Source organism: Urocampus carinirostris, chromosome 19, assembly GCF_059441175.1.
Source record: "Urocampus carinirostris isolate Australia breed hairy pipefish chromosome 19, RoL_Ucar_1.0, whole genome shotgun sequence".
Classification (NCBI taxonomy): domain Eukaryota; kingdom Metazoa; phylum Chordata; class Actinopteri; order Syngnathiformes; family Syngnathidae; genus Urocampus; species Urocampus carinirostris.
In genome coordinates, this window is record NC_142367.1 from 11,015,513 (window position 1) to 11,158,086 (window position 142,574).

General features: G+C 39.8%; 6 protein-coding genes across 22 annotated transcripts; 2 read left to right on the top strand and 4 right to left on the bottom strand.

Annotated features, from left to right (window-relative positions):
- Window positions 1-397: 397 nt before the first annotated feature.
- g6pc1a.2 (glucose-6-phosphatase catalytic subunit 1a, tandem duplicate 2) lies at window positions 398-4,666 on the top strand. Its single transcript, XM_088323914.1, has 5 exons — window positions 398-652; window positions 717-826; window positions 1,850-1,967; window positions 2,202-2,317; window positions 3,924-4,666. Exons 1-5 carry the CDS (start codon window positions 420-422, stop codon window positions 4,424-4,426), a joined length of 1,080 nt encoding a protein of 359 aa, XP_088180040.1. The 5' UTR covers window positions 398-419; the 3' UTR covers window positions 4,427-4,666.
- A 1,735-nt stretch (window positions 4,667-6,401) lies between these two features.
- Window positions 6,402-84,047, bottom strand: LOC148347284 (ankyrin-3-like). Of its 12 annotated transcripts, XM_088323915.1 has the most exons (52): window positions 83,637-84,047; window positions 74,640-74,741; window positions 74,431-74,529; window positions 74,245-74,343; window positions 73,385-73,483; window positions 72,522-72,707; window positions 72,320-72,343; window positions 71,139-71,237; window positions 70,265-70,363; window positions 68,071-68,169; window positions 67,806-68,003; window positions 66,049-66,147; window positions 65,092-65,190; window positions 64,606-64,704; window positions 63,290-63,487; window positions 61,879-61,977; window positions 61,710-61,808; window positions 61,385-61,582; window positions 61,202-61,300; window positions 60,959-61,057; window positions 60,784-60,882; window positions 60,119-60,214; window positions 59,793-59,865; window positions 59,601-59,660; window positions 57,003-57,038; window positions 54,123-54,246; window positions 52,597-52,608; window positions 51,674-51,761; window positions 50,366-50,407; window positions 49,406-49,512; window positions 47,621-47,653; window positions 44,740-44,964; window positions 40,077-40,231; window positions 39,801-40,012; window positions 36,740-36,947; window positions 36,576-36,672; window positions 36,288-36,516; window positions 36,086-36,211; window positions 34,961-35,083; window positions 34,495-34,521; window positions 34,079-34,160; window positions 27,318-33,059; window positions 24,716-24,790; window positions 21,132-21,263; window positions 20,895-21,038; window positions 12,998-13,499; window positions 10,945-11,038; window positions 10,743-10,880; window positions 10,538-10,621; window positions 10,342-10,473; window positions 8,851-8,920; window positions 6,402-7,497 (listed from the first exon to the last, which is right to left on the bottom strand). In XM_088323915.1, the coding sequence occupies exons 1-51, from the start codon at window positions 83,757-83,759 to the stop codon at window positions 8,876-8,878; spliced, it is 11,658 nt and encodes a 3,885-aa protein (XP_088180041.1). In that variant the 5' UTR covers window positions 83,760-84,047; the 3' UTR covers window positions 6,402-7,497; window positions 8,851-8,875. The 12 variants fall into 12 exon arrangements, with proteins under 12 accessions (XP_088180041.1, XP_088180044.1, XP_088180042.1 ...); XM_088323918.1 differs by lacking the exons at window positions 57,003-57,038; window positions 59,601-59,660; XM_088323916.1 differs by lacking the exons at window positions 52,597-52,608; window positions 59,601-59,660 and having other exon boundaries at window positions 51,674-51,776.
- An 18,087-nt stretch (window positions 84,048-102,134) lies between these two features.
- On the bottom strand, window positions 102,135-106,601 carry acsl5 (acyl-CoA synthetase long chain family member 5). The gene is made up of 20 exons (XM_088323927.1): window positions 106,428-106,601; window positions 106,261-106,372; window positions 105,915-105,979; window positions 105,733-105,834; window positions 105,574-105,673; window positions 104,988-105,166; window positions 104,881-104,913; window positions 104,700-104,751; window positions 104,564-104,637; window positions 104,424-104,501; window positions 103,758-103,892; window positions 103,552-103,686; window positions 103,399-103,494; window positions 103,268-103,340; window positions 103,119-103,207; window positions 102,867-102,983; window positions 102,652-102,795; window positions 102,472-102,573; window positions 102,344-102,415; window positions 102,135-102,281 (listed from the first exon to the last, which is right to left on the bottom strand). Exons 1-20 carry the CDS (start codon window positions 106,581-106,583, stop codon window positions 102,150-102,152), a joined length of 2,046 nt encoding a protein of 681 aa, XP_088180053.1. The 5' UTR covers window positions 106,584-106,601; the 3' UTR covers window positions 102,135-102,149.
- Window positions 106,602-109,840: 3,239 nt separating this feature from the next.
- Window positions 109,841-125,806, top strand: gucy2g (guanylate cyclase 2g). The gene is made up of 22 exons (XM_088324250.1): window positions 109,841-110,179; window positions 110,972-111,320; window positions 112,983-113,092; window positions 113,797-113,979; window positions 114,755-114,899; window positions 114,959-115,094; window positions 117,179-117,282; window positions 117,338-117,504; window positions 117,573-117,722; window positions 117,783-117,866; window positions 118,901-119,005; window positions 119,069-119,140; window positions 119,203-119,371; window positions 122,885-123,040; window positions 123,104-123,278; window positions 123,969-124,109; window positions 124,167-124,359; window positions 124,421-124,595; window positions 124,676-124,774; window positions 125,377-125,468; window positions 125,543-125,656; window positions 125,744-125,806. The coding sequence occupies exons 1-22, from the start codon at window positions 109,841-109,843 to the stop codon at window positions 125,804-125,806; spliced, it is 3,321 nt and encodes a 1,106-aa protein (XP_088180376.1).
- Window positions 125,807-126,112: 306 nt separating this feature from the next.
- On the bottom strand, window positions 126,113-133,200 carry tectb (tectorin beta). 6 transcript variants are annotated; one of them, XM_088323764.1, is made up of 9 exons: window positions 133,078-133,200; window positions 131,427-131,617; window positions 130,820-130,971; window positions 129,500-129,572; window positions 129,245-129,432; window positions 127,782-127,944; window positions 127,636-127,714; window positions 126,603-126,632; window positions 126,113-126,528 (listed from the first exon to the last, which is right to left on the bottom strand). In XM_088323764.1, the coding sequence occupies exons 1-9, from the start codon at window positions 133,190-133,192 to the stop codon at window positions 126,473-126,475; spliced, it is 1,047 nt and encodes a 348-aa protein (XP_088179890.1). In that variant the 5' UTR covers window positions 133,193-133,200; the 3' UTR covers window positions 126,113-126,472. The 6 variants fall into 6 exon arrangements, with proteins under 6 accessions (XP_088179890.1, XP_088179889.1, XP_088179895.1 ...); XM_088323763.1 differs by having other exon boundaries at window positions 126,114-126,528; window positions 126,603-126,635; XM_088323769.1 differs by lacking the exon at window positions 133,078-133,200 and adding an exon at window positions 131,797-132,498 and having other exon boundaries at window positions 126,115-126,528; window positions 126,603-126,635; window positions 131,427-131,692.
- Window positions 133,201-137,632: 4,432 nt separating this feature from the next.
- Window positions 137,633-139,642, bottom strand: LOC148347288 (dickkopf-related protein 3-like). Its single transcript, XM_088324094.1, has 3 exons — window positions 139,419-139,642; window positions 139,182-139,356; window positions 137,633-137,838 (listed from the first exon to the last, which is right to left on the bottom strand). The coding sequence occupies exons 1-3, from the start codon at window positions 139,563-139,565 to the stop codon at window positions 137,633-137,635; spliced, it is 528 nt and encodes a 175-aa protein (XP_088180220.1). The 5' UTR covers window positions 139,566-139,642.
- Window positions 139,643-142,574: the final 2,932 nt, after the last annotated feature.

A 142,574-nucleotide genomic window follows, 5' to 3' on the forward strand; every position in this document is an offset into this window, starting at 1 on the left:
AAGAAGCTTAACATGGTGACCAAGAGATAATTATATTGGAAGATGCATTATTGTTTTTAGTGTACAGCTGATTTAAGACACCTGTCCCCACCGAGCAGCTAACATTGGGTGTGTTACCTGAAATCTAACACGAGAGGAGTGTTAAAGAAAATACCCGTAAGTGACAAGTAGGCCATCTCCACCGCGTGCTTTCTGGTCCTCCTCTGCCAGTTCCGGCAAACTCGCCAGATGCCGCTGAATTTGTCCAGGTTTTTTTCCCCCTTGCGTGTGTGCCAGGGCTGCCAAACTCTCCAGTGTTTTATTACACATGTGCAAGGTCCAAAGATCAACATGAGCATGCGTCTAGGTGCTGATCTCCCAGGCTATAAAAACAAGCGGCCGTGTCACCGCCGGCGACACTCGCGTGCAGGTCGCCTACGATGCTTCACGCCGTCATGGACGCCGTGCAGGGTTTTGGAGTGAGCAGCACCCGCTACCTGCAGACTAACTACCCGGATGCTCAAGGCTTGTTCCTTTGGGTGTCGTGGGCAGCGGATCTCAGGAACACTTTCTTCATCTTTTTCCCGCTCTGGTTCCACCTTCGGCCTCAGGTGGGCATCAAACTCATCTGGGTGGCCGTCATCGGGGACTGGCTCAACCTAGTGTTCAAATGGTGAGTTGGGATTAAAAACAAACAATCAAGTCAATCGAAATGAGCTTCTTTCTTTTTATTTCAGGATTCTATTTGGGGAAAGGCCCTACTGGTGGGTCCACGAGACACCTTATTACACCGATGGGATTCGCCCTGAGATTGTGCAGTACCCTATGACCTGCGAGACCGGTCCAGGTATGAAAAATTGTTATGGTGATCCTGTGGCAATCAGAGATCTGAGATGATCACATACAGTCGCCATAGTGCGGTTTCAGAGTCTCACTACATTGGCTCTTTTGTTACAATGTATACTACAGTATTTAATTTTACAGACACCTGGGATACAGCACCCCTAACTAACAATGTTTTCATTTGAGGGTGTGGGAGTAATGGGGTTTTACGACCCTCTTTACGGTATTTTCTCCACCACACGACATCAACAACAAATTGTTTTGCATGACCCAAACGTCATAAAATTCAAACTTTCCAATGTTTGTTTCAATGCTGGTCTGCTATTGGTTTGCGTCAAAGCGTAGTGAAAAAGCCGATATGGTATTGACTGAACTACCTCCCACAATGCCTTTATTTTCATTCAGTTCAGAATGTCGTGTGCTTTGGGAGTCAGCAATAGAATACAGTGATTTTTGGGCTGTATTTCTTTGCTATGAGTCCCAAGGCTTTTAGTGATGCTTAAAGTAGAAGTAAAAACAAGATAACTATGGAAACTCAGTTTGCGATTACCAGGAAATTGTAACCAATCAACAATTGGTACTATTATAAATAAAAAGACAATTAAAGCAAGGAACTCTTCTGCGCACATGGCAATTAGTTTCCAGCTCAAGTCACGTCACTCCAGAGGCAAGTAAAATATAATTTCTCCTTTGAATGTATATTTATTTAAAGTATTATACAATCTTATAGCCGTAGATATAACAAGAGGGTAGTACACTATTTTGTCATTTTAACTTTTTATCTGGGGTATAAGGGTTTGGAACGTATTAGCTAAACATTACAAAAGGTTCCTATCCCCTGCTAAACAGCAATTTCACTTTTTGATTAGGACCCGAGAATGAATTCATGTGGTACCCAGGTGTCTATTGTATAATTATGGAAAAATAACAATGAATACTATTCCAGGGATTTTGCCTATGACAGTTTCTTTTTAGTACATAATCCCAACGATAAAGGAGGGTTCACAGTATAAACCATCTTTTATAGGAAGCCCCTCAGGTCATGCCATGGGAGCGGCTGGCGTTTACTACACACTGGTGACGTCTATCCTCACCATCACGGCGAGTAAGAAAAAACATGGCAGCAGAAAGTCTTCCAATAACAGGTAAATCCAAGAATCAGAACTTTGTTGACAGTTTTCTAAACAGCGCTTATCACTTTGAATGTTCTGTCCTCACACACGTGGTTGATGATTGACTCCCTGGTATCGAGTTGTTTTGACCTCCAGTTAGCTGAAGTTGTCAAGATAAGCCAACAGTGATGGCGTCACTTGATCCCAAGGGGGAGGAATGAGTTAAACTTCCTTTCCTGACATGCTTTTGATGCTCTCTTTTGGCAGCTACCTGAAAGTCATCCTTTGGACTATATTCTGTGGAGTCCAAGTATGTGTTTGTCTGTCGAGGGTCTTCATCGCCGCCCACTTTCCCCATCAAGTTGTTGCGGGAGTAATCACTGGTATGTTCTAATCAATGACAATGAACACAATTGCATTCATTTAATAAGATGATGGCCCCTCAATACTAATAATCGACTGGTCCTCCAAAAACAACACAAGAATAGTTTACGATAAAAACTGAAATATGTACGTCATGACATCTAGTCGACATACAAGAAATAACTTGTCTGCCAATAAAACCCCTTCTCACCATCACATCACCCCTGACCTTCAGAGACGCCACTGGCGCCCCATCAACCATAGAATCAACTACAAAATCATTCTCTAAACCTTTATAGCCATCCATGACCTGGCCCCTTTCTACTTCTCTGACCTCATTCACCTTACCAGGCCATCCTGCACCCTCTGATCATCCTCCCCCCTCTATCTCACTATACCAGCTGCCCGTCTCAGCTCCATGGGGAGCAGAGCTTTCAGCCGTTCTGACCCCCAGCTCTGGAACTCATTGCCGCCTGACCTCTCGAATTCTGCAACCCTGTCGACCTTCAAATCCGGAATCGAAACCCACCTCTTCAGACGCCCTTTTATGATCATCTGCCTCACATACTGCCCCCCTTTAACTCTACTTTGTTTTTATTTGCTATTTATTACTTGCTTGTTTTATCTTTGTTTTATTGATGTTTGGTACTCCATGTACAGCAACGCGGGTGTCCTGAAAAGCACTTTGAAGTAGAATGTATTACTATTATTAACACAAAAGCTGTAGTAGAAACGCACAGCAGAAAAACGAGACCTGGGACAGAAGCTGCTAGCATCACGGTGTGGTATGCTGGGTACACTACCTAAGACATGAAAACCTCAAAAAAAATCATGAGGTGCTCTCTGTCTAGTCTAGAAGACATTGCCAGCTCAAGGCAGCAGAACATAACAGAGAGCCATCAACACAGCCCAGAAAATCATGGGCTATTTTTTGCCCAGTCTCGCCAACAACATTGTTAAGCAGTCCTTTCACTAGAACCTTACAAGGATTCATCGATACAACCTAGAAAATATTCGGCTGCTGTCTTCCCAGTCAGTAGGACATTGCCGGCAACATTATTAGGTAGTCCTTTTACCCTGGCCACCACTTCTTTGTCCTGCTCCCCCCTGGCAGACTGTACAGGTCCCTTTAAAAGAGTAATAGGCCCCATAGAGTTTCTTCCCTATTGCCATCAAAACAAGCACACTAGACAAAATACAAGCTTGTTAGAGAAGTTATAATACAATGTGTAGCACTTAATAGTCAGTACTCAAGAACTAGCTACTGAGGTAAAAAAGTTTGGCTATTTTTAGGTTTGTATTGTAAAATTAATTTTAATTTCTGACTCAGTAGTCTGTACAGCTCTTTGACGACTTCTTGTGATTAAGGGTTATACAAAAAAACATTACTTGACTGTCAAGAAATATTTTGCCTATGGATAGAAAAAGGCCTAATTATATTTCATGATTTAATAATATAATTGCACTATGTGTCATAGTAGTATTCTATTGCCCATCTATTCAAATTTCCTTTGATCTAAGTCTTCTTTTTTTAAAGTATTTTATCCTTGAGTGCCATGTCTAATCTTGTTGTAAACAATGTACACTATAATGACAATAAAGATAATTCTATTCTATTCCCTTTAGGCATGATAGTGGCTGAGGCCTTCAACCGAACACAATGGATCTACAAGGCCAGCATGAAGAAGTACTTTTATACCACGCTTTGCCTCACCTCCTTTGCCGTGGGCTTCTACTTGCTTCTCAAATCTGTGGGCGTGGACCTCCTGTGGACGCTAGAAAAAGCCCAGAGATGGTGTTCTCATCCTGAGTGGGTCCACCTGGACAGCACCCCATTCGCCAGCCTATTGCGCAACATGGGCACGCTCTTTGGCCTGGGCTTGGGTTTGCACTCGCCGCTGTACGCCGAAGCCAAGCGCAGCAGCAGCGCGGTGTCTCGGGTCGGCTGCGTCGTCACTTCCCTGCTTTTGCTGCACCTTTTTGATTCCTTCAAGCCGCCGACGCACACCGCCGCCCTTTTCTACCTGCTCTCATTTTGCAAAAGCGCCACTGTCCCCGTGGCGACCGTCAGCATCATCCCCTACCTGGTGAACGGCGCACTTGGCCTGCATGGTAAAAAGGCTGCGTGAGTTCAACACGGCAAACAAAAGACTGACAAAAGAAACGCAGGGTGACCTGTGTAGAGACTTGGTGCTAATTGCATTTATTTAAAAAAGATTGTTGGGCAAAGCCGACAGGAACAAGTGTAGGTGACACTTACCGTGATGCTTTGAGGCACTTAGCACAGTAGCTATATACACTATATCTTATTTTCTTCTATTTTTGAATATTTGATTATTCTTAATAAAAACTCGAAAACAAAACTTAAAGGGAGTCCTACTTTTACACAACGAATCCATTAAAGAACCTACAGAGTACACAAAGCAGAAAGCCCTTGAATAAGACCCTCAAAATGTCCCCGACTTATGACCTTGTCTTTCTGCAATGACGTCGCACGGCACTTTCTGGAGGGCCGGAGTGCAAAAGACCGCGGAATATTTACTAAGTTTCTGGCTTTGCCAAATGACCAACAAACACTCAAGTAATCAGTTAAGGCACGTGGCACATTTGTTGGTTAATATTTAAACGATTAAGATTGTGTCTCGTTCCACAAATGTTTGGCTGTCACATTGCATTGATCAACCTTGTTTTGATATTTTGGGGGGGGGACACAAGAAAACCTACCTGATAAAAGGAAATTATCTTGAAAGGTAATACCAGTTAACAGTAGATATTTTTCAAAATTGGCCTCATGTAATTCTAACTACTTGAAAATGATCCCAGAGTATAAAACAATAATAAACACCTGCTAAAGGAGTTTTTGTACATGTGCAAAATAAAAAAATACACTAATAAAACTGTAGCTTTACCTTCAAAGATAAGTTGACGTTCATTTTCATGTTTTTGGATGGGGTCTGAAAATAAGATAACAATATTATTGCAACATCCATTGCAGGTTGGTTATCCTGGAAGGGGGATTACCTCATGTGCTGTCCCTTCTCAAGGTTTCTTCATTTTCTTCATGTTGAGGTTTTTGAGTTTTTCCTAGCCCTCATGTAGGGTTTGGATCAGGGGATGGTGTAGTCTACAGTTTGCAAAAGTCTGTGCAACCCTTTGATTAAGGGCTATGCAAATAAACATCACAACAAGCAGGGTTTCCACACCTCTTTCATGGCCAAATTCAAGGACTTTCTAAGCCAATTTTCCAATTTCTCCAGTACCATAAAAAAAAGAAGTCTAATGTAAATCAATCCAAAGCCCTGTTGTTTGAGGCCACAGAAAGTATGAAACATAAACCAAATATTAAAACACCAGCTATCATTCCCCAAATGGAGCATAGAAAATAAAACTGAGTTTCCGTAGACCATTTTATAAGTGTTTACTGTTTTCTCATTCTTTTTCTTACCGGCAGCACAAGATGACGTCAAACTGTGGAGAAAGGAAGGTCCATTTTTTTCTTTTAAAGTTTAACTTATGTGTGAACTAAGGCGTGTCTAGGTCAATTTCAAGCAGACTTGTTTTATTTTTCTTCCTTTAATGCGTAATCAATCGAAGTCAGACTTTTGAGAAACATGTCAACAATTTCAAGAATTTACAAGCTTTTCACCCAAAATTCAAGTACTTTTCAAACCTTGAAAACGTAACATTAAAATTCAAGCAGGAATTCAAACAACTGTACGAATCCTGATTTGGTAAGAGTTTAGAAATGACACGCTATTAGCTTGAAGCAGCGGGTGCTATGTTTCTTATGTGGCAGAAACGACGAATGAGGGCAAACACTCGCATGATGTAGTACTCATCAGGGAGTACTACAAACAATTTGAGTCACATCCAAATAAACACTGTTCTGTTTTCTGTCCACTAGAATTTGACATTTACTTTAAAAACGATACCGTCCGATCTCGTCTTGTTTTAGTACTGAATACAGTATTTGTTAGAAGCCCAGATTTTTTCACGGAAAATTGCTTTTGTTCAGTTTGATCGTCAGTTTTTTGGGGAAAAAATTTAAATAAAAAATAGCAGGATGAAGATGATCTCAAATGATGACAAAAACATCAACAGAGCTTTCCATGTGAACACAATTTATTTTTTTTTCCGCTTAAATAATGTCTTTGATCAATCCAGTGTAGGCTATGTTGGCGGTGACGTCATACATGTTGATTCATCCATCATAGGCGAAAGTTAAAGACGCTTCTTATGTGCAATAAAACATACAATAAAATAAAAGCCGGGAACATAAAGTATGGTTTCTTTCTTTTTTTTTTTTAAACAGTACCAGTAAAAAGACGTACATTTGGAGTATGCAGGTATAAATGTGATTATCTGTTCTTGTGTTAATGAAATAAAAAATAATTCATAACAGGGCAGCGCGATGCACTGTGGTTAGCACGTTTGCCTCACAGTTCTGAGGTTCAGGGTTCGGTGCAGTTTGCAGAAAAACATGCATCCTTGAAGACTCGAAATCATCTTCAGGGAGTGAATGTGAGGGCGTCCCATGATTGGCCGAGGACCGGTCTCGCCCCGGGTCTGCTCTGATGAGCTCCAAAATGTAAACAAGTGCTATAGAAAATGGATGGAAGTGGAATCAGTCCCAAGAATGAAGCTTTGCATTATTATTATTAATATTATTAACTTTCTCTTTATTGCAAAATATGTGCTAGCCTCTTAAAATGTCTTCCAGTGCTTTGGATAAAAAAAGGGTGTCCCATGCAGTCCACGCGCAAACACACCGCAAAGAAATGTCCGTCCCATACACGCTTTTTTTCTTCTTCGATCTTTTGCATAACGAAGCGCCTGATTGTTTCATCCGATCGGTTTTCGCTGTACACATATATGCTTGCTTAAAAGGAATTTCAAATCATCACCACGCTGTCAGGTTCCAAGAGGAATTGTGACCAAATAAGGCGTCCCATCCGAGAATTGTGCGTCCCGTCCCAGACCGGGGCCTCCCTTCGTCGTCTTTTGAGCGTCCGGAGGAAAAAAGTTTCTTCTGGTGTGTCGTCGACATGCTTGCTCATGCCATATTGCAAAAAAGTTATAAACGAGTCTTTATCGGGCATCGATAAACAGACAAAGACGTGCTGTTGTTTTTACTGCCCACGTGTCCATTTTCCCGCCAGATTGGAGTGAGATGAGTGACTGGGTGGGGACGTCAGCGGACCTGCAAGAATTGGACAAAGTCAAGAAAAAGGACAAAACACAGACAATGTATATATATACACATATATACATATATACACAGAGAGAGAGAAAGAGAGAGAAAGAGAAAGAAAGAGAGAGAGCCCTCGCTATGTCGAGCTTCATATATCATTGCTTCACTACTCCGCGTGGAAAAAAAACAAAACAAAAAACAAAAACAAACATGGAGGAGGAGCAGGGCGGCGACCAAAGGAGTATTCCCTTACCGCGAGGAGCATTCTGGACCGCAGAGAAATATGCTGATTGGCCACCACCCTTTGATTAAAGATCTTCAATATCAATTGGTCTATTTATTTCATAGTCTTTTTTATACTTGACACCTGCTCTGCGTTCCTCGCGCATCTCTCTCTCTCTCTCTCTCTCTCTCTCTCTCTCTCTCTCTCTCTCTCTCTCTCTCTCTCTCTCTCTCTCTCTCTCTCTCTCTCTCTCTCTCTCTCTCTCTCTCTCTCTCTCTCTCTCTCTCTCTCTCTCTCTCTCTCTCTCTCTCTGTGTGTGTCAATGAAGGCACGACAAAAAAAGCCACAAGGAGGCGCTAACAACACCTATTGTCGTTTAGCGTATTATACTATGATTAAATATAGAAAACATTAGATTAAAAGAACTATTCTATAAAAAATGTTTTTAAACATTGTTATTAAGCAAAAAATCATTCTCATTTAAAGTTAGAAAATACATTACATTTTGATTTGCAATCTATAGAAATTAAATTATTGAATTGTTCTATTTAATGTTTAATAATGATTTCTATTTCATACACTTTGCCAATTATCAAATATAGTTGATATTTAAAATAAATGCGTAATTCAATAAAACAGTTTTTTTTTTCAAATAATAACAATCTGACCATTTGGTTCCCTTAACCAATAGGGTCATAGGGGTACCACTTCCTGCGATGTGTCTTGGGCAAGTACAGCCTGGTGGCGCCCATCCCTTTCCAGGCCAACCACAAGAGAAAAATAACAACTGCTCATTTTAACTATATTTTCAAAATGACAATACATCAATTAGACTTTTGTTTAACGAGTTCAACAATTAATCTGATGTAATACAGTATATATTCTAGTATTGGCTCAGGATAAAAGAACATATGTAGCCCCTAGGCCATACATGTACTTACTTTTGACAAATCATTTTAATAGTTGAAAATAATATATAAGCATTGGCATTGTTTTTTATTCCAAATATTTTATACAACACTGCTTTGAAAAATCTCAATAGTAAAATATTGACTTTTACTGTATTAGTTTGAATCCAGATATTTTAAAAATATTTTACATTGCATTTCATGTCGATCTTGAATTTTCGGCCAACGTACCGAGATGCATCGGGAGATGCTGCTGTTACGAGTGACTTTTCCTTCCGTGTTTGTCGTTTCCATTCCCAGGCTGGGCGGCAGGAACCAACAGACAAAAAAAAACAAAGTAAAAAAAGTTAACATTGTCTTCTCTGTCAGTCTGAACGTAAATCCGACAAAAAGATGCTAGGCGCTAATGTTGCTAATTCCGCTAATTAGCACCACAGACAAGCTGGTTAAATGCACCACACTACAACAGCACTGCAAAAAAAACCGCCAAGACTTCACTACTACTGTACGAATTAATCGAACCAATTAATCACTAAGTCCTAGTTTGTTAGTTCACGCGATAGCAAGACACAGAAGTGGCGCCGCTAAACAGATTGAAAGGCACAACACACACAGACAGTCACGGCTGTCTTACAGAAAATCTGGCGCCACCTGTAGCCCAAAACAAACAGTTGCTAGCTATAGTACACAAAGATTTGGTGAGGAAATTTTAGGATGAACATAAAATACTTAATAGCAGTGTTTCTCAACTTTTTTTCATTGAAAAACTCTCAAATATACAGAGCATATTTAAAGATGCTGAAATGGGAAATTTCATACTCCCTGCTGCCATCTCCTGGCTTAAAGTCATGATCGCAGCCTCAGTAGGCACGTTCATGATGCGCATGCAAGTACGTGCATCTCTTAGACACGCTCGAATAAACTCTTCTTTTTTCCTCCCTGGGGTTTGGGTTGTCGTTTTGGTCTCTACTTGAAACAGGCCTTTCCTTACTTTCGCAATTTTCATACAACACTAAAAAATATAAACACAAAAAAGCTGCAGGGATGAGCATGACGTCACTCTCCAGTACTCCACCAGCCCCCATTCCTTGAACCTAATGTGTTCTGTACCAAATAGCTCTACAAAAAGTAAAATAAAAGCAGATAGGCCTAGTGTAAAATAAAGCATAAGGGCTCTTTGAACTCATTTGGGCATTGTTAACACATAATTTATAGAAAAAAAATAACTTTGAACTTTTGAAGGACACCTCAATGATGCTAACCACCTATAAAAATAAACACAACAGGCTATAATGTAGCCAATGAAAATGTAGTGTTTGACTCACTATATTTTACTATATGTTTAACTTGTGCACTAGTAAATAAGAAAAATACCTAAATATATTCAAATATATTTATATTTTGCCTGTTCGAGTAAAAAAATGTCTTCTCAAATTGATTCTCAAAAATCAAGAGAAATCTGCTGCTACCTGCTGTTGCAAATAGATACAACAGTTACTTAACACATGACTTCTGAAAAGCAAGAGTGGTGCTCTTTTAGCAAATACCACCACGGCACACAAGGTTGAGGAACACAGCTAGAAAAAGTGAGGAAAACATTCAATTTCAATAACAAATATAACCGTCAAACCTCCGGTTAAGTAAAAATCAAATAGTTGGGCATGTCCATCCTAAAATTGCACACAAAATCCCTACAGCACGCAGTAACATGACTTTGGCAACCTTTCTCCGTTTGCCCCGCCTCTTGCCCCTCCCCTTTCCTTCGGCGCTAGCCGGCACTGGGGCAGCGACAGCCTCCGGCACCGCCTCCTGTCGCTCGGTGCCCACAACGCGCCGCACCACCTTTCTAATCACCTGCGTGAACAGAAGGGGACGGTGACGACATCGACCCCCCAAAAAACAGGACAGGTGAGGTTACTTTTCGTGTGACGAGATTGCCGTCGCTGTCGGTGAACTGCTCTTCCGTCACAGACTCTCCGGGGATGTTGCGGGCCTCCTCCCCCTGAGGGAGTCAGGTGGCAAGGAGGGTAAATAAGTCCAAACTGGCAACCCTCAAATGGTTAGCGCCCTCGTCGCTAAGCTAATCAGGCTTTTTCGAGCGCAGCCACCAATATCGCACACACCTTCAACACTACACGCCTGCGAAACACCCTGGTGGTCACAGTGGTCTCCTCCTCTGAGCTGGACTCTTCCTTCACCAACTCAGCCTCCTCTTCCTCATCATTATCAAAGACACGCTCAAAGTAGACATTTTGTGCCCACTACGAGCAAAATTTTAGAAGGGAGTCACCAGATTCCTCTCATGGATCTTCGGCGTTTTCTCACCTGGACTCTTCGAGATGAGCGGTCGCCGCCTTGCTCCTCTTCCTTGCTCTGCTGAGGCGGGGGCTGTTCTAAGGAGTCGGCTAAACTTTCAGGACTGAGTGGAAAATAAAGGGCAGAGAACAATATTTTACCTTAGAGATGACACAATTTAGGATATTAGAGGCTTCTTCATACGAAACATTTCGAGCCTAGTTAAAATTGATTTTTGATGTCGAAAGCAGTCAATGGCATTCTAGCTAAAATGTTTTTCCTATAGCTAAATCAGGCTATGGCAGAATTGTAAAATTAATTTTTGACGTCTAAAGCCTTTTCTTGAAGCCTAGCTGAAATGGATTTTTGATGTCCAAGGCGGTTAATGATTTTGATTTTAGGAGGCTGCAGAGTCTCCTGGAGGAGATCAAGCTGGTTCCTCCAGGTCAGGGGTGGAGTTCGCAGCCTGGAGAAAGGGGAGATGACGAAGGAAAAGGTAGTTGATTGATTTTTAACATCTAAAGCTATATATGGCAGCCTATGTAAATCATTTTTTAACGCCTAAAGCTGTCAAAGACAGCTTAGCCAAATTTTTTGACATCTAAAGCCATTTTTGTCAGCCTAACTAAAATGTATACTTGACTTTTAATAAAAAATATTGGTTTGTCATCCAGTGGAAAAAAACGCAAAAAGGATTTAAGATAGGTTTAAGCCAGCGTCGTAATATGTGATATGATCACATATAAGTCAATATTATAAAATAAAACTGGAACCATTATCAACTGTGTAGACTCTTATATTTTTTCAAATGACATTGAATAATACAAAATAATTCAAATTAGGTTGATGCAAAACTGGACACCATTTTGTAAAAATGCAATCAAATATTTGAAAGATGTCAAAACTAGGGTTTGGGAGGCATTTTATAAACTGTAAATCCTTTTTTTAAACATCCAAATTAATTTCAAATATAAAGGAAATCTCCCTTTTTGTATACAGTTATACACCAAGCTGCTGAAAAGCTATTAACAACAAAAAAATAGTCCCCAAATATGTTTTAAGGGTGTGGTTATTGAAAAATTATATAGAAAACAAGTTCCTGCATTCTTATTTATTTGGTACATGGCCCAATCTGCAGCACGGCGGCGCAGTGGTTAGCGCTTGTGCGGCACAGTTCATGTCATGGGAACCTGTCGTGGGTTCAAATCCAGCTCCAGACTTTCTGTGCGGAGTTTGTATGTTCTCCCCGTGCTTGCGTGGGTTTCCTCCGGGCACTCCGGTTTCCTCCCACATTCCAAAAACATGCATTTCAGGTGGATTGGCCGGTCCAAATTGTCCCTAGGTGTGAATGAGCGAATGAGTTGTCTGTCCCTGTGTGCCCTGCAATTGGCTGGCAACCAGTTCAGGGTGTCCCCTGCCCATTGCCCGGAGATGGCTGGGATGGGCTCCAGCCCCCCCCGCGACCCTAATGAGGATAAGCGGTACGGATGATGAGATGAGATGGCCCAATCTGTAAACACCCCAAAACTCCATCAAAGCACCCATAGCAATTTTATTGAGTGAGCAGTAGGAATGGGCGAAGCTATAAACACAGAGCACACAATCCTTCTTCACATCGCCCAGCACTGTCTGCACTAAAGGTAAATATGTTGGTATTCTCGTTTGCAGTGTTTTGTGACATTTTTAAGAAGAACTCTGCTCACACCTTGTTTAAAACCAGAATCTAGGACAAAAATTACGATCAAAATGAGCCTCCACACTCCTGAATAACTGCAGGAGGAAGACAAATTTTCAGTGGTATATTTATAGTGATATGGTACACAGGCATAATTTTAATTATTTCTTAGATTTGATCAAATCTTTATGCGCCACACAGTGAAATAAAATGTGCTGAAGAATTAGCTTTTGTCTGAAGAGCAGATTTGGGGAGTTTGTTGAATTGTGTCTTAAAATGTTTGGTGTGACTCTCTCTTGAAAAAAAATACAAGTATTCATGCTCCTATGGCTCTTTGGGTCAAAAAGGTTCCCGACCCCTGCTCCAGTTGATACTATTAGCTGTTAGCTTAGCGTGTAGCGTTCATACCTGCCCTCTTCGTCATCTGGGCCAAACTCTCCTGCCCCGTGGTCTGCGGCGGCCGCTACGTCGTCTCCTCTCCAGCCTGGAAGCGAACATAAGTCTTTTTCCGCCTGCCGCACTTGCTCCAGGATGGCATGCACCTTCTCCTCAGTCATCTCCTCGTCCTCCAGGCCGTCCTCCTCCAGTTTGATGTCCTCCAGGAGACTCTGCAGCCTCTCCTGGGTCATCTCATCCTCCTCCTCTTCTTCTTCCCCTGCTCGCCTCTCGTAAGGGGCATAGGCGCCCTCGAACAGGGTTCGGCGCTGAGCCGCCCTCCTGTCGTTGCCGGGGGACTCGCTGGTGTCCTCCACGTGCACCAGGGGGGGTTTGGGGACCAAGGTGAGCTCGCTAAGCCTGCTACGGGGGTCTACTGGGTCGCCACCTTCATATGAAAAGTCGTCGGAACACGGCGGGGTGAGGGAGTCGAGGTCAGGGGGAGTTCGCAGCTCCGCGTCTATTTGCTGGTATCCTGCGTGGGGGGCAGGGGGACAGCGGGGGTTAGCGTGGAAGGAGTTGGGGAGAACGATGGGATAGAGGGGAAAAAAAGAAGTGCAAAGCATGTGGCAAGCCCCATATACGCTTCCAGACAGGGGAAAGGGCACAACATGGCGCTCCAGGATCAGATTTGATTTGATTTGAACACATTTGGTGCCAATGAAGACTATAGCCGTCAAACCTCCAGTTTAGTAGGCTGTTAGTCAACGATGGTTAATCAAATTTACAGATGAAGAAAAGTTGAAGATCGCTTTGATTTTTTCTTTCTCTGAGATGCCAGCATCAAATGCAAAAACATGTTATTATTAACTGAATTATTGGTTGCATTAAACGTTAAAGTCATAAAATTGTAAAAACATATTTTTTAGAACAATATTTACAATACACTGCATATCATTATAAATGCCATTATTAAAAGTACAAAAATAATATATAATCACAATATGTAAAATTGTCCTTTTTCAATCAATAATTCTGTTTATAAAATTATATAATGCATTTATTTTTCATCAAAAAATGTTGTAGCCCAGATAAAGACCCTATTTCAACCCCGGGTCATACTTTACTCACCCCTGGACATAGTCCAGGCCAAAACACAAATGCTACTGCTAGCAAGTAGCCACTTGGCTATGATTATGTAACAGCTACAATCTGAAAACTTAACATTATTTAAGAAATCCCTTCAAGACCCTTTAGATGAAAATCAATTTGAAAGGTCATCAATGTGATGCAAGATACTATTAGTATTAAAATTCATTTTCTAAACCCTAAAATAGGACTTAATTTTAAAAAACGCAAGAACCTTTTTTTAAATGTGCCTGATATTACAATGGGGCAGCACGGCGGCGCAGTGGTTAGCGCTTGTGCGGCACAGTTCATGTCATGTGAACCTGTCGTGGGTTCAAATCCAGCTCCAGACTTCCTGTGCGGAGTTTGTATGTTCTCCCCGTGCTTGCGTGGGTTTCCTCCGGGCACTCCGGTTTCCTCCCACGTTCCAAAAACATGCATTTCAGGTGAATTGGTCGGTCCAAATTGTCCCTAGGTGTGAATGAGTGAATGAGTTGCCTGTCCCTGTGTGCCCTGCGATTGGCTGGCAACCAGTTCAGGGTGTCCCCTGCCCACTGCCCGGAGATGGCTGGGATGGGCTCCAGCCCCCCCCCGCAACCCTAATGAGGATAAGCGGTACGGCTGATGAGATGAGATATTACAATGTATACATCTAATTAATACCATACTTATTTATTATAAAAATGCCACAGTATCAATATTTAAATTGAAGGCTGGCATTAATTTTGATAAAGATACCTGGTATCAGTACTCGTCCATTTTTTTTTGAGAGGAGTGGAGGGCTCAGGGTCGACGATTACTTTATTAGTGAGCAAGTGGGTTAGCGGAATGGTTAAGCCCAAATGTGATATGAGCTGAGGTTAAAGGTGAAAGCCTGGATCAAAATACTTGAATTTGTATGTAGTATCCAGAGTACTTGGTCTATATATAGACCTCGGGAACGGAAAGGTCGCGTTTGAAATGAGGGGGGATGCCAGGAGGGAGGGGGGATGGTGGGGCGGAGGGAGAAGGGGGAGGAGGAAGAGGAGCAGGAGACAGGGAGGAGAAAGGGGAAGGAGGTGGCAGATAAGAGTAGGAAAAGGGGGGAGGAGGTGAAGGGAAGGTGAAAGAGGGAGAAGGACAGGAGGGGTTGGAGGCGACGGGGGAGTAAGTGAGCTCGTCCAGGTGAGGGAGAACAGGAGCCACAGGAAGGAGGTAGACGGGAGGGGAGGCGGAGGGAGAGGGGAAACAAAACACAGAGGTATGTGGGGGCGGGGTGGGGGGAGCAGGAGAAATGGTGGGGTACACAGCAGGAGGCATTTTTGGACACGGTGCGAATGTGGGATATTGCAGAGATTTCGGCGCTGGTGTAAAAACGCACAGGAAACAGAATGTTAGCGTCCAAACTGATGTTGTTGTTGCTGTTGGTGGGTGCCCACAGACGAAAAATTGGTCATATACAGCAATCCCTTGCTGGTTTACTTATCGCGGTTGCGCTACTTTGTGGATTTTCATGCAATGTGTTCAGCATTCTGAGGGGCTTAACAGATGCTTTCTATTGCCAACAAACCTGGATTCCTTGACCCGCTAAACTTGCTCTGGAGCCACATGCGGGCGTTTGGCGCTCCCTAGTGGCTCTCTGGCTCTTTTAAAAAAATGTTTGATAATGGAAAAATATATGGTTTCTGTAGGACAGAACCAGAAAATAAATGCAGATTTCTGTAACATCCACATAATGGCAGCAAATGTAAGTGAATTGGATCATGCCCTTTATCCATACAGTTATGCAATATAGCAGCAAGATTTTGAAAATTACAATTTGATAGTACATAAATTATTTGTTAAAAAAAGGATGAAAAAGTACAATACGTTTATTTGATAAACAAATAATTGACCCTGTAAATTGGGTTTGTTCTTGAGTAATAGATAGATGAATAAAGGTTTCTACTTTGCGGGTTCTGACTATAAGGGACGTTTTTGAATTCCTTGCGAAAAACAAGGAATTACTATTAATTGAAATACAAATTAATAATACATAATAAAAGTGTACTATAAAGTAAATATAAAAACAATCAGAGAACATCAAATTAAATATTACCGGTAGTTTGTAAGCACACTAAATTCTGTATTGTAGCTATCTGATTTCAATAGACAACTTGATTCATTTTAAAATAAAAGAATATTATAAGTGCAATATAAAGTACATACATTATTATTATAAAGTCATTACTTTAAACAATCCAATTTAATTGTATTTTTAAGGGTGATTAATTCTGGATTGTATCAATCTGTGTAAAATAGACACATTTGTTTATTTTCTAATTAAAACTGAAAAAAGGAAATAATATAAGTGTAATAAAAAGTAAATATATTATTAATATAATATAATTTGAAAAATTCTAAAAAAAATAAATAAATTCAAAATTACGTTTAATTTTTTAAGCACAACAGATTCTAAATACAGCAATCTGAGTTCAATAGAAAACTATCAATTTTCCTGAAATAAAAAAAGATAATCAAGTGAAGTCATGATTGTTTGAATAGCACTGACTAAAGGGCTGCACAGACCACAGATAATGCTAAACGAAAAATAAACTTAAAATTATATCCTTGAAATTTAAAGAATAATTAATTCTTAAAATACAGTCCATACAAAACAATCAAAACATATACTAACAAAAGTGCTCCTACAATAATTGTTCATTTTTTAATTAGAATATATTACCCAAATCTGAACCTGAATATTTTACCAGTTCGTAGATTAAACGGAAACAACAATCATCTCATTATAGGGTTCCTGCAGCTTAAAACAGGTTAAATTCAAGACTTTTCAATGTATTTTGAAATCAAATTTAAGACCAAGTTGACAAAAAAAAAACCCTCAATTGAACAAAAACGAAAAAAAAAAAGAAACACACAATACATTGTGCCCCGTACACATTACCTGACACAGTTTTAGCCATGGCAAAGAACTTTCGTCGGACGGCCACTTTTCATTAAATTGACTTTCCCATGGTCCAAAGTAAGCGTTTCTGTCCGAACTTGCTATGTGTATTGTGGGTAGGCCTAAGAAATGCGTCTGATCTTAAAGGCCCGACTGAAACTACATTACCGTTTTGATAGTTCCATTATTGTGGTCACGCGATGTTGCCACATACTGTAGGTAAATCGGTGCATTATTAAAAAAAAAAAAACAATTGATAAATGTAACAAAATCTTTTTAGTTCAAATATAAATCTTATTATGTGTTCACATTTTTAAGACTTTCAGAAATTGGATTTAGGACATTTTAATGATAATTAGGGTCTTATTTTAAGCAGGATGAACTAAATGCCTTTAAAGACTTTGCAAGGATCAGCTGTAACCCTGCATTAGCATAATTTTCTATGATATTGATTTAAAATAAATATGGAAACATTTGGCAGGGCATTTCTGTATTTTTTTTCACTAAATTGATCAAGTTTAACAATTGACTCAACGCAAATTACAAAACGTTAATAATACAATAACAATACAAAGCTGTGAGTGCACTTCAGTTGCATGGGATTTTTTTAGCACAGCTAACGGTAATGGAGGGGGCCGACGGGGGGATGGCAAAAAGCGCCAACTCAGGGCTTCTTGGCAGGAGTTAGTCGGAAGAGGAGAGGAGGAGGAGGAGGAGGGAGCCGGCCTCGGCTGGGAGGAAGCGAGGAGCTGACGTCTTCGCACACTCTAAAGCAGCTGAGCAAAAAACGGCCACGCCTTTTGCCACGCTCGTGGGAAAAGGGCGACAGAGTTAGTATGGTCAGAGGGAAGAGAGGGGAAAGTGCCTGAAGTGTGTGATTTTTTTAAAAGCCCCAGTGTGTAATATTTGACCACTAGATGGCACTGTATTGTCTAATGCGAAAAAAAAACCCAGTGCCAAGAGCAGAGCGCAGCAGCAAGATGCCAGACAAACATGGCAGCGACTTCTAGGTAGGGATTTTACTGTGTAAAAGAAGTACAACATTCTTGACCTATGATTTGTTTTTAATTGAAATTACCATTAGTTTGATAGTCCATGTATTTTTGCATAGTTTTCAGATCAAGGCTTTTTTGTACCACCAGGGGGGCACTAAATATTACACACTGTCCCTTTAAATGACAAAAATACAGTAGGACCCATGCCGAACAAGGTTTAATTTTGTAGAAAAATAAAAGAGCTATAGAAAAGTATATTCATGATCTCAAATCGGCAGAAGTTTACTGTATTAACAAACAAAAATAAAAATGTGCGTTGTACAAGCCTTTACAATGCTCACCAATCAAAGAAAATATGTATACATGCGATAGATTTACTAAAAACTGAAAATTGAAATTTTCAAAATGAAATAAGAAATAATAAATTATTTAATTACTGTTTTATTTATATACATATATAATGCATTACTTATACAAAAATAAATGATAAATATATGTGTATATATACATATATTTATATGTTAAACCACATCTTCTGGACTTTAAAGGCCACCTAAGAATCCCAAATTGGCCAGAAATTTGAACATGCGCGTTATAACCCGGTGTGCCTTATATACCGCAGAATACTGTGGATAAGATTGAAAATGCATAGAATGTGTAAATGTATTACAGTATTTGTAAGTGTGCGTTACAACAGAAGGTTTTACAGTACGTTTCCGTATTTGAGCAACGATTGATCAATTGATAACCATTACTGGCCCAAATGACAATACTTAGTATAAAACGAGATTGAAACCTGAATCAAGGCGGTGAGGGCACCAAAAATGTTCCACTAGACCATTAGTGGTACAGATGACATATGAAAAGGTATTAGAGCTTATCTCATAATCTTTTTATTTTTACTCAATGTTTCAGAAAAAACTGATTTGCATAATGCATTCTGAATGGTTTAACGTTTTCCCCAATTTCCTCACTTTTGCGTCAATAACGTTGTGAAAGTCAGAAACAGAAAACAGAAAGTCTTTAAACAATACATCATAAAAATCTCTTTTATGTATGTATACATATTAAACCAAGAGGTTATTGGCACACAAGTGAAGAAGTGGAGGGACTGTATTAACAGAATGCACTATGCAAATCAGTGTTTCTGAGAGCAATAGTAAAAATCGTGTGATAATGAGATAAGCCTTAATGCCTTTTCACGTGTCATCTATACTATTTATATACTGGTGGTCTAGTGGTAAAATATAGGTGTCCTCACAACCGATCCTGGTTTGTTCCCGTTGCAAACAATGTTTAATTATTTTAATCAAATAAACACTTATTGTAGTGTAAATTCTATGCGTCTTATACGAAAAATTGTATGACAAAACCCTATTTTAGGGGGTGCGCACAAGTGCGAAAAATACGGTATATATCTTTTTATAAATAATCATACAAGAATATAAAGAAATCTTCCATTGCTTTTCACATTAAATCGCAGATATTTTTAAAAAATCTTAAAGCCTTGCCGTTTGTATGACTGAAGCAGCAGCTGGGACGTGAACTCAGCAGCGTGATTGGCTGCGCTAGAGAGTTAGGGGCAGGCGTGTCTGGCTGAGAGAGAGCGGGCGAGCAGGAGTGGAGGAGAGAGAGGCGAAACACTAAGGGGCCTGATTTACTAAAGGGTAAAACGGGCGCACGACGACCTACAGATGAACTAAAAACCGGGTGCCATCAGGATTGCGGAATAATTAGTTGTAAAAATAATACGAATCAAACGTAAAAAGAGTTATGATCGTTTGTCTTTTACTTTGTCAATTGTGACTCTTAAAGGAATAAACAAGGGGAATAAAAAAAAAACACAGTACAGTATTCCCTCGACATTTCGCAGTTTGAATTTTGCGTCCACAGTGCATCAAGTTTTTTAGATTGCACAAATAAATACTTGCTTTGCTGAATTATGGCGTCATGTTTAAGCGCCATTTCACTCAAGCCAATTAGAGAACTGCCTTCTGTTTCGTGGGCTCTTATTGGAACAATCTAAATAGGCTCAACTGTTGCTCATAAGCATGCACTTACAATATATATGAATGGCATCTATAAATCTACATATCCATCTATAAATCTACATGTCCATCTATATCGATATATATATGGACTATAGCATCCCGGAGAGATCAACTAATACACACAAGGCTATTTTAGCAACGGTCTGAGTTTGCATCGATCGTTTGTCTCTATATTACATATCCCAGAGTCCTTTGCAGCATCAAAAATATCCCAGATGGGGAGAACAGCATGTTTGTTGATTGATGTGATACAAAAAAAATGATGTTTATTCAATCTAATGTGAATAAATATGTCTGTTGAATCAATCAGTAACTCTGGCGTCAAATTAACAAACCGCGGATTAATTAATTTTAGCTTCATTCAGATACTATTTTTTTTCTTTTGAGTTTAATCGTCTATTACCTGTACTCATAAAAATACAGCGACATAGTGCCCCCTTTGGAATCTGAGGGATATACATTTTGGCCCCTCAGATTTCCGCAACCTATTTTTAGAAGCAACATAAATACTTTTCTATACATATGGTCCTTACTTTGAAGAAATGTACTTAATATAGAATGGATTAACCATGAAAATTGAGGGAGTACTGTAGTATTTATCCAACAATTTCAAGCCCTAGACATAGATCAAATCAAAACAACGTGTCATGCAGTATATTTTAAGTGTTCCTTGATGGTTTAGAGACTATTTAAATGATATGGACCCCACTTCCAAATCCATCACTTGGCGCCGATCTAAAAGACAATTTAGCGCCCGTTGTTTTGGGGTATTAGTAAATCAGGTTGTAAGAGACTATAAAGAGTGTAGGGTCTAGGGGTGTACTACGATTTACCATCGGACTGATCCGGGAATACTGCGTTATCATCGGCAAAGCAGCGAGTGCCTGAAATGTTACCGTAGTCAAATATGGGCCCTTCCAGCAAAGTCACAATATCCAAACGATTGATCTTAGTCAGCACCGCCGTTAAAGTGTCCGCTGGAGAGAAGAGAGAGAACGTTTTTTATTTCCTTTAATTTTTATTATCTTTTCGGGGGCGGAGGAGCTGCATAGAATGATTGACAGTCTTACTTGTGGCGTTTTTACCATCCCTGTGCACCCATTTCTTTAGCATCATGAAGCTTTGTGCCGTTAGGGAGTTTGAATTCTCCACTCGGATGGAGTTGATCTCCTCCACGGAAAACTCCAGCTCCCGGGCCAGCTCTGCAAAACCACACGCAGGAAAATGCACACCACTTAGTTGCATGTTTCCCAGTCCTCATAGGTAAAAAGACTCTATGAGCTCTTAAACAAATACAGTAAATTGAGAGGGGTAGAGAACATTGTGTTCACTTGTTGACTGCAGCACTGGAACATTAAAAATGGATCAGCGGCTCTGGCCGGCCCATTGACCAGACGGGCGTGTCTCGAGCGAATGCCACTGTGCATGCGTGCTCGCATGGGGTGGGGGGGGATAGTGGGCGTGGGCCGATGCTGCAGTGCAGGTGGTCTGGCTTCTGCTAGGCTGCAGAGGCCACACCCTGTGTGAGACATGCAACAGTCCTCGCTTCTTTTCCTGTGACCTTTTTTGTGCTTTACTTTTTTGGGGGGGGTCAATTAAAATAGTTTGCTTTTAAGTATCAACAATTAAATGGACGTACATTTTGAACAAATTATTAAATGGTTGATGTGTTTATTTCAAATTGATATTTTAGGTGGCAAAATAGAATGTGAATCAAACTACAGATGCACATATTTATTGTATTTAATACAAATATAAAATACAATATACATACAGTACACAAACACACACACACACATATTATATATATATATATATATATATATATATATATATATATACTGGACTGTCTCAGAAAATTAGAATATTGTGATAAAGTTCTTTATTTTCTGTAATGCAATTAAAAAAACAAAAATGTCATACATTCTGGATTCATTACACATCAACTGAACTATTTCAAGCCTTTTATTATTTGAATATTGCTGATTTTGGCTTACAGCTGAAAAAAACTCCAAAATCCTATCTCAAAATATTGGAATACTTCCTCAGACCAAGTAAAAAAATAATTTTATAACAGCAAAACTAAATCAAACATTTGAAAATGTCCATTGATGCACTCAGTACTTGGTTGGGAATCCTTTTGCACGGATTACTGCATCAATCCGGCGTGGCATGGAGGCAATCAGCCTGTGCCATTGCTGAGGTGTTATTGATGCCCAGGATGCTTCGATAGCGGCCTTCAGCTCATTTGCATTTGTAGGTCTGGTGTCTTTCATCTTCTTCTTAACCATACCCCACAAATTCTCGATGGGGTTCAGGTCAGGGGAATTAGCAGGCCAATCAAGGACAGTGATGCCATGGTCAGTGCACCAGTTACTGGTGGTTTTGGCACTGTGGGCAGGTGCCAGATCATGCTGGAAAATGAAATACTCATCTCCATAGAGCTTTTCAGCAGATGGAAGCATGTAGTGCTCTAAAATCTCTTGGTACACAGTTGCATTTACTCTGGACTTGATGAAACACAGTGGACCAACACCAGCAGCTGACATGGCTCCCCAAACCATTGCTGACTGTGGGAACTTCACACTGGATTTCAAGCAACTTGGATTTTGCTCTTCTCCAGCCTTTCTCCAGACTCTGGCGCCTTGACTTCCAAATGAAATGCAAAACTTGCTTTCATCTGAAAAGAGGACTTTGGACCACTCTGCAACTGTCCAGTGCTTCTTCTCCATAGCCCAAGTCATACGCTTCTTCCGTTGTCTTGAGTTCAGAAGTGGCTTGACCATGGGAATACGGCTATTGTAGCCCATTTCCCGGACACGTCTGTGAACTGTGGCTTTTGATACCTGGACTCCAGCTTCAGCCCACTGTCTTTGAAGCTCCCTCAAATTCTGGAAGCGGCTCTTCTTCACAATTTTGTTAAGGCTGCGGTCATCTCTCTTGGTTGTGCAGCGTTTCCGGCCACATTTTTCCCTTCCAACAGACTTTTTGTGGATATGCTTTGAAACTGCACTCTGTGAACAGCCTGCTCTTTGAGAAATTTCTTTTTGTGTCTTACCCTCCTGATGGAGGGTATCAATGATGGTCCTCTGGACAGCAGTCAGATCAGCAGTGATTTAGTTTACTGAACCAAGCGTTTTTAAGGCTCAGGAAACCCTCGCAAGGTGTTTCGAGTTAATTAGATGATTCAGGTGATTAGTTGAATAGCCTACTTGTATACTTTTTCATGATATTCTAATATTTTGAGATAGGATTTTTGAATTTTCTTAAGCTGTAAGCCAAATTCAGCAATATTAAAATAATAAAAGGCTTGAAATAGTTCAGTTGATGTGTAATGAATCCAGAATGTATGACATTTTTGTTTTTTTAATTGCATTACAGAAAATAAAGAACTTTATCACAATATTCTAATTTTCTGAGACAGTCCAGTATATATCATCTCATTAGCTACACCGCTTATCTTCAGTAGGGTCGCAGGGGTGCTGGAGCCCATCCCAGCAATCATCGGGCAGTGGGCAGGGGACACCCTGAACTGGTTGCCAGCCAATCGCAGGGCACACATGGACAGACAACTCACTTGCTCATTCACACCTAGGGACAATTTGGACCGGCCAATTCACCTGAAATGCATGTTTTTGGAAAGTGGGAGGAAACCGGAGTGCCCGGAGGAAACCCACGCAAGCACGGGGAGAACATACAAACTCTGCACAGGAAGTCTGGAGCTGGATTTGAACCCACGCAGGAGGTTCCCAAGACATGAACTGTGCCGCACATGCGCTAACCACTGCGCCGCCGTGCTGCCCTATATATATATATATATATATATATATATATATATATATATATATATCATATATATATATATATCATATGTATTTATATATATATATCATATATATATTTATATATATCATATATATATTTATATATATATATATATATATCATATGTATTTATATATATATCATATGTATTTATATATATATCATATATATATATATATATATATATATATATATATATATATGTATATACATGTATGTACACACACACACACACACACACACACACACACACACACACACACACACACACACACACACACACACACACACACACACACATTAATTCAAGTCTATTTTTAAGAATATAAATATCTAAGTTAAGATTTATTGGATTTATTTGAATAATATAAATTACAATATTAACCTGAAAAGAAAAATGGCTTATTTTATCATCAAATTTACACTTTATATAAAAGCTTCAGCTTCAGCCTACTCCATTTGGGCAGATGTTCAGATAAAATAAGATTGTATGGATCAGTTGAGTTTTTTCTTTGTTTTTGTGCAAATATTTTTTTGTTCCCTTTTATTAATTAGTGGTTGATGCTGTTTGTATTTTTGTGCTGTTCTCAAATAAAATAAACTGTACAATATTTTTTATTTATCAAACAAATCCTTGATTCCGTAGTTTCACATGTGCTGCCTTATCTACTCGTTTAAGCATGGCCCACGGTGCAAAAAGCCTGGCAATGATTCACCCGTATCATTTTGTAGCTGTGACCACGCCACTGCAAAAAATGTGGCAACCGCACAAAGCTCCCTCTAGATGGCAGCATGCACCACCAAAAAGCCAGTTGAGTATTTGGACTCACCAGTCCAGCTGAGTCCCAAGTGGTCGGCGACTATGGCCATGCGGAGGTCTGTCCTCTCGCAGGGACTTTGAGGGCCTAAAAACGGGAATGGCACAATGAAATGATTAGAAACTGCATTTTCTTAGGCAAATATGATGAAGTATCTGATAATTAGACGACACACAAGAGCGGCCGATAAATGAAAATGTACGGTTTCTATTTGACATATACACTGCATCCCATATGTGAGATATAAGGTGGTGTGAGTCAGTGTTGGTGGGAAAACAAGACAAAATTATCTTCAGTGTTTTGACTTTCTGGCCAAACTAGCCTCAATTGATCAGTTAGATCGAAACAAGCATGCATAGAACAATTTTGCTAAGCCAGAAAATCAAGTTATGTTGGGCAAGATTGTTAGTAGTTAAGTTCCATGTCACAAACCATCAGGCCACACTCTCTCCCGGCTGAAGAAAACAACTCTTGACATCGAAATGGTCTTTCGTCATGCCATTTTCTCAGTGGACACGAAAAAGTCAGAAACAAAGATCTTCCGTACAAATTGAGAAATACGGTTGTATGAATAGACAGGCTTATCGGTAACTCTTCATATTATACCAATCGTTAGAGATGCTTCTTGAGTTTAAGTGAATCACGACTCAGGTGCATCAGATAAAAGCAGTGAATTCTCGATTAGCAAATACAAATAACCGTCGGATCATTTAATTAACAGCCTGATCCAGACTGGTTCTGATCTAGGTGAGAATAACCTCTGACATAATGTGCTAGGGAAACTGCAGATCCTCAAAGTAGTAAGATTGGCTTAGCCGAAGGTGTGCCAACCTAACTGGCAGGTAAACAAGCTTGTTAGCAAGCTGTTGAGAACCAACACATGTCTAAAAATAATCACTTTTTCTTTTTGGGACAAAAAAAGAAATCACAAAATCTGCAAACAACAGACTTGATGCTTACACTGATGATTTGGTTGGAAGAAAGTTCCTTTAGGCTGGAGATAGTAACTGAGCTGCTTGTTGCCCTAGCTTATGCTTATAGTGTGTGGCAGTCTGGATAACCAGCGGTCAGCCACTCTCAGTTCAGCCTAACTTTCTGTGATTTGTAAGGGATTGACAATGCTGAAAACAAAGAGGCTTTTCACGTGACACCCATAACTTCTGAAGAATGACGCATAGCACTGTTTTTACAGCTCATCACTCAGTGTAAAGCTTTTAAATAAAGCAGACAGGAGCACTTTAGAGAGGCTCATCAACAGAGCCAAGAAAATCATCGTCTGCTCTCTGCCCAGTCCAGAGGATATTGCCAGCTAGCGCTACTGCAGCAGGGTCGCCGGCATTATCAAGGACTCTTGTCACCCCAGCAACCACCTCTTTGACCTATTTGTTTAAAATATTTGATTACATGTTATCCTGGATTGCCACATCTAATCGCTTTGTAAAAAATCTATACTTAATTGTAACCATTGACCGTAACAACAATTCCAAATATTAAAATGATCACCAAATAACCCCAGACAGGACTCAGTCACACAACACAAGACTTACACAACAAGTGACAGCTACACTTGACACCACAGAGGACCCACGACAACCACATGCATTAGAGAAGGTGTTTACAAAGAGTTTACAAACTAGTCGTGTTTGCGGTGACGGGAATCAAGATTGGCCGATCGACCTCACTCCCTTCCTCCTCCTGATCAGCCCCTCCGAGTGTCAGCCTACGGTTGTGGATGTGGTGCCGGTGCTGATGGAGCTAGTGGTGCCGTGCAGGGCAGGAACGTCTAGAGACCCGTCTAGGCGGTTCTGTAAAGGTCGCAGCCCCTGCAGCTCTCTCGGGTCCAAAAGGTTCTGTCATCTCTACTTTGGGTGAGTTTCAGCTGGAATGGTTTGGTCCAGATGGCAAAATGCATGCCGAGTTTTTTGTCCTAAGCTTATAAAAACCGACTCAAAAACAAAGCTTATCCTGGATCAATTAAACCAGTTTTCCCAAAGCCCCTTCCATCAGTATGTAATAACTGTAGAAGATTCCTTCTCACTCGGGTATTCGAAATTCCATTGGCTTAAATTAAAAAAAAAAATCTACATTAATGAGAAAAATACCCAAGGAGTTCAAAACTAAGCTTTACTCTTTTTGGGTGATGTGTTTCTTATGCTACTTGAGGTAAAACATCTTTCAGTCCGAATAGCCCAATAACACTTAGAAGTGAGGGTCAGTGATTTTGCTACCATTGTTTAAGTTTGTTGTTGAATCACTTCTTCTTGAGAAGGTGAACAGGGATTGTTTGGGTTTTGGGAGAACGTGCAAACCAAATCCTCAAAACTCTCTAAAAGTGTGTCCAGAGGACTCATGGAATTCAAAAAATAATCTGTGAGATATTTTGGGCTATCTGCACAGTTTACAATATCCAAATTTAAATCTGGAGGTATTTGATTAGAATCATCTAATGTGCCTCTTTTGAATGTAGTAAATTTGGCGTTGGCTGATGTGTCTCTGCCAGCAGTGTTTGATATTTCTATCTGGACAGTAGTCACCTGACGGACATCGACGGGGTCTCTATCAATATTGTCTACCCTGGTGTCCCTTACCCTATACCTGCAGACGGGATGCTCACCAATTTGAAAAAACTGGAGCCTCTCCTCCACCATGTCCCTCTTGCTCATGTCAATTGCACCACTGCGCGTCATCTCAAACATCTTTCCCTCGTGGAACTGGAAGGGGTTGGGCTCACTCGTCGGCGTGCTATCATCCGTTGGTGTGCGAGCAGGGGTGCTGTCCGGCGTGGTGGCTTGAGATTGATCGTCCACGGCCAGTCCGAAAGGCTTTGGCTCACCGTTACTGGCCTGAGTTTCTCCCATGTGGACAATGTCTTCTTCTGAACTTTTGCTGGGCCACGGGTCAAAGTCCAGCCCTTTAGTTGCAACAGTCTTAAAAGGAGAGTTAAACTCCTCTTCTAGTTTGTAGCTAAAGTAGGTATCGGAAAATCCTTCTTTAGATAGGTGTTTCTGTCCATTCATTTGAACGCCATCAGATGGTATGTTCTTCTGGCCCTTTAGACATTCCTCTAGGATTTTCTCCTCTTCAATAACTTCAAGTTTTGTCTGAGGGAAGGAGCGCTCTAAGGTCCTAAAATTGTCAGACGACCAAACATCTCGCCTGCTGTCCAGGGGGCCACAAGACTTCAAGTCGGCTTGTTCGTAAATACCGTCCTCCTCATCTTGGAGATCGTAACCATCTAATGAGTCTATTTCTGTTGCATCTGTATCGTGAGAAAATTCAGCTGTAGTCGCTAACGAACAGTCAGTTATGGACTGGTCATTTCCATTTTGCTCAATGTCATAGTCCTCTCCTTTGCCATTGGAACCATTAGAACCATTGCTTCCATTAAGAGGTTCTTTGTCGTTTCCATTTTTTTCATGTTTTTTTCCTTTGGCCTGATTTTCCTTTTCCTTTCTCTTTTGAATATCTTCTTCTAGAGGAGGCTTGAAAGTAAATTTTTTCGAAGGGATGGGTTGAAAAATGGACTCTTCATCATTATCGTCCTCATCGTTAGTTTGGGGATCGTCCACCTCAGGTGCTACTGGCGTCGGGGGCTGGATTCGTATGATTGGTTCAACCAGCAGCTTTTCGTGTTCTTCTTGTAAATTCACCTCCATCATTTCTGTCTCTGTTTCAGATGAAGCGCAAGAACTTTTCTTGTCAGCATCAGAAGTTTCAGAAAGGTCCAAAGGGGGTGGAGGAGGAAATTCAATGTACGCAACACCTTTGTCTTTGGGGGCCTCCTGTCTCCCTTTTTCATCATACCCATTGACAGCGCTTTCCTGTACGACAGAACTATTCTCCAATATCTGATTATTATCGGTCGCCGTTTCCTGCATGTTAGCATTAGCAAGGTCTGCTTCGGCAAAATTCGTGCTAGTTTTTGTTTCAGGTGTGGCCTTTTTCAAAGAAATGATAGCTCCTTCCTCTAGTTCCTCGGATACTTCCATGATTGGGCTGGGTTTATCAGAAACCAACCCGATAAAACCCTCAGGGGTTTTTGCGGTAAGGTCATAGCTGACCTCTTCAGAACTGGGGGTTTCTGGTGTAAGGGGGCTTTTCCCTGAGCTATCTATAAATGAGATCTGTTCCAAGGTGTCATCATCTGGACTGAGGGGGAGTCCAGAAGCTACCTTTTGTTTAACAGCATGCAGCGCTCCTTTGACCTCCCTTTCAGCCTGACGGCCAACCTGAAGGCTAACATAAACCGGTAAGGTTTTAATACCTTTGAAATGTTCTTGTGTTGCTGCAGCAGCTGGAGGCATTGTGACTTTTTCCAGAATGTCTCTGGAACTAATTAAGGTATTGGAATTTGTATCTCTTGGAGCGTTATCAAGAACCTCAAAAGTAACATTTTCATTTGTTTTGGCGGGGGTTGCCTCAACACTTTTGCTTTTCGATAATATCGGAATTTGTGAGGGTTTTGTTATCTTATGTTTCTTAAGCGGGTCATTGTCATTGTAACGGGGTGCAGTTTTCACAGGAATGGGAGATTCAGATTTTTTCCTCAAATTTTTATTCATGAGGTCATCGTCACCTATCCCCAAAGGCTCTGTTGAGATAGTTTCAGTGATTTGATGTTTGTTATTATCACTATCTTTCTCTGAAAATGTTCTTTGTAGTGATATAGTTGGGACATTCTTATTCAAAAACAGTTTGGGAGATTTGGGTGACGTCAAAGGCGCTTTAGTGCTATCTAGTCCTTCATTAATATTTTTTACCTCCTGTGATGATTCAGTAACTTTTGGTGACTTTTTATCAGCATAAAACTTGTAGGTCGGGAGTCTGCTTTCTTGTAATTTCTTAATAGAAGGTTTTGGTTGAACTGGAGGGGGTGTTTTGTTTGGTCTTGATTGAGATTGTTTCTGTGCTTCAGATTCAAACTTCATCCTAACAGAAGTGACTCCGGATGTTGTTTTAACGTGGGAAGGAGACGAGGGCTCCGATTCCCAACTCTTAGGTACTTGGTTTTTCTGAGGACTGCCTGGCAAGCTTAAACTTTGCTTTTCAGAAGATGAAATGCTACCAATTTGTTTATCATGGAAAGGTTTGTTTTGATTAAATGGCTCATCCCTCGTTTTAGTTTTCTGAGGGCTGCTGCATGCCGAGTTCGGCCACGACCTCGTTTGTTTGAATTCACGCCGGACAGGCTTTCTTTCAGGTGACTGGAGCTCATCATTAAGCTTTTCTGTTTTATCACGAAAGAATTGGGAAACCTCACATAGTTTTTCTTCTGCTTCTTTTACAGTTTGATCCACCCTGTCCTCATAGAGGAGCTTGTCCCTGCTCCGGTCATGCTTATCCTCAGTAAATCTCATCCAGACTGCATGTTTTGGACTACCTTGCTCAGTTGAATAGTGGAGCACTGTAACTTTATCAAACTGAGCCGATGTTTCGGCTTTTGGGGACCCATCTTTTGAGGTAAAAAAATCCCTTTTCGGGCTCTCTTGCTGCTCAGTTTTTATCACAGAATCTTCTGTGTCAAATTGACGTGTTGAGGATGTGTCTAGTTTCTCAGAAAGGAGCATTTTTTCAGCAAACCTATAAGACTCTCCTCTGATCTCTGATAGCTCATCGTCACAGTATTCTATGGACTGCTGACTCAGCAGTTTCAATGCTTTGTAAGAATCATCAGCTATCAGTTGAGCAGAGCTCGGCCGACTGTCTTCTTCCTGCGAAACTGGTGTGTTCACGCGAGATGTTTCCAGGAAACGGGTAAGGTACTCTTCAGCAACCAGTTCCTCCTCTTCCTGCTGGCTCTCGTCATAATCGAGTAGTTCTTTAATGGTACGATCCCCTTTATAAACATAAAGCTCTGGGTGTTTTTTAGTTTCCCTGAAATAAACTTCGGTCGGTTCTGCTGTGCTGTGACCTTTTTCAATATGAACCTCAATTATGCGTTCGACTTTGGGTTTTGATTTACCCTCCCTGTCAAGAAATCTTGGCGACAGCTCGTCACCTTTGACTGAGCCCTGGTTAACTTTGTGTTCAAATAGGTCTGCCAGTTCTTTGGACGGGTCTCTACCAGACTGAAAAGCTTTCATGATATCTCGCACTGACATGGTTTCCTCAATCCTCTCGGCTGCATCGGTGAGCTGAGGCTTGTGATAAACCATGCTGGTTTCGGCGGTAATATGAGTTTCCTCCTTAAGATGCATGCCTATTGAGTCATGTTCTGGAATTGTGATTTGGAGGGAGGCCACTGAGCTTCCTGGAGCTTCACCTGGCTCAGCAGAAGGAAAAGCAGAAGCAGCCTCTTCCCCAAAAAGAGGCTCATCTGAGAGACTCTTAATATAGACTTCCTCTAACCTTGTCTCAGAAACACTAGGAGGGATGGTGGCATCAGTAAATAAAGGTTTGGCTTCTGTACTTTCTGCACTCTGGGGAGCAGAAGGTGTCTTTTCGCTCCTGGTTTCAAAGCCACTGTCAGACAGTGGACTTTTATCCTGCTCATGAGAGAGTTCCTCAGGGGACTCCAAAATGGTTTCACTCCCCTGGTAAGACTCTGTGAGTTTACTTAGGTCTTTCTCAGACGGAGACCTAAGCATGCCCGAAGCTGGCGGAGGCATTTTCAGTTTGTGCTCCTGTATTGTCATCGAAGGCTTCAGGATCCGTTTTTGTTTCTCTCCCCCTTCCTCTTTCACTTCCTCATACCTGCTTTTTATTTGAGCCATCTTGGAAAGGGAGTTAGCCCCAATATCATTTGTTAAATAATCTACCACTTTTGCCAAATCAAGGTCATTGTTGGACTGGTGCATGAGCAGATGTGAGGTTTCCTCAAAGGTGTTATGATCAGAGAGGAAATTTCTTTGGGCCTCTATAATTTCCTCTGTGGAAAATTCCTCCCATCCATCATCAGCAACATTTCCCTTACTTTCGTTCACAATGTCCTTCTGTAATATCTCGCTCACCTTCACTAAATCTTCCTTTACTTTCTCCACAAGTGTGTGTGGTTCATCATCCTCTAACTTAGCTTCACGAGGAGTGCTTGTGTTCAATGTTCGTACTGTTTTAGCGGCTGTTTGCGTGTCTGTCTGTAAAATGGCCGTCATTTTCATCAGATCCTCTTTCATGTCTGCTACATCTTTTAGTATCTCCTGATTGGATGCTGTGGCGTGATGAACAATGGGTGGCGTGATGTAGGGGGGCGATTTCAACCGGGAATTAATTTTGGAGGTGGTAACACAAGACGACGTGGAGAAAGAGGACAAGGTACGAGGTGCCATTCTGAGAGAGCCAGGCCCTGGGTGAACAGGGGTCTCTGGCATGGCGCTGACCAATGAGTATACAGGTACGGTAACAGTATTTGAGGTAGCGGCAGGTACTGGGGACGCAGCAGCAGATCTCAGAGAACCGTAAGCCAAATTGGCTGCAGCAGATCTATGAGGGGATGACAGTGATTTTAGCATGCCTGATGCAGAACAGGAGTCAATAGCTTCATTTATAGCTGCACTGATTCCAGAAGTTGCTGCCTGGGTGGTGGCTTGGATTCTCTCTTGAAGGCTTCCTTCTGACAAGAGCCGGGAAGACGGTGAGGAGGGCGTAGATGAGGACGATGTATATTTGATGGGTGAGAAATTTCCGTTCAATATGGACTGTTCCAAAGATGCAATGTTTGCCTTTCCTGTCAAAGACAGTGATGACAGGGAGGTTTTACCTCCTCGTGCCGACAGGGTTGAATCAGAAGATGCCTTTAGAGAGGCCAGGTTGGATGGTCTATTGGTAGAAGGCTGATTTCGTGCTGTTGCATCTATCCTAAACGGCATACTGGAACTGTGAATGCTGTATGGTTTCTTTGGCGAGACAGGAGTAGCTGTTAAATTATCTGGTACACAAACATTAGGTACGGAGTGAACTGGAAAAGTACTTGTTGGGTAGGATGAAGAAAGACTTTTAAAAGAAGCAGAATCCGTGGAAAGTTGACACGGAGTTACAGAGGATACCAAACTTGCAGAGGCTTGCACATACTGGCTCTGCTGGAAAACTGTTTTAATGGGTGACGGTGTCGTCCTGTAAGACCTCGCAGAGGAGGAAGGGGACGCTTGCAACGGAGTGGCCATGTTGGCCTTTATTGGAGAAGAACATGCAGGTGATGGGGAGAGGGGCCAGGCAGATTTCAGTGGAGAAGAAGTTGCTGAGCTGGCCGATGAATCGGCAGCGATGACGGAACCGTCCACTCTGCCGAGCCTTGCTTGGCCAGGGAGGGTAAGAGAAGCAGTCGACCATTGGGGGTAAGGTCTGGTTGGAAAGACAGGTTTGTGAGGGTGACCAGCAGGCAGTGCTCTTGCGGTTGATGTGCTTCGCTCAACTGCTGTTTCTTTGGTAGAATTTGAAGGAACAATGATGGAAAGTAATTGGGGAAAGAAATCAAAAGGATGAAGAGTTGTTAACAGAAACAGAAAAATGGGAAAAGAAAAATGATGAGGAAGAGATCAGAGGAGGGAGAGTTGGTCAGTGAAGCAGTTCACTTAATAAAGGAACAACAAACAGCAGTTTCATGACGTGCTCACATATTTACATTATTTTTTGACAATGAGGTTCTTAAAAAGTGTCTTGAGATGTAGATTACTCATACGCTGACAACAACCACAACACAATGGATGATTTGTAAGGCCAAGAATGAAGCAAAAAAAAAAAAAAAAAAAAGACAATGACACTGAATTGGCCACAGAAACATGGCAGGACAAATGCACCAGGATTCCTTCAAAAGCAGCTCCCTTTTAGGACATGAGATATTCTAACACCAGCATATGAATTCTGTGTCTAATTAACAACCATTTAAAAAGTGCCTTTTATCTGTTTTGTTGCAACTTTGCACATGGTCAGACTAACCCTTTACCTTTGTTCAATGACAAAATGTGTCCTCCAACGCTGACCATTGGTCCATTTTGTCATGCGCAGTAACAAAAATAGGTGATGACTAGCGAAAGAAAACATCAGCCCAAGTCAAGACCTACAAACATGCATGGCTGTGTCTAAGAAAAAAAACACATTGCCTCTAAGCGCTGGAAAACTCAGATGGGACAAATTAAAAGTAAAGCAAATCTTTCTTTGGTCACTGCTGTCTAAACACCCACAAATTGAAACAGTTGCTCCAAAGAAAGATTATGATGTTGCTAAATTGGAAAACAACCAAAGCCAGAGAACTTACAACGTGGGAAAGCACTGCACAACAGTTCCATGCAAACAAAGATGTCGCAAACGAGCATGTGGACAGTGCATGTCGTGTCAGGAAGATAAATCTCAATTCGCTACAACGCCTCAGACACATCAATCATGAGAATCAATCTTTAGCGGCTCTCGCGTTTGTTTGTTAGTGAAAATGACAAAACTCACTCAGTGCAGGCTCGGCCAGATAGCTGTAGCGCTTACGTAAGGCTAGCGATGCAAAGGTATGACGTCGCTCGGGCTTTTCAGTCTGCAACAATAGCAAACAACACAAGTTGGCTATCAGGTGAACCGAACGTAACTAACATCGTCCGGGCAGCTAACCGGGAGCTGGATTTAACAAAGACAATCTTATTTCAAAGCTAATTTGATCGGAACATGTTTTCAGATGAAACAAAATAAACTTATTTTTAGGCTATAACACAAGTATGTCACCTTAAATGTATTGTCTACATGATGTCATGCAAAATTCAGCACTCGGAGCAAGGGAAAGTGTTACATTTCCCTTGCGGTAGCGGCGAGAGTAAGCCTAAAAGATCTAACAGAGTTTGGCGTATGGTGGGGAGGGAGGGGTTGTCGTTTACCTCGTCCTCTTCATCTGACTCCGTTTCCTGGTTCCCAAGATGCATTGCAGAAACGGGCGGGGTAGAAGAGTAACATAATGGAAAAGCAGGAAGGGATAGAAACATCAGGGCGTGAAAAAAAAAGTGATTTACAGAAGCTCCTGAAGTGGCAAACTCAGCAAAAACAAGCATCAACAAAGCGACAACGATTCGAAAAGCAAGAACATCCATCAAGTCAAGCCACAAAAAAAGCCAGCCTGATAGCAAATTTACAAAAAACTAAGCATTCAAATGAAAACACAGCCAATGACGAGCAACCACGGCGTAGAATAGAGAGAACCACTAAACATTGAAAAAAGCCTTAAACAGATAAAAGACACAGTTTTGCAACAAAGTCTTCCTTCGCCTCTTAGCCTAAAGTTGCTACCTCGCTGACGGTGAGGATGGTCATGGAAGTGACGACACAGAATGGTCACTCGTGTCTTACCTTTCTGGCGGCCGGCAGCGTGATGTTCAGGTTGCACACGGCCGTTTGCGGCAGTCCTTTTGTGCTCTTGCACTCTTTTAGGAAAGTAAGGCGCCCACACGGCTCCTGACTCGGGTCTCGGATCTATAGTAAGATGGTAAATCATTAGAGTCAGTTTTAAGGACGCTTTCATTGAGATTATTGGAGAATATTGAACCCAAATGTTATTAAATACGGAAGGCCAAGGAAAAGTCTCATGGTTTTTTTCAGAAAGCATTAAAAAAAAACTTTGATTACCCAATGGAATTCCAGTCTTATCAACACAATAAAATTGGGCAAGGTTGTGTCCAGATGTGAATTTCCCTGCGGGGATGAATAAAGTATCCATCCATCCATCCATCCATCCATCCATCCATCCATCCATCCATCCATCCATCCATCTATCCATCTATCCATCTATCTATCTATCTATCTATCCATCTATCCATCTATCCATCTATCTATTTATACGTTTTGAGTTGTTTAAACGAAAAAATTATTTCCAGTTATAGAAGAGTGGATGGGTTAGTGTGAGACTCAACAATTTTAAGACACCTCAAGATTTATCTGGTTACAAAATGTGAGGGTTTTGGCACTCAATTTTCCCCCTAGAGAGCGCCAAACTGTGGGGAGTGGCAAGGGAGTCCCTGAATGTGCACATCATTGTCGACACGGGAAAGGGCAATGATGGGTCAAATGCTCGTTGTGATGTCCCATTTAAGATTTAACAAATTTTGTATATGCAGAATATGAAGAATAAGCAGATTAGGCTTGATTTTTGTCACTCTTGCACAATTTTGGAAGATTGAACAAAATATTTCTCAAATGAATTGTTTCTTGTTACAAATTATATGATTTGTCTTTTTTGCCCATTAGAAATACCAAATAAATAGTCAATTGGGTTATTTTTCCTTTTTAATACTATGCGTGCCCTATTTCACGCTATTGCTGAACTAGTTCACACGCATGATGTGAAGTTAAACCAAGCGGCAAACCATGCAAGAGGATTGATTGTCCAGAACACAGGTCAAGGTTAAAGGGTCGGTCGATAACAGAGGCAACAAAGTTACTTCCTGTGGATGGGATGCTTTGAACTATGTGCCTTGCCTTGACGCAGAAGGGCAAGCGGTTTTCCTTGAAGGCGTAGAAGTTGAGTACCAACTGCTGACCGCTTTTGGTCAGAGGAGTTAGGTTTCCATAGCAGTCTACATAAATGGGCCGACCTTCTAGGACCTGACCACACACAAGGACCAAAATCAAATTGACAGAAAATCAAAATCAGATCATGCTTTTGATTTTAAATGAGCACCTCAATGTCTTTGCTCCTGGCCACCTCCTCGAAGTTTTCCTGCTGCTCCAGCGTTTTGTCCACCTTGTCGTCAGTCATACAGAAGCACCTGAGCCTGGACTCCACTGGGTCGTTCATCTTGGCGAAGACCACAAACTTGGCCATGTAGGGGACGCATATCAGCTCCCTGTACAGCTGAGAGGCCAAACCCACCGTCTCGGGGATTTGGTGGCAATCGGCCAGCCAGAACCTGCACAGTAACACTCAATAAGCACCAAATATAGGACACACAAAAGCCTGGTTCCTCACCTTGCTGAAACGTTGGTTGTGAAGGACACGCAGTCGTTGAAAAAGGTAAGTGGAGTCGTGCCGGTGATGTCCTCCCACTGCGCCGGTGACGTACCGCCTACCAGACAAGATATTCTCTCGGGTCACCAGTTGTCCAGGCAAGAAGCTCTCAAGTTCCTCCTCACCTGTGATGCTGCAGAGAAGGCGAAGGCATGGGGTGCAGTCTCCTTTGTAGCCGTTGGTAAGCCCTTCACCCGAGAGCGGAGGTACCGGGATAGTCATTGTGATGGGCTTGTGAAACTTCCTTCGTCTAGGTTCCACCGTAACGATGGGGCTGAAAGTAGCCCGGTTGCCGAGGATTTTCTTCACCGTTTCGTCGGGTACCGGCTGGGCCTGGGATACCAGAAATGATGGTCACGGTGTTTAACATCTTAGAAATGTTACCAGTGCTAGCCAATCTCAAGCATTTTGGATCATTTACGGACTACAAAAAATGTTTTGACTTAGATCTTATCTACAACCCTCAACCTACTGATCTTGTCACATATAAAAAGTGTAGTATCAGAGAAAAATTCAACACAGGTGTGTGTTCTCCAGCCACTGCCCTACGGTGTACCATATCCTGACAGATCTCTTTTACTTTTGGCTCAAGTGGATTTCTCACAGGTCTGTACGGGAACAACTTGATTTTCACACCAGAGAGCTAAGGCAATGCCTATTCCTAAACAGCAGAGGGCATATTCTGGACCTGCTCATGACTAAGGGGGTACATATGTTGCCTTATCTGATAATTTCTATGTCTTCTTTGAAATGTTAGTAACCCCCAAATGTGTCTGCTCCGAACAGCTGGACCTGCAGCTGTTCGGAGCAGACACATTAATGACAGCACAGGTATACTGTTTATGGAAATGATTAGATTTGAAAACGCTTCCTGTTCTAATGTTGATGATCTATTGAACTCATACTCTTCTTGTGTTCCAAATGTTCTGGACACCATTGCTCCTGTTAAGGTCAAAATGGTTAAAAATAGGCAGAAGACACCATGGAGAAATGATGACTCGGTCAGGGCACAGAAGATAGAGTGTCAGAGAGCCGAACGGAGATGGCGCAAGTCTAAGCTTCAGATTCATTATGATATTTACAAAGAACAGTTGTGTGTGTTCAACCAGATTTTACGTAGAGCAAGAAAGAGATATTTTTCAGAAATTATTGCAAAGTGCAGTAACAACTCTCGTGTCCTCTTTGCGACAGTTAACAGGTTAACAAACCCTCTTGTTCCATCATCATCAGAACTAGTTTCCACATCTAAGTCCAATGAGTTTGCAATATTCTTTAACGACAAGATTCAGGGCATTAAACATTCAATAAATCCCACAACGCAGTTACCACTGCAGCCCTCCACACACCTAGAGCTGACACATTTCACACCTGTCACTGAAAAAACAGTCCAAGAGACTCTCTACAGTCTGAGTTCAGCCACATGTTGCCTCGATGAGTTGCCCACTAAATTTCTAAAATCTGTGCTGAGCAGTTTGTTACCACAACTCACTCATTTAGTGAACATTTCACTCCGGTCTGGAACATTTCCAAGGTCCTTGAAAACTGCTGTCATTAGGCCTCTCCTAAAAAAAGAGTAGTCTGGATGCCACAGTACTGAATAACTTTCGGCCCATATCAAACCTGCCGTTTTTAGGGAAAGTCCTTGAGAGAGTTGTTTACCAACAGCTCAGTGATTTTCTTCTAATAAGCAACTGCTTTGATGATTTCCAGTCAGGCTTCAGGCCCCATCACAGCACAGAGACTGCTCTGATCAAGGTGACAAACGACATCCGTCTGAACACTGATGCAGGTAAAGTCTCAGTCTTAGTCCTGCTGGATCTGAGTGCTGCATTTGACACAGTCGATCATGTGATCTTGTTGCAGAGGTTAGAGGACTGGGTAGGCATCTCTGGTCCTGCCCTGAAATGGTTCCAGTCTTACCTCGAGGACAGGAAGTATTTTGTTCAGATCGAAGACTATGTGTCAGACCAATTGGCAGTGACCTGTGGGGTCCCCCAGGGGTCCATCCTGGGACCCCTCTTGTTCAATTTTTACATGCTGCCCCTTGGCCAGTCAATACGCAGTAATAACGTGTCCTACCATAACTATGCAGATGACACTCAGATTTACATCTCGCTGACGGCAGGAGAACATGGGCCCGTGAACTCACTCTGTCACTGCCTCCAACAGATCACTGTGTGGATGCAAAACAACTATCTCCAACTAAACTCAGACAAAACTGAAGTCATTGTCTTTGGCCTACAAAAACCCAGAGAAAGTGTCATCAGTCATCTGGAATCACTTAGTTTAAAAGCTAAAAATCAGGTTAGAAATCTCGGGGTAATAATGGACTCAGACCTAAACTTTAACAAACACATTAAATCCATAACACCATCAGCCTTTTACCATCTCAAAAACATTGCCAGAATCAAAGGTTTACTTTCTAAACCAGACTTAGAGAAACTTATCCATGCATTTATCTCTGGCAGGTTAGACTACTGTAACGGCCTTCTGACTGGACTTTCTAAACGAGCTGTAAGACAGCTGCAGAACATCCAGAACGCTGGTGCTCGGGTCCTGACTAGAACCAGGAAGTACGACCATATTAGTCCTGTGCTCATGTCTCTGCACTGGCTTCCTGTCGCTCAGAGAATAGACTTTAAAACAGCTCTGCTAGTGTATAAGTCTCTTCATGGTCTAGCACCAAAGTACATCTGTGACATGTTGGTCCCATAGGAACCATCTCGGACCCCGAGAACCTCAGGGACAGGCCTTCTGCTGGTGCTCAGAGCCAGGACTAAACAGGGTGAAGCTGCGTTTCAGTTCCATGCAGCTAAACTCTGGAATAGTCTTCCTGATGACGTCAGACAGGCGTCTACTCTGACAATGTTTAAGTCCAGGCTGAAAACAGCTCTGTTCAACTGTGCATACAACTGAAAGGGTTCTATCTGCACGCTTCACTTTTACCTTATTTTAATTCATTGATTTTATTATGTTTTATCTGTGGTTTTAATGCATTTCAAAAACCACATTTTAAATTTTCAATGTCTTTTATTGTGTGTTTTTAACTTGTCTGCCATTTCTGTAAAGCACTTTGAATTGCCTTGTGTATGAACTGTGCTATACAAATAAACTTGCCTTGCCTTGCCTATTCCAATCGGGAAAGGCATTTGATAGCAAATAACTGTAAAGATCCTATGACCTCACCTGCAGTCCAACCTTGATCTTTTTCGTAAGCGCTCCTTCGGGAAAAGAAGCTTGAACCAACGGGACACTTTGACTGCAAAGAGCCCCGCCCTCGGGTCCCATCTGATGTGTTTCCTGCCTGATGCGAGACACCACGGCAAAGTACTGAGGGAAGTCTTTGGTGATAATGCGGCAGATCCTCTTCCTCTGCAAATCCTCGGCACTGTCCAGTTCTACCGGGACGTCATAATAGCAGAATTACATCAGGGGATGTTCATAATTGAAAAGAGTCTGTACCTTCGTCCATGCCGTTGAGCAGCTGACGGAGCTCCTCGGTCTTGCAGTCGTACAGATGCTCCTTCCAGGTTTCTCCGTTCTCACTTCGCAGGAGGATCAGTTCTCTCTCTTGGCCGCGCATGGAGCCAAAGTGGGGGATTTCCACTATAACGGGTCTACAGAGGATAAATTATATGTTGACTGAAAAAAGATGTCAAAGTATCTCACAGATCAGGTTGCAGGGACTTTTTCTATCATCTGGGCATGAATGCAGACTGAAATAAAACAACAAAATGCAGGAATGAATGTACAGTGCCCCTTGTTTCCACCAAGCGTTACAGTCGAGTAGACAAATTAAAATATTATGTCTTGGGAGTATATCTTCTGTGTAATATGGTCACAAAATCAGATTAATTAGAGGGAAAGCAACCAAATTACTTGTTGACACATCTCAATTACCCCTTTGTTCAGAAATAAAAGTCAAGAACATTTGGCTGTATGTTGTAAATATCTGCTATTGAGCTTGTACAAGCTCAAATTCTGGTGAAAATAACCCAAAATGCCAAATTAACAAATAACATAAATAAATTAATCAAATGGATATAAAACAAAGAATCCAAAATCCCATATTAAAATAAAACTACATAAATTAAAATTATATATGAAAGTGAAGAAAAGTACACACAGAAATACCAAGGTTGAAAAATTATTAAAAAACAAAACAAAACATAAATTCAGAAAATCCTTACATGCATAAGAGTTTATTCTTAAGTAAAATGTGAAAAAAGTATTAATTTATTGGAAAATAAACTGTATCAAAATGATAATTGTATTATTGAAATTCATTTTCATTTTGTAACCTTATTCTATTTTCTTTGGTATTTTTATTTTTACTCGTTTATGTTTGTTTTTTTCTTTTATATTTTAAAATAGTGTTTACCTATATTTCTATTTTAATAACACTTCATCTGTTAGTGTATTTATTCATATATTTATTAGCTTTAATTTTGGCGAACATACATATTTTCTCTGAATTTATCTGGGATTAAAAACAACTTCCTATCCGATATTTTTAGTCCCCTCTTTTTCCATACAAAATGATAACTTTAAAAACGGTAGCCGCTTGGCAGAAATAGGCTTTACGACATCTTTAATGGCACGTACGGAGGATCTGAAGCTGTACTGAGATTTAAAAATATGTGGCGGAAGGAATCTCCAACAAGCAAAGCAAGGTTGCACAACACAGGACAAGCACAAGACTACGACTTTACACTGAGAAACAGAAGAGCAGAGCGGCCACTGGGGGTTCTTTGAACCACTATTTGATAAATCGCCCCAAGACATGAGCAATCTCTTTCTGAAAATCAAATAATGAGAACATTGTCTAATGTGGACATTGTCCATAAACACATTCACACTATTACTCCATGGAAAACCATCCAAATAATCAAGCCAATCCCGAAAAAAGGCACATGCCCAAAAAGTGCAGTCCAGCCTTAAACAAGCATGTGATATCATAGCTAAATAAATAAAAATAAAATAAATAGAAAGCCTGGAAATGAACCCCCGGGATACAGCGTCCCCATCAACGACATTTTAATTTTAGGGTGAGTAATAAGATGTTTTTTGGCATTCCCTAATATACGACATCAACAAAAAATTATTTTCACCCAAAAACATACGTACTACTCAAACTATGGGGTGTTCGTGCATTGTAGAGTTACGTCTATTAGTCATGGCATCATCATTATGCTGATATGTTATTGGCTGATCGACCTCCCACAAAGCTTTTCTTTCTTCAGTTCTTCATGTGCTTCGTACAGACTATGCATGTCGGTAATACAACACTGTATTATTTGTACTAAATTTATTTCAACAAAGGTTTCTATCCCCCGCTACACGGCAGTTTTCTCTTTGTGTTAGCAACCTCAGAACGGATGTCGTATCCCGAAGGTTCTGCTGTACTAGCCAAAGTAACTGAATGGGTGTAGTTTTAGAAAGAATGTGCGTGTAATAAACATCAAAAATGGGTAATATGGACAAAAGTATTAGGAAACGGCCTAACATTTTTGTCAAATTTTCCAAAGATCTACAAACGTAATTTAAGTCGGCAATTGTCTGGTTCAATTAAAATATTGAATCAACCTTTTTTCCATCTCTATGTTAACACATAAAGTGCCAAAGACGACAATCGCTGTCAAACTAAATTTAAGCAAATTCTTCCCAAAACTACATGCTGACTTGAAAGCATCAGGTCATGTTGGAACTCAAATTCAAGGCAGATGATGCCATGTTTTTTTTCTTTTCTCTTTCCTACCCAACAAATCTAGTTCCTTGAGGTCCCAGCTGGAGCACTGCGCTAACCAGGCTCTCGCCTTCATTAAGAGCCGGTGGCTTGCTGGGGAGATGTAGCTTACTGCGTCATACACAAACACACAAGACACACACAGACACACGCGTAACACAATCGGTGTGAGGTTAATGAACGTCAATGAAAGCTTTGATCGGAGGAAGGGAATTTTGCTTCTTCAAAATTCCGGCAGATGTCAAAGAGTGACGAATGAGGAGGCGGTGCAATGTGGGCTGTCGATCATCATGAATTGGAATTTTATAAGAAAGGTAGAGTGAGTCAGATCAGAGTTTTAAAAAATTTAGAGCCAGGTTTAAAAAGAGGGTTCAAGAGAAAAAAATAGGCTTTTAAATGGTTTTATTATTTATGTTAATTTTATTGATAACAGTTAATACATTTAATTTATTTGTTGCATGCATTTCATATTAATTTTACAATATATTTGTATGAATTTATGTTTTAGAATCGTCACACGCTGCTGCCAGTCAATGCTGAGGTCCGGCTCATCTCTGAAGAGGGGGATGACGCTTCATACCGAAAAACAACAGCAACCAAATGATGAAAGAGCTGTATCTGAGTCAGATCAAGAGGCTGCTCTTGCTACTAGTATCACTAGTACCAGTACTATCTGTTCTATACCCTTACCCAAAAAACTGGCCTAGAAAGGGATGGATACTGCCAGGCTGTACTTGCCCAAGACACACCACAGGAAGTCTTGACTCTAGCTGTGACGTGAACCGTGATATTTATTTGGTATCAGTGCTCACTGAAGATATCTGTGTCTAATCATTCCGAAACCAAATTGCTATTGTGCGACGAGAGTTTCTCATTTGGATGTCAATCAATGATTAGGATTAGAAAATTAAGGTTGGAATTAAAAAAACAAATATTTTTTACACTTATTTATGAATTCCTTATATTTTCAAAAAATATTAACATGTCAAACTAGAATTGAAGTAATGCTAGATAATTTGCTAGCATCCTAATATTATTAAAAAATATATAGTATTAGATATAAGATAAAATTCACGTTCAATATATGACTTCTTTTGGGCTGCCTTCTGAGATCAAATAGTTCCTATTTCACAAGCACAACATTAATTTAGCTTGTCAAATTTACACAAGTGGAGGCAGGGATGGCAAATATTTTTGTGACAAGGGGTTGATCAAAATATGTATATCAAATACGCACTTCATCATGAGTGAGGCTTGTTTGGTCAATCTAAGTCAGCAGACAGTTAGCCTACTTTAGTAGCCTACCCTACATATTATAATAATGTATTACAAGAGATTTTTATAAGCATGACACATTAATTAAAAAAACGATAGGAAAAAAATATTTACTTGTTTGACATTGAATGTGTTAACTGGTTTATTTCAACAGTTAAATTAAGGCAGTTTTTGACCTAAACAATTTACCCCTCCACACAAACTCAATTGGGAGATCAAAAAAAGGATAATTTTTGCCCTTAATTGTCATACCGGTATGAAATGAATAAAAAATAAATACAAAATGAAAGTTTTAACATTGCATGGGCAATAAGATTGTACTACATTAGATCAAACTACTAGGCTTGGCCTACAAAAGCTGATAGTATATCCTGTACAGACCGTCTAGCAGTCAGGCAGAACTTTTGGTTTACATTTATTCTAATAATCATAACTTTTGATAGAAATGATCTAGATCAATGGTACTCAACTGGTCTGACTTCAGGACCCACCATTCGACCCTAATGACAAGCTGCAACCCAAACAAGAAACAATTTCTATTTCTGAAATGTATCAAATGAACAGATTGTGCAGTCCAAGCACAGATAGTATACTATATTCACTTTTTAAAAAAACAAAAACAAACCAAAATGACTAGCAAAAACAGAAATTACTTCAAGTATCGTATAAACTCGCATTAAAGCCTAAATTGCATATAATTGACCCCCTAAAACTGCTTTAAAATAGCCACCCACTAAAAGAAATTAAAAATATTAATCAAGCGTGTAACTAAACAATGATAATTATTTGATCATGGAGTTAATAAAGATTAATATACCCACTTTTGGGTCCCGTCCCACAAGTTGAAAAACACTGACCTAAAGAATCGCCTCCATTTTTGGCATACACACAATTAAAGGCAGGCTGGATTAAATCATCTAACAGGTCGGCTTTGGCCCACAGGCCGTATGTTTGACAAGCCTGCCCTAAGTGTAGGAAGAAAAGGACGCGCGTGTGTAGAAGGTAAACACACTCAGACAGCTAAAAATGAAAGCAGGGAGGGAAAAAATGTGCAAAAAGCCATTTAGCAAAGCCAACCAAAGAATAAAAAAAAAAAGTTCTCACCCCAGGAAGTGCGCTCCTGCTGGGCCAACCTCCACCAGCCGGCTGGCCAGACCTTCGCCCTCCACCATGGGGGGTGGCGACGCCAACTTGTGCCTCTTAACCAGGCGGCACGTGATGCGTGTGGGTGCCGTGCACTTCCTAGGCGGGATGATGATGCGCATGCCATTGTGGCGGCTACCACGCATGGATCCACCTCGGGCGTCCACCATGAAGCTTACCAAGAACCTGGAGAGAATGAAGAAGAAGGGGCGGAGCTTGAGTAGGCAAAACAGGAAGTGTGGAGGATTATGGGCGCGGAATACCGGAAAAGTTTGGGCATAAAATCCGGAGCCAAAATGTGCCCGTGTCTGAGTAGAGATGCAACGGAAAATTATTTTAACATTCGAGTAATCTGAAAGAAATGGAAAATATTTACTGTTGACTAATAATTAATGTGAGAAATTGAAAATTTGGGAAGGATTTTGTATCCAAAAGGTATGTTAACTATTGATTTATTGAAAAATGATCAATTATTTCCATAAATTCCAGACGATAGGGCACACCAGATTATAAGCCGCAACCAGTACATTTTTAAAGGAAAAAAAAACATTTTGTACATACATAAGATGCACCCGACTATAAGACGCATGTGCCCACATTGAAACATGAGATATTTACAAAGAAAGACGTTACACAGAGTTTTGATATTACACGGTACCTTAACCCCTTAAAGGGCCGCCGGACTTTTGATACACAAATACATGTCTGTACGATGTCACCAGTAAATGAAATACATGCCATTGGAAAGCTCTTGGGATTCAAGATATGATGACCATATCTAAATATACTTATCAGAGAAACAGCATGATCAGTCTGAAGCAAGATACCCGAAAACTATAAAGCCGGCAATTCATAGAATCCAACCCCGTAAAATATTTATCCAAAAACACACGATAACGCTGACAGACAAATAGAAATCTGACCAAAACATTTCTGCATATTGGATGTTGCTTCTTGTAATCCGTTTGTTTCGTCACATTATTTCTATTTTCAAATAAACAAACTCATAAAATGATTCCAAAAATTGTAGTTAGCCCTCCTTTGGATTGACACCTTTTCCATGATGAGGGTTCATGATGAATTTATTCATGCAAAAAGCGCAAAGTTACATTAAACTTGCGTTTTCCTCGACACATATCTTCTACCCATCTCACTCTTTTACTGCTCAGGAAAAAATGCCTAGATTAGCCGCATCATTGCATAAGCCCCAGGGTTGAAAGCCGCTTACAGTCCTGAATTTACGGTAGGTAATTAATGAAAATACTGTACTATAAGGCGCACCCTTAAACCCGAAATTGGCCAGGAATTTGAACATGTGCGTTATTATCCGGTTGGAAATGAAAATAAGAAGTGTGTTTCCATATTTGTGCACTTATTGATCAGTCACTGAATTTTATTGCTGAGCACAATTTTAGGACATCGGATGCAACTTGAATTAAATCTGGATTGCAGCAACCTATCTACTAGAACACTAGTGATACATAAAAGCCAGAAAAGGCATTGCTTTTTATTTCATTACCAAACTGTCTTTAGTCACAGTGCCAGACATCCATCCATCCATTATCTGCACCGCTTATCCTCAGTAGGGTCGCGGGGGTGCTGGAGCCCATCCCAGCCATCTCCGGGCAGTGGGCAGGGGACACAGGGACAGACAATTTGCTCGCTCATTCACACAGACATGTTAAAGAAATAAATAAAAAATGAACAGAAAATGATTAAAAATCTGTATAAAATGTTGTTTTACTTTTTCCCAGCTCAGACTAAGCATTGTAAGTAACAAAAGTTTTGAATATGTGTGACTATGTGTTTAGTAATACCTTTCAGGACGACAAATTACTTCCCACAATGCCGTTTTCTTCATTTAGTTCAGAACGACTGAGTTACTTCCAACAATCTTTTTACCTTCATCCAGTTCAGAATCTTGTGCACTTCGTAAAGACTGCGAGTTCGGGACACAATACTGTATTTCAGTGGTCCCCAACCTTGTCTGTACCACTGACCAGTTTAATTTTTGGCAATATTCCCATGGTCCGGCCCAGTAACAACATCAACAATTTGATTCGCAGCTCACATATCCCTTAACTGCCAGGGTTATAGGGGCACGTCCCATGGTGTGTCTTGAGCAAGTACAACCTGGTGGCACCCATCCCTTTACAGGCTGTTTTTTGGGGTTGGGGTTTCCTCCCCCACATGAAACAGATCGTAATAGTTTTCCCAGGTTACCATAAATAAAAATAGTGTGATGATGAGATAAAACCAAATGCCTTCTCAAGTGTCTGCTATATCCTAAGTGGATAGGATCCAGCACTCTACCTACAGTAATCTGTGTTCAATTCTCATTGTATCCAATATTATGCAATTGAGATCAGTGATGTGTTTGGTAATTTTTTATCATTTTGTGCTACCTTAGCCCATACAGTAGTTTTAACTGCATGCGCCTTATGGCCCGGACCGCCTTATATATGAAGAAAATATCCCAGAAGTCAACTTTTAGGGGTGACTTTATAATCCGGTGCGCCCTATAGTACAGTAATTACCTGTTGCAGCCCTACATGCCAGTGCATCATCCATTGCTTTTTTTAAATTGCAAAAATTATTCTTCCACACACAAAATGGTACAAATGTTATTTGTGGCAAAAACACACCATGCAAAAGTCACATTTGGTAATCCATAGTAATTTTTTTAGTGTTCTAAAATACAACAAAAACTTCACAAGGGAGGGGAGAGAGGTGAGGAAGGGTATGTGAGGGGCTTGGGTGTGCGAAAACGACACAATCCGGGTCGCGTGGCAGGAGCCAACAAAAACAAGGACAAATCTATCAATCAATCACAGCCGGTCACCTGCTGTCGTACTGCGGGAGCGGAGAGGAAAAACTGCGGGATGGACCACAACAGAACTTCCGTCACATAAACTAAAACTTACTTGTGGTTAGAGCTTCATGAAAAAGAGGACAAAATAATTAGTTACTGCAAAAATAAAGCCTAAAAAGTACTGTACTATTAACAGTATTTAAAAGAAAATCCATACTAATTATTTCTAAAAAGAAATAAACTGTAGACTTGTTTCTTATTTTGCTATATTTTAATCACTTTTATCTAATATGGTAAAATAAAGAAAATTACATTAAAGGAGCAAAATTGTGTGTATGTTATTCATGTTTTTGTATATATTTATTGAAAGATAATTTTCTTTATTAAAATGTTTTCTTTTTTTTATACAAACAAATGACCAATGACCAATGCCAAATTAGACCATTTTACTAACTTAAAAAAAAATAGAAAATAGAAAAAAAATATGAGATATTGATAAAATAAATGAAATGTTTCTGATGTTTTCTGATGTTTTTTTTCAGTGTTGATATTTTCTTAAAAGGAACGGCAAAGTGTCCAAAAATTAAAGAAGACAAAGTTTCACTTAACCAAAACAAAATCTATATAAAGTAATCCCTCACTGCATCACGGTTTACTTCTTGCAGTTTTGATACCTTGCGGATTTTGAATTGAACTGCCTTTATTGTCATTGTATTGTTTGTTTTGTTCTGCAGCAGACAGCACATAGCCAATGCTATCACGGGGGCAGGTAGGGGAAGGCTTTCTCTGTGTAAGTGTGTGTGTATAGAGTGGGCGTGGCTGTCTGCGTGCGCAACTGTGTTAGGCTTGTGTGTGCTGTCAGTCAAATAGCAAGGTGGGCGCAACTCAATGTGGCCACCAAGACAAACTGCGAAGCGCAGTGACAGAATGTATTTTAGCTGCTTGTAACAGCTAAAATAAATTCATCAATTAAATCAAACTCTAAAGAAAGTGAGAAGAGTTTAACGAAATGCTGGTCAACACCGGGTACTCCGGGTGCTTCGTGGATCATTATCGGGTCCTGGAAGACACTGAGGCAGCATTGGGAGAGAAAGCAATAATGAGGCTGCAGGTCCAGCCTACTCTTACGGCTTGGCTATGTAACAACTCGTTTAAGCCAAGCCTGTATCTCACCAACGCCAGAGCCATTACCCATGAAACAGATGACCTGGAGCTTCAACTTGTATGAAGCCGCTACATTTGTAACTCTTAATCATCACAAAAACCTGTCTCCACACATCGATCCCCAATGGTAGCATGCAACTAGCCAATCACTCTCCAAATTGCTTTCCTTTACTGAAAGAAGGCCTCCAATTTTGTTGTACTTTTGTATAATGACAATAAAGGCTATTCACACAATTGCAATTCTTTTTTGTGTCTTTATTTGAAGATCTATAGTTGTTATTTTGTTACAGTCGCTTCTATTATGTTAACGTTATCTAAATACATGTTTCTACTTTGAGGGTTTTGACTATCGTGGGACTTTTTGGGAATGCAAACCCTGTGAAAAACAATTACTGTACAAATGATGTTGCAAATTTCCGCAAAATATCTTCATCAATTTTTTTTCAATTAAGTATTTGTTCAATTAAGTATTTATTTATTCATTCAATTTATTTTGTTCAATCATTTGCCTATATCTATAGAAAACAAGTTGTAAAAAGTAATGATATACTTGTTAAATCTCCCAAAATTGTGTAGATTCAATAAAAAAGTAAAATACAATAACAGATTGATTTATCCGACTATCTTACCGATCCATAAGCACACACTTACCCAGAGTGGACAGGCGAAGAGACCAGGTTGACATTATCCATGCCATCCGGCGTCCAACTGTACCTCCTAAGTGAGTCATTGTCGCAGTCTTTGGCCACCGACAAATGCTGCAGAAAGTAACATTCACCACTTCAAATATATAACATGACTGGGAAAAAACATTTGACTACTGCAGCCTTCAATGACAATGAATGAGTTAAAAAATGCATTTGTTTGTAATGGAGCAAGCTTTACAGTAGAGGAAAGACCAGGCCTAAAAAAGCCCGACTCTACTCGAGTGGCGGGAATATAATCCCGAACCCGCCCGAACCCAAAATAAACACAAAGCTTTAATTTGCCGCCTAAGTGAACACAAAGCTTTACTTCCGCCGTGCGTACTTCAGCGCCAAATTGTATGATTAAGCTGAAATAGGTTTACCTGGGGCCGTGTCTCTCAAATCTAGTGTGCACTGCATACCGAAGGGTGCATTTCGGCGACGTGCAGCGAACAAAAGTGAAAAGTGAAACAGAACGAAAGGGCACCGAAAAGAAGACCATATTCTGCAGATTACAGGCTGCAAAAAGTGAAAGATTTGTCCAAAAAGCAGAAAGAATGTTTGCAAAACTCGTACGCTATTGGCAATAAGCAGAGATTATGTCTGAAGTGAGGGAGGTGGTAGAAGGAAGCGGCGCGTCTTTTACCCCAACACTAGGATGAAAATTTCTTTGGATTTGGTTAGTTGGAGTTAAACTGATAGTTTGATAAACATTTATTTCTCTAAATAATTAAATGAGTAAAAGTAATCTGTGCAAATCCTCCACAAAGGGGACAAAAAAACAGAAAGGGGAAAAAAAACGCGAGAGAGAAGCCCGGCTGGCCCGACTTAATGATTGACATTTTAAGGCCAAATTTCCTCTACTTAACTGTATAATAAACAATACCAATAAGAATGAAATGAAACAGTATATGTTAATATCTACCTTGTTTCGTTCTAGAGTGAAAGATTTTTCCTTACAGAGCATCTGCGGCAGCATGAAAGCAAAAAAGTTGTTAGTGCTCGTTTTCTCCCTCTACTAAGAAAACATGTTCGCTGTATTTGGAGGAAGTTTAAGTGCTTTAAAGTGACAGCATAATAATTTCCAATTTGAGGTCCGAATGAGAGTTTTGCAAAACGGTAGCTTGTCCTGGTGATGCTTTTCACACTTAACAGAAGCTTAACGTACACAGCTGAAGCATGCATGTGATGGTTGCCGGGTCCTGTGGTCCAAGGATCTTTCACTTTTCCACCCCTGTTTACTTCTCTAGCCACTCGTGTTAGCCACTTGGCTGCAGGCCAAGGTTCGCTGCTAGTCACTATTGTTATAGTTAGGTCCTCTTGCTTAGTCCTTCAGTCTTACTCGCCTTACAAAGTTGGTCATGCAAACTAACATAGCTGAGTTCCGTGATTCAGGCATCTGGTGCTTGTTTTTCACTATTTCTTTCTCTAGTTAGCCATTTGGCTGCAGTCAATGGTTATTGTTAGCAGCTCCATGTAAATAAAGCTTGCTATGTCCCTCAGTGTTACTCGCTTTTCACGGGTGAGTTCTATGATTCGGGCATCTTGCGCTTTTGTCCTTTCGGTATTTACTTCTCTAGTCACTCATGTCAGTCACTTGCCTGCAGGCTAAGGCCCGTTGCAATTTACTATTGTTAGCTGTTCTCCGTAAAGAAAGCCTGCTACATCTTTCAGTGCCATTCCCTTTCCACAGCTGGCCATGCATTTAAGCAGTTTCTTCTGTCAGCCATTTACACTAGATCTGACCAACTCCAGCTGGTTGCACCTTTCAGCCGCTCCAAGTGGATCCAGTTTGCTCTGACCTTTTTTGTCCCTCATGGGGATTATTAGCAGCTTTCATGTCCTGACACTGGCAGAAATTACTGAGATGCACTGGCATCTTAACTAATGCAAAAAACATGGAAATAGATTTCTGAATTTTGCAAAGTGGTAGTAGCCTTTTGGGCTTTCCGTTTTGTGTCTTCTTTAAATGCACACACTTTGGCTTTATTCCTAGCTACAGCGACCCCTGGTTGTGAAATTCATCGGGTTAGATTTTAAACCCTCCCTAAATATAATTTATTTATAATTAAACATCCAAATAATGGGCTATTTTATCCAAAACAACCCAGAATGTTATATCAACTTCAAACTGTGGACCAGAGCCACAATTTTGTGCCCAATTTAGGTTATTTTGGAGCCAAGAATGCATTTTTGGAGCGCTGGGTTAGCAAAGGAAGGACAAAATCCATACCGTGTCCCGGCCGGGCGCCAACATCTCTTCGATCATCATGCTGTCCCTGGTGAAGGAGCTTCGGTTGAGCGTGTTGGACCTGTCAGAACTGAAGGAACGCAGGCTTGGCAGGGTGAAGGGTTACCGAGACGAGAGCCATCATGACAAGGGGATGGGAAGAGCGGATATAGGAGCAGGTGAGTAAGAGGGGATATGTGGTATGTAAATGAGAAAGAGCAGAAAAGGACAAAAAAAATAATCACATTAAATGCATGCAGCTTCCAGGAACCAGAACCACCATAAAAGCGAGAAATATTTTTTTAGCAAAATTCCGATAAAAATGACACAGCATTTGAATAAAAAACAACTACAGGAGGTTTTCAAGACATCGTGTCATCCCCCTCCCAGACTATAATCCTGAAAAGTGATGCTGGGTATGAAAGCCAAGCAGATGAGAGACATCAAACGGATGAATATATTAAATCGATGCATTCCTGAGCCAAATGATGACTCAGCTGCTGTTGTCGCCATGGCAACGTGCACGGGAGGTTACCCATCATATTGATGATATCGCATATTAGCAATATTTTGTATTACACATCACCCCTGTCCTGTAGTAGAGGAGCCTGCAAATGGATAGTACATTACTTAAACAAACTAAATTTAAAAGGGAAAATGACTTCCTGAATTGGGCGAACGGTTGGAAAAAAGGATTCAGGTTCCCAGAAAGCTCAAGAAAATAAAAGCACACAAAAACGACGACAAAAAAACACCACCATCATCACACCACAGCACTGCTACAAAACGCCAAGTTAGCTAACCAAAACTACACCGGGACGTTAAGGCATCTTGTTTGAGGGGTTAGAATGGGACTTATTACAGAAGGGAGGGGGGAGGACTTTTTTGGGTGGGTGGGGGCCTCGGCAGCATGCCGTCAGCCTTACCTGACTTTGGGACTAAGTAGAGCAAAAACATGAAGGAAAGAACACAAAGTCATGAGGCACAAAGCGGGATGGATCGCAATGAGGTCACACAGGAATGAAGAATTTCCATTACTATAAGAGGTTGGACGTCTATATGCGTGACTGGCACTAAATGGGTGGACAAGGGGGAGTTTAGTTATTTATCTTAAAATCGACTATTTTTCCATCGGTTTGTTGACACACTAACCAATTTGTGTCTGTTTCTAAGTAGCTGAAATACAATTGACCAGATATTTTTTTTAATTTCCTGAAGCTCAGACAAAAAAATGTGTCATCTCTCAAATATTCAGCGACGCCTTAGCCCAGCCACCACTCCCATCTAAGAATGTTTTAACTATCAAACCTATAAAAACATATCAACAAATGGTTTCGGCAACTACTGAAAAGTTTAATACTTAATTTATATTGTTATATATTAAAAAAGCAAGGACATTTACCCTATTTAAAAATGGTGTTAGCATTAGACTTGCATACTTTTTTTACTGTAACAGCTGTGCTACTTTACATTAGCCTGTTTACAGTGTTTCACTATGCATGTTAGCATTGAACTAATGGGCAACATATTTTTTTGTATGTTTTATACGAGAGATTCTCGTCATAGTTACACCATGGAGAAAAAAAATACACAATCATTTGCCTTGGCATAGGTCTAAAGTATAAGACCCTAATAAATTGTTACATCAAACTATAGATAGATTTATGTAGTGTTAGCATTAGGGCTGCTACTGCTGACTATCTTAATAGTCGACTCGTCACAGACTATTGAAATGGTAAGTCACTTGAATTTTACCAAGGTGAGACAGTCTGTTTTACTGAAAAGTCCAAACATGCTCTTGAAATGCTCGTGCCTCAGCCGATCTACGTAACCATTGACCGTAACAGGGCTAAAATGCTCCCAAACTTTACAAGTTTTGGTACGTGTAGTTGATGTTGACCTGACAATTTCTGTATTTTTATGTTACCTATCTAGACAAAGACGCTACCGAGCGTGTGTGACACTTAGCAGAGATTAGACTCATGTAGGGATGCCTCTAGTCTAGTCTATTTGTGTTGCCCTTAATCACAAAAAGTCTCAAAGAGCTTCAGCAGCCCACCATTAGAACATGCCCTGATATGAAACCTAAGCCTCTCTGTTGTAAAAACATGTTTGGTGACAATGGGCGACAATGAAATTCATTTTCAACTATTTCTATAATCGATTTTTTCGACCACGTCAATTAATCGTTGAAGCCCAAATTAGCATTAAGATAGCATACTTTTTTAACAGTGACAGCTGAGCTACCTAACATTAATCTATTGACGGCATTTCACATTGCATGTTAGCATTTAGCTTACAGACCTTTGTTTTGGTTGACTTTTTACGTTAAAAATTGTTTTATTATAGTTTAATTCCGGACAAAAACTTTGGAAAACTACAGATTAATTTGCCTTGTCTGACATCTAAGATATCAGACCCCTTTCAGGGTGTACTTTATGAAGCATCTCACCTCTGCGATCGAGCGCCCACGCTGAAGCCCATGTAACCCTCCTGCGGCAGCGAGTCGTCGCCCAGCTCCCGCAGGTCCTGTGGCGCAAGGTACTTGTCCGTGTCACCCGTCATGGCGTCGTCGCCTGGGGGGCCCCCAGAAAAAAAATGCAGGATATGAGTATGTCACCAGGAATGACTTATCAAAGAAGCACATGGTTTTGACCTAAAAGTGTCTGCATCACCACAGCAACCCAAACATATGTCAAGGAGTTTAAGAAGTAAATAATAATAAATCCAAAGCGACCGTTAGAAGTGCACTTAGTGTGAGCTTAGTCGGAAAGCAGAGAAGGCGGCAAGTGCACGCGAGAATGAGAATGAAAAAGGGGGGACGGCATTCCAGTGGCGAGACCACCCCCTCCCCCGTCAATCCCCCCCTTTCCCTAAACTTTCCCGGACCCCATCTGCTGACTTTCCAAGCCTTTCTTTTTAGGGAATCATCTCTGCATCAGAAGCACTTATTTCATTATTTCTCTCTGAACTTTTCTTTACTAGTGTCCTAGCGGAGACAGTTTCTTTCAGTGTCTCTGGATCCTACAAAAACAGATCGGTTTTCTCCCGCCCCCGCTCTAGGATAATCCACTCTGCGTGTGTGTGTGTGTGTAGGACACAAATAGCAAGTAGGGGTGTAACTCAAGTTGTCTAACTTGATTAAGGTGCCTGGAACTAACTCAATTAATTAACTGAAATAATTAACTATGCTAAACTACAGTAAACTGATCTTTATTCATTGCTCATGATGGCTACCGAAGTCAAATTTTCAATATAATACAGTCAGTGCTCTTTATTTCTCATTTAAACAGGCTGAAATATACAACAAACAAAAACAATTGACATTTATATCGTCAATGGCAGTAAATGATTTAGTAAATATTTAGCGTACTGTCATGATTACTGATTAGGGGCACCAACAGCCCTGGTCGCTGATTGGCTCCTTGCCACTTTTTAAACCCCCCGGCTCCCTGTTACCGGCGTCCGATCGTTGCGAACCTTCAGCTCCCGCTAAGGCAAGCCTTCCGAACCTGACTCCCTGTGTTTGACTCCCGTACGTTTCCCGGCTTCGACCTGTTTCCGTTTGATCACGTTTCTGCTCCTGCGCCCCGGTAACCCGACCTGCTTTTCCCTCTTCAACACCGCAATTGCTCGCCAGAGAAGTGCCACTTCTGCGTCACGAGCGACCTGCTCCCCACAATCAACGATCACTGGATCGTGGATGCCAGCTTACGTCTCTTTTCAAATAAAACTAAGAAACTAACGCAATTGGGTTCCCGTCTCTGTTCCTGGTTCCTGACAGCGTACAACATATATCATTAAAACGTATTATTTGAAGTGTGTTACTGCAACTTTGAGGAATCCTGATTTTAAAGTAAGGGGTGAATGAGTATTGTTACTGGTATCTGTATGGGTTTGACAGTTGCCTGAGGATACCTGTTTCTCAATAGAGACATTTATTGCACTTGTTGAATGACAAAGTAAGATTCTTATGTCTCTCCCAGTTTGGTTTAGCGACGTATGATTAACAATGTTAATAAAAATATTTAACAAAAAAGCCTTTTTTGAGTGAAAGGCAATGAAGAACGATACCAGTATTTGCTCCCCTTTTCTGACTGTTATATCTTTGGAAATATAAATCATATTTATTTTTAAAAAGTCCATTCATTTTATTGTTTGTTGGATGTTAGGGAAGTTTTCTTTAAAGTCTGAAATTGATTAGATGGTGGGAGATTCCAGGTATCAAAAGTACTGGAGTATTGGCACTTGGTATTGGAAGTTACTCAATATGGTTTAAGTTTTTAGAACAAAATTCACCACCAAAAAGGATTCTCTTGCTTGAGCAGCGGTGGAAAGTGAATGACGCTGAAGGACGTATAAGGCGCAGCTAACAATAACAGTAGCGGCTAGTGGCAAGTGCCCAACACAAGTGGCTAAAGAAAGAAACCGTGGCTATTGGCTATTGGCACTGAAGGACAATGCAAGCTTTATTTCCGCGGCACAGCTAAAAGTAACAATAGCGCGTAACAGCGTGCCATAGCCTGCAGCCAAGTGACTAACATGAGTGCTGGAGAAGGAAACTGTGACAAAAAGAACAATGTGCCTCAATCCTGCAACTCAGCTGTGAAAGGGAAGTGATACTGAAGAACAAAGCTTATATACACGAAAAACAACTAACAACAATAACAGCTAGAGGCGAGCCATAGTCTGCAGCCGAGTGACTAACATGAGTGGCTAGAAAAGGAAACTGCAAAATAGTGGAAGCTACCTAAATCATAGGACTCAGAGAAAATAACTTGCAAAGCTCAGCTGTGAAAGGTGAGTGCTAAAATCACCACCGGGAACAGATAGCTTCACAAGCTTCACAACATGGCTTCTGTAGATAGCGGCCAAACATGTCAGCACCTCAATTTATGTAATATAATTACACATTTCTGAACCTGACGGCCAAACATGTAATTTCTGAACCTAAATCTTGTTCATGAGATTGTGCGTTTTTCTTATTATCTGAATCAACAGCTTTTTATTCAAATAAATGAAGTATTGTTATATCACTAGGGATCGCTATATGATGCAGACCATCACTTTAGAACAGCTAAAAAATAAATAAATCTATATATATCCTCTTAAGACAAATCAAATGACATAATTGCAGGTAAAAACAAAAAGAAAGCAGTGACATAGACAGTTTACATAAGGATGGCGCTGTGTGTGTTTTTGACTACCGCAATGTAAGCTCACACGAGTGTGTGCTTGCACGGGTTCTCACACGCCAGCCAAATTTAGACGTGAAAAAAGCGCTCACACACCACGCTGAGGTTAGTGCTGGCAATAGACTTTCATGACTTACATGGGTACCCCATGCAGATGTTTCCACAATCCGTCTCTGTTTGAAGAAAGGGGTGGGCGGAGTTTGTCTTTTTTGTTTGTAAGAATATATATTTGTGAGTACATATCATGCGTCACTTCTCATGTTTTGTTTAGTTACAGCCAGTTAATATTCCAACAGATCCTGCTCAATCTTTCATGTTTTGTTATGTTAGAGCTGGTTGGTTTGGAACATAATGAAGTTATTCATGTGTTAGTAAATTCCCCGAGTCCTCCTGTTTTTATGTTGTTGTTTTTTTCCAGTCAGAAGAATAAGTACTCCAACACACCCTATGTAGTCTTCCTTCGTGTTTCATTTGAGATGTGTGAGATGTTTGTGTTCCAATACAGCCCGTGTCCTCTCTCTTTCGTTTTCTTCACTATTATCGAGTTAATGATTCAACATTATCCTGCATCCTTTTACTTTTTGTTCAGGTCGATCTACTTAGTGTCCCAATTCATCCCCTGTTGTCTTGATTTCATGTTTTTGTTTGATTACAGCTCTGACTTTCATGTTCTGTGTAGTCATAACCAGTGTTTTAAAATTATATAGCATGAATGTATAGTAGAGTTTGTTAGAGTAGCTTTGATGTATTTGATTTCTGAAGAGGTCAGTAAACCTTTTTGTTTTGTTTCTGATACTGATTCGTTTTCTGTACATATTTCCTTCTCTAAAATCGTATTTGGTGTCTACATTTATAAGCTTTTCATATCAGAGTTAGAAGCTATATTTAAGTTCTGTGTTGAAAATGAAAACTTTGAAGATAAAATAGAGATAAAATCCAGCACGCTGGAATCCCAAATGTTGCTGCTATGGGGCCGTTGCTCGGTCCAGAGAGCATCAGTTTTGTCCCACTTACAGGGTCTTTGAGCCAAGGAAACATTTATGTTTGCTTTGGGGCGATTGTGTAAAGTGATACTGACAATAGATCAAGTGTGTGCGTGTGTGTGCAAACGGGGGCACCCACTCCGTGCAAATACCCTGGACAGACTGTATCCATGGCAACAGAGAGAAAAGGCTGACTCGCTACATTTCACTAGAGAAAGGGTGAGGCGGTTTAGCGACAAAGATAATGGAAACACCGTTAAATATGAAACAAAATAAAATGATGCAATATTTTTTATGTTAAAACAGTTTCCAGGGATCTCAAAGAAAGCTATCTCACATGTTTCCCTCATAAAACACACAAGGATAAAAAGTTATGGCGCAGTTATTATCCACACTGGTTGGTTAATGACAACCAGGGGTGGGGCTAGGGTGTTGAGACACAGGCACAACAAGGGGCTACTTTACAACTTAAGGAGGTATCGTCTGAAATAGTAATTTTTTTTTATCCTGACACTTAAACAAGTAATACATTTTGAATGTATTGAACATTGAAGAAAAAGATAAAGCACTAAAGGACTAAAGAGATAATTACACACATTTTCATAATATACCGTAAATTCCGGACTATAAGCCGCTACTTTTTCCCCAAACTTTCAACCCTGCGGCTTATTCAGTGATGCGGCATATTTATGTAATTTTTCTATCGGCCGCCAGCGGCGCTCGAGTACAAAACTTCAACTTCTTAGCTTGTGCACAAATTAAATTAGCGTAGACATATCCTCATCATGCAAATTACAATAAAAAAAGGCACATGACGCAGCTTTCAAGTTAAACGCAATCGAGTAGTCCGATATGGAAGGAAACAGAGCTACCGCACGAAATCTTTACTTTGTGAGCGTGATGCTAGCGTGTTTTTGGATAATGGAGCGTAGGACAACGTCTATATGACTAAGTCTCTTTCCCATACTGAAGGAAGACGACTTTTATGACGTCGGTTATAAGGAGGAAGATTTGGACGGTTTACCATGCTTATTACAAGTACGGTATGTTTTTTTAACAGAGCTGTTTACTGTGTTGAGAGCGTGTGCTAGTAGCGTTTTGCTATCTTCACAGGCACGGTTTGGTAAGAAAATTATAATATTATTATTAAAGCTTTGAAAACTCTCTCGGTGTACCGTCTTTCTTTGTAAATATGTGTAACTGTGTATAATATGTATTTGCAACTGTATATTTTTGTAATGTATTTATTTTAGAAACTTATTCTGGTATGTTTTGTACGAGCAAATGAGAAAGAAGGGGCGGGGCAAACGCGGATTGACGGGATGTGGAGTAAAGATGAGAGGTGTTTGTGGACGCGGCCGACAATAGTAGTTATATTTTTCCCACCCTTACCTTTGGAAATATACACTTTTTTCCTTGGATTACTTTCAACGGGCACCCGGACTCTGCAGGTCTGCATTAGATCTTAAGTACCGGTATCATTTTTCGTTCAATTTGCCGGCTGTGATTTTTGGACTTTATCGGGTATGGGTTAGTTTCGTGTTTGAATTGCATTTTTTCAATGTGGGCGCATGCGGCTAATATACAGGTGCGGCATGTGTATGTACAAAATTGGTTTTCCTCTCGAAATGTGGTGGGTGCGGCTTATAATCGGGGGCGCTCTATAGTCCGGAATTTACGGTAAATAAAATAATAAAAAGCCAAATTAATATGAAAAACAAAAACAAAAAAGGATGAAAAGATGAGAGGTACCTTCATCAACATCAGACAAATAGTCCTCTGTTATTATTTCAGGAGCATTGGCCTTACAGGCTATGAGATGGAGATGAAGGCAAGCGGTGAAGAAGAAATATGGAAATGAGGTCAAGAAAAACAACTCATGGACAAAACAATGATGGAAAAAGGAAAAAAGACAGGGAGTGAGATTTATAAACAATGACTTACCGTCATCGTCGGACATGTCCAGAACCTCGTTCATAGTCTCTGGAACATTCATCTTATGTTTCTCTGTGACCGTCTGTTTGAAAGACACAAAAAATATTCCCTAGATGTCAAAGATATGCAAGCTGAATGTATGCGCTCCCTTGACCATGCGCTTCCTGTTCCTATTCAAACAAAATAGTCAATTATCAACTACAGTACGTGGGAAGCCAGCCAATGTGCATAGTGCAGACTGCACACTAATATTAATCAAACTTTATACCATATTACTTGATGTTTTTATTCTTTTTTTAATGAGGGTAAATAAGTTGTTCAGTAACAATTTGTACCTGCGTGGTTAGCGTCTCCTCTGTGACCACCTTTAGGGTGTCCACCACGGAGATGTAGCCTAGCCTCCTGGCGATCGACAAGGCGCTGTTCCCGTTCTACATAAAGAATAAAAGTAAAATGTCTGAAGGGAACCAAAAGAAAAAAAATTCTAGTCCCAAAGGAATGTTTGTACCATTTGTAGTATTAAAGGGTCTCTCAACATTTAAAATACAACATTTACATTTAAAAGGATAAAAAGACAATAGTAAATAAAATCATAAAAAAAAATTATAACATAAGAAATAAAAATCAAATGTGAAAAAATATGTGAATAAAAAGGAAAAGAAAAGAAAAACAAAAAAGGCAACATGAAATGAATAAGGAATGTGTTGTTTATTGTGTATGATAAAATAAAAAAAATAAGAAAGAAGTAAACAATGTAAGAATGTGTTGTTTGTGTACAGCTTAAAGCATTAAAAAAAGATAGTATTTAGTAAGATTTTATTTTTAAGAAGCGTAATTCAGTTGAAACTATTTTTTAAAACTTACAGAAATACAATGGCATTGTTTTTAGCATTGTTAAAGTTAAAGTTTTACTTATACCAAACAAAAACTGAACCCCTACTAGGATCACCTACTTATTTTCCCTTTTTGAGGAGTGTTCTGTGTGTGTGTGCTCTCTCACCGTGGTAAGCTCGTTGGGCGACGCTCCATGGTGCAGCAGCAGATTGATGATGTGCGTGTGTCCCTGTTGAGCAGCCTGATGAAGAGCCGTGTAGCCATTCTGAAAAAGGAAAAGAAAAAAAAGAGACATTTAAATCCTTCCGGGATGGAATAAAATAGATAAATAAAAGTCCAACCTTGGTTTTAGTGTTGACCCTGGCCTGATTTTTCAGTAGGAAGTGAACCATCTTCACGTTGCCATAGTGACAAGCCACTTGGAGTGGAGTGTAACCCAACTGAGGACAGATATATAGATATATATATATATATATATATATATATATATATATATATACATATATATATATGAAAATGTAAGAAAGAGACTCAAAAATATTGTTTTAAACGTTTAAAGAATGACAAAAATAAGATAAGGTCACCTTGGTCTCCGGGTCGATGGTCGCCCCATGGTTTACCAAAACCTCGGCAACGTTGACTTTATCTTCCTGGGCAGCCAGGTGAAGCGGAGTCAAGCCATACTGAAACAATGGCAGAAAATAAATAAATAAATGGCAACTACCAAAATGTGTGTGTGTGTTTTTATCATGTTCTTTATAAATCACCTTGTTTCCCGTGTTGACAGAGGCGTCACGAGCCAGCAGCAGCGTGACCACGTCGACGTTGCCCTCCTGTGCGGCCAGATGCAACGGGGTGATGCCCTGCCGCGTCACGCTGTTGGTGGAAGCGCCATACTCCAGCAGCGTGGTGGCGATCTCCAGCTGATTCTTCTTGGAAGCGATGTGCAGGGGCGTGTAGCCATTCTGCACCACAAACCAACCATTTCAGAAATGTAAACTTGGTCATACAGTTTGACTCTTTTCTCCTTCAGGTTTATAGGTGGCAATAATTCCCAATCATCTACTTTTAGACCAAATACCCGACTCTCACCTTGGCGGCAGCATGCGGTGAGGCCCCCTGCTTGAGTAAGAGCAGCGCCACCTTTTGGTGATCGTAGTGCGCGGCCACATGCAGTGGAGTTAGTCCACTCTGGACAGGGTTAGGGTGGTGGTTAGAATTCAATCGAGTGAAGGTTGGTGTGTGGGGGGGACTATGTTACCTTGCCAGCTGCATCCGGTGAGGCATTCTTTTGCAGCAGCAGGTTGGCCACCTCCAGCCTGCCATACTTGGCCGCCACGTGCAGAGGGGTGAAGCCCTTCTGCAAATATGCAAAAGGAGACATACAGTAGCACACAGTTTCTTCAATTACCTTTATGCATTTTTTTCTTTCATGCTGGTAAAACTATCATCTAAATATAGATCAATATATAGAAATATTTGAATCAAACCATAGTAAAAAATATCAATTACAGATCAGGAAAAAAAGTTTTTATCAGAATACATAATATTAGCAATACTTAATAACATGTTTTTAGACCGATATGAATACCCAAATCTTTAGTAATCATTAATTTAAAAAAAACTAGATCATTTTTAAATTATGGATTAAAGTATGTAGCACGGCGGCTGAGTGGTAGTTCTGAGGTCATGAGATCAAACCTTCCTGTGTGGAGTGTGCATGTTCTCCCCGTGCTTATGTGGGTTTCCTTCTTCAGGACCCTGGTTTCCTCTCACATTCCAAAAACATGCATGTCAGGTAAATTGGCCGGTGTAAATTGTCCCTAGGTGTGAATGAGCGAGTGAGTTGTCTGTCTGTGTGTGCCCTGCAAATGGCTGGCAACCAGTTCAGGGTGTCCCCTGCCGACTGCCTGAAGATGACTAGGATGGGCTCCGGCACCCCTGCGACCCTACTGAGGATAAGTGATGCAGATAATGGATGGATGGATGGATTAAAGTATTTTTGAAATAAATTTTACTTCCTGATACACTAGACGGCAGTTCAGCAATACATTAAAATAAGTCTGGTTTTGGCAATTGATATACATACCAGGTAGAGAATGGAAAACAATAAAATTTAAAAATACTTAATTATAAATAAGTAAATACATAAATAAATAATGAAAATAATTAATGAAGTATCGATTTTAATCTGTAAAATTTGAATTAATAAATTAATGAATAACTAAATAAAGCAGTAAAATTTAGTTAATTAAGTAATTACATGTATACAAACACACACAAAGATAAAAAAGAAATGTATTAAATAATCCAAATACGTAAAAAGGTAGAATGAAATTAAATAATTGTCTAATTTCAAGCAGTAGAATACAATAAAATAATCAGTTAAAAAAAACACAAAAAACATCTTATCTAATTAAAGCAGTAAATATAACGAATCCATAATTAAAATAAACAAAATACCAAGTTACAAATACATAACTAAATATATACATATAAACAAGCAAATGAATAAATCATTTAATTAAAGTAGTTTAACATAATTCATCAATAATAAAATAAAATCAAAAATACCACATAAAAAAATAAACAAGCCAGTTTTAATCAATGCTGTTGAAATAAAATATATGATCTAATCTATGTAAACAATTTTGACTATTCATTGCATTCACCTTGGTAGTGATGTTGAGACAGGCTCCTGAGTCTAACAGCGCTGCTGCCACATCTCGATGCCCTTCCCGGGCGGCGAGATGCAGGGGCGTGTACCCAGAACTGGTGGTGTTGTCGGGTGAAGCTTCGTTGGCAAGCAGCAGTTGTACAATGTCCATCTTGCCCAGACGACTAGAAATGTGCAACGGAGTCTGCTCGTCCTGAAAAACGCGGAAAAACAACGTCAAAGGACAACTTTCTAATTTTATCCTTGCCAGAAAGAGGAGCCATCAATTCGACTTCATTTTTTTCTTCTGTGGTCAACATTACCACAACATATGTTTTGGGAGAGCCTTTGAAGACAGAAGCTTTTCACTCTGCAGTGGACATTTATAAAAATAGACACAGTCTCAACACTAATTGGCCACAAGCTGTACACTGGACACCTGGGATACGGCATCACCACCTTATGACATTTTCACTTTACGGTGTGGAATAAGATATTTTTTTGGACACTCTTACGGGAACTTTTTCTCACTGTACGACATCTCTAAGGTGCCTGTGTGCTTTTGGTCGACTTCATGAAAATCGCTTGTCTGCTATTGGTTTGCGTCATAATATTATTAAAAATGCAGATATTCTGTTGTATGAACTACTTCCCACTATGTCTTCTCTCTCTCTGTTTAGTTTAGAATCTTGTGTGCACACAAAGACTTGGCACGTCAGCAACACAATACTGTATTTTTTTCCTATATTTTAGCTATGGGTCACAAGGCTTGCAGTGATGCTTAAGTGAGAGGCAAAAACATGATAACATGGAAACCAAGCTGGCGATTATCAACAAATAAACTACCCTTACTAAGTTGCATGGGCATAACCACTAAACGAAAGGAGGGGCCTAAAACAAAGACATTTTCTAATGGCATGACAATCGTGGAAGCTTCAAAATACTGTTTCTAAATGTCCAGTACTCTATTAAAACTCTTTCTGTCTTTTTTTGAAAATATCTCATGTTTCAATGTGGGCACATGTGGCTTATAGTCAGGTGCAGCTTATGTACTTAGAAATGTTTTTTTCCTTTAAAAATCTTGGAAGCGATGTGCAGGGGCGTACTGGATTTGGCTTTTAGTCAGGTGCACTTTATGGTCCAAATTTTACAGCACATGTAAATTAAACATGTGTTATATAGTACTATGTGCTATTTTGTTATATTGATGCTTTCATCTGGGGTACCAACATTTCTATAGGTTCCTATCCCCCGCTTTACTATCACCACATCAAAATGGATAATTGTGGTATCCTGAGGTTCTTCGGTATTTATATAACACACACATACTACCTTAGCCTTGGCATCGACTCGTGCTCCATTCATGACCAAATATCGCACCACATTTGATTGTCCCGCCCTCGCAGCCATGTGAAGTGCAGTTTCCCCTCTCTGAAAAACACACAAGTGTGCAAACACACAAAAATACTTAGCTATGCATGTATAAACAGACACAAACAATAGTTGAAAATCCATAGTCAAACTTTTCAGCAGTGTAATAGCCAAGCCCTTCATCGAAAAGTCACAATATTTTGTTTTAAAATTCCCGTTGCCCAAGTAACCACAGACACTGTGTGGGAAAAGAACATACTTGAGGTTGATGAGCTAACTGTGAACAACTTTCCCCCCCCTTTTTTTTCTCGCTTTTCCCCTCCTGGCCCGAGAGACCGGACGGGAAGTTTACGGCGTTGCCAGGTCAGAGGTAAACATCACATGGGATCGATCTACCATGCGGCGTGAATGAATTTCCCACGTTAATTTGCTTTTGGTTGGACTCACCACATTGCTGGTGTTGGGTGAGGCGCCGTGGTTGATGAGCTGATGGACAATATTTTCATGTCCCATAAATGCCGCCACATGGATAGGGGTCAGGCCGGACTACGAGTGATGGGGGGGGACAAAATGCAAAGCACAATTTGTTAGAGATTCAGGATAACTGTATTTTTTCATACCGAAACAACCGTAAACGATACTGACGTAATATACATTGCTATGTTTGTATACATTTTCTGATATAATTAATCAAATGTGATCCGTCATATCAAATTGTATTGCATCATTTTACTAGCTATAAGTGGAAAGACCCCACAACCCTAGTAAAGACAAGCGGTTTGGAAATTAAATGAATAATTGAATTTAATCAGATTTTGGGGATTTTTTTTTCCTTTTTAAATACAAAATAAACTATATAAAAAAGTAAAAAAAAAAGAATAAATTCTGATTATTTTCACTTATTTTTCTAGTGAAAAAAGGGAAAAAATATCTATAGAATAAACAGAATAAATCTATAAAATGAGCAAATCATGTTATATGACAAAACATTTAAAGTAGCTAATGCAAACTTTAAATAAAACATACTTAAGATTGGCTAAACAACATGGCATTCCAGAAAATGTGGCTAATTCTAATATACATATTTTTTTAACCAAATATCAAGTTCAAAATATTTAAAATACATAAATATATACATTTTTTTTGCACTAATAAAAAAAACTAACACAGAATAAATACAATACTTAATATTGTTGTCATGTGTGTAAATAATTATCATTTATTCGTCTTTTTTGGGGGGGACCAATTACCAAGATCTCATATTTTACTATTGTCTGTCTGATAAATATCGTGCATCCCTATAATTTGTAATTGTAGAATTGTCTCCACCCCAAACTCAAAATCTCATATCATATACTATATCCTGATACTTTAGTCCAAAAGCCATGAAGATGTGAAAAGTACCTCAGTGACGGCCTGTATGGAAGCGCCGTGTTTGAGCAGGAGCTCCATCACCTTGACGCGGTTTTTCTTACAGGCGATATGCAGCGGCGTGAAACCATTCTACAAGAGGACAAAGGCAATTTCAAACAGCGAAGAGAGCCTACACATCTGGAATGCCGGATGGAAAAATCCAGGCAGCACTCGACTTTTTTCTCTCCCCGGACAAGAAGCACGCGTGGAAAAAATTCCTTCAAGTTTGCTCTCTCCCTCGTCTCTCCTTCCTGCTGCAAGTAGCTCGATCTGATGACTTCATGCCACTTTTTCCCCCTCGTCTCCTCAGCAGGCTCTTTCACCACACCCTGACTTCTCTCATTACACAACCAGCGTGGCTGTGTCGTTCAGGGACGAAAACACTATTAAGGTTCCTCCACCATTAAAAATTGATAATTTGAGAAGTTGATGAGAACTAGCGTCACTTTCACAGTTAGCTAACCGGCTCAGCAACTAGATTAGCATCTAGCGCCCTTATAAATACATCCAAAATAGGCTTTAGTTTGATCATCTAAAAATGGAACTTGGTTGGTTACTTACGATCAATGAAACTTTTATTGTGGTCTCCTGTATTCATACTGTTAATCATAATTCAAATAGAAAAAAGAATCAAATAAATATTGGAAAAACTGCAGAGGAAACATCTCAGCTGTTCTATGAGAACAGCATTTGCAAAACAAAACCATAACAGAGCGACACTCCTTATATTGTTTAGGATTGCACTATTTTATATTTTTGGTTTGTTTTATTTAAAATAAACTATAATAAAGAGTTTGGCGCAGCTCATCAGTAAGTATCAAGCTTCTGGAAATGATTTATGATAGATCACCATTAGATGGCAGGAGTGGTTTTGATCAGCTCTTTGTCCACATATCGAGAAAGCCCCACTTCCTAGTCTCGCATCCTGTATCCAACAATTGAAATTTGTAGGAAACCCATATGGCAGGTATTGTGTGATATTGTGAAATTGTGTCATCACGGCATCAGATACATTAGGTTCTGAAAGGTTTTTCCAAAGTTTTTGCATCACTTATACGTTTAGTGTTCCTACATTAAAATGTTATTTTTCAAGCAAAATGCTCTTGTGTTGTTGGAAAGCATAGTTTTGATACTGGAAGTATCACATATCACCCCAAAAAAAGCATCGAAGGGAAAGTTCTTCTTGAATGCATCCTTTCACAAAAAGACTATTTTCTCGTGAGTTTTCCTGGAAACAAGTATTTTAACGAAACTTAGCAATGGGCAACGGTTGTTTACTAAACAATGGCAAAAGCTAGAAACATAGTTTTGTTTCCTCCTGAAGGACGAGGATTGAAGCTTTCTTTTGATTGGGGCGGCATTAGCTCAGGAGGTAGAGCGCTCGTCTTGGGATCAAGAGATCGCAGGTTCGAATCCCGGCTCCTCCGTGTTACATGTTGAAGTGTCCTTGGGTAATACACTGAACCCCTAATAAGCAGGTTGGCATGGCCGCTATTGGTGTGTGAGTGTGTGTGAATGGGTAAATGTGAAGCACATTGTAAAGCGCTTTGACTTGAAAAGAGCTATAGAAATGCAGATCATTTAATGTATCCAATGCCAAACTTTCTGTATGCCTTCAAAAATTAGTCAAAATGGCAAAAATTGACTTGCACTGGCTATTCTCATTTAAGAGAATCGCCCGGCATTGAATGAGTTAAAAATAAATTCTCAAAAATGTCTGTAACAAGTAACACATTTTGCTAACTCACCAGCGCCTTGGCATTGGGGTTGGCCTTTTTGTCCACGATGACCTTGGCCACCTTATAGTGGCCGCAGTGGGCGGCAACGTGCAACGCGGTCAGGTAGTCGTTGGTCACGTCGTCAACTGGAGCATCGTGGTGCAGCAGCAGTTGCACACAGTTGAGGTGGTCGCCCTGCGTGGCCATGTGAAGTGGCGACAGACCGTTCTAGACGGGATACTTCCGTCAGCACAAATGTTAACAGGGAAAGAATAGCATGACCCAGGTCGGTTACCTTGGTCTTGGAGAGGATGGGAGCGCCTCGGCTGAGCAACATCTCCACCACCTGCTCATGGCCACTGCGTGCTCCGCAGTGCAGCGGCGTCAGACCGTCCTAAAGCATTAAACGCACCATTAGTAACAAAGAAATCAGAGAATGCATTTTGTTTGAACATGGCACAAGTGTCTTTTTTGATGGGCATATATATACATATACATATACCTGTATACATATACATATTATATATATATATATATATATATATATATATATATATATATATATATGTATATATATCATCTCATCTCATCTCATCTCATTAGCTACACCGCTTATCCTCAGTAGGGTCGCGGGGGTGCTGGAGCCCATCCCAGCAATCATCGGGCAGTGGGCAGGGGACACCCTGAACTGGTTGCCAGCCAATCGCAGGGCACACAGGGACAGACAACTCGCTCGCTCATTCACACCTAGGGACAATTTGGACCGGCCAATCCACCTGAGATGCATGTTTTTGGAATGTGGCAGGAAACCGGAGTGCCCGGAGGAAACCCACGCAAGCACGGGGAGAACATAGGTAGGCTGGTAGCTGGATTTGAACCCACACGGGAGGTTCCCAAGACCTTAGAACTGTGCCGCACACGAGCTTACCACTGCGCCGCCGTGCTGGCCATATATATATGGCAAATAAGCAAGCTCAACAACGACCATCCCATTCTCATTCTTCTCCTTTTTATGTTGGCCGCGGACCTAAAAGACCTTCCCCTTTTTCTGTTCAAAGACTCTCCCTCCTTGTGTTTCCACTGAACTATCGGGCTATGTACACTTTTATTTCGTCAGGACCACCGTTTTTCCTTCTATTTTTCCATCACGATAGGCAGAACTAAACAGACGCATTTCACCCCAGTTTAAAGAATTAGGCCTTTGGTATGGGTGGAATGACTGCGTCCCCTGATGGACAGGTCCTGGACGTACCCATGTCTCCCCACAGAGACCACAAATCTGCAGGGGTTGACAATACAGTCTGATAACAAAAAGTTTTTGAGTATAATTAAAATATTCAAAGCTAAGTATTGATGAAACGATTTCCCTATAATTCGTAAATGTGCGGTTTTGGGGGACATTTTTCCATGCAGATTCACTCTGCTAAATTTCCGCCCATTATCTTAAAAAACAATTATTAATGAGGGCACATTGACCCACCGTCAAATGTCTCCCTATCGGGAGAAAGATGGCACCTTTGAGGAAGATGACACCAATCCCGGAAAAAAGGAATCACGCCCAAAAGGCGTGATTTTATTCCAGCGTCACTGCCCCTTTAAAAAGAGATTTCGACCCCAATTCGCTCTCTTTTCTTCCTGGACTTCCTGCACGCTAGCCGCACAAACCGCATTACGGCCTTCCATTGGAACGCGGGGCTTATGCTGTGACACCTCAGAGCACGAAAGAAACTCAACTACAGACTGAATAAAATAAACTTCAAACTTCATACTGTTGGTATGTTGGTAGGGAAAGTATTAATTTTCTGTACAAAGGAATCCCCCCTGAATTGATTAGCATTAGGGAGGGGACATTTTGGTTTCTTTTTGCAAAAAAACTCAACCTTTTTACCTGACTATTTGACAGCGTACTTTGCGTTTTCCTTCTCTTGTTTTTTGTTGATTACAAGAATAAATCATTTGTTTTATATAACTGATTTCTTGGTTCCATCTCTCTCTGGATTATTAATTCATATAAGAATTACAAGAACTCAAAGTGATAACTTAATTAAAATTCTATTAATTTATATTGAGTTTTTAATTATTATCATTATTATTATTAATTATTTTCAATTCTAATTATATTAATTTAAATTTAAAAAATAACTACAGGTTCATTGCTTTGCGGAGTTTGAATTAATTTGTCTTTATCGTCATTGATATCAATGTATAATGCATTCTGTTCTGAGTGGACAGCAGTAGCACACAGCAAATACTATCATGGGGGCAGGCTAGGGAAGGCTTTGTGTATTGGGGGGGTGTGACAGCGGCCGGGCACACAAGTCAATGTGTCCAAAACAAACTGCCAAGCACAGCTAACTGCTTCAAACAGACTCAGAGGAAAGTCAGAAGAGCACAAAAAACAGTGATCACAGGCAGGTGCTGCGTGGATTATCATCAGGTTCGGGAAGCGACAGAGGCGGCGTCAGGATGTTCTACAATAATATACAGACCTTGGTACGAGCGTCGATCTTGGCTCCTCGCTCCACCAGGAGGCGGACCATATTGCCGTTCCCGCGCTTGGAGGCCACATGCAGTGGCGTGATGTCGTTCTAGACAAACAGTAAAATATTACATAAAATCCTTCCATCCATTCAGCTACATCAAAGTGAAAAAGTGATAATGGCTGAGTATGTACATTGTAGGTATATTGTAAGCGATGATTCAAAGAAAAATAATTATCAAGAAGCACTTGGACGACAAACGTCAGGAGTCTAACAGAAAAAATAAAACTTTTAGACATCACAATATTCTTCGAATATTAGAAAGTCCGTTAACTTGACTGGTCTTGAACGCATCACGGGTCCATCATAGAAGGCAATTGGTTGCTTTGCTTTGGGATAGAGTGTGATTTTTGTCATTTCATGTTAGAATAGTCTCAAAAACCACTTATTTTATTAGAAAAAAATCTTAACCCAATAACATAAGGTTTTGCTCACTTAATGTATATTTATTTTTATTTTAAGATATTTTACATAGTTTGTCAAAAATGAAAATGCTAAATCATACTTTTTATTTGTAAAATTATCTTATTCGGCATTATTTATATTCAGTGCCGTTGACGGGTACAAACGTCATAAATCAAATTTAACTTGGGGATTGTCTGACCGTATTTTTTTGGGTTGATTTCAAAGCAGAAAAAAATGTTCATCTTAATAACAGCCATCTAATTTAGAGTCTTAGATTACACAAAAATAGTTACATCTCCAAGGATATCCTATTTTGTACTAACAGGACGACAGACAAATATGCGACATATATGTCCTTCAGTAGAGTGACGGCGACAGCTGGCACATATTCATGCCGTGTGTGCGCGCGCAAACTAACCCGCGCTTTGAAGTCGACTGCAGCGCCTCTGTTGAGCAGCAGCGTGGCCACGTTGATGTTGCCGTAGTGAGCAGCAATGTGGAGAGGTGTGAAGCCACTCTGCAGTGCACAAAAAAAGACAATTAAAACAAAGTGTCAGGAAGGTTTTTGCTGTGAAAGCAGAGAACGATGGGATGCAAAGCTGCAGTAGCACAGGAATATATGTATTCATTTTTTACACAAAAAAACTGCATGCAACTGCAAAACAAGAGCAGTTTTTAATATTTGCTAACAGCTGATGATAAAACTACAAATATCCCATAAATAAAGACTTGCTGATAAGCATGCATTTGCCACAAACCGTGAAGCTACATTAAAAACAAGGAAAACACATAACACTTAATGGACACCAATGCAAAATGAAAAATAGATCTGCTAGCCTAGCAATTCAGTCACAGTATCATTATATTGGACTATTCTGACTAATCAAGAAAATGTGTTTCCATAAAGAAATGCAATTCCTGCAAAAAAAAGATGTAAGCAAGTAACTTTCTTGGGTTTTTGCAAAATACCAAGACCAAGTCTAACATGTCATAGTGCAGATATACTGTAGCGCCACCCTACAAAATAGTTCATTATATTACATTGTTGACACCGCACATATTTTGTACATGTGAGCACACATTTGAAAAACCCTAAAGAAACAATCCACAATGAAATATATTACACAACATGAACACTTTTTTGCTTGTGCAAAAATAACAAAAGCAATGGGTTCTTATTATTTTTGTTGTTTTTTTGGTATATTTTGGGGAACAAGAGACAAATTGATGATTTTTTTTTTCATACAGCAATATTTTTGTTGTTGTAATATACAAATTATGTATTCATTTTAAGGTTATTTTAAACAACAAAAACTATTTTTGTTTGAGCAAAACAACCACAGAAAATGGGTCAATTAACCCGATTAAGTAGAGGATCAGTCCAAACTATTTTTGACCCCAGAGTTTCTATAAAACACATACACGCAAGCACACACACTCACACACATTGTAGATGTCCACAGTGTAAATGAGATGCAGACTTCAAAGTGAAACAGCAAAAGCTTTCATGCTAGCATTTAGTGTCTGTGCTAGCAGCCTGAAGGCTTTGCGATGAAACAATGAGGAGAGAGGAAGAGTAGAGTAAGAGAATGCATGTACCTCCGTTGTTCTATTCACCATCATCTAGAAAGACAAGGTCAAACAGGGACAGGGCGAGAAAGAATGCAGTGTGGTTAGAGTACCACAGGCAACAGCGACACCATGACGGCACTAAACGGGATGATGAGCACGAAATGACTAATAAGGTGAGGACCGGACACCCCACAATGCCAGGGTAGTAGGGCATCTTATGGTGGCCTACCTTGGACTCTACATCGGCGTTGTGGTCGCTTTGGAGGAGGAGGGCGGCGGCTTTGGTGTCGTCCTTCCTGGCGGCGATGTGTAGCGCAGGGAGCCGCACTTTGCCCTTGGTGTCGTTCTCCAGGAGCAGTGACACCACCTGGTCATGGCCCTGCTGCAGCGCCACTGCTAGCGGCGTGAAGCCGTCCTGCCGAAAAGGGAAACAAACAGGATTATGATATAGGAGTGTTATCTTGGGCTAGAGTATTGTGCTCGGTGTCAAGAGTAACGTGTTACAAAGGAACGCAAATACTCTTCTTGGTAATGAGTACTGTAATGCTTTACGGATAAAATGTTGTAACTCAGCTGACGGTACAATATGAGGCATTACCCCACTACTTACAAAGGGCAGATCATTAGTGACAACGTTGTCTCATCGCTTCCTGTCACTCTAAAACATCATTCATCAACAGCAAGTTTATTTATACCTTCATAGCTCACCTAATTACAGTTACAGTGCTGCTCTCAAACACAAAATATAAGGACACTGAATTTTTCATCTTGAAGATAGTCGCATCCAAGCCATATTTACAAGGATAAAACAAAATACTGATATCGGGGGGGCAGTTTATATGAGCATAATTGGTTGTGGGCCTCCAGTAGCAAATGGTAAACAGTGTGTCGAGAGGGGGGCGTGGCTTATCGAGGAACAACAAATAAACTCAATCAACGGAGAAAATGTGAGAACATAATTTGTAATAATAGTTTGCTGGATTTTGGTCTTTTTATTTGTAAGAATTACATACACCATGCCTGGATAAAAAATCTTCAAGTGGTCTGAAGTTAGAATGGATACAGTTATGGAGTGACTTTTTAAATATTGACCTCTGTAGCAATGCTTTGACTGGCCCCGTTTTCCAGAAGGTAATGCACCACGTCCAGGTGATTCTCCTGAGCCGCCATGTAAAGTGGTGTGAAGCCATTCTGGGTAAAGGAAATCATACCTTTTATTTGTCATATTAAATCAAACCAAACAAACAAAAAAAAAATCACAAAATAATTTTGAATTGACTTATTTTAGGAGTGACGGCCTCTGACATATAATTAATAAATAAATAAACAAATAAATACATGATTGAATAAAAAACAACAACATCAATCGATCCATCAATATACGCAAATCCAATGAAGAAAATAAAAAAGAAGCACATTCTAAAATGTAAAATATTATTGACTTTTATAATAAAACCGTTTAATGTGAATCACCACTTAATTGGTCTATTCATTAGTTCAGCTTTGAAGCCCTTGTGTGTAATATTCGTCTAGTGCCAATGAAAACCATTGCCAGGAGCACAGCATAAAAGCAAGATGCCAGACAAACATGCCAGAGACTTCTAGGTAGGGATTCCGCTAAGCAAAAGAAATACAAAATTTCCAACGTATGTTTTTTATTTATGTAACAAATAACATTGGTATGACAGTTTATGTATGTTTGCATAATATCAAAATCAAAGTTTGCTTGTTTTTTACTGAATAAAAGTTTTTGTAACAACAAGAGGCACAAAATACACCCTCCCAATAAGAAAAAAAAGAAAAGAAAAGAATATCATCCCAAATAATGAAATTATTTATAGAGAAGGCCTGAATGTAATTCTATTTAATTAATTGGTCAATTCATTATAAAAATGTATTTTAAAAACATGAGAACAAGACAGCAAATGTTTTTGTTTTTTTCTGCCATTTACCTGCGACTGTGCGTTGATGTTGGCGTTGTGCGTGACCAACTCCTTCACCACTTCCATCTGGCCAGCCAGAGAGGCGATGTGCAGCGCTGTATTGCCTTTCTGTGCCGCGGGGGCAAAAGAAAAAAGACAAAGATAAATATTGTTTGGAAACGGCCAGACCGTGTATGTTTTATGAATGGGACGTACCTTGGTGGCAGCATCCACGTTGGCGCCATGCTGAAGGAGCTCGGCCACAACTTCCACGTGGCCCTCCTTGGAGGCCAAGTGCAACGCGTTGAGGCCATTCTGGTGACACACGGTCAACATTTGTTGAATTCCCAGAATCCCAAATATTCTCCACAACTCTTCTGTTATGGAACCTCTGCTTGAATTTAGAAATGGTTTTAAATACATACCTGATTACAAATGTTGATGTCCACGCCATTCTTCAAGTAGTCCAAGGCCTTCTCTAAGTTGCCAGCGCGAGCGGCTCGTAGGTAACAAGCATTTACGTCCGTCTGTAAAAAAATTAGTGGCAATTAAACATTTTTTGCACAATGAGGAAAAAATGTTGTGCAGATTAACAAACTAATTTACAAGCTTTCTCTGTGGAAAATATTTAATTGTCATACTATTCTTCCATAAAAAAGAAAGTTTTAACTAAAGTTGAGTAAAAAAAACAGATTGGCCAACTATGGCTTCAACAATCAATTATTTTGTTGTGGCAAAAAGAAAGAAAAAAACTATTTCAAACTTAGGTACATCAGCTGATGACTGTCTAATTAAATTGATGACTTTTGTTTCAATTTAACATGTTGCTAAAGCTACGAGCTGTCGCCATTTTTCCCTGTTTGTTTTGGATGGACACATTGACTTGTGCATTCGCCCCGCTCTTTGACTGACAGCATACACCATCCGATCACAGTCGGGCACATATGAACTGTTAAAATCTAGGCTTAAAACACACTTCTATTCTATAGCACATGAATAACATACCAGACTGGATGTCAGCTCTTTAACACCTTTACTGCCCTTTACGGCCCAGATCCGGCCCATGGGCTGTATGTTTGATATATTTGTTTTACAGCATGCTGGTTGTGACTCTAGCTATGATAAACATTGCATTTGCCTAATGTAGTTTTTCAGCAGTATTGGCATATTTACTTGTATTAATTATTTTATTTGAATGGCAACATTTTTATCTTCATTACGATTTTTGAGAAGGGACTGCACAATACACAAAGAGGTAAGTATTAGTTTCAGGAGCGAGCAGCAGCAAGTCAACTGCAGGAGAGAGAGTGGGAAAGGTGAGAGGAGAGAGAGTGGGAAAGGTGAGATGGCACAACATTCATTTGGACAGGTAACTTAAAATTAGTTTTACCTGGTTATATCAGTATCAGAAATTATTTTCCCCCCATTTTATTAACACTCCACTTATTGAAACATGAATATTTTGTTTGTTTGTTTGTACATGATTCAATTATTTGTTTGTTTGTACATGATTCAAATTGAATCTTTTCTTCCGGCGCCGTCACGAATGGCAGCCACTCCAGCAGCTCCCGTGTTATTTTCGATTGTTTTGTTCTCGATTGTTCTCAGCTCAGGGATGCTGCTGGAAATGTGAATTTCCCTTCGGGGATGAACAAAGTATCTATCTATCTATCTATCTATCTATGTTTGACCCACAATTTTCGGAAAATATGCAATCATTTACAGAATTAATTACCAAATTAAAATCAAATATCTCTTGTAAAAACAGCAGGGTTTTACGAATGAATTACATTTTATTTTCAGACATCAGAACATTATACAGTTGGTTAAAATAACATTAATATTTTAGAGACACGAGTTATAAAATTCACCAATTCATCGGGTACACCTTGATCTGACACACAGATAACCAGGAAATATCTATTGTCAATAACTGAGACTGTGAAGATTTGGAAACTTTCTGATGGTTAATCAATCAACCAAAAAAATGGAAATTAATTTTAATTAGTTCTTGATTAATGTATTTAATGCCAGCCAAGGTAGAATGGATTTTTGCTATTTACAGCCGTCTCTGGGAGCCTAACTAAAACAGATCATTGACGTCTATAGTCGTACATGGCAGTAAATGAGTTACTGGATTTGTTGTTGCACATTTAAAAACTGACAGCTGATCAACACAAGCACTCAACAAGGTGACTTTGGATGACAAACATAACGTGACCCACTTGACCTTGTTCGTGCCACCCGGGCCTTCCGATGCAACTTGAGATATGTCAAGAATGCAACCTCGGCTCTTTTGACAAACATTCCAGTGGGACGTCCCAGTGGACAAGCATTAGGAACATGTTTACCCTTCGCAAATGTTTAGGTGGTGTTTTTAAAAAGACAACAACACATAACAACACAGGAAGTATGCCATATTACTTTGAAGCGGCCAATTAGTGTCCATTAAAAACAAAGTCTTTGCCATCACAAGAAAGTATCCGGAAAAGTCCATGGAAATTCTGCCGTCCAAGTCAAATTATTGCCGTGTATGTTCGTCAGTGCATGACTAATATATTGAAGTTTGCGGTCTTTCTTGACTAAGCAGACCTTTCAAGGTCAGATATTTACCACCATGCAACCAAAACAATCTCCCATTTATCCTGACGAAGGATGTACGCAGGTTCAGTGCAGTGAAGAATCGCCACTGCAAAGCACCACCACCCAGTCCTAACAAGAGACCCAAACAACCCCCACCAGCCTCAAACGCCTTGTCCGAGGAGGGTCTCATCCCAAGGTTGAAGACTTACCACGGGACAGTCAGCCGCCTCCTCCACGGCCATGTTGAGCCTCAGCCTGCGGCAGAGAGCGTGAAACCTGAGCGCCGGTGGCTACTGCTAGCTAGCGCTACGCTGACTGACTGAAGAGAGGGAGAGGGTGGTGAAGAGATATAGGGGGCTTTATGTCAAAGCTAAAAATACCTGGTATGCAGTGAGGAAGTCCAGAGCATGGTGGGGAGTAGAGGGGGGTACGGGCTTGGTCCTTGATGGGGTTTGAAAGAAAAGTTCCGAGGCAAATCTTAATCTATGCTACAGTATTCTGTTGATTATCCTGGTTAATCCGTTCCATATACAACAATATAAAGAACATTTCCACAAATTAATAGCCATCCATCCATTATCTGCACCACTTATTTTTTCAAAGCTAAGGGCTACTTTATGCTGAAGGGATAACAGTTTGATACACATTCCTAAAATTATAATTTATGTTATTACTACGTAGTTACTTTATTAATACCAGGTTGTAATTATTAGAAGTAAAATAGGCTCATTCAACCACTTAAACCCAGAAACTGAGTCTTATTTGCTCAAACCCTCATGCTTATTAGTTGATGTGTAAAGGACATTTCTGTTTTGTTTCCCATCCCCATGAGGATAATGTCAAATTGGTATCCATCAATATATAGTGTAAGTATATTTTCTCTGAAAAGGAATGTATAAGCCACCTTTTATTTCTCTGATTTGATTTCCCCCTATGTTACTGCACGGAGCCTCCACTCCGAAAATGCTGTTCTACTTATGACTCCAAGAGCCAAAAAGAAATCTACAGGCTTGAGAGCATTCTCGGCAGTCGCTCAGGACGTAGACCGCTCGTCTTGGGATCAAGGGATCCCAGTTCGAATCCCGGCTTGTCCATGTTACATGTCGAAGTGTCCTTGGGTAAGACCCTGAACCCCTAAAACCCCCAATAAGCAGGTTAGCGTCTTACATGGCTGCAATACAAGGCCGCTATTGGGAAATGTGAAGCACACTGTAAAGCGCTTTGGGAAGTCATTGACTTGAAAAGCGCTATATAAATGCAGATCATTTCATTTCATTTCCAACCGGGCTCCGGTGCTGTGGAATGCTTTGCCTCAGGAGATAAGATCCGCAACCTCAGCGGAGGTTTTTAAATCTTGACTTTTTTACACGGACCCAATTCTATTCTATAGCTTATGATTGATGCCGACCAAATACTTTTGTTTTCCTGTTTTTTCTGGCTGCATGTTTGGGGGTTAGATGAGCGAGAAGAGCGTATTGAGATGAGTCAGCGGACCAGCACCTGGACCAAAAGAAGCTGCGCCGTTGCTGTCGTGGATTTTTTTTACATACTACCTATGTTTTTTAAAAAAAAAGATGTTTGTCATGTTTTGGGTTTTGTAATCCAATACAACATCTATTGCAGCTTGTTCATATTGGAAGGGGAATTACCATCTTTGTGTCCTCTTTCAAGATTTTCCTCATGTTGAGGTTTTGAGTTTTTCCTTGCCAGCATGTCAGTTTCAGATAAGAGAATGGTGTAATTGTGGCCTGTGCAGTACTTTGAAGCGCTATACAAATAAATGTGACTTGACTTGACTTGTAAACTGACTGAACGCAACAATAGAGTCCACCTTGGTGGCAAGAGCAAGGAAGTGAGTGCTTGTGTATGAGTACCGATATCCGAGACCTGGGATAAAATCCGCTAAAATACGATAATGTACAAACTTGGCAGAGATGATGCTATCAGTTATAGAAAATCCAATTAAAATGCGTTTATGATGCCTTTTTTCTGTAGCAGATTGAAAAAAAACTTAATAAAGACAACTCTAAGAATACAATTTAATATCAAATAGAAAATAAAAAACATCTGACGTTGACTTTCACTCTAAACCCAATCAAAGATCCAAGTTTGGCACTCATGCTAAACAGTGTCCGGTATGACTCACCATATCTGGAGCAGACATCTGCTGCCTCGGCGGTCTTTGCTGACCAAAATCAACAGCAACCAAAGCCAGACGGGGCCGCAGAAGGGCCCCATCATGTTTGGCACGGACGAAAAAAATGTGACGCTAGCGCGATTGGTGTTTAAAATAGTGCAGACGGACATCACTACACTAAGGCGGTAGACAGGGATTTGAGGGCAATGAGATTAGTGGGATTAATATACTTCCTTCAGGTGTTAAAGCAGCAAAACACTTTCTAGGAAGCTAAACTGTTATCTGAGATATTTAACTATTACCCCGTGAAATTGTTGGGTTTTTATTTGGGATTCAGGAATCATAGCGGTTAAGGAGGCTAACTTTTTAGCAAAGCAAATTAGCATGTGACTACTGTTAAATTATTTAGTAAGTGAACGTTAGCATGAAAGTATTTGCGCTTATATTTCTTGAGTAAAAGAGGTAACTAAGATAACATTTTATTTATATCTGTACATTGAAGGAAACTGTGCGGGTCAGATGTATCGACATTTTGTTCCGTATACACGTGTACAAGAATGACAATAAAGTATATCTGAATCTGAATAAAGTGAATCAAAATCTAAGCTGTGAGCATTGCAGAGTTGGTTTAGCAGGGAATAGCATTGACTATATCAGTTATCAAAATATTTTATAAAAGGCTAGCTTGTCAGTTCAGCTCATCAAATCCCTTTGAAAATTAATAATAATTAGCGGCTTGTTTAATTAATATTTTTGGGAACGCATCAAACACGGCCACGAGCTTAACGATCCATCCTCCCGTCTGAGAGCGAGTGGTTGCCATGGCGACGGAGGGGTCCTAAATTTTTCCGGGGGAATGTTGCATGACTTTTGGATCGTTACATATGTTTTGAGTCATTTATGATGAGTGCACATTTGACACATTTCCTCGACATATATATGAGAGAGAGAGAGAGAGAGAGAGAGAGAGAGGGAGAGAGACAGAGACAGAGAGAGCGAAAGAGAGAGAGAAGGAGAGAGAGAGAGAGCAATTAAACACGTTTAATTGTATTGAATCATGAGTGGGATTAAAATAAAAAGAAGCATGACGTGTATGTGTGAGTGTGTGTTTATGGTCCTGCTTCCGCCTGCTTGCCAAATGCTGTAATCTGATTGGCCGGCTGTCTGCTGCAGTCCCGGCTCTTCAGATTGTGACGGAGGAGGATCAAAACACTGGCATGCACGCGTGGCATAGATAAAACTGCACACGTCCTTTTTTCCCACGGTTGCATACTTAAATTTTCCCAGAGCTATTTGAACAAAGAAGAACAGGGTTAGCCTCCGCCGCTGTGCTACTAGCGTGGATTCGTCTCCTCTGAGGCACTCGGTCATGAATAAATGAACAGAAAAGCAGACTGACTTGACAGGAATGTGTTAGCACAATAGCACAACAATGCTAGAAAGGATGACAAAGGCAACTAGTTAGCTTATTTCATTTTGGAGTTTGTAGATGGGTGAAGGGGGTCTGGATGTCCTAAAATCATTTCCCTTAAATGTTTGAAGCCTTATGAGCGCCTATCCCATGCAAAGATTTACTTCTTTCTCTATCGACTCCCATCTCTTCTCCGCCCTCTAATGGGAGCCTTCTATAATTAATGCCGACAGGCTCCCAAAGAGGCTGTCGAGTTTTGGATGCTTACAAGATTTTGCTCACGGAGACGCAAAAAATGCTACCTACTAGCTTAATGGAATTTATTTTTGTCATCATATGATCACATGTTTTATACTGGTTATAAGATAGATAGATAAGATAGATAAGATAGATACTTTATTCATCCCCGCAGGGAAATTCACATTTATACTGATTATAACCTTGGGTATACATGACATGAGATGCTAATCGCCCGGTAGCGTGATGTCAATAAATACATATAAATATGAATCATATACTGCCGAGAACAAAAGAAAAAAGTACAAAATTTTTCTTAAAAAAATAAAATAAATAAATAAATAAATTATAAATAAATTAGATATATATTTCTCCCACTTAGAAATTATGGAGGAGTCAGAAATCTTCATCGTAGGTGTATGACCACTGTGAGAGAGATAAACTAAAAAGAAAAACAATTTATTTGTGTCAGATGCACCTGTTTGAGGTCATTAGCTGCATAAAGACACCTGTCCACCTGTCAATACAATCAGTAAGACTTTAATTCGTAACATGGCAAAGACAAAGAGCTGTCCAAAGACACCAAAGACAAAATTGCACACTTCCACAAGGTTGGAAAGGGCTACAGACCAATTGCCAAGCAGCTGGGTGAAAAAAGGTCCACTGTTGGAGCAATTATTGGAAAATGGAAGAAGCTAAACACGACGGTCAATCTCAATTGGAGTGGAGCCCCATGCAAGATATCACCTCGTGGGGTGTCAATGATTCTACGAAAGGTAAGGAATCGGTTCTCCTGCTTAAACTAGCACATGTCAAGGCCTGCGTTAAGTTTTCCTATGGCCATTTGGATGATACAGAGGAGTCTTGTGGTCAGATGAGACCAAAATAGAACTTTTTGGTTATAATTCCACTAAACGTATTTGGAGGAAGGAGGATAAAGAGTACAATCCGAAGAACACCATCTCTACTCTGAAGCATAGGGGTGGTTAGTATCGTGCTTCGGGAGTGTTTTTCTGCACTGTGGACAGGACAAGTGCACTGCATTAAAAAAGGATGACTAGGGGCCGTGAATTGTGAGATTTTGGGGAACAACCTCCTTCACTCAGTATATATGAATATATATAGACCAGGGTTTGCCAACGTGGTGCCCACGATCACTAGGTAGTGAAATCATTTTTTAATGCTTTAGTGAGTCTATTTAATCCTACTTCCAACAATTAACCTGGTTATAACATAGTAATAACATAATAGGTTTTTATTCTAGAAATGTATATCGTAAAGGCAGCCCTATGTTAATTAGTAACAAAAGTAAATCTCAGCTTAAAAAGGTTGGAGACCCCTGCTCTAGACCATATTAGCAAACTTTGTGAAATGGCCCTTTTTAGAGCCTGTAGGTACTTTAGCACCACCTGTTGTCTATCTGTGCAGAACAGGGGCGGAACCAACAGTTGTGAATTTCACACGAGCTCATAAAAAGACATAAACTGCGGCAATACCTTATATGGTTCTCTAAACATTTTATAAAAGGCTTGCAGGTCCACTGGGAGCAACTTAGGCTTCAGTATCTCACTCAAGGACACCTCCAAATGGTCAAGGTCGAGGATCAAACCCACAACCTTCAGGTCAGGAAAAAAAAACACTTCATCACAAAGCTCCGCCACCCCATGATGATGAGTTAAGAGTGAAATAGTGAGGGGAGGGAAGGAGAGAGGTAGCATGAGGCAACGTAAAAAAAAAAAAAACATAATTGAAGCATCAGGAGGAGGTGATGTGGATGATGTTCCCGTCGCGATGCCAAGAAGTAGCATCCCGGGATAGACGGCTATAGATTTATCCCGGCATATGAGATACCACTTCACGAGTTTACTCGCTGATGTCACTACCACGCATGAGTGACACAGCAACTAAAATTAGTTTCTCTTTATTTTACATGTGTGAAGAGCCATGGCATTTACCTCCTACTTTTTTTTTTGTAATGCAATTAAGTTTGCATTAAAAGTGGTTTGAAATCCCACATTGTTCTCTGAACTTCTGCAGTTTTTTTTAATTTAAACTTTCTTTTCAAGTACAATATAATTACAAAATTACAAAAATATTTCCAGGGTTCCCCATGAAAACGTAATAGTCTTTCAGTCCGCTTTATAACAGAATTTGACGTGGGCAAACGTATGTTAAAGGTTTGTCTGTTCGGGGGCAGATTTATTAAGGACCTGCTTCTGATGTATTTTATCCTACACTTGGTAGAAGGGTTGTAATTCATATTTTATATGGACGATGTGATGCAGGAAGGTGGAGTCAATGGGACTTATTTTTACTCGTCAGAGTCAGTCAGTGACCTACTGGTTTAGGGGCAAAACCAGCCAAGTGGGCCACCAGACTTATAAAACAAAGGTGGAAACTCTGCATTCTATCAAAATAGGCCACATAACAATGGAACACACATACACTCGGATGATATTGTTATGAATTTTTTAAAATTCAAAATATCCCCACTGAAAAAAAATGGTGAGATGTTAAAGCTGCTACCACATAAATACAAAAAGACAAGGATAAAAATATGCTCGATCATTTTCCTTGCATGAAAAAATATCAGAAGAAATGCAAAAGAGAGCATTAAACGACTCAAGAGTGGCACTACACAATGCAAAGATGAAAACACACACAAACACGCCAACAAATCAATTTTCTGCTAACGCTGGAGCAAATGATTATTGATTATCAGCCATCTGGCTGCAAGGATCATCAGTCAAGTTGCAACTTTAACGTCCTGCAGAAAACACACCAACGACACGCGCAGCGAACCGCAGGGCGTGACTGCTTACAGCTAGAGCGCACGCACACACACTAATGTGCGTGACATAAACACAGACTATCCAAAGTCCATCACCGATTCCAAAAACTGATTCATGAATTCAGAGAACACGAACTGAAATATTAATAGCACCCAACTACCTCAAATACCATACTGTCCTCTTCCATTCATCCACATTTAGAAGCACCCCCAATAGATTCCTAAAGGACCAACCAGAACGTTTTTTCCCCTTAATCTTCTACCTTTTTCTTCACGTCTCCCCTCAGCCGCTTTCTTGCCCGCTTGCGCTCCTTTTCCCGCTCTTCTTCAGCCGCCACAAGGTTCTCATCCGCCTTCTTTTTCAGCTGCGAGGCGGCGTGCGCCATACCGTCCGCACAGGTGGGCGAGGATATGGATCTTCTCCTCCCTAGTTGCTGATTAGCTCCTGTTTTTAGGACGTTACACCTCCTGCTGGTTAGCTTGGGATATTCCTCTGGAGACTCTGCTCAAATACATTTTCCATTTACTCCCAAAAAATAATTAAAAATTATCTCCAGGTGGGACTGTCCTCTTGTATAGACAGTGGGTGTTCACAAAGCTCAGAAAGGGGGTGCAGACTGGTTCCCATAGCCACCCCCCCGGAAACACCGAGCCTGACGCGAGCCATCCGTTCCACCGCGTCTCGATGGGACGTATGGGCGGGACGGTAAAAGAGGTTGAGAAGGAGAGGGAGAGGAGGGAGGAAATGAAGAGAGTGAGAGGATGGGGGGCTTCTATGTAGGGGATTAGTAAGAACCTCTGCTTAGTAACATCTTCATGGGTGCAAATCAAACATAATGGAGGATGGATTTCTAGCAGGTTGGTTATAAAATGTCATGTGCCTTCCTCAAGGTCAAATTAGAGCACTTGAACATCAAGATGTGCTTCAATGGCGAGCCTCTTCTGCACTACTTAATAGGACTGTGATTTTTTTTTAAAAAGGAAATCACTCATTTTTTTAACGCTTTTTGCAAATCTTATTTGCATTTCTAAATTACAAATTAATTTAAAACTTATATATCCATGTATATGCAACATTTACAGAAGAATTAAAAAATGTATTAATTAAAGGGGTAATAAATCAAATTAGCAAATGAAATGTATTTGTACCTTACAATTGAAATAAATAAATAAATAGAATAAAAATAAAAATCCCGGAAGAGAAAAAAAGAAACAAGTTTTGTACACCTTTTGGGGGCCAAATTCAAGCACTTTTTAAGGACTTTCAAAGCCGTTTTCCCAATTTCTCCAGTACAGTTAAAAGAAGAAATCCAAGAAATCTAGTGTGAATCATGTATTTTTCAGAGCTACAACCAATGTACCGTCTAAGCTGCGCGCTTGCGCAATTGCGCACTGCTCTCAGCGCACAAGAAAATCTAGCCAGCGCACAAAAATCAGGGCTCGAAATTTCTAATTAAGAGGCGAATTAAGTCAAAGTTACAGTGCATTAAGGTAAAAATACACGGGTTCCCCTGACGCTGTGTTCTAATCGCGATATTTTGAAGTCAATGTCGAATGAAGTTGAAAAGTAAAGTCAGTAGAATTTTTCGAGAACCGGCTTCTTCGGCTCGGCTCACTAAAGAGAACCGGCTCTTCAGGTTGTTTTTGCTTCTTTAATCTCTACACGACCAAATATTATCTAAAACTGTGCACAAAATGACTTAAAGGAAGGGGGGGGGGATAGAACAAAAAGAAAAAAAATACCAAAATGAAAAAGTAGTGAAAAGCTGAGAAAAAAGAAACAAAAGGAAGAGAAAAAAGAAGGAAAATTTCAGAAAAAAGCCAGAAAAAAAGAAAAGAAAGAAACAAAGGAAAAAAGTAAATCGATAACAAAAAGAAAAAAAGTAACAGCTAGGAAAAAATAAACACAATGAGTTTTTTTTAAGGTATTAAAAATATATATAAAAAAAAAAAACAGGGAAAAAGAAGATAAAGTTTGTGTTGCATTCAAATAATTTCCAATCATATCAAGTGAATCTTGTTGCCAACATTGTACTTCCACTAAAAAAATGTGATTAAATACAGTTGTGTATCGTGTAACCGACTCAATAAGCCCCCAAAAATGTTAGTATTATGCGTCAAAAGATAGAAGGAAAAAAAAAAAAAGAAAATCTTGTGAAAGAATTGTTGTCAAAACAAATGATGTTTGTAGGCTGTACAACCTTTGCAATAATACATGAGTCAATTCATTCAAAAGTGAAAATTTTTTCTGCATTGCCGGAAACTCCGCAAAATGTAACTTGATGTCAAGTTTTTGACATGTTTGATAATGATTTAGTTGCCACACTTGGTTGGGATTGCCGTTGCTCACTGTTGTTTCAAGCATTGCTCACCGACTTTGTGTGAACGCTCAGACCCGTGGAACATTAGAGGAAACATTGGCTACAACTATATCCGTGATTTAAATACGGATTTTTTTATTTTGCATGTGTATTTATCAAAACATATAAGTTTTAGATCTTGGGTAAATCGCGAACAAAAGACATTTTTTTGACAAATCTTTTCCCATATAGGTGTTGGGTAAACATGACAGCAAAATGTAACTTTCATTTTCAGTTGCAGGAAGTTCTTCCCACTACAATTTACCACTGTATAACCCAACTTTAATTTTTTGCAAAGCCTATAATAAATGTCCATAATTGATACGTAATCCTTGCACAAACACACATTTCATAGCGCCTTGTTTATGTGTAGCATGCACCTGTCCTCTTGGATTGATTGGGAAACATGGCAATAATTTCAAGCATTTACAAGCACTTCAACAATCTTTGAAAACACGACTTTAAAAAGCAAGCATTTTTAAGGACTTCAAGCACCCATACGGACCCTGAAGAAAATGCATTAAACATATTAAAACTGATCTGTTTAAAGAAAAAGATAGATAATTGCAGTGAATTATCTTTAAAACTTCTTTTCTTAGCAAATACATTTTTTCCTACATGCTGAGGGCCACTGAAAAAATGAATTGCATTTCTTAGATAGCCCCTGGGCCATAGTTTGGACACACATGCGAGAGTCGAGCTGGGCAATCAATCAAATTAATAAGACTATTTTAACAACCAACAATATGTAAATTAACTACAGGGAATCGAGGGCAGAAATTCGAGGGAGTTAAAGAGTTAAATTTGAAGTACTAAAAATGTTTGCACGTGTTGCAGGACACAGAAAGATTTGGTTAGAAATATGCTACTTTTTTTTAATCAGGCAAAACTATCAAAATGTGTTTTTTGCACATGTCAAAAAAAGATTCATAATTAATTATTGTTGCCTAAACGTTTAGCATAGGATGCGGTTTATAATTTAGCTAAGCAGTAAAATTGACAGTGAAATAATGAGCACAAGACGCACACTATGCAACTGTAAATAAAAGGATCAATTATATGAGTCATTGTGCATTATTCACCGTAAATTGATATCCCTGGGATTAATTGTTGGTCACCTTGAGGTCATGTTTTTAGGTCAATGCAATTAGTTGCTTTCCAAGATAAAGCTCTGCCCTGAGGATGATAACATCAAAAAATATTGATTAAATAAATATATATATTGATTACATCTTTAAATTTAAGTTTCTAAATATGCTCCAACACATACTTTGAAATGGGAGGGGGGAAGCATACGTGCACGTGGAGAATGAGATCATGTCTGGGGACTGCAGCCTCCTTGCAATATAAACACTATAATGCACGCTGCAGTGACGTCACAATGAAGAAGGCTCGCTATTGGTCCATTGCCAAATAATAGCGAATGGCTACGTCGTCCCGCCCACGACATAAAAAACAAACAAGGTGGCCAGGATGCATTTTTTTTTTTTTTTTGCTTTTTTGTAACATCACAGGAACTTTAAATAATTCTAGTCGTGAACCGAAGGAAAATAATAATATGTTGACGTTAACGAGAGCCTTGTGTTTTTTGTAAAATAAACGCCAGACAGTAGCAAAGGTTGGTTGTAATGCGCTTTCTGGCCATACGATGGTGACGTTGTTCTGATAATTGGCCATGTGAGGTCCAAGATTTTTTTCAGAGTCAGCAAATAGCAAAACAAATACTGTAAACGGACTAATACAAAAAATGAAATGGGTGCAGGATTTTTTTTTCCAACTAGCAGAAATTCTTGTTTTTTTATTCACCTTTATCGCAGTCACTGATTGTAAAAAGTTGTTTAACAGAGTTCACAGATTCCTTAACCACCTGGGTCGATAGGGCACCACCTCTGATGGTGTCTTGGGACGGATTTCATATAAATTATTGTATGTATAATAAATATGTTTATGTTGTAATTCTTTATGATATCATATATATATATATATATATATATATATATATATATATATATATTTCTTATAGGGTTTTTTAAATCCATAAGCGAGCCTAAAACTGATGGATGCTTCCACTCCACATCCAACCTAATGCAGTAGAGAGGAAAATGGACATTTTAAATCAGATAAAGCGTCAAATTGAATTTGGCCAATCAGAACGTAAGCTCCCGGAACCGACAGCTAAAAGCTCGCAGCAAAATCTCAGACTTTCTGTCCGTCAAGTGTCAAATGTGTGTCTGCCTAGAGGTGGGCTTCTCCTGCCGGGCACCCTGCCAGCCGTCGCCCTGGCAACCTTTTACACAGCAACAAAAATAGCACTGACTCCGAGAGTGCTATCGAGCCGGCCGCATCACCCGCTCTTTCACACCTCGCGTCCTTCCACGCCGGCATGTAGATCCCCCTCTTTGAGTGTCTTTGATGATGGGGATGATGTGTAATTACGCCGGATTGTAAGGGCACACTTTTATCGCTTTGACTTGTGACAACAAATCCTCCTCGCCTAGGCGGGCACTAATCTCCACGGAATTATAACCCCTGCGTGACACGATGAAGGTTAATTACGCTTGAACTGGTTCTTTTTAGATGCTGATAGCTTGTCATAATCCGGTCGGTATGAACGGCCCCTGTCTGACTCAGCCGGGCGAGAATGGCACCTTAGTCGTCATGGCAACGCAACACGGGAAGGATGGAGGGCCTGTGGTGGTCGGCAAAACGATAGTGAGTTAAGGTTGCCCGGCCATCCTCCTGTGTATTGTTGACGCATGGTTTTAGTAAAGAAACACATGCAAGGTTTTCTGGTGAATTCTGTAGGAAGACATTAGACCAATATAGATAACAATTCCCTGAAAGAGCTGACATCACTCTTGGCACATTCCTGTCACCATGGCTACAGAAGGCCATTAGCCTATTGGAATAACTGTCAAGACACTTTCCTGCCACCTCCCTCTCCAAACTCCATGAACAACAACACTCCTCTTTAATTTCAATCATCTCAGCGTTTCGGTCACATGACAGCAACGTTATACAGTAATCCCTCGCTTTTCACAGGGGTTATGTTTCAGAAAGGACCCTCGAGAGTCAAAACCCGTAAAGTAGAAGCATTTGTTTATTTATCAAATAATCCATCATACACTTTTAAACCAAAGAACAAACCCCATTTACAGACTCAAGCATTTGTTCAACAAATACAAGTACCATACTTTATAAAGTTGATTTTTCATAAATACCTTCTGTAATGTCAACTTGTAATTTCAAAGATAATTTTGCTGTCATACTGTATTGCACTATAGCATTGAAAATGATTTCAGGACACTACCCCTACTTTGTATCATATTTTGTCGCCATCATGTGGATATTATGGGGAATACAAAAATATGGCGTATTAACCTTCATTTAGAATTTCAAGAAATCCAACTTTGTTGGCAATAGAAAGCATCTTTCATTTCCTTTTGGTGCTTTTGTCGGTCCATTGCGTTTTATCGACATGGTGGATCTTGAAACTGAAAAATATTTTCGTGAACAAAATGTAGGTTCGTCAAGCTATTTGTGCACACTTGGACCGCATTTGACGCACAGGCAGGTAGGCAAATGAAAATCCTCAAAGCAGTGAAAACACGAAAAGTAAACCGCAATACAGCAAGGGATTACTCTATTAAAGACGGTTAGCACGTAGCATTAGCATGATCATGCAAACAGGACACTTCTTTGATCACTTATGAACCATAGGCGTGTTCAGGAGAGTAATCAGACATGTAGTCGCTTGTTAATCGCTTGCCGCGCACTGCTGAACGTTTTGTAATCGCTCACTGTGATTGCCTTACTGATCCAAAATGGCCGACGACAGTACAATGGATTTCGTTCTACAGCTTGCTTTGAGCGAGTTGGCTTATATGAGCGACAGTTCGCATATTGACACAGTTAAGGTTATCCTAAACGCAGTGGAAGGGTCATACCTGTCTTGCATTGTTCACAAACATTACCAGGCAATGTAAGACGATATATTACATCGCCAACAGCACTCGTCAGGGTGAGATCCTCCATCTGCACTGTCGACGCCATGTTGGAAATCAAAGTAAGCGGTCTTTCTCCCGTGATTACTCGGGCACGCGAGCGCTCAATAATCACTGGCCGTTCAGAAGCTAGCGATAGCTAGCGATAGCAATCGCTCACTCTCCTGAACACGCCTCATGTAATAAACCAGAACATTTGCTTGCAATAACGTTGTGGAAAAACATGAATTTGTGTTAATTTAGTGATTTGACCTATACCATGTCAGAAAATTTATTTCTTTGGGTGAAACACAAATAATTGCTCATGAAGTTGTTGATCAATCAATGTAAATTGATTGATTCCTTGTTGCACCTCTAGAATGTATCATTTGGCTTTCTAGTAGTTCAATCATTACTTAAAAACAAATAGTGATCCGACTAACATTAAGTTGAGTTTTGTAGACATTCCCAGCGCCAGATTCAATTTTCTTACAAAGCAAACCAAAAAAGAACTGTCATTCTCGGACTCAAAAACCGACATCAGCCATCAGAATATTTCATAGAATAATTATGTATTATAATTAGGGGTAAGTTGATGCTAATTATTGCCTGGTTCAAAACCCTTTGACAAAAATTTTTAATATGTCTAATTTCATAGGCAAAATACAAAAAACAAATTGTTTTCTTGAGCGCTATACCACCTAAGTATGTGTAGTTGTGCAGACAGGAAGTTAATATTGAAAAGACACACGCATAGCGCAAAAGAGTCTGATAAAGATCTCCGCTAGCTAGAGTGTGAAACGTTTCTCCAAATTGGCCCGTAGGGGATTATACGTTCGGATGAAGTTCTTGTTGATCAACGAGCGCTGAATCCATTCCTGAAAGCTGCTGAGTGAACAGTTTAGGAGAAGACAAAAGAAGCTGCGCCGACCGAGGGTTTTATCCGATTCCCAGGAAGTGAGGACGGATCCCAGCCAAGCGTCCAAACAAAACATTATGTTGGCACGCTGGAGGGAACCCTTACCCGCCGGAATATCAGCCACATGCTTCTGCTGAATAATCAGCGAGATATTTCGCCAACAATATATTAGAAATGTACACTATGGAGCACTGTGTTTTTGGGCTGTAATAAACAAGTCTCACTTCCCCTAGTTGGTGTGTTCACAGTCAGCTATTGATCTGCTATTTTGCACTCAGCCAAGATCATGTCACAAATCAATCAGGCCAGACTAGACCAGACCTCAATCTACATTTTATTTGTTTGTTTTCTTTATTCTTTATGAAACAAACTACACATTTGGACGATTGCTGAGAGGATGCATGACATGGGAGGACTGTGGGATGGAAAGGGCTAAACGTGGGCAGCCATCTTACATAAACAGTCCATGTGTGAATTGAGCATTCAGAAAAACACAGGACTGCCTCTCTCGTTCAAGTCCATCTTGCCTGTCAACAAAGTGAGACTAAAAAAAAAACATGGCCATCTGCCGTTTGCTTCAGATTTTTTTTAAATAAACTTTGAATTTAGAATACAGTTAAAACTATTACCGAACAGTTAAAACTAATATTAGGTTCCAGATTATAAAACTGATTATTTTCGTGAATGTGAATCCACTTTTTGTTTGATTGTTTTTAAAAAAAAAAAAATTGAAACTGAACTTGGTTTAAGCCGGGAAATATGATTCCCCCGAAAAATCTCGATTATATTTTTCTATATGGACAATCTTAATCTTAATCTGAATACTGTCAGGATCTGGCACTCCATTTCTCTTTTTCTGAGCGACAAATTGGGTGAGCGCCTGCACCTCATTATTCCAGCTACTTGTATTGTCTTGCTCCAACACTTTAAGTTTGTTTCTTGCTTGTTCTTTGACACCGAGTTATTTACTTTGAGTCCACTGGTTACATTGTACCTGGGTTTTGTTATTATCTTTTTGTTAGCATGCCTGCCTTCTTTCCCACTTCCTTGCACGTTATGTCCACCCGCAAAACCTGCCAAAGACATCTTGATTAATAATTTAAAAAAAAACCTGTACAAAATATAGAGGCAAGAATATTTTTAATCAATTTAAATTGAAAATTAATACTCAGCTCACGCAAAAAAAAAACCGCTAACACAGCTTGCGATGGAATGCTAAACAGCAACGACGGATTAAAAATGAAACAGATTTTAAACATAGCACTGTGATGATTGTTGTGCCCTTAGAGGATTTTCTTGCTCAAATGGTTTCCCTATTAAGGGTAAGGTCGGGCCCAAAAAATCCAGCCTGAACCGACCAGGGTCTGTGGGTATTAAAGCCCAGAGCAGCCTGAGCCTCACCAATTACTAAGCGGGCTGCGCTATGAGAGAGGGGGACTGAATCCATCGCACAGCTTCACCACAAAGGAAAATAAACAAGGAACAAGTGAAAAAGAGAAGCCAGGTCCAGCCAGGAACCCGAACTTAATGATTAACATTTTAGTCCCGAATTTAGGGTGGGGCTCGAGTACGGCTAAGGCTTGGGCTTAAGATTTCACCTCTAGTTGTAATTGTTAATATGTTGTGGCAAGCTACAGTGTGCCTTTATGAAATTCCTAATACTGGCAAGCTTCATTTTCATGGTTATCATGTTTAACAAATAAATACAGTAAAGTCTTAATGAAGCACACAAGATTCCGAACTGAATGAAGAGACGAAAAGGCTGTGGTTGTTTAGCCAAAAGCATATCGGCATGTTCATTTTCAGGTTTTTGGGCACATGTAATCATTTGTTGTTGAAGTTGTATAGGGGGAAGGATGCTGTGAAAACAGGCTGATAATACATCTTGTTTCACACAAGGTAAAAACATCATGTGGTGAAGATGTTGGATCCTGGGTGTCAACTGTATCGTAAAAAAAATACAAGAGCGCTAAATAAACAAAAAGCCATATTTTATAAAACAACCTTCCTTGGCAAGCTCCCCTTTTCCCAATAAGTAAATGTTGTTTTTTTGCTGGAGTCATTAGAGGCCAAGCGGACAGTCCACTTTTTTTTGGCATCAACAGGCTGCAGCAGCAGCAGAAGCTGAACACACCCCGTCAGCTAACGCAAAACTATAAATCCGGTTTTCATCAGCAAGGAGCGCACTGGCTCTTGCTCTCACAAACACTCTCTAATATACACAATTGTATACAATAGAAGTGAGTCACACCATCACTGTTACTTTTGTGCTTTCATTATTTGAGGTCTACTTAGAATGCCAGTCAAAAATATGCTGACAAACAAACAAATCACATTTGAGAAATCATCCTTCTACCTTTTTTCCTTTCTTCTTCCGATGAGCCGACTTGCCCGCCGCCTTTTCCCGAGCTTCCTCGCTCATGTCAGCCACAGTGTGGGTCCTCGGGGACCCCTTGATTCACATTCCAGAAAAAAGGGCACCCTCAAAACAAAATCAGGGTCTAATCCGGCGTGGATGAGTGCAAAGGCACTCACAGGCCAACGAGACGGACTGACTGGGCGGAACCAGGAGGGATGCCTTCTCGCTCTCTCTCGGAGCGTCGCCCTCGTGCGCGCACACACACACGCGCACACACTCCACAAGTGGGTGCGGACTAGCAACAAGCTAGAGCAGCTTATTGCATCATTTGTCATTCTTTTGTAATAAAAAAATCCAGATGAGTCGACTACTGGGCTGAGTGAATGGATGAGGTCTGATGGAGCGCACACGTTGGGTGTGGCCAGCAGGGATGCAATAAACTTCCTGACAAACTGATTTGCAACATGAAAAGGACACAATGCTCTCGCCATTGCTCAGCATTATAGCAATGCATGCAAATTGGAGCTAAGAACACTTATCTAAATTGAAATGGTTATTAAATACTCTATTTGATTTTATTTTACACCGTATAATGTATATATATATATATATATATATATAAATATATATATCTCATGACCTCAGAACTGTGCCGCACACGCGCTAACCACTGCGCCGCCGTGCTCCCATGTTGTGTATTTTTTTTTAAATTGTAAATTTTTCAAATAAGAAATATTTGTTATTATTAGATTGTTTTTTTAATGTTTTCTGGTATTTATATATTTTTCTAAAACATTTACATGTGTGTCATTTACCATGTATATTCATATGTATATTCAAAATTTGCATTTTCTTTTTTATTTTTCCCAATTTTTATCTTATTCTGGTATATGGTTTTAACACAATACACCACCATATAACACCTGTTTGGTCAGCATGAGGAATAATGCCTAAGAGAAATTCAGTCATTTTCAAATGTTGCCTATTTTTGTTCCCTGTTTGGTATATTGTTTTCACATTTTAGCATTATTTCTCTGTGCAAGTATGTTTTTTTTCTTTCCTACCATTAATTCTGTCTCTGTATTGTAAAAATAAAAAATAAACATACTCATATTATACAATTTCTATTTTTTTTTTTTCTACTTTACGTTTTTTTCCCCCCCCAAAAATAGTCGTTTTTCTCGCCTAGAATGGCTTCTTTATCCAATGTTGATATTCTTCCTCTTTTATTTGTGCACAATTTAGAATGCTTTTGTATTTGTTGTTGAATGTTTGGGAATATTCTTCGCTTCATTGAAAATGTTTAGATAATTGGTCCATTTTTTTTCTGATCTGTTTTCCACACAAAATTTTCTATATGTGTCCCAATTTGGGGCAGCACAGCAGCGCAGTGGTTAGCACGTGTGTGGCACAGTTCTGAGGTCATGAAATCGAACCTTCCTGTATGGAGTTTGCATGTTCTCCCCGTGTTTGTGTGAGTTTCCTCCGGGCAATCGGGTTTCCTCCCACATCCATGTCAGGTTAATTGGCCGGTCCAAATTGTCCCTAGGTGTGAATGAGCAAGTGAGTTCTCCATCTTCGAGTGCCCTGCGACTGGCTGGCAACCAGTCCATGATGTCTATCATCTTGATGCCCAACTTGAATAGAGATATCAGCCTGCTATCTAGTGGCCATGCCCTGACACAACAACAACAATTCCCTTAGAAAAAAAAAAACCCTCTTCATTTCGTTTCAAAACTAAGACCGCCAAAGCCTGTTGGACCATTCCTATTTTCATCATCATCATCATCTGTGTCAATGAACTAAACACAATTAAAACCACAATGTAGGGTAACAAGATACTTTGTGGATAGCGTTCGGCCATAAAAGGCTTTGTGGAAAATGGGAGCGGCCTTGCACATGCGCCTGCATACGAATCTAAGTGCTGTGCGACACGGCGGTCGGAACTGCTCTGCCATTGCGGCGACAAACAGGTTTGTAAGTGTGAGCGGGTGGCTAATGCAGCTTAGTGCTGCCTTGGTCACATCTCAATGATATGGTTATTTGTTTTTAATGTTTTTTTGTAATGTGTAATTACTATGTGTTACCAAAAAGAAATCATTTTATTTAGTTAAAAAAAAAAATAATAATAATAAAAAAAAAAATCACACAACTCATAATAGTGTCTTTTCACGTCATTTGATTAAAAAATCATTTTAAACAACATTCTATTATTTCTAAAAGTCATTTTCCACAATGGCCTTGTTTAATGAGCCCGTACTTGATTGATCACTTTCAGATCGATTGGTTTTCTTGGACATTGGTCATGTGTCCTGTAGCACCGCCTTCTGTGGTTTGATTGACAGCAGGAGACATTTCTTCAGTAAAACGGCATTCTGAAATAAAAATGCTGTTGTTGAAAAGAAGGTTTTAAAATAAAAACAATTTAAAATGTTTAATAAAATACATTATTATGAAAAGTATGAAGCACTTAAAAGTGGGGTGCGGGATTTGAATCCTATGTTACTCTCTGCTGCCATCTCCTGGTTATGAATGCAGCCTTAGGCAGCCTGTTCAAACTTTGTGTGCAAGTACATGCATTTAATTGACAAGTTTCACACTGCAGGAAAATAGGATTTCTTTTTTTTTTTTTTTGCAAGAACACGACCTGTATGCGACCTGTTAAAGTGCGTCTGAATGGCACCTATCCAATTTTTTCACACCAGACCTAATCCACTTTCAGATGTGGTGCTGAATCAGATGCATAGCTAATCTTTTGGAATGTGACTGCTGCGTGAACAGTCGAGACACATTCATTCAACATACTCATCATTGATAGGCGACAGACATCACTATTTTGCGTTCAAGGAGGTGGAGAGGAAGCAAAGAAATTAACCATGGCGAATAAAATCAGAGAGCATTCAATGGAGGGAAAGCAATGTTTTGAAACTTAATTAATATTGGGGGGACAACTTTTTTCAGCCTCCGGTATTACGATAACTTTCAAATCGTTAGACACGCCATCCATGAGTACTTCCGCAAAGACTAAGCAGATTTTGTGTGACGTCATGTGTCTTTTTCTGTGCATGGGGGACACTTGGGGTATTTACATCTCACAAAAACATCAAATTTCACCGTAAAATCAGGATAGGGCATTGAGCTCTGCAGTGTAGCCATACCTTTAGACGCCCTTAAATAAATCAGTCTTTTTTCATATTTTGGGGGGCTTGAGTTGGCGGATTTTACAAGAATCAGGCCTATTCTTACTTTTTCAATTTTTATGGTCCACTGATAAATAGGAATTTTAAGAATTCTGCAGGGAGCATCAAACCGAACAGGTTTGCTAAAAGTAATATAAAAGCAGACAGGCACAAAGGAAGATGAAGCATAAGTGCTCTTTGAACTCTTTGGGGAATTGTTAACACATTTAATAGAGTTTCAACTTTTGAGGGACACTTTAAACGTCACTTTTAAGTATTAAAATTGCAGAATATTAAATTATTTAAAAAAATAGATTTTAAAAATATCACTTACATATTTCACATTGATTACAGTTATTTTACAAAGTTGTCTATTGTTTGGTGCTGTTTATAATTCAAATGGTTATTTTCATTGCATTTTGGGCTACCATTCGATAGGGTTATGGGGCTAAAAAAAAAAAAAAAAAAAGGAGCTGTTTTTCACAATGTGGTTTTCTAGTTGCATTAAAAAAGCCTATTGGACATTTGAATTGGAAACTAAAAAAAATGAATGCTGACTTTCTTCTCAGTCTTGACAGAGCATGCGCTTGTATCAGACGGTGCAATCAACACCAGGCCTCCATTAAACGGAGGCAGCAAAAGGGCAAATGGTGATGCAGTCACCCTGCACAATAAAAGCTCTTTTATGGAACGTTAGCCAGAAACACAGTCCGTCACTAAGGGTTTCCAGTTTGTCTGCACTGAACAAGAGTGATTCTTTACGACATACAAATCTCTGCGAGTGTTTGAAACGGTGTGTGTGCGTGTGTGCATAGCCCGAAGCTCAAAGCTTCAACTGTCAAACGTTCAGTGTTTGGTCCACTGCAGAAAACAGGAAGCAAGCATCATCCCACAGCCTCATGGTATATTACATGTACATAAATAACTATGGCGACCTTTTGTGATCGTATCTGGAAAGACTACATTTGGGGGTCATAAATGCAGTTGTGGCGGAAGAAACTGACACGGATGCTAACAAGGCCAAATGAGGAAATAGCAGGAGGGCTAAAAATCAATTTAGCGGCTGATTAATTGTTAACACTGGCGTAAAATTGGCGACATGTGAGTGCAGTACTTGGTTCTGTACAGTAGAGGCTCTGTTGATTGACTCAATACAGTTAGCTAGAAGATGAGCACAATTAGTTTAGCTAATGTAAACTAATAAGTGAACAAAAGAATTATCAACCATTCATTGAAAGTTATTTTTTGGGGCGGGGTCGACTGCAGTGGGCATGAGACACTCTGATCTGGTAGCCACAACTAAGGACAATTTAGACCAGCCAATTGACCTGACATGCATGTTTTTGGGAGGAAACCGGAGTGCCCGGAGAAAACCGACGCAAGCACTGGGAGAACATGCAAACGCCACACATTTTTAACTAATACCAATCCAAAGTAAGACACAAGTTATATTAATTTTTGTATATAACATTTCCCTTTTTTAACGTGAAAAAGGATCATGGTTTGTTTTTTTTATATACAAAACTGCACAAAATCTAAGTGAACAATTGGGTATAGATTCCAATTTATTTGGACGAATGAATTTCTTTTAATATGATCATAAAGTACAAAATGAGTATCGACACCTGTCTCACACTGCCCATGGTATTTTTCAAAGCAGATTTCCACTGAACAATAAAAGTGGCTAAAAATAGAAATCATCCAATCAAATGAATTTCTACATATCAATAAGATTGACAATGGCTCAACCCCTCTTCAGTCACCATCAGTTTAAACGATTACAGAGTGTGAGGTGCTTGTGATGATTGCCAAACATAAGAAAAAAACTAAAGTAAGTGTTGACTGATGAACATCCCAAATGACAAGAGGCATCCATTAGAGGGACTTAATTAACTTCTATGAGCGACCCATCCTGCAGTCGCTTTTAATGAGCAACTTGTCTTCCAAATACATGCTTAATTATGAAGTGTGACAGCACAAAAACATGCTAATTTGACCCTTTAGGGTTCAAGGGACAATTACTTGTCATTCAACTTGTAATTATATCACTATATTGGAAAACTAAAAGCACATCCAGTTTCCTCCCTAAAAAAATATTAATTTTCTCTTCAAAACCTCCCACATGTGAAGATAAATAACCCTAAAAATAATCAACCAATAGCGTCTATTAGCTCAGGAATTAGCAACACTTTCCAACAACTGTATGTGTTGTATTGGATTTCTATGGCAACACTATTCTCGAAGGCCATAAAAACAACAACAATTCCATCTCCATGGAAACCACATTAAAGACCCCGTAAAGAAGCAAACAGCTATTTGTTGAGGATCTCCTCATTCGCATACTGACTCAGTTTCCGAAATGCCACAGAGGAAGCAAAGGTTATCTTCTAATAAAAAGCTCATTTACGAAGAATTCCCTAAATGATAGAGAAAGAACAGACACCAAAACATGAGTCACAAAGAGGCTTTCCATGTACTACAATCTGCCTTTGTCCCTGGACGAATGGGTTCGTTCAAGCTAGCCAGTTTAACAAGCCATCATCACAGAAAATTATTGTTTTTGAGCAGTATGATGAACAGACTACCAGCAGTCAGCGATCCTTTTCCAGGCTAAACCTACAAGATTTCAAAAACAATAAAATGGGGAAAGTAAAGAAATAAATATAAAGTTGTAGTGTGTATGCTGGCCCACGAGGTGGCAATGTAGCACTTTAAAGAAACATTTTCCTAAGCTACCCGACCAGCCACCTTGTAATTACACTTAGGACAATTAAACCCATTGTTAAGTGACATTAGCTCGCCAGAACTGATCCGATGTTTGTCGGTTCCATGACAATAGCCGGCACGGGGAAGCACTCGCCGCCAATGGAGGGACTCGCCGAGTCAGCGCAACCAGACCTTTCCCCTCACAATAGGGGGGCAGGAGGTATTGAATAGCTCCCTCCACATAAATCCAAACACAAGCTTACAAACCTTTGCTGTGCTTGTCAACTAGAAGGTATAGATAGCATTTAAAAGGGAAAAAAATGTCATCCGGAAGATATGAGCAACTACCATAAAATTCAGACTATAAGGCTCACCTGATTATAAGCAACACCATTTTTAAAGGAAAAAACATTTTGTGCATACTTAAGCCGCACCTGACTATAATCCACATTTGCGAACGTGGAAACATAAGATAGTTACAAAGAAAGACGGTACACAGAGTTTTAATAATATACAGCACCTTCATCCCTTAATGTTCCAACAGCCCGCCGGTGGGCCGCCAGACCTTTGATAAAAAAATACACGTCTGCACAATGTCACCAGTCACTAAAATATGTCATGCAATATTACATTGGAAATCTTAAACTCTTGGGGTTCAGGATATACTCATCAGAAAAACATGACAGTCTAAAACAAGATACCCAAAAACTATACAGCTGAGGTAACTCACCATAAAATCCTGTGGCTGTCTTCAACTTCTCTGAATGTTTGGAAAATGGCTTTGTTACACCAAGGACAATCCACAGAATTCAACCATGCTTCTTGTAATCCGTTCGTTTCGCCACATTATTTCAGTTTACAAATAAACAGACTAATAAAATGATTCCCAAAATGATGGTTAGCCCTCCTCTTTCGATTAACAAATTTTCTATGATGGTCTGTTAATGCTAGTTTCATTCATGCACAAAGCACGTAGTTACGTTAAACTTGCCTCTTCCTCAACACATATTCTACCAATATCACTCTTTCCTTTACTGCTCAGCCACCCCTGGCGGCCGTTAGAAATACATACATTAGCCACACCATTGCATAAGCCGCAGGGTAGAAAGCTTGGGGGGAGAAATCGCGACTTTTAGTCAAAATTTCACTGTAATTGTTTTTCTCAATTTCTTTGTTCTGTTTGGTGTTCACAGGTGTAGCATTACTGCCAATACTAGTGCCTCGAAAGCAACAATTGATTTACTAATTGAAACTATCACAAAAAAAATAGCTAAGCTACAGCTAAAATTGTTCCAAATTTAGACCCAAACAAATAGAATATGGATTTAAAATAAAACAGGGTTTTGTTTTGTTTTTTAAAAAGTGTAAAGATTCCTAGACAATAAAAAATGATAGCACTAGCCTTGTAAGAGGAAGCAACACGGTGAACCATTAACCTTATTTCTTTGTCCCAAGATGACACACATAAAACAAGGAACATTAACTCCTTTTAAACAAACAGCATTGATAATTAACCTAGGCTATCATAAAACTCAAATCTTTGCCAGTCATATTGTGTCAGGTTATTTTTACTTAAGCTAATGCGATTCAGAGAGCTTATATCTAATGTTTGGTTCCCAAACATTTTTTTCCCTTGGCCCAGATACCTGAAGCTGCCAGTCTAATTTACCTCAAAATGTAAAAACAAACCAAAGAACCTCGAGAGCAGTTAGTTCGCATATGTCAGTCAATACAGTGGGACCTCGCTACTTCGCGCTTCAAATGTTCGCGGATTCAGAGCTTTGCAGGCCTAAAAAAAAATAATTAAATGAAAAAAAGAAAAAAAAGAAAAAAAAAAAAATATATATATATATATATATTTTTTTGCATATTTCAAGGTGCGCCGCTACTTCGCGGATTTTCACTTATCGCGGGTGTTTTTGCTCCCCATTAACCGCGATAACCGAGGTTCCACTGTATGACTATATATGGCATGTATAGTCAAACTACATTTCCCGTAATCCTCAAAAAAAGATAGCAGGAAACCTTGAGAATCCAGTGTAACGTAAGCAAACCCAGTAAAGAATCAATGTGAATGAGTACAGCCTAAGTTTTGGTTGCTTGAATGACTGACAATTTATTGAATAAAACAACGTTTAAACTATTTAAGCAGGTGTATAAAAGGTACAGTGAAATATTAGTGAGAAATGCTTATATTTTTCAGACAAAACGTACACAATGTATAGATACCATTTAATGTTTCCCTTTGTAGTTCTAATTTTGTTATCCTGTATTAATATTTGTCTATTAAATGAACATTTTAGGACTAGAAACCTTTTTCCTAAATGTAAAGTGTCCAAACATTGAAATTTATAAAAGTTTTATTTTCGTATATTGTTTTGGTTCGGGTTTAATACATCATTAGCGTTTATGCTAAATGGCTAACTAGCTTTGATTCGGTACACGCCCACCACATCTAATTAACGTCATGTGCAGCTTAGAAGACTTAATTCAAACTAAATTTTTTTTTTTTTTCAAAAGTGTTTTTAAATTATTTTACTAGATAATTTTGGATATTTGTAAAGTTCCATTGGGTGTCCTTACCTGTAACCGGTGGGCACCTGCGGTGGGGGACGCCATTTTGGCTCCTATTTAACTTGACTCCCTCTGGCGAGTCCACTAGAAAACTCAAAATCCTAAACTTACCAAAATGTGAAACAAAAAAAATAATACACCCGGCCACCCAAGTGTTTGCGAGCGAGAGGGTCAACGGCCGGAGTGATTCACAAGCGAGTGACTATTCTTCCAGTCAGTCAAGTCAGGGGAAAGTAGTAGCGCACACCCCTCGGGGTCACATGGAACGGTCCACATGCGACCGGTGACGTCATACGATGGCCATCAACAACAGTGACATATAGCCTCATTTCCATTTATCCAACTTTATAAATCAATTATTCAAAACATGCATTTTTTTTCTTAGTTTGTCACCTCCCTGACGTTTATTCATTTTGACAATACTTGTTGCGCCAGGTTTATTTAAAATGCCTTGAAATCTGTAGGACGTAATACAGGTTGAATCAACTAATCTAGTTTTTAAGGCAGTCTTTATCATAAGTAAACTAATTCTCTGAAAAATCACAATAGTTCCATCGTGACTGCTTGAAGTTTCCATTTGTAAAACACTGTGCAAAAAATGGCATGTGCTACTACATACATCCGCACGAGGACAGTGTAGGCCCAGTAAATGAATGGTTGCTTTGACAGGGAAAAGGCAAATTTATATTTTAAATTTTATTGCGCGTAAAGTTGGTCGATTTGCGCGTGGAAGAAAGATTTGAGCTCGGCTCTTTTGGCCTTCAACGTGGGTGTCAAAAGGCCGTTCTCGATGGTGAACTGCTCGGGGTGGAGGTGCACGTCCTTCACCTGCATGGGGGGACAACGATCCGTAAAAGTTTAAAATACATTTTCGTTGTTGCTGACGTTACCTGCTCGAAGGACTTCAATCCTGCTTCTTTTCCCAGACAAAGCATGTCTGCAAGAACAGCTTTCTTGAGTTCCTGAGAAAGAAGAAAACCTATAAATGGAAGCCTTTCTAATATCCTAACACTATTACCTTGTTTTTGCAGAGTTCTTCAATGGAACCATGACATCCAAGGTTCTTAGCAAAGCCTGGTAAAACCTCTGGATCGGGTACCACAACTGCGACCAGGAAGGCCTTTCGGGGGGGGGGGGGGGGGGGGGGGGGTATTATTACCGAATGTTTTTGTGGCAAGTCTGTTCATTCCAGTCCCACCTGTAGACTATCTCCATGCACAAAGACTTGAGCCACAGGTGCACTGCGCACGTAGACGTTTTCAATCTTCTCTGGTGCGATGTATTCCCCCTGAGCAAGCTTAAAAATGTTCTTCTTACGGTCAATGATCTTCAGGACTCCACTCTGGTTATTGGGATGAAAGTCAAACTCATTTTAAAAACAACTATTTTGAAATAAAGTTGTGTATTCCTCACTGGCAGCCATTTCCCAATGTCTCCTGTGTGGAGCCAACCGTCCTTATCCAAAGCCTCAGCGGTCTTCTCCGGATCTTTTAAGTAACCCTTGAACACATTTGTACCCTTGATGCACACCTGAAAGACCAAATTATTAGTGCTACAAAGTCTGTAGGCTCTCAAAAATCCAAATAGGCCTAAAGTAGTCGATGGCTTTCAGCCTAAAAAAAAGCAAGCTAGTTGTGGAGGCCATTTTTTTGCAACTTTTCCCACCTCGCCTTCACCATTAGACGAGAAGTAATTCATCTCCTCCACATCCACCAGCTTCACCACGTTACAAGGGAGAGGCACGCCGACATGTCCTGTTTGTGACCATGACAACCATCATCAGTGTTCTTTCTTTGGCGTGTAGCTCAGCATACCTGAAGTAGCATCTCCCGGCATGGTGAAGGTGCAGCCAGCCGTGCACTCTGTTTGACCGTAGGCCTCGAAAATCTACAATTGAAGTTGTGGTTGTCATGGATAAAGAAAACAAAGAAATCGATTTTGTTACCTGGCAACCGAGTGAAGCCCTGAGGAAGTCCAGCACAGAGGGAGAGATAGGCGCCGCTCCTGTCACCATGACTCGTACTCGCCCGCCCAGAGATTCCTGAAAGTTTCCAGGGTCAGTCCCAGGTGAGAGGTCGGAGGTCACCGGTGGCCATACCTGAACTTTATGAAAAATTAGCTTGTCCCAAACGCTGTTGCTGCGGACGATGCCTTGCCGCACCTCTGCCATTTTCCTCTGCACCGCAAAATTGAGCAGCCGTTTTTTGAATGGTGTGGCAGCACCACTCTGTACCTGGATCAGAACGGGCCTTGTTGATAATTTTACTCAACAATTACTTGGAAATAAACAAAATGATTTCTCACTTTATCGTAGACCCGATTAAGAAGCCGTGGCACTACAGGGAAGATGGTTGGTTGCAGGGTCTTCATATCGTCTGGCAGGAGTCTGATGTCACCTTGGAAGAAACCTACTCTAGCGCCAGCGCCATATATGACAGTCTGGAAGAAAATTAAAGTTACTGCAGAACTTATCCTCATTTATTTTTCAGGGGATATTGTCTGCAGTGCTTAACATTATTCCAGTAATTAAAAATGTAGGCTCTTAAATTAAGGTCTACAAACCGAAAAAAAAGCATGCCATTATCAAGTTCACCAGTAATTGGTTGGACTGCAAAAACATACCCCATTGAATAGTCAAAGACAAATTTGCCAAAAAAAATCTTGTTTTTCCTCATAAAATAAAAGAAATTAAGATCTGCAAAATTAACTACCCTAATACATTTTAAACAAAACTTGACAACACATTTTATAAACATTTATTTTATACCAGACGTTGGCTATATAGTTTCAGATTTCATTAGAAGAAAGTGTTTCCATCAGATCCAGCCAATTGGGTAAAACATTTTTAATGTTGAAAATATACAGTATAACAGTAAGTGTAAATGTTTAATTCATGCCACAAAAAATAGGCAGGCCAGAAAGAGCCCCTGGCCCACAAGTTGCAGACCATTGTTTTGTTGTGTTTTTTACCTGTACAACTCTTTCAAACATGTGTGCCAATGGCAGGAAGGAAATTGTCACGTCTTCTTTATTAGGAACAATGGCTGCCTGTTGGGTCAGTGAAATAGTTTTATATAAAAACTCTTTGGTAGGCAAACTTATACGAATACCTCAAACGTTTTGAGGACCCCAGCAGCATCTGCCACAACATTTTCATGAGTCAGCATCGCACCCTTTGGATTTCCTGTTAAAGTTAAACAAAATGAAGTATCAGTAAAAACTGACTTGGTTTTTGGAACTGTCTACCTGTGGTTCCACTGGTGAAGCAGACAATGCTGAGGTCTTCTGGTTTTGGAGGCTGCAGTGGATACAAAATAAACCAAGTCCACTTTTGACTTTCTCAGGAGTTCAACGAATGCTATTTGAATCTCATAATTCAGTCAGGTTAAGTTTTAATTGCATCCTCAAGATGAAAAAATTAATTTACCACTGGTTTTCGGAGGTCACTTTTCCCTGCAGCCTTTGGAGCACATAAAACAACCATGTCATCTCCGGATGTAACGGATCACCATTACTTTTGAGGACTGTTCATACCTCCACATCCTGCATGGAAACAACATCCACGCCGCACTTCACTCCTCGTGCCGCCAAGTCAGAGTCAAATGGGTCCATCACAACAATGGTTTTGAGGGCCGAGGTCTGGCCCTTTTCACGATTGTCCAGCAAGATTTCAACCTTTTTGGGGGTGTCACACAAGACCGTGGTGATGTCGGCTAAAACACGAGAAACAGATTAAGTGAATCAAGATTAAAGATATAATAGTTGGACTTTTTTTTTTTCACACTTTGTAGCACGGGAGTTGAGGTTTTATTGAACATCTTTAATGACTTCTGACAGATGTCTTCAGGAAAACCCTATGTTCCGTTGTCAAATTATTGTAGGCAAATACTTAGTTAAATGGCCAGTATTACTCGTATTGTTCACTCTAGCAAGAACAGATAATTTTATTCATAAAAAGGCTGGTATCTACACAGCATCTAGACTGGTGTTTGGTGGCGGAACTTTTAAAATGGCATTGCCGATTTTCCAAATATTTGCCAGGATACACAAAACTTCCATGTCAGCAAGATTTGACACCGATAATAATTAGCGACCGACCTGTAGCAGCATTGCCACTCACCTTGGTCAATAATGAACACCAGCGCCTCGGGACCCAACGTGTCGTACAGCGGGACTACCACCATGGAGTAGGTATAACAGGCCAGCTCACCGATAATCCACTGGGAAAAGAGACAATTTATTTTAACCAAAAGGATTTTTGATGGTGTTTTAAGCTCACCTCAGGTCTGTTCTGAGCGAAGATACCTAAGAAAGTGTCGGAGGTGGGCGTCAAGCCCCTTTTAAGGAGACCTGAGCCCAAGTGCTCGGCTCTGTCAGACACCTTTAAAAAATGTATTGATTAGTATATAGAGATAATTTATTTTTTTTAATCCTTTGGATAAACGCATGTAATATTTTTACCTGCTTGTATCGGAGCCACTGGTATGGCCGCCCTGCCTTTCTGAAGCCCAAACATGGTCCGTTTCCTACCAAAGAGTTAATGGACATATAAGCGTGAACATCCTTTAAGACTGTACTTAACTTTCAGATAAAGAAAAATAGACTCTAGAAATGACCCAAATTGTGTCAGAAAAATAGACCAATCCGATTACATTTTTTTGGGTGAGTTTTGAGAATGTAATTCATATTTTACAACATACACCCCTAAGAATGACCCAAATTGGAAAATTATCCAATCCTTTGGATTTCTTTGAAACTATAATTCCCTTGCAATAGCAATCATAACCTTTCTATTTTTCCTACTCACCTGACACTTTGAGTCCCCTCTGGAAGACCTCATAGAGGGTTTTGGTGTCATCATAGTAGTAAGACAGCAGGTTGTTGTTATCCTTTAGCAAGGCTACCTTCCTGGCTCCATCCTAATGAGAACCAAAAAAATTGAGGCAAATTCCTTTTTATTGTAAAGCCTCATACCTTGATGCCAAGTGTTTGGCACTTGAGGTCAGCTGGGGCCCGAAAGGGGATGGGCCTGGTGGTGAGATAGAAGAGGGTGGCAGCCGCCAGGGCTAGGAGCGAGAAGATTACCGGCGTGGGGAGCGGCGAGAAGAGAAACTCCATGATGGACTCCATGGCGTGGGCTCTCCTCTGCTAGGAGACTCTTAAGGGAAAAACTATTTTAAAACTGCTGAAATTGGAACATCTTGACTACACCAAACAAGGTCAAAGTCAACAACTTTGCACAATCAGTCAAACTGTTAGAATAGCCAATTGCAACAGCAAGAGGGGAAAAAAAAATCTCAACCTGTTAGGATTTCTACATGATTCTTGCGTAATTCAAATTATCAGTGGTACCAAGAAAGACCGCTGGGAGACACCACCACTTTTGGCAGTCATTCGCAACATAGCGTCTGCTATGAGAAAAGTTCTGCTCAATAATTATACTGTAAAGTCTCTTACCAATCGTTGGCTGGTCCGGTCGGAACCTCTTCTCGGCTCTTCTGCCCGCAAGGAGGGAAAAAGAAAAAGATGGTCATAAAAGTCACACTTAGAAGGACCTTTAAACTTTGGCCTTGTGATAAACCGGCAGAAGCGGAGAGTCTTTATCGACGGAATTGTGTACAAGATACAAGCAAAAAAAGAAAAACACCCTATGTGTCCTCTTTAGTTTCCATTTTGATAATTTACATCCGGTGCAGGTTGTTTAGTTTTGATCAGTTTATGCAATGTCATCAGAATTTGTGTTCTTGGTTAATGACACTATGTGTAATGGAAGGAGAAATAAATTTGAGCGCAGGAACTCACGAACAAAACAAAGCAAAATGAGTTACAAAAATAAGAGGTTTGAGGAAGGTAACTAATGATGCAAAACAAAAAACCTTTTATGGATAAATAAAGAAAAAAAAGACCAGATGTGTGAGGTTTTTATTTACATTATTTGAAGTTTAATAAAAAACATTTTGGGGGGCAATTGTAAAGGAAAATACTCTAAATATGAACCAACCTTTAATTTAAAAAATGAAACAAAAATTATGGCGGTCATATTTTTTTTTAATCAAAACAATCCATTTTTAGGGTGGTGGTGTTAAATCAAAATTGGCCAATTTTCTCCAATTTCCTTAGTTTTGTTTTACACGCGAGTGTTAAAGTTTTTTGTACGAGGTGACTAAATGGGAGAAAGCGGTTAGGGGCTGCTGAAAGTAAATGAGCCAATTTGATGTTATTTTAAATAAAATCCACCCCATTTGATCTATACAAGAACATTTATCGTTTTGTACAAAAGGTAATACGCTTTCAATTTTAAGGTGGTGTTAAAATTTGTTTTTTTTTTTACATTTATTTAATTTTAAATGACCCATTTTGTTTGGGTTTTGATTGTTTTTTTTTAAACAAGGTGATAAATTGTGGAGGTCGTTTTTAAATTGTCTTTATTGTTATGGATATCATCATTATGTAACATTGTGCAATAGTATAATTTTCAGTTTCATTTAGCACCAACAAAAAAAAGTTCTTATCTTTTAATTTTTTATATTTTTGGAACAAAAAAAAGTTGTTATTCAATCCATTATTCCAACAGAGTTTGAAACCATGCAACCTTTTTGGTTTTTAAATCATACATACGCCATTTTACATCAGACAAGAACTAGAAACACACTGCAGATGTATCACCCCCCCAAAACAAATTACATCTCATAATTTATGCACAAAATCCAGTACAAATAAATACAAATTGACAACCAAATGTTTCTCATTGTCATTAAAATCTTAGTGTTTTGTGATGATTTCTTTAAATATTACCTGGCTAGGACTCAAAGTGACGGTCTCTCTGGGAAAAGAACAGCCTGGTGACTGCCATTAAAGTCACACAACACACACCTGAATTCATTAGCACCTTTGAGTGCATGCACCTGTACAGGTGTGTCAGCAAAAAACAAATAAATATAACAAAAACCTTTATTTTCAACGTTTTTTCTCACTGTGCAGCCAAGGTCACAAAACGGACTTTGACTCTAGCATTTATCAACGACTAACCTTTGTAACGTGTTGATAAAATCTCATGAAGCGCATCAAATCTTTGACAAGTGCTTATCACTTTAAGTAAAAAATTGCAATTTCTTTTTCTGGCTCACAACAGGGATCCAAACTATGGCCTGGGGGCCTTTCACGGTCCCTTGATTATTTTTTTGCGGCCTGCAGTAGATTGGAAAATTTCAAGATGTTTGATACCACTTTTTTTCTAGCCCAAGATGTAAACAAAGTCAAATACCAAGAGTGGATACCATTAGAATATTACATAAAATATTCTCAAAAATGCAAAAATTATTAATACAACATTTTGAATTTCCTTGAAATTCTATCTAAAAAAATAATATAAAAAATAGGAGCATTGATGTTACGGGAAATGAGCTCCTAGAAAAAAATAAGTAAATAAATAAAAACTTGTAAGAAATAGTAATTTTGTTTTATTTTTTTTATGGAAAAATAAAACATTTTGTGTAAAACACAAAAACTCAATCATTTAAATGAAAATAAATTTAAAAAATCACAGACAAATCATTCAAATTATAAAAACAAAAATACAAAATATGGACTTGAAAAAGAAGATTGAAAAACAATTCAACATGAAAGAAATAAAGAAATACAATTAAAATGAAAAATTTTCTCAATAAAACCAAATAAAAACCAAATCAAATACATTTAGAGTACATACAAAAAGATAAATAAATAAATAAATAAAACAAAATATTATACAAATAAATAATAGAAAATAGAAAAAAATGAATAAAGATTAAAAAAGAATGAATGAATGAATGGCCTTTACTGTTATGAAACAAACGTATAACAAAATTGGAGAGCTTCACCGATAAAAGATAAAAAAATCAAACATTTTTTAGGAGAAAAAACTCAACGGTGGTAATGGCTTTTGGTAAGAGGCTGTTGCTCATTTTGTTGGTTTTTGCTCTCAAATTGAAAAAAAAAAAAAAAAAAAAAAAAATATTATATATATATATATATATATATATATATATATATATATATAGTACTCATAACCGTCGTATGATTTATATATATATATATATATATATATATATATATATATATATATATATATATATATATATATATATGAAAAAAAAAAACAAAAAAAAAACATATATGTATATATATATATATATATATATATATATATATATATATATATATATATATATATATATATATATATATATATATATATATATATATATAAAATCTAATTAGATTTTGTAAAAATCAATACCTGGAGATTCGGCCCCCTTCTGCTCAGCATCTCCTTGGGGATGGCTCAATCCAGATCGTGTGCTATTTAAGGAGCTTGGCATCGAACATCTGGCAGTGTGAAGACAACAATGGTCCGGTCCTCCTCAGGTGTGGCTCAGGTGCTCCTTCACCTGACTCTGGCCTTGACGGCCATCTCAGCCGGCCCTCCTGGCCCCAAGCTCCTCATCGGCTTCCAGGCTCCGTGGAACTCGTCCTTTCCCTTCAGCGCCGGGCGTTTGGGCTCGGCCATCCAGATCGCCGTGGACAAGGTGAACGGCAACCCGTCCTACCTGGGCAACTGCAGCCTGGGCTTTGTCTACATGGACACAGCCTGTAACCCCAAACTCTCCTTGGGGGGCTTTGTCCACCAAGTGTGGAGGGACAACGTGTCTGCCATCTTTGGACCTGCGTGTCCTGAAGAAGCTGAGGTAATTTTTTTTCATTTGCTGTCTTAAATCCATCCCTTTCTAATGTGCAAGGAAATTGCAAATAAGTGGACTCTTGAATGTAATCTATATTATATTTGTTTATGGAGAATTATTTAACTTTGACTATTATTTTTATTGTGCAAGCTTAAAGTTACTATCTGACTTAAAGGGATGGTCTATATTGTTTAGTGCCTCTTAGTGGTAAAAAAAAAAAAGCTACATTCATCAAAAAAAACAATATTGATTAAAATAATATGAAAAAAGACACCACGATATAAACATGCATTTTTTTGATACAGGTTGAGAATTGCTTATTTATTTTACATAAGTTGAGCCTCTCCTGAAGGGAGCTGACATAGTTGTCTGTCATCTTGCTGAAAAAACATATTATTTAGAGCCAGTAGAAAAATTCTACTTCTTGTGATCATTTGTAATATTTTTACTTGAAAAATATTAAGTTTTTTGTACAAAGTAGTAGGTCCAAAAATAATCCAAGATTAAAGACGTCTGTAATTGTCAATGGAAGTGAACTTGCACAGGCAATTGTATTTATTTTTTTGATCCAGTATGTTATATCTATTCTTTTTATGTTTTTTTTTTAAGTTAGTTTTCATTGTGCAGGAAGCAGGTCCAATAAGTAATCCCAGTTTAAAGTTGACAATAATTGTCTATGGCACTGGTTGTGTTTCGTCCATTATTTTGATTTTGTTTTTTAACCAGTTTGTTATTTAGATGTGTATGTCAATTTCTAGTGTGGAATGTTGAATTGACTGCTCTGGGCAAATGCATAAGGTGACAGGCCTGATGGCGTCCACCTGGAACATCCCTATGTTCGGCTTCGTGGGACAGTCGTCCAAGATGGACAACACATTCATGTATGACACGTACATCAACTTAGTGCCACCGCTCAAGAGGAGCTCGGAGGTGCTGGTGAAGACCCTTGAGTTCTTCGGCTGGACCCACGTGGCCATGATTGGTGGCGGCCTGGACTCCAACACGTGGGACAAAGTGGATGCTCTGTGGAAGACGGTGGAGACACCGCTGAGGGACAAGTTCAAGCTGACAGCCGCCGTCAAGTTCGATACCAGCGACCCTCGGCAGGTCCAACGCAACATCAAATACATCGCCAGCATGGCCAGAGGTAAGACCACTCACCAATGTTGGGTACGTTACTGAAAAAAGGTAGTTACTTTGACTTGTTACTTTATGTAAAAAGTAGTAGCATTATTACTGACACCCAAAAATTGTTACTGCGTTACTCTGAAAGTAACCATCTAGTTGAAAAGGTACGGTGTATATACTCATATTAAAGCCAACCCCCTAAAACTATGGCCACATTATTAAAGAAATAGAAGAAAGTGTGTATCCTAACCTGTGGAAGCAGTGAAGCCTTCCTGTTCCTTGGCTTGTGCAATCTTGAGAACTTACAAACTAAGAGTTGAGACACTTCATATCCATTTTCCTTAAACCACTCGAAATATTTTGTTCTTGATTTCTGGATAATGTATAAAACGTTTTCATTTTTTTCTCCAGACATGGTGTATTGCAAAAAAAATTTACAAGTAAAAAGACCCAAATTCAGCACTCTTGGAACGTAAATTCTGTTCTCACGTTAGACCCATTGACATCGTTGTTTCTGTATAATTAGGGGTTTTCCAAATAAAAATGACTTGACTTGACTTGACCCCTTCCATACGTTCCTCCTACTGTTTGTTACTGCTGACACAAAACAAAATGCATATGCGCTTATAAAATGAGGCCCTAATTTTAGTATTTTGGTTTATAGCTGTAAATACGGCTTGGATGCGAGTACAAAATGTCACTAATCTCCATTTTGCTGATGATATTACCGGACTGGCACGAGAAGAACAAGAACTCAGAGATCTGATCAATTACCTGGACAATGTATCAACCCAGTATGGGATGGAATACAGCACAAACAACCCTCAAGGTATCACCACAAACATCACCATCAACAACCCAGAGCTTGAACCTGTCACCTAATTAAAATAATTTGGAGTAGGGTCAGACGGGCCAGAACCAGAAATCATGGGCAGGGTAGCTCAAATCAGAGCCCCACTTGCCAGACTTAAGCCCATCTGGGGGACAAGCAGTGACATCAAAAATCAGACTCACGCAAGCACTGGTTACTTTCATCTTACTCAACGCTTGCGAGACATGGACTTTCACGGCAAAGCTGGAAAGGAAAGTGCAGTGGTATGGTTACGTCAAAAGATCCTAAGAACTGGCCAAGATTGTTCTTCAGGGCACAGTCCAAAGAGGAAGTAGTAGAGGGAGACAGAAAAAGAACTTGGCCCACACATCAAGAAATAGACGTTTGCCAACTTTGCCATGACCCAAAAACAGGCCAGGAATCATCAGCAGTGGAGAAAGCAATCCCGAATTACGTCCTCAGTGGTGCCCCGACAACCCAGGCGGTTAAGGGTACTGTGTACTCTGAACCGTTTGATATACTGTAGGAAGAATATCAGAAAATCAGTGGGGAGAAATAACAAACCCTGGCACTCTATTCTTGAGAAAGCGTAACTGTATTTAGTTGTATTTTGTAGTTATATATGAACCTCCTAAATGGCAATAGACGTGATTCCCAATCTGCTTTTAAAAAGTGGCAGAGTCTAACTTTATTTTGTAGCCACTGTTGAGTTACAACATGTTATTAATAACGCGTTACCGTACTTATTACCGAGAAAAGTACGTTCCTTTGCGACACGTTACTCCCAACACTGCCATTCACCGCACCGCGTCATTATCTGAGCTTTGACCCGTCCCACGGGGGTTGCAGTGATCGTGGTCCTGACCAACAAGGAAGACTCCCTGGCCCTGCTGCTGGAGGCGGAGCAGCAGGGACTGATGGGCGGAGACTACGTTTTCTTTCTTGTGCAGCACTTTGAGGTCAGTGGTGGCGTGGTGAGTAAAGCGATCACCGTAACACACATTGGAGGAAGCAAAAGCAAATAATGAATACAATTCTGACGTCATCAATCGGCTGTGAGGAAGAATTAACAAATGTTTAAGTAAAACAGTAATACCGATTTCTTAGATTGCAAAGCAATCAATTTGTTTGGTAAATTAAAGTCTAATAATAATAATTAGGTATCCATCATTCATAATTCATGGTTTGGCCATCTTTTAAGAAAAAAAAATCCCGAGTTTGTTATGTCCGACTGTGTCGACCGTGGTTAGCTAGTTTTGCAAACGTTTATTTTTAATATAACAGACTCAATTCTGTGTTTTACGCCCTAATTACTGCCTCCTGGTGTCATTTCTTTTAGCTTCATAAAAGTCCTGAAGAAACAAACAAAACTTGTTTTATTTGTTGCCAATTTAAGGCAGTTATTTTCATAGTAGGCTAAAATTGGTAAGATAGATACATACAGTATACTTGGAGCACGTGTTATTTATTCAAGGTTTTTTTGCATTCGTTTCTGTGGCTATACTGTATAGACAAAAAGTATGCTAGCTAATAGCATTGTTGACAATAGATTAGCCAACTTTGTCGTGCACTTTTGGTTACAGAATTTTATTAGAATTTAAAATGTGCTTACGGACTCACCTTTCTTGTTAATATTATCGTTTTAATGTTTCCCTCCGAGCAGGATAATGTTTGGAAATATTCACTGGACAGCCAAATGAACCGGGCGGCCCTGCGTGCCTTTGACATGACCTTCATCATCGGCCAGAAATCATACGACGGTTATGAGTACTATGACTTCTTCGAGCAGGTGTTCGAAAAGCTACGAGGGCCGCCGTTTTACAGCAACCTGACGTCAGACAGAGAGGTAGAAAAAAAAGCAAAGTGAAGAAAAGAAAAGAAACACAGTATATTCCTGTGATAACGATATTTATCCATCCTGAGGTGATGATTGCAAATTAGAAATTACCTAATAGCGGGGATAGAAAACTATGGTAATTAGTTAATGCTTTCAGAACTCTTTGTACACTGGATAAAAACAAAAAAATAACAAAATAATAAATAATAGGTAGTCTTAATGTTTAAGATACATATATATTATTAAATACAATTATTAATCTACAAGTGAAGGAAAGACTATATTCTGTTCACCTTTGGTGTAAGTTAGCTGCTGGATGCATACATCTACCTTTGGCATAACTGTTAGCCCTGGGACTCATACCAATTAAATACAGGACAAAAACATTTTATTTTAGCGCACTAACTCGCAGATGCATCACGAAGCCCATGAGATTCTGGACTACATAAAAGCGAGAAAAATATTCCAGGTAGGTAGTTCAGCCAAACGCATATCTGCATCTACATGATGCTGTGATTCAAACCAATCGCAAACCATCATATTTTATAACGTCAACCAATAGCAGACAGGCAACTTAGAGCTGTAACTTGTCATATGCAATAATTTCAACGTTTGAATTGCATTTGTTTGTTTTTTTAAACGCAGAATAATTGGTTCTTGATGTCAAATAGTGGGGAAAATGTATTAAAGAAGGTTGGAAAAACATCTCATTTCACACAGTTAACATGTTGAAATGAGGGGTTTACTATCTCAGAGTCTACTGTATTGATGGAATCGCCTACAGGTGAGCACCTACTCGGCTTATCTGCACGACGCCGTGCTGCTCTACACCATGGCTTTGAAGGAGGTCTTTAAAGATGGCAAGGATCCTCACGATGGACGGGAGGTCCTGCAGAAGCTGAAGAACAAGAATAGCATTCGGTTCTACGGTAAGTAGAAGAGTTTCTCTTTGGAGTTTCCACCTTCATTGATCAAGGCTCTTTGGTAGGCGCATCGGGACTGGTTCACTTTGATGAGGACGGGGAAAGGAACCTGGATTATTCAATTTACGATTTGCAGTACGCAGGGACCGGTCCCACATTTGTCCCAGTTCTCCATTTTGACAGCCACAGCAAAAGTATACGGTGAGAAACAAACAGGATCCTCCACAAAAGTCAAACAACTTTGAGATATTACTTAGGTCTGAATAATAGCCACTTCATTACCATGATTGAGGTAAGATACCTTTCAAAACAACCTCAAAATTAAGCGTTTTTCACCCCTAAAAAACTTTAATGTCCGTTTTTCAGATACATTTTAGTTTGCTTTTCCTATATTACTAGGAAAAGCTAGTGGAATGTCTGACCCAAAATTGAGAGTGTCTGGTAAGTTGCCTGGTTATGGAAAGAAAGTGCATGCATGAGAAAATGTGAAAATCAGTAAGTTGAAGAAGCGAGAGAAGCAGGATAACCATGAGGGAAAAGTGAGGGAGTGTTTTGAGATGGTGAGGGAGAGATCTGTAGAGGGGAGGAAAAGTGGGAATGTCTGACGACAGCTTGAAACGCAGTTGAGGTATGCGGAATTCGCAAGGTTGGTGGAGTGGTAAGAAAGTGTAGTTAGTGGTGGAATGAGAATGTAAGGGTAGCAGTATTTTAGTGAGTTGTTGAATGTGACTGATGAGAGGGAGGCATGTATTTTGTTCAGATGTATTTGTTTGGTAAGTTGAATGAGATAGAGATTGTGAGGGAGGAATTGGTAGCAACAGTTGGGTCTATGAATGGAGGGAAGGCTGCTGGGTTGGATGGATGTAAAGTCTAAATTTTCTACTACATAACTCATTTTTTTATTTGTTGGTGCTTTGGAGCTGCAGTTCCCAAGTTGGCCCCCAAAAGACATTAGAGATCCCACGAAAGCAAATGTTGATCAATTTTGTTGGTATTTATTGGGGTGCCTTGACACGAAACCTCGCTAAATATTTTTGTGGAGACCTAAAGTACAACACACATACACACGCACACACACACACACAAATCCAGATTAATAAAGAAGTTTAGATTAGATAGATAGATGGACCGAGGGACGGATGGACGGATGGATGGATGGAGGGAGAGAGAGAGTGAGGTTTGGGTGGGGTCGGTAGATAGATAGATAGATAGATAGATAGATAGATAGATAGATAGATAGATAGATAGATAGATAGATAGATAGATAGATAGATAGATAGATAGATAGATAGATAGATAGGGGCGGCAGTAGCTCAGGAGGTAGAGCGATCGTTTTAGGATTAAGGGATCCCAGTTCGAATCCCGGCTTGTCCGTGTTACATGCCGAAGTGTCCTTGGGTAAGACACTGAACCCCCAATACCCCCAATAAGCAGGTTAGCGCCTTACATGGCTGCACAGATCACGGCCGCTATTGGGAAATGTGAAGCACAATGTAAAGCGCTTTGGGAAGTCATTGACTTGAAAAGCGCTATATAAAGGCAGATAATTTCATTTCATAGATAGATAGATAGATAGATAGATAGATAGATAGATAGACAGATAGACAGATAGACAGATAGATAGATAGATGGATAGATATCACTACATTTTAAAATCATAAACCTAATTGACTGTTAATATTAACAAACCCATACATACATTATTTTAACCATTTTAAGAGTTATTTAAACCATGAATTAAAAAAACAAAGGAAAGCTAGATATAAATATTGTAACATTGTAAAAATAAAAACGAAAACATATAGCAAAAAATATAAACATTAAAATTCAAATAGAATAGAAATGTCATGTTGAGGCAATTTTAAAAATTGTTTTTGTAAGAAAAAACATGTTTAAATTAAATTGAGAAAATGAGAAATAGATACAAGTAGAATAAAATCCTAAATTATGAAATTAAAATTAAATGTGTTTTGTTTGACAATTTAGCTAATATTAATTATATTTTTCCTTATTTTGCCAAAAGTAAGCAGGATAAAATATAGTAAGAAAGGCATACCGAAAATGAACAAAATTGACTTTCGTGTATTAATCAATTTTTTTATTCATTTTATTTTTGGCCTGAAGTTCTTTTACACAGGTTACATAACAGTTCAAAGGATTAGAAGAAGGAAATAAATTGTACTCCGTTGCTTTATACTATTAAATTTGACCAATTCAGCACCAAAAAAACCTACATATTCTACATCATGTCAAGGGCAGTGTCGGAATGAAAAGTGCTATTTCAGGCCAACGCCCATGTTCACGGCTGTCAACTGGCCCAAAGGAAGACCCCCGTCCGACAACCCTGAATGCGGCTTCAACAACGAGCTGTGCGAATGGCTCAGTAACGGTACGCCCAACAAATTTGATGTACAAGTCCACAATATGACTTCATGTCACGTCAGACATATTATTGCTGGCCCTGCTGGTTGTGTTTCCCGTCGCTGGCGTGTTGGCCGTGCTGGGCATTGGCGTCCTGGTGCTCCAGAAGCTGCGCCTCCAAACCAGCTTGGAAGACTCACACTGGTGGATTATAAACTACAGCGACATCACCATCATCAGGAAAGCTTCGGTATGATATCAGCTCCCATAGGATGTTGATTTCTTTGGGGGGTGTTGTTTTGACTGGTCTCTTAGCAGGGGGGGCAGGCTCTGTCGCTGAGCAACACCAGGAGCTTGAGTGGAAGCGGAGGTTCCTATTCCACGTTGTCCAACTTGTCCAGCAAAAGTTATGGCTTTAGGGACAAGACAGGGAAAGAGCACATCTACACTACCGTCGGACTCTACCAGGTAGTGAGGGGGAAATAGTAAAAAAAAAGAAAATAAATCCTGACTTTGAATGCTGTGCAGGGGAATCATGTGGCCATCAAGTACCTCAAGAAGGATGTTTGTGATGAACTACAAAGCTCCTCCGTCCTTGCCGAATTTAGCATAGTAGGTTTCTTCAAAGATTGCTTCATAAACACATTACAGTAATCTCTCAGTTATAGCAGTTATGGGGGACCAGAACCCCCCTCGAAAAGTGAAAGTCCGCATAGTAATGACGCACCTTCATAAAAGCTCAAAAGGTTCATTTCATCTCGAGATGACATCCTTACTGACTAAGATTATATGACTGTAACAAAATAACCAATAAAGTTTTACAAATATTGCAGTTGAATAAATGGTCTGCATACAAAGGTATAACAAAATGGGAGGGCTTTCGCTTTCATTGCAAGAAAGCAATGTATAGAGCAGCTGGCTATCTGCATGCTAGCATCAAGGCTCGTTGGCTTGAGCAAGGTCTCTGCGATGATTAAAATACAACCGTCCCAAATGTAGTGGTTTCCAAAGAGTTGTATCGCCAGGTCTTCCATTTCATAAGTAATGGATCTGGCGTTGGTGAGATACAGGCTCTGCAGGGCTGGCTTAAGAGGGATATTAGCGTAGCGGTAGCAGTAAGCCTCGTTCTTCCAACTTCGCTTCAGTCATTTCACGAACCCGACAACAGTCCATGGAGCACCTACTGGTGATCACCATTTATTTGACTTTCCTCAGAGGCCAAATTAATTGGTGAATTTCTTCAACGTAATGATCCGCCAAAAGCTAGCTGTGGCCTTTCATTTGCAGTTTGTTTTGAGTTGGTGAACATATTGACTTGTACGCCCGCCCGCAGGCCCCGGCTGTTTGAGTTACGGCATACACCAGCCTATCACAATAACGCACAAAGAAAGTCACACAAAGCCCTCCCTAACCTACCCCCGTGATAGCATTTGCTGTCTCTAACACATTGCAGGATACATTGATGTCAATGACAATAAGGTCAATTCAATCCAACATTTGCGAAGTAGTAAACCCGCAATAACAAGCTCAAAGTAGCGAGGGGTCTCTGCTCTGTATGTATTTGCCATGGGTCCACAAAAAAAGTGTACTTTTGAAAACCACATGAACTGAACATCGCTAATACCATGTTGCTAAATGTGTGACAGATGAAAGAAATGAAGCATGAGAACCTAGTGCAGTTCTTTGGTGCTTGCGTGGAGCCGCCTAACGTCTGCCTGGTCACGCAGTACTGCAAAAAAGGAAGCCTGAAGGTCAGACTGACACAAATACTCCCAAAGTGAAACCAATTGTAGTATTGTTGTTGTTGTCCGCAGGATGTATTGAAAGCCTCCGACGTAGAGCTCGACTGCATTTTCAAGCTTTCCTTCGCTTATGACATCATCAACGTAAGTGTTGCCACAACCGGGTGCACTTCTACCACTGTATGACCACAGTTTACCTTGTGCAGGGAATGGACTTCATCCACAGGAGCCGGCTCAAATTCCACGGCAATTTGAAGACTGGCACATGTATGGTGGACAGTCGGCTCCAAGTCAAACTCTCTGGGTTCGGACTGTGTGAGTTTAAATACGGTGGGGGGAAAAAATGCTCCATGCCGAAGAGTCCCAATTACGAAGGTGAGTAGAGAGATGTGGATTTTTAATTGTTTTTCATTCGTGGCTTGTTATTTCTATTAATTTCATTTATTTCTCTCATTTTACTATTTAGAAAAAAACTAAGATAACTAATCAAATAAAAACCTTTACTATTATCATTATTATTATTATTATTATTATTATCATGTTCTTGTTACTCATCTCATTAGCTGCACCGCTTATCCTCAGTAGGGGTCGCGGGGGGGCTGGAGCCTATCCCAACAATCATCAGGCAGTGGGCAGGGGACACCCTGAACTGGTTGCCAGCCAATCGCAGGGCACACAGGGACAGACAACTCGCTCGCTCATTCACACCGAGGGACAATCCGACTGAAATGCATGTCTTTGGAATGTGGGAGGAAACCGGAGTGCCCGGAGAACATACAAACTCCGCACAGGAAGTCCGGTAGCTGGATTTGAACCCACACAGGAGGTTCCCAAGACCTTAGAACTGTGCTGCACATGCACTGCGCCGCCGTGCTGCCGGCGTTCTTGTTACCATATTGTTTTGTTTAAAATATACAATATATTTGGTTATTTTTCTAATATATTAGAGAAACACTAATACCTAATAGTTTTTCTCATTTTAAAGTGTTATGTGTCTTATTTACCTATGAACAATTCTTAAAATAAATAGTAAAATTTAAAAAATATAAAAATATTCACCATCTCAGTCGATTCAAGATGGGGAATTTACTTTACTATTGTAGAATAAATATATATGATAAATTGTGAAATAAGAAATATCGAACATTTTGTTCATCATTTGATTTTTTTACTTATATTATGATTTATTCATCTATTTATTTGATATTATCACATTTTAATAATAATTCAATAATTTGTATAGATAGATAGATAGATAGATAGATAGATAGATAGATAGATAGATAGATAGATAGATAGATAGACAGACAGATACTTTATTCATCCCCGAAGGGAAATTCACATTTCCAGCAGCATCCCTTCGCTGAGAACAATACAATAATAAAGCAAAAAGAATACAATATACAAATACCCAGTGTGACGTGCAAATGCCCACTGTAGCGTGTTATATAGAATAACTAAATAGTGCTACACAGAATACATATTGCAATAAGATTCGGTAATATGCAATGTAGGTGGTGTGGTTTACTGTGGGCTTTTACTCTGCCGGGTAGAGTTAAAGAGCCTCATGGCATGAGGAAGAAAAGATCTCTTCAGTCTGTCCGTAGTACAAGACAGTGACAGCAGTCTGTCGCTGAAACTGCTCTTCTGTCTGGAGATAATGCTGTGTAGTGGATGCGATGGATTGTCCATGATTGACTGCAGCTTTTCCAGTGCCCGTCTCTCAGCTACTGTTGTTAGGCTGTCCATCTCTTTGCCCACAACAGAGCTCGTATGTATGTATGTATGTGTGTATGTATGTATGTATATTTATTAGTTGTATACCTGTCAACCTGTACGTTTTTGCTGTACAAAGTACTGCACGTTTATTATGCATTTTAAGATGTACGACGTACAAGAAAATCTGTACTGAAAAACGCAAATTTGTCAATTATGGGTACCATCCGGTATACACCGACTATCACGAAACGGCAAATCAATCAAGTCAAATGAGTTTGCCGCGGTAGCCTCTATCTCGGTCTCGTTTTTTTTCGTTGCAAATGAAGCGAGCGGTTTGATGCTACTGTGCGCATGCGTCTGCATCCTGGGGATTTCCTATCATGCTATTTCATACTGATCACACGTGAACAAAGCGAAAGCAGAGCGGTAGGCCTACATTACAACATAGTTTTGAATTTTCTTTGAATACAATCATCAAGTCACCATGGCCGAACCTGAATTAAAACGCCGTAAGTCATTCTGATCTGAAAACAACAGGCGGGGTTGATTGAGTAAATTTAAAATACATGTGGTCTTAAAATAACATCAGATTTCATGTGTTAGTTGTGCTTTGATGCATTATATTACGAATTATTATGTTGTTGTATAAAAGAAGTTAAGAAAAAAAGGAAGTATAAAAGGAGAAAATGAAAAAAGACAGGTTTGCGGTTATCTTTTTAATAAGTATATTACCAACAATAATTTAATGCAGAAAATGAATTATTGATTTTAATAAGAAAATTTATTATTCTACTTAATTATATTTGCATGTATTTTTTCCTTCTACAGTGAACGTCCAAGCTACTTAATTTTTGAACATTTTTTATAATAAACCTCATTCATGTCGAGCAAATCAGTATCTCACAAGAAAATGTTAATTCACAATATATATGATATAACGAAACACATGTACAATATAACATGTTAGACTGTTATATTGGTGTAATATTATTTTGTAAGGGAAAATACGACAGTTTGTAAGGGCATGGAGCCCTGGAGGTTGACAGGTATGTGGTTGATTGTTGTTTGGATCCCTTAACCGCTAGGGTCATAGGAGCACCATTTCCTGTGGTGTTTCTTGGGCAAGTACAGCCTAACTGTGACTATCCCTCTCCGGGAGAACATAGATTTTCACACGGTCTTGAATTGGGGACTTTTTGGATGTTTTGGCAAATGTGCTAACCACTGCACTACGAATAACATTTTACGAGAACATTTTAAAAAATATAAAAGGAGAACAATAGTACTTAAAAATGAGCAAAATCAACAACTTTCTGACTTTTTGCTGATTGTGACCAAATTACAAACACTTGCTCGGTTGTGAAACATTTCAATCTCAATCATTGCATGAGAACAACAGACAAGAGCAACATTTCACCAATTGCCCTAAAAGCAAACACCCAATATTTCAACCACAAGGAAGTTTTTTTAATCAATCTCTGATGGCAGTTTCACCGAGAGACGTCAAACTTGCAAGAGATTTCTGTTGTCATCAGATGCACAAAAACAATTGGGAACCACATCCTCTTCCCAGAACATTTGAATTTTCCTCTGCATGCTAGCAGAGCCTGGAAGGAAATCATAAAGTCATGTTATGATCATTAAACCTTGCCACATGATAAAGTCTTGAATTGTAATTTGATGCAAACGTCTAGGGTATGAGGTTTAGTCTCATATGTGACAGCTTTAAATCCAATGGGATGTTTTAGGCTAAGAGATAATAAGCCCCTGGGAAGAAGACCTTCCCTCCCTCAATGTTAAGTTTCAAATAGACTATGTGAATCATGGCACCTTTACTGACAAGTACAGACTAATTGTCTGATTCCAACAGGTAAGGAACCTCAAAATTTTAATCAGATTTTAAGGGATGGCCCATAAGAGGGGCTAGTGTTATTATTATTGTATATTTTTAGAGAAACCTTGGTATTTTCTGAGGGATGATAGTTTGTTGGCTCTGACAACACTCTGACTAGAGACAAAACTGCCTCCCAAACCACTTAACCTGAGTCAAAAAGCATTCTATCATCTCCAGCTGGAATATGTGATTTCATTCTGGAGGGCATCCGACCAACTTTTGGCATACACTTCATCTGTTGTACAAATTGCTAACAAGCATATGGAACGTTACAGGATTGTTCTGGACAGCCCCAGAGCTTCTAAGACAAGCGGACTCGGCCATCAAAGGTACCCCCAAAGCGGACGTCTACAGCTTCGCCATCATCCTTTGGGAGCTCATGTACAATTCCAGGAGCGGGCCGTACCACGACGTCCACATGGAGCCCAAAGGTGGCAGTGATAATCTTTGCACCCTTTGCCTGGGCCATTGGTAAATCTGCCTTATTCCCACAGAGATCATTGGAAGACTGCGGGGACCGTTCCGCGGCGAGCCCCTCAGGCCACCCCTTTCCGACCTGTGCGACGACAACATCAATTCGCTGCTGAAGGTCTGCTGGAATGAGAACCCAGACCACCGACTGCCGTTCAGGTCGATTTTAAGGCAGTTGAAGGAAGCAAGCCCAGACAGGTGCCACCATTTTTTCTTCTTTATCATCGCAATTGTCACCTCAACAATGGACATCTTTAAATAATAGTCTGGTTTTGTATTTGGGGATTTGATTTATTAAATATTAAGGAATATTTTTTTGTAGCAACAAAGGAAGATACCAGGTATAGGTATCGGTGCCGATTTCAATTTTGAAAACAGGCACTTTCTATTATATATTTTCTATTCTAGTTAAAGGGTTACAGAAAAAATTAAATGGTCTGAAAAAAGGGTTATTAAACGGCCTTTGAAAATTTTGTACTAATAATATTCATCATATTAATATGAAATAATTATGTATTATTTGTAATACTGAATAAGTGAAGTTGAAAGTTTTTATGTGATGTATGGAATCCAATACGGCTGAAGTAATTTTTTGCAAAATGTACACAGTTGCCCTCTGCTATTGTCTTTACCTAGGTTTTGTGTCCAAGCACCTCCAATAAATACCAAAAAAAAATCAATAAACATCTGCTACAAGTGGTTGTCTTTGGTGCTCCCTAGTGGGCCCCTAGTGCTTTTTCAACAAACCACGGCCCCAACAACCTCGCCCTAGCAAAACGCCTGGCATTGCCAAGCCCGGCATCGCCGAGCCATTATGCTTGTATTTTATATTTCAATATATGGTTTTTGTATCGTACTGCTTATTTTTTTTCTGACTAAATTCCATAGTCATGCAAATATTCTGGACAACATGGTGGACAAGCTGGAAAAATATGCCAATCACCTAGAGGAGGTGGTAGAGGAGAGGACCAACCAACTTGTAGCCGAAAAAACCCGCGCTGACAAGCTTCTTTCCAGCATGTTGCCCAGGTAACCACGGCGACAGGAAATCTTCCCCCTCCTCGCCCGTGACACGTCGTCCGGCAGGTACATTGCCGACCAGCTGATGTCGGGGAAGTCGGTGGAGCCTCGAAGCTACGAGTTGGTGAGCGTCTTCTTCTCCGACATTGTGGGGTTCACCTCCATGTGTGCTGTCAGCTCAGCCATGGAGGTGGTCATGTTCCTCAACGACCTCTACAGCCTCTTTGATGACATCATCAGGATGTACGACGTCTACAAGGTGAAAAGACCAAATAAATCACCCGTGTTGGGGGCTGTTTTTTGACCGTCCGCACTTCCAGGTGGAGACTATTGGTGACGCTTACATGGTGGCCAGTGGCTTGCCCATCACCAATGGCTTGCAGCATGCTGTGGAGATTTCCACCATGGCGCTGCACTTCCTGAGCGCCATCAAGCGCTTCCGGATACGCCACATGCCCACAGAGACCCTCGCCATTCGCATCGGTGTCCATTCGGGTGAGAATCTTTTTTTTTTTTTTAATTGAATACAACCATCCCTATGAAGATGTTTTTTTGTTTTTGTATTTCTTTGGCAGGTCCCGTGGTCGCGGGGGTGGTGGGGAGCACAATGCCTCGCTACTGTTTGTTTGGCGATACAGTCAACATGGCTTCTCGCATGGAGAGCAACAGCTTACGTGAGGGTCTACTTTAAAGAAAAATAATCATAATTCCAAGCATAAAAGCCATATTCTAATGTTTTGGACTACTTGTTCTTCAGAATGTTCTGGTGCACTGATAAAATTCCAGTGAAAAACAGAAAATTCTTAAACTAAGTATTTTTATTTTTTGCTTTTTTCCATTGTATTTTTTCTTGTAAAGTATTAGAGCTTAAATATACAAAATAAAAGTGGATTGATATAAATTTAAAGTTGAATTCCATCCATCCATTATCTGCACCACTTATCCATGTTTTTGGAATGTGGGAGGAAACCGATGTGCCTGGAGGAAACTCGCGCAGGCACAGGCAGAACATGCAAACTCCACACAGGAAGGCTGGTAGATGGATTTGAATCCATGACCTCAGAATTGTACCGTGGACGCGCTAACGACTCAACTGCCATGCTGCACTAAATAAGAATTTTCCCATCTTATTTTACTAATTTTTTAAATATTTTTTGATTGTGATGATTAAAAATGAAAGCACTTCAAATTACAATGAATGATTATTTTAGGGACACTGTTTTAAGGTTTTTTTTGTTTTTGTTTATTGTCAAATTGGCTTTTTTTGTTTTACCAGCCTTAAAGATTCACATCTCTCAGTGCACCGCCGACATCCTGGTCCATGTGGGATCGTTCGAGCTGGAGGAAAGAGGAGAAATCGAAATGAAGGTGACTCTGTCCTTCTTGCTTACACTACCATCTACGTGCTAACATTCCAAACACCTTATCATTTTTGGTTCCAGGGCAAAGGCTACCACAAGACCTACTGGCTCTTGAGCAAAGAGGGCTTCAACCCTCCTTTTCCGACGGCTCTCAGCCCTGCACAGTCAAACACCGGCCTCCAGGTAGCAGCAGAGGTACAGGCAGTCATTATCCATGTTCTTTCTTCTTCTAGAGTTGCTGCTGTGTTTTCATTTAGTATTTTGTATTCGACATGTGTCCAGAAAACCGGACCGTGCAAAGTTGCAGACAACATAGATGGCGCCTTGCCTCCTGTGGACTTTTAGTTGACACCATGTGAGATTTTAATTGTTTGCATATTTATTGATACTTTTGCAATGCTTTCCAAGACCAAAATTAAAGTGACAGTATGTGATAAATCACCACTAGCGGTTATTGTAGTTTAGAATACACACTACAGTATCTGACATAAGTGGCTAAAGAAGGAAACAGCGGCGGAAAATGTCAAAGATGCCCCAGCAACTCATCACATGCAAGCCTTAGCTTTGTAAGGTAAGTTGCCATTGAGTAGTAAAAGCGCCGCTATTTTGGCAAAATCATCATTCGGGCTTGAGTAGTTGTAAGATGGCCTCCAAACATGTCAGCTTTTTCAGCTTTTCTTGAAATTAGGAAATGCAATTACAAATGTTTAGATCAACGAATCATTCAAAAAGCATGTTTGTGATATTATAAAAGCGTATTATTTGAATCAATAGTGTTTTATTTAGATGGATCAAGCATTTGAGACACAATTGAATATCAAGTACAAACTTAACTCATATATGATAATAACAGAATGTATTTAAAAAGAACTCCAAATATAATACAGTAATAAGCAACTGCACGCTAAAATGAACGTTTGCTTACTCTATAGTAGCAGTATGCACCTTAGTGCGGTAAATATAAATGTTGCCAACCTAATTCACTCCTTTCTAATGTCGCACTTAAAGGATTCATTGATGTAAGCATGAGTTGATTAGGATAAACAGCAGGAAAGCTGGAGATGCTCCTAAATGACACAAAAGAAAACATTTACGTTTATTGTACTTTAAATTTATAGCGGTAGTACCTGTGTAGTAGTACCTATAATGTGTCCCTTACTGGAAGATCCATCTGCTGTAAAGATATTTATAGTAAGCGAGGACGTTAATGGCTACAATCTAAAAAAAAATGACTGTAAAAATAAAGTAAACCACCTGGATACGACGACCCAAACTTATAACAATTTCACTCTACAATGGGGTATAAGATGTTTTTTGCCCCCTTTTTACAGCATTTTCCATACGATACAACATTAACAAAAAATGCTGTCGCCCCTCCCCTACCCCTTTGCATCCACTCGCCACTACATTCTACCAGGTTAAGTCACGTTTAACCAAATGTAAATTAAATGTAATTTTCTTTACACGTATCATGGTTGACGGATCCCTCACGTAATTTCTCCCCACTGGTTTTCTGATATTCTTTCTACCGTATATCACATGGTTCACAGTACACTCCACCCTTATCCGCCTGGGTTGTCAGGGCGCCAATGAGGATGCATGAGGATGCGAATCTAGACAGCTTTCTCCACTGTTGACGGTACCTGGCCTGCTTTTGGGTCGTAGCAAATTTGGTACCAGTCCATTCCAAGTTCTTTTTTGTCTTCCTCTCCCCATGTACTCTTGGAGAATTACCTTGGCCGATACTTATCATCTTGTGACCTGACCATACCACTTAAGTTTTAAACTCTGCACAATTGATAATAGTTCATAGGGTCCTATGAGCCCCCTGATGGTGTTGCACAATGTTTTGTTTTTCTCATGCACTATGAAGCTGATGTCTAGAAGTTTTCTAAAGTTTTGCATCTCCATGGCCTGGATTGTCTTTCACAGTTTTGCTGTGAGAGTCCATAATGCTATTTAATCATATGCACGTACATTACACATAGGTAGTACTGTACTTACTATATACTGTTTTGTTTTATTTATTTTCAATTGGGCTACAGGGGTGCTCAAAAGCCATTAGCTAATAACCATAGTTTTCTATTCCTCGCTATAGGCCAATTTCACTCAGCGATCGCCACCTAAGAACGGATTAATGTCATATTCCAGGGGTCTACTTTCGTGTATTATACCTTCGATGTAGAATTCCGTGGTGAGGATTCCACCACGTGGCTCTGCTTTGGCAGCGAGTCTCCTGGCAGGGCATGTACTCTTCACAAAGGGCAAGGATGCATTATTTAAAGAGGGATTTTTCTGGAAAGGCTTCCTCGATACTCACAGGCTGGCAGAGGAGCCGTTCGGCATCGCACACGTGGACCTCGCAGTGGAGCCACACGGTGGACGCTTTCTCTTGGCCGCCGAAACGGAAGGAGTTGAACTTGAAGGTGGAGCGGGCGTCTTTGGCGTTCTCAAATATGCTCACGGTCTCGTCGGACGGGCAGCTGGAATGGGGACACACGCGTTTCATTATATCGCTCTGTGCTTGGCGGAAATTTGTTTTCTGCGGTGCAAATTACATTTAAAAGGTTACATGTAAAATATAGAAAACATTAAATAAAACATAAGAATATTATTAAAATTGAATTAAAAAAAACATACATCTATCGCACGGTTCATGGATCCCTTAACCATCTAGGTCGTAGGTGTGTCTACAAGCATTTTCTTTGGGTGGGGGTTTGCGCCCCATCATGAAACAGATGGCACTGGGTTCCATGGTTAACCAAATACAGCACCTTCATCATATGGTCGCGGTTGTTTTTTGGTGTGACACTTCATTCCGCTCTTCACAGATGAGCCTGGTGTGTGAGAATACTGATACTGGATCTTAAATGAGTACTTTTTTGTTAAAAAAATATTGAAGCTGTAGATTGGGTTTATCTTTTGGTTTCAATGTACAATAGAACATTTAATGTTTAAAAAAATAGAGGTTTCTACTTAGCGAGTTTTATCTATTACGGGACGTTTTTGGAACGCACATTAAGAAAATGATCCTGGCCAGAATCTACAAATAAATGGAATACAGTAATCCCTTATGTTTCAGGGGAGTTGCGTTCCAAAAACGTCCAATGATTGTCAAAACCCGGAAAGTCATTTATTTATTTAGTTCATTTATTTATGACTCAGAGGGAAAGCCTATTTAGAGGCTAACAAATAACGTTCGTTGTGTCAGAACTATGTGACCTAAGGACAAGATTCACCTAACTTTACATGATACTTTGCTATCATCATCCAATCAACTAATCATCATGGAAAACATTTACAAACAGCATTTACTTTCCGGTTCTTTTGTAAAGAAACAAAACCTTTTTCTATTATCAAACATTTTTGATAAAGCGCCAAGAAGCCAGTAGGGACCGTCAAAGAGCCGTAAATGGCAACAAGTTTAGCCGGTCAAGAAGTCAGACATTGTTGGCGATAGAAAGCATGTTCCTCTGCCTTTTGCTGCTTTTGTGGGTCCCTAGCAATTTGTTGACATGATGGCTTTAAAAAAAACGTGAAAATGAAAAATATTCCGCGTATGTAATGTAGGTTTGTCAAGCTGCTTTACGTATATATACAACTTAGACTGCAATGTCATAGATGCGCAGGCAGACAAGCATAATGGGGCGGGGCAACTATTTAGCCAATCAGAATGCAAAACACAAGGATATCTGTATAATAAAAAATAAAGGACTTTCAATAATAAACACACACACACGTTTTTTTTTTGGTTTTTTTTCACACAAGGCACACCTTGCATACCTGTTGAGGATGAGGCTCCACCTCTTCCTGTCAGTAGAGTAGGGTGTGGGTGTGGCCCAGCAGTTTTCAATGGCCACACGGAAGCGCCCACTGAGGCCTTTGGCCTCCACGCCGACAAAGACCTCAGAGCCGATTTCGGAGGTGTCGATCACATACGGCGCTTCTTTGGCGTACAGGAACTTTGCGTTCTGTGGGTGAGGTTCTCATGATAGCCCCTCAAAAGTTTTTTTCTGGACCAAGAGTAGGCAGACTCACCGTGAAAACACCCATGGACAGCTGGGACATAAAGGAACCCAAAGTGCCGTTGCGTACGTAAACAGTGGCTACCCTGGTGGAAAGCAGTCCATATTGTGTTAAAATGGACTAATACACAACTCAGATCAATTACCGTATTTTCCGCACTATAAGGCGCACCTAAAAGTCTTAATTTTTTTCAAAAGCTGACCATGCCCCTTATAATACAGTGCGCCTTATATATGGCTCAATGGTGTGTCGCAAAGTCTTGCAACTAATGCAACAGCCGCCAACTAGATTTTCCCCCGAACGTGAAGTAGTCCGCGGTGTATGATGGGATTTATGTACCGCCGTTTCATTGGCTAACCAATGTGTCAATCATCATTTGAATCGATCACTATTGGCTAAAGTTATTCGTAGGTAAAGGGGGCGGATCCTTTATATCATTTACAGGCTTTGATAGGCTAAAGGAGCAAAACAAACCATGCAATTGGCCTAACAAAATGTTTCAATCATCAGTTGAATCGATCACTATTGGCTAAAGTTATTCGGAGGTAAAGGGGGGCGGATCCTTTTTATCATTTAGGGGCTTGCATAGGCTAAAGGGACAAAACAAAGCCTGCAATTGGCCGAAAAAGATGAATGTGAATAGCAAATTTGGTTGGTTGTCTACGGCATAGAGAAAGCATGTTTTACTATTCTGTATTTGTAAATATTTTATTCTCCTGGATTTACTACACTCACGGATATAAGAGGACCATGGTTGCACATTATTATTGAACACAACGACTTCGGTGAGCTACTCCGGCTATATATTTTCCAGTATCTTGTTTCAGAGTGATATCGATGTTTCTGTGATGGGTCGTTTTTTTAAAGTAAACTCAATTCCAAGTGTTTATTGTCATATGCACAGTAAAGTTGCGAGCAAAAAAGAAAATAGAAACTAAGGAATGGTTGGCATTTCTTGAATCCCAAGAGTTTAACCTTCCGAATGATATTTGGAACGATGCATTTGAGTGACATCGTACGGACACCGCATCCGCACGTGTCTACAACACGTATTTGCTTCTTTGCAAGCTTTGGGAATGTTAAGGGGGTAATAAGTTTGACTGAACTATCTGACTGTTTTGTCGATGTTCCCATTGTAGCACCTTATAATCCGGTGCACCTTATCTATGGAAGATATAGGACCAAAAACTATTTTTTGGGGGTGCGCCCTATAGTGCGGAAAATTCGGTACATCCAAATTTCTGCGTTTTTTTCGTACAAATTCTCTCAATCATTTTGATCATTTTGAATGAGATTCAATATTTTGGGTTTTGTTCAACAGAGTAACCTGACCTCTGGCTGAAAACAGCATTGTTGACCAGATAGGTGGCGCTGTAGACGCAGCTGAAGGTGTAGTTGACCGGCTGATTTCTGAGGGTCAGCGACGTGTCGTTGGACACCACCCAGTTGAAGAAGACGTAACGGGGATCTTTGCCTGGGATGTACTGTCCAGGAAGTACCTTGACTTATTAGTTGACGGCAATAGACGTCAAAGACTTTTACTGCACTCCAACCCCGGCCCTCTATATCCTATTCCAAAGCTTCCTAACCCAACCCTGATGCTTTTGTTTAATGGTATGTTAGGGGGTGTGCCAAGAAGGCCTAAAGAATTCGGGAAAGGCTGTTTTGCTACTAGGTCAGTTCTATTTGCCTTTTTTTGGCAGATCAAAGTGGGTCAACCCAGCAGCAAGCCCCCCTGTCCTCCCCATGTTGTAATGGTGGCTGCAGTTGGCTGATTTTGGCCACCCGTCAAAAACCATGTGGCCTCATGCGGCGACAGTCTGATATATTTGGCAGTCGCCGTGGAAGAAAAATAGAATACGGTCATCCAGATGTTACCTGACTGAGCAGTACGAAATAAAAAAATGAGCACGTAAATACAAAAACCTCATCGTCCCACCTCAGATTGGGTGCCGCAGTACGAATGGTTCTTGGGCGTCAGGTCAGGGATGATGAAGCGGTAGTAACCGGAGCTATGCACGCCAGTGGCGCACACACCCCCCAGGGAGAGCTGCTCCATCTCCCAGCCGTAAGGGCACTCAGGCACGTTGGCAATAATGGCGTTGGGGAAGCACGACACCATCACGTAATCTAAAGTATTGCACAAAGCAATGGCCTGTAGTCTGTTGATGGATACATTTTACGAGGCTTTGCCTGAAAAACTAGCTACATGTGTAAAAGTACATGCACATGAGTAGCCAAACAACAAACAAATATACTGTCAAATACCTAACCAACTAATTAACCTACCAAAAAGCCATCTGACTCACCGTGAAAACACCCATGGACAGCTGGGACACAAAGGAACCCAAAGTGCCGGCACTTACTGATTAATAAAAAACAAAATCAAATAGATTCCAAACCAACCTTAGGAACTAACAACCTATCTGACTCCCTAATTTCTGACAAACCAATTCAAATCCAACAAAAAACTACTCACCAAGCAAGTAGTAACCTGGGAGCCTAACCTACTATTACCATACAGAGTAACACGTCAAATAACTATCTAAATTACCCCCTCCCCCAAAAAAAAAAAAACTAACCCACATTTATTCCTACTACCACTAGTTAATTAACTACTGGCACCTAATTGACTAATAAGATATTTGGTAACATAGCATGGATTATTTAACTACTAAACTAACCAACCAACCAATGTGCAAGCAATTGACCACTTCAAAACTGACTGGCTGATAATAAATCTACAAGAACATTACCAACAACTAGAAACTATCCATTAACCAAATAACAATAAGCATACTAAAATAAACTAACCAATAGGGGTAACAACCAAATGACTAGTCAAACATTTTCCAACTAAGTAAGTACCTACAAGACTAACCAAGCCAGTAACCACCCGACAGCTGGCATCCTGATAACCAATTTATTTAGCAATCAACTTACCAACACAGTAACGCTAACTAAAAAAGTTACCATTTACCCTAAAACCATAAACATACACTAGCTAACTAACCAAGGAGTATACCAACCTAAATGACTTGTCAAAAATTACCCAACTAAGTAACTAACTAACTACTTGGCTGACCAAACAACCAAATAATATGCCGGCGATTAACCATCCAACAAATGACTGGCTGATGTTATCTTTTGATCAAGCAATCAAAAACATACTCTAATTGACTCACCAACAATCAAATTAAATTATTTTACCAATTTGATTAGTCAAATATATATGCACTAATTACTCAATCAACAGACCATTTCAACATATACTACCTACTGTGACAAACCAAATGGTTTACACAGAGTAAACTTACCAAGGCCTTAACTTAACTAGAACGCCAATTAGAAAACATGCACTATCTGATCAACCAGCTGACAACAAACCCAAACAACTAGTTAACCACCAAGCGAGGAGACCACTCCCCTAATTTGTAAAAACGCTCCCTCTAACTCACCAAGTAACTTCTCATCTGACTTTTTAACAACTGAATACCAAAATAAATGACTAACCATCCAACAAACTAACCACTCAACCAACAATTGACTGTTATAAAATGATTGTTGTTTTCCTTAACTTGTTTGGTTACCGGCTTTCTGGGGAACGCAAGTCCACACCACAGGAAGCATCACCAGGACCAAAATGGGCTTCATGATTCCACGCAGGACGGGGGCGACCGTCTTATGGATGGTCCAGGTTCCCATCCGGAGACGGTGAGTCTCTTTTGTGGCTGCGCTCACAATAAGGGTTCTGTGCTAGCTCCTTTCACTTTTAAATTACCGTCATCTCTTGGGATGTCTTTTGTAAGGATGGACTGGAAGGAAATGGGCAACTTGGCTGGAGACATTTAAAAGCTTCTTTAAGGTCACAACATTATTTTGAATTATTAAATATATCAAAATTGCTTTTGAATATATCAAAAGGTAATCAAATAAATAAAAAATGACAAACACATCAATGACAATTCGATTGATAGAATAATAACAAATAACAATTATTGAATTATATTATATTGAATTACATTTATAAAATAATTACCGGTATTATATTTTAATTTCAGAATGTTTTATATGTATTCTAATTGATAGCATAATTATTTCAATATTATAAGAATAGTTAGTGTTATTACACTCAATATTTGTTTTAAGTTCCATGTATTTTATAGCATAATTATGATACAGACTAATATTTTATAATTTGTTCAATTTTATTGACTACTTTTTTATTGTTGCAATTGTCAGGAGCAGAACGGAGACAGGACCCACTTGCGTTGCGTTTTTCACAAGTTTTATTGGAAGAAGGAGAAAGGGTTGCGCCCACAATCCGGTGATTGCTGGACGCGGGAAGCAGGTCGCTCTGAACGCAGAAGTGGATCTTCCGTGGCGAGCGATGGCGGTGTCGGGAACAGAAAAACAGGAGAGCAAAAACGTGGTCGGGGTAAGAAGCGAGTAAGCTAGGAAAGGAGAGTAGACGTGGTCGGGGACAAAAGAGGTCGAAAACTGGGAAGGGAGAGTAGACGAGGTCAGGATAAAAAACGGGTCGAAGACGGGGGACAGACAGAAGCAAAAAACAGGAGGATTAGTAGTGTAACTATTATAGTATATGATATATATACTGATATTGTAATGAATGATAATTTATGTAATTGTTATTTTTATGTATTTTATCGCAAAAAATAATAATGTTGTAATTGTTATTATTCTATTTAAGGTTTTTATATGTAATTTATTTTACAGAAAAAAAAGCACCAACACCTTAAAGTTGGGCAAATTTTTGTTACTAATTAGCGCAAAATGCATCCAGTTTGAATATGCTAATATAACAACATGGCATGTTATTACTATGTTGTTACTATATTCGTATCAGGTTAACTATTGGAAGTAAGTATAAATAGACTCTGTCAACCATTAAGAACGTCTTTTTACTATAAAATTATCCAGCACTAGTGAGCTATTTTCAGAAGACGTCGGGTGGCCCCTAAGCTGTCCTTAAGGGGGCACCCTGATGGCTGTGAGCATGACATTGGAGACCCCTGCCTTAAACCATCTTGCTACTATTTTTTGTACTGAAAATAATGTAATTGAGTTTGTTTTTTAATATGTAATTTAGATAATAAATGCAATAACAGATCAAATAAAACAGCCCACGGTGGCGTCTCAGGAGAACCGCAGCTGATTAACATCCGAATGAAGGGTCGGCGATAACATCTAACAAGAGCTCGGGTTACAGTATCGGACCGTCCCGCTGCAGTTATAAAAAAGGCCAAACTGTTTCTTTTTTGTGTTTTGATTGGTTGTGTGGAGTACAGCAAAGGCGCCAGTGCAGTGTTTCAGGTCAAAAACATTAAAAAGGAAACGAAAAACAATCTTTATTTACACAATTCTGTACAAGGCAATTAATAAATAGGATTAGTATCGAGGTTGGAGGTTAACCATCGGGCTCTTGGCACGTCCAGCTTGTGCGCTCTGTTACGTAAATAAAATCCCTCCTGGAAGGAAAGCGAAGAGGGGGGTTAGGACACGTTGACATGGTAGCGACCAAATAAAAATGAGGTCAGAACAGGCTTTTAATTTATTGCTAAAAGTTGTTTGCAGAGAAAGAAAAAAATTAACAAACCACAAATTTTTGATGACATCATAAAAGCATGTCCATCCATCCATTATTTGCACTGCTTATCCTCAGTAGGTTCGCGGGGTGCTGGAGCCCATCTCAGCTATCTTCGGGCAGTGGGCAGGGGATACCCTGAATTGGTTGCCAGCCAGTCACGGGGCAAAAAGAGAAAAATAACTCACTAATTTACATCTAGGGACAATTTGGACTGGCCAATTAACCTGGCATGCATGTTTTCGGAATGTTGGTGGGAACCGGAGTGCCCAGAGGGAACCCATGTAAGCACGGGGAGAACATGCAAACTCTGCACAGGAAGGCCGCTAGTTGGATTTGATCCCATAACCTCGGAACTGTGCAGCATGTATTCATTCTACTTTAAAAAGACTATCAAGGACATTATCTAAAAAACAAAACAATGTAACCAGTGTAATAGTTTTGTTTTTGTTGGATAGAATGTTGTGATATAATTACTTATATACAGAGTTCCTACAGGCACTTGAAATAATTGAAAATGCTTGAATTTTAATGTTGTGTTTGCAAAGACGGAAAACTGCTTGGATTTGGGTGAAGTGCTTGTAAATACATGACATTTTTACCATGTTTTTCAACAAGTCTGCTCAAAAATGACGCTGACATTGCTCTCTGGTGGCTTCGCTTTGCCATTGCATTTCTTCCCCTCTCTTGAATAACGGCAGCTGGCATTAGTTTGTATGGCATTGTCCTATCAAGCGTTGTCGCCCCCTACAGTTACACCCAAGAGAACAGGTGCATTGCTACAACCAAACAGGGCACTATGAAATGTGTATTAATGCAAAGATTACTTATCGATTATGGACGTTTATAATAGTTTCCCAGAGGTAAAGTGTGATGGGGATGACTTCCTCTAACTGATAATGTAAGCTACATATTAATGTCGTGTTCACCCAACCCCTGTATGGGGAGAGATTTGTCTCAAGAATATTTACACTTGTATTGTTCAGGTCCATAAATATATTTAACCCAAGATCTAAAAATCCTGTATCTTTAAATGTAAATGTCAAATGAAAGATATATTTGTGGACCTTGAAAATACATGATTCACATCGGATTCCTTCTTTTAATGGTACCGGAGATATTTGAAAATTGGCTTGAATTTGACCATGAAAAATATGTACGAAGCCCTTATATTATAGAAATGATGCACTACTTATACAGTTATTGTAAATAAAATGTGATTTATATATATTTGAATTTAATATGAACTACATTTACGCTCATTTAAATTCAATTGAAATTAATTAAACTAACATTTTAAAAAAACTTAAATGATTTTAAATTAAATTGTCATGATTACCGATGTGAATCACCTGTGCCGCTCATTTGGCGCCAACCGCTGCGGGGTCTGATTGGCTCCCTGTCCCTATTCAAACCCAGTCCTGTCAATCCGTCTGCGAACCTCTGTTTATACAAGGCAAGCCTTTTTTCGACCCTGACTCTTGCCTGTCCCGTTTTTGTTCCCGTTTGTCTCTGGCTACGACCCATTTTGATCCCGACCTTGTCTGCTCTCCAGTCCCAACCACGTCTGCTCTGCCGTCCCGGCTTACGACTCGTTTCCGACCCCGACTACGCTTTGCTCTCCCAGTCCCGGCTACCGACCAGTTTTCTGTCCCTGACACCGCCATTGCTCGCTACGGAAGATCTACTTCCGTGTTTGGATCACAATCCGATTGCGAGATTCCCGCGTCCAGCGAACACCGGATCGTGGGCGCAGCCCTTCCTCTTTCTTTCAATAAAACTTGTGGTAAACGTTACGCAATCGGGTCCTGTTTCTGTTCTGGTCCTGACAAAAATTGGCTATTACACAACCATACTACTTAAATAATTGTTATAAAATCAATTCAAATTTGAATATAAGGTAAAAAAAGACAAGTAACATAAAAAATACATGAACATTATTTAAAACATGGAATAAAAATAAACATTTTATTCCATGAAGATATAAAATTGGGAAAGAAAATAATTTTTCCATAAATGTATTTTTGATGGACACAAAAATCTATCACTTTATTAAAATGATCCCAAATTAAATTAACATTAAATTAATTCAAAATCAAATTGAAAAACAAATGCCATAAACATTGCAGTATTATGGATTGGTAAATAAAAAATACCAAAATACGAACAAAAAACCTACCCATTTTAATCATACAAAAATGTATTCATATGTAAATATTAACTACTTTATAAATCACAATTTTTGTGTGTGGGTTTGTATTTGACGTAGAGGCTCCAAAATGTCTGTCGTGAAAATTGACCGTCGTACTTTAGTGTCTTTAACGAGGTTTGGTGTCAAAGTACCCCCAAGAAATACCAAACAAAATCCCAAAACATCTGCGTTCGTGTGGTCTGCTTTCATGGGGTCTCTACATCCTCCTGGCGGCCGAACTGGTTACTACAGCTTCTGACTATCGACCACTCCAAGCAGCCCAATCCAATCTTCTATCGGCTGTTTTTATTTTTCAAACCGTTTTCAACAGATTCCAATGACACAATACTCACTCTTTCCTGCGGGGAGCGCTGTTCTCACGACACAGCAGCCCCTCGCCGCACGGGCATATCTGGTTGATGCTGAACGCCAGGCCGCCGTCAGGCACGTAGCACCCGTCGCCCTGCAACAGCCGTCGCTTGCATACCCGCTCGCCATGGTGTCGGGCGCAACACATGGACGCGCCGCAATCCCGCTCAAACTTGCACCGGGCCCCTGCCGTTAAAAATTTTTTTTTCACAAACAATATCGAAACGGAAAAGAAACATTGCTGTCATTTTTGTCAATATTTACTTTATTGCAGAGCGGGATGACGCTTTTCACCAAATACAAAAAATCAGTGACCAAATGATGAAGGTGCTGTATTTGAGTCAGATCAGGAAGCTCCTCCTGCTACCAGTAACTATTAAAACCAAAACTGTTTCATGTAGGGAGCGAAGCCCTACCCAAAGAAATCAGCCCAGAGAGCGATGAGCGCCATCATGCGGTACTTGCCAAAGACACACAAAACTATTCTCAGTGATGCTTTGTGTGCTAACACGACGCTAGCTGCATTAGCATCAGGGGCGCTTGAGCTGCAAAAGTTTACCGCTTCCTTAGTTTTTAACTCTAGCAACTGGGTTGTTTAGTGCCACTAGTCTCAATAGCGTAAGTGCTATGTACTGTATATCCTCTACTTTTGGCAACAGACACAAAAAAACTGCTATAAGAGGAGGGCTGTGTAGGCGCGATTAGCATTGCTTTTGATTAAACAAAAATAAATACATACATTTTAAATGAGTGTCAAAAATGAATATAAAATATTAATTCAGAATTCAATTGCATACATAGAAATAAAAAAAAATAAAATACATGTAAAGTTCTAGACTTTTATGAATGTGGAAAGAAATTTTGAGTTCCGAATTTAAATATAACTACTTATAAATGAAAACAACTATATAGATGTAAATGAATAAATAACTTGACAAATCAAAAAATTTAAATAGAAATGACTAGAAAATACTGATTCAGAATTAAAATACTGCTAAATAGAAATCCATCAATTCATTTTCTCTACTGCTTATCCTCAGTAGGGTTGCGGGGGTGCTGGAGCCCATGCCAGCTATCTCCGGGCAGTGGGCTGGGGACCTTCTGAACTGGTTGCCAGCCAATCGCAGGGCACACAGAGACAGACAACTCACTAACTTACACCTAGGGACACTATGGACTGGCCCATTAACCTGACATGCATGTTTTTTGGAAGGTAGGAGGAAACTGGAGAGCCAGAGGAAACACATGCAAGCACGGGGAGAACATGCAAACTGCACAGGAAGGCTGGTACTAAATAGAAATTAAAACTACTTTATTACAATATGTATGTTGAAGAAGACAAAATAATGATATAAAATAATTGTTCTAAATGTAAATATAAATAGAAGAACTACTATATATGAAATGAATGAGTATATAAATGAACAGTTTGGGTCCTCCACATCAAGTCCCTTATTTCCAGACTTAAAAGCAAAAAAAGTACAAAAATCGTTTTTTTCCCTTCATGCCAACAATTGACCGTCAATTACCTTCTTGTCCATTAGGAATGCTACGATGGCACTTCCCGAACATGCAGTTGAGCCCCCGCACGCACTGGGCGTCCCTGCGGCAATAGTGGCCCTCCGCCCTGAGGGGCACGCACAGTCCAAAATAGCGGTCGCAGGAAAAACCTCGCCCGCAGTTCCTGTCGTGCTCGCACGCCGCCTGCAAATGAGATATTATTTTCATTTTATTTGTTTGCAGGGGTTGAAAACGACAAGTCTTACCGTGTTAGCTTGGGCAGGGGCTGGGGCTTCCCTGAGCGTCAGGGCCCCCTCTTTAGGCGGGCTGTGCGGCATGTTGAGCATCCACGCCCAAATGTGCGCCTCGGCCCGGACCAGGAACATGAACACCATCCACACGCTGGCCAACATGGCTGCCGAAACAGGAGGGGAGCAGAGAGCGTATATTTAGCAATTGCGGGCTGTTTTGTGGCCGAGCATTAGGGAGTGATGGTTACTTGGCTCCTCTTTTGCTTTTATAAGTCATGAATCGCCCCCCTTCAACCCTTTCCCAACTGCCCTCCCTAAATTGATCTGTTTGTTCAAGAAGTGAAGTGGGAGGAGACAATTAGTTGTTAATGGATTAGCTAAGTCGCCCCAGTCACCGCCTGACACCCCCCAAACTGACAACAGCTCATTTCACTGCAGAACGACCCCCTCCTAAAACAATCTGGGGCCACAACCCCTCCTTAGACCCCATGCCGGGAGCAATTTGCAGGAGTGCAACCGCAGACGACCCCATGATCTCATTAAATCTAATTACCATCAGCTATTAGTTCTCAGGGAGGAGGGGGTAGTGCTGAGTGTGGCCAGGGTAGAGGTAAAATCGGGCCTAGAAACATTCAGCCCGCGGGTATTAAAGCCTAAACCAGCAAGAGCCCTACCAATACCTTTATTTCAAAGACCGAAGCCGAAGCAAACCCGAGTTTTCATATTTCAGGAGGGATTTTGGCCGAGTGCGCAGACAACTGTGCTGATACGAGGAGCGCGAGAGTGGTACGGAATCCATCACGTGGATCCTTCACAAAAACAAGAAACAGAGGACAATGAGAGGTGGATAATTAAGAAAAAAAATCCAGCGAGAGTGGACCCCTGCCCGGCCTGAACCCCAACGTAATGATTGTCATTTTAGGCCTGACCCCGTTTTGAATTTCCGTCCGGGCTGGTCTAAGATCTAACCTCTCGGCCAGGGAGGGGCGTGGTAAAACCGGGCCTAAAAAGATCCAACCGTACCCAAACTAGGCATCCTTAGGAATCTAGCGCGGCACTTTAGGAGAGAGTGGCAGAGGGACAAAGAAGAACAATGACGGGTAGATAATTTAAAATAAATGTCGGTGAAAGCAAAGCCCGGCTCAAACTGAACACTTTAGGCCGAGTCCAAACTTCGGGTCAGGCTCAGACAGTCTTGGGCTTAAGATCTTACCTCTGAGGGGGAGGTAAATAGGATGTAACTGTCATGATTACCTAATTGGAGCCACCTGGGGTAATCATCTGACGCGCTGGAATGCGCTCCCTGATTGGTTTATGTTCCCTTTTTAAGCACGCTACGCGGAGACCTCTTCGTCTGAGGATACTTTTTACCCCGTTTGACTCGCCTGATTTTCCTGTGTCTTTTTGACTTGTTTACCTGATTCTGCCTGCCTCCGATCCGACCTGCTTCCGTTCCACGCTACGATCTTCTCTCCAGTCCCGGTAAACTCGACCTGCTTCCGTCCCACGCTACGATTGGCTACGTGTCCCGAAGTTGTCTTCACGGCGTTGCTGCTGACGTTCGACGGTCATCGCGTCTCCCGCTAACCCTGTACGCTTCCCCAAATAAAAGACTTGTAACGAACGCTCTGGGGTCTCCTGCTCTGTTCTGGTCCACCCTGACAGTAACTGGGGCTGAGAATAACTTTTTTGATTCATTTTTTATTACAAAGTAGGTCAGTTCTCCAAGTGACAGCTGGTTTGTGTTCATAAAAACAACAGTTAAAAGTGGGTGTCTAAAATACAGCTTGAGTGTAGGTTTTGGCCCACAGGCCGTATGACAGATTGATAACTGGACTAAAAGATATCATTTCATCACTGTAATTTTTTCACATGTCGTAAGATTTCAATTTTTTTGTTCAAGTTTTTTAGGTGTAAGTAAAATGAGTTATATTTAATTGGAAACTAAAGTAAAATTGTAAAAAATTAAGCAAAAAAAATAAAAATAACTTGAAATTATCCATTATCAGCACCACTTATCTTCAGTAGGATCACGGGGAAACTGGAGCCGATCCCAGCAGTGGGCAGGGGACACCCTGAAGTGGTTGTATTTGAAATTAATGAAAATAAAATGAATAACGTCTGAATAAAAACAAAATTTTACTTTATCATGAATACATTTGGAATAAAAGCAAGTTCCTGAAATATGTATTGCAATTTAGAATGATTAAAGAGGCTTATAAAAATTCAAATGTTCAAGATGTCTTTATTTTAATTAAATAATTTTCTTTTAGAATATATTGCACGGATTTATGCCTATTCTTCCCTTTTAGTTTCAAAGTCAACATGAATGTCATGGGATTAATTTATTTAAAAGCTTGGAATTTAAAATATATGCATAAACATCTGTGACATTGGAATAATTTTTGTACTTTTAATTCAATCCTGAATTGCTATATTATATATATATATATATTTTTTTTTTTAACAAGACAAAAACTGAAATGCACGTTCTAAAATAAGTGAATGCTGATTGAATGCATTTTGGGAGGATTTGATTTAGAAAACTTTTTATTATACCTTAATCCTTTTTAATTTTAAACAGTAAAAAAGCAAATTCCGATACTATAATCCTTTTAATTAAATACAGTACATCACTAATTTTCAACAAATTGTCTGGTAACCCACAATTAACATCCAGTACTTTCCCTCAGACTGATAAATTCAGTACTCTTTAGCATAAGGCCGACTTAAGCCTGTTATCAAAACATGCTAACAGGCTAATTGCCGCTCAATTAGGAGACACAATGGCCGTAGCCGTTAGTGATATGTAAATTGGAACCGAAGCATCGCGGTTCTTGTGTTTTGACCGAAAACAATGACCCCCGCCAAGATGGCTACCGTTTGTATTTGTTTAGCCGTTGTCTCTGCACAAATGTGAACATGCCCCCCCTGGTGTTTGTGACTCCGCTAATGACCGCCCTAATGAATGTCCTCAATTTTCGGAATCAACATGACTGCTGAGTAACACAAATGATGTGGTGTGGACCTTTAGGGGCAGGGTGATCATTGCCTATTGTAATGGACCTTGACCTGCAGGGAGCCTTGAATGCTGGTCATAGTGGGGGAATTGGGGGGTTATATTTGGAGGCAGGACAGGGTTTTGCCCAATTAACCACGCTGCAGAACAAA

Coding starts and splice junctions, on each gene's coding strand:
- gucy2g (XM_088324250.1), top strand. CDS start 109,841: ATGGTCCGGTCCTCCTCAGGTGTGGCTCAGGTGCTCCTTCACCTGACT. Junction 117,283..117,337: donor GTGCGAATGGCTCAGTAACG/GTACGCCCAACA, acceptor ATGTCACGTCAG/ACATATTATTGCTGGCCCTG. Junction 124,596..124,675: donor TCGCATCGGTGTCCATTCGG/GTGAGAATCTTT, acceptor TTTCTTTGGCAG/GTCCCGTGGTCGCGGGGGTG.
- LOC148347288 (XM_088324094.1), bottom strand. CDS start 139,565: ATGTTGGCCAGCGTGTGGATGGTGTTCATGTTCCTGGTCCGGGCCGAG. Junction 139,357..139,418: donor CCCCTGCCCAAGCTAACACG/GTAAGACTTGTC, acceptor TCTCATTTGCAG/GCGGCGTGCGAGCACGACAG. Junction 137,839..139,181: donor CATTCCTAATGGACAAGAAG/GTAATTGACGGT, acceptor TTTTAACGGCAG/GGGCCCGGTGCAAGTTTGAG.
- g6pc1a.2 (XM_088323914.1), top strand. CDS start 420: ATGCTTCACGCCGTCATGGACGCCGTGCAGGGTTTTGGAGTGAGCAGC. Junction 1,968..2,201: donor AGAAAGTCTTCCAATAACAG/GTAAATCCAAGA, acceptor CTCTTTTGGCAG/CTACCTGAAAGTCATCCTTT. Junction 2,318..3,923: donor TGTTGCGGGAGTAATCACTG/GTATGTTCTAAT, acceptor TATTCCCTTTAG/GCATGATAGTGGCTGAGGCC.
- acsl5 (XM_088323927.1), bottom strand. CDS start 106,583: ATGGAGTCCATCATGGAGTTTCTCTTCTCGCCGCTCCCCACGCCGGTA. Junction 105,674..105,732: donor TCGCTCAGAACAGACCTGAG/GTGAGCTTAAAA, acceptor CTCTTTTCCCAG/TGGATTATCGGTGAGCTGGC. Junction 102,282..102,343: donor GATTGAAGTCCTTCGAGCAG/GTAACGTCAGCA, acceptor CCCCCCATGCAG/GTGAAGGACGTGCACCTCCA.
- LOC148347284 (XM_088323915.1), bottom strand. CDS start 83,759: ATGGCGCACGCCGCCTCGCAGCTGAAAAAGAAGGCGGATGAGAACCTT. Junction 68,004..68,070: donor CCATCCTCTCCAAGACCAAG/GTAACCGACCTG, acceptor TATCCCGTCTAG/AACGGTCTGTCGCCACTTCA. Junction 11,039..12,997: donor CCAGATGACGAAGAGGGCAG/GTATGAACGCTA, acceptor TTTTCCACTCAG/TCCTGAAAGTTTAGCCGACT.
- tectb (XM_088323763.1), bottom strand. CDS start 133,192: ATGGGAACCTGGACCATCCATAAGACGGTCGCCCCCGTCCTGCGTGGA. Junction 131,618..133,077: donor TTGCGTTCCCCAGAAAGCCG/GTAACCAAACAA, acceptor GCAATACTTTAG/ATTACGTGATGGTGTCGTGC. Junction 127,945..129,244: donor TGGAGCCTCATCCTCAACAG/GTATGCAAGGTG, acceptor TCCCCATTCCAG/CTGCCCGTCCGACGAGACCG.